Source organism: Pelodiscus sinensis, chromosome 8, assembly GCF_052426305.1.
Source record: "Pelodiscus sinensis isolate ZL-2025 chromosome 8, ASM5242630v1, whole genome shotgun sequence".
Classification (NCBI taxonomy): Eukaryota; Metazoa; Chordata; order Testudines; family Trionychidae; genus Pelodiscus; species Pelodiscus sinensis.
The window spans coordinates 63,376,332-63,502,020 of NC_143059.1; the positions used below are offsets into that span (position 1 = coordinate 63,376,332).

Sequence of the window (125,689 nt, forward strand, 5' to 3'; positions counted from 1 at the left end):
ACAACAATGGAAAGATTCAGATTAAATAAAGATCCGACATTTCCACCAGGTTCTCTGCAAGCCCATTCCTTTTAAGGGCGTTACCATGGTGTTACTAGTCACTGAATATAAACGGAGCTAGGCAGAGAACACCTGGCTGCCGGGCAGATAGATAAAGTATATTGTAGATATCAAAGCAAGCCATGAAAGGAATCGAAATGCCTAGTGTTGCCACAGCTACAGAAATAGTCAGGATTCCGCAAAGGTCATTTCAATCCGATGGTTATAAAGTGAGTTAATCGGAAAGAGGCTTTATACCAAGGTAATTCTGGTACTAGCCATCCCCTGAAAGGCAAAGAAGGGATCAACCATCTCACACGGGAGAGCACTGCGCCATGGCTCCTGGACAGAGTATTTCCTACATCCCCACTCCAGGGAAGTACTGCATCAGTATGGGAATCCAAAGATCTCCTGGATCCTCCAGCCCCGAAGGGAAAGTGAGTATCTCTAATGGCAAAAAACATGCATATCACTCTGGCCTGTAATGAACAAAAATCAACTTTGAATCCATCTTTATACAACACAAAGACAGGAAAGTGCAGAAGCATGGGCTGTAAGTGACTCAAAGACCCAATCTTCATACAAGAGGGATACATCTACAGGAATCCATATGCAACCCACTCTGCCATTGTTAAAACAGTTCAGCCCGTCGCATACTTCCTACTGCAACCATGCATGGACTGTGTGTTGGCTTCACGACCATGCTGCCCAATTCTCCCCAGCTTCCATTATGCCTTTTTTGGATCACGCTGCACCTAGCTACGACTGTGGTGTAGTCTTCTTCAAAGAGCCAGCCGTGCTTCATCATCTGCTGGGCTGTTGTGGACCTTGTGGTCTTATAGCCTAGCAACCACCAACATAGAGAAGCAGGCTCTCGCTCATCTCCCTCAACCAAAGTAAACAATCTGTGCCACCGTGTGCGGTGACCCGAATGACTCAGCCGGGTGATGTGGAAGAAATATACAGCCCCCGCACCAACTCACCTCGGAATAATTAACAAAGGCCTGTCTGGGCTCTGTGAAGGACAAGATTCCAGTCATTCTTTACTCATCCACTTCACCCGCCTGGCAAACAGCTGAGCAGTTTGCTAACCCAATGGGTTTTCATGTTTACTGGTAAACAGCCTGAGGGAATGTGCATTTGGGGTTCTAGGAATGGGGCACACCACAGACATGGGATTATCCTACCTGATCTGTCTCTGCCTTGCCAGTCCTGTCCCTCAGCCTGTCTCTGACATTCCTTCCTGCATGTCGTGTGGTCAACTTATTCTCAAAAACTAAAACTGGACTCCTGCCGTGACATGTCTGAACCCCTTTCTGTTCCCCATTTCACTCTTAAACAGAGTCACTTGGGACCCTCAGAGTCCAGTGTTCAATTGCCCAGGCACTGTACAGATATGCGTGTGAGACAGGCCCTCGGAAGGGAAATGGTGCCATGAGGAGATATGCCTAGGGTTACCCAGCTGTAACAGCCAAGACTGGTCCCCAAGACCTCCCATCCGGCCGCCAGGGGTCGGCAACTTTTTCAAACCAAAGAGCCCAAGTACCTCAACATTCACAAGTGGTCCACAAAGAGTTTATAAGAATGCCCGTTTGCGTGGCTGAAAATATACAACTTAATATTATTGATAATTGGCATGATGATGAATAACAGCATAAATGAAACGTGAAACGTTGACTGTGGCACTTAAGTCCTTTTGTGTATCTCGTTCTGTTTCTGTTGGGTACCTACAACATTTTAATGCATTCAGAATAACAAACAAACAAACACACAATAATAATAGAGACCATTCCACCAAGGAGCCCGAGCACTCACCTGTTAGGGCTCCCACCAGCCCTCCGGCATGGGGCGAGGGGCAATGGGAAGTGGCTCCCCACAGCAACCTGAGGAGGTGGAAGCAGAGAGGCTGGAGTCATCGGGTCTCTTCCCAGGCCCTACTACATGAGGAGGTGGGTGGGATTACAATCCTTTGTGCATGCCCACACAGGCGCGCACCCTTGAAGGAACTCCCAGCAGCTGCCAAAAGAGCCATAGTTGGGTTTTTTGAGCTGACCCCTGTGCTAGAGCACATTGCTTTATCTTAGGGTACATCTGCACTGCATGCTTATTTTGGAAAAAGCTATTCCGGAAGATATCTTCTGGAAAAGCTTATTTCGAAATAGAGCGTCCACAGTACAGGGAAGCCTCAAAATTAGTCGGAGGCAGGCTCCCCTAATGTGGACGCGCTATCTTGATTTAGAGCCCCACGAGGCACTGGGGAGGAATAACTTCAGAATCGCCCTGGTGAGGCGCTATTTCGACATAGCAGCAGTGGAATGTCCACACACACCCCTCCTCTGAAAGAGCTTTTTCAGAAGAGGCGTCGTTACTCCTCGTCGAATGAGGTTTACCAAAGTCGGAAAAAGCTCTCCGTTATTTCGATTTTCTTTCGAAATAACACAATTGCTGTGTGGACGCTAGTATTGTTTTTCCGGAATAACGACTGTTATTCCAGAAACACAGTGCTGTGTAGACGCATCCTAGGACCCCTTCCTCTTCTTCTTCCCTCAGTAGAGCAGTGTCCCTACATAAAGCTGATAGTCAGCTGTAAAGTTGAGGCTAGAGCAGGTTTTTTCCTTAGTGTCCCTGGCATAGAACCATTGCTTTCTAACGGGGGGGAATACCTGCATCTATCTCAGGAGAAAACATCATCAATGGCCACAACTTACATGAAGCCCTTTAGGCGCTACACAGGCAAACCACTAGTTCGAACTTAATTCGAACTAGCGGAGCGCTTAATTTGAACTAGGTAAACCTCATTCCACGAGGACTAACGCCTAGTTCGAATTAAGTAGTTCGAATTTAGGGCTGTGTAGCCACTTAATTCGATCTAGTGGGAGGCTAGCCCTCCCCAGCTTTCCCTGGTGGCCACTCTGGGCACCACCAGGGAAACTCATCTGCCCCCCTCCCGGCCCCAGAGCCCAGTTTTGTTCAATAAAGAGAGTTTCTATTTTTGAACACACGTGTCCTTTATTTTGTACTTCAGGAAGGGGGCTAGGGATGGGTAAGTGGAAGGAGGTGAGGGAGGAATGGGGTACGTGCCCCCGATGGGGAGGACTGGGGTGGCTCTGCAGGCTCCTCGGGGTGGAAGCTCTCCTGCAGCCCCCCGATTGACCCCCCCCAGATGGCAGCCTGCAGCAAGTGTAGCCAGGCTGATGGCCGAGTGCTGTGATGTGCCAAGTGTGGGCACTCCAAGCCAGGACTGCTTTGCAGGCGGGGACCCCCTGAGGACTGTCTGTCCGGGGTCGGGGTCGGGTCCCTTTAAGCACAGCCCTCGGCTAGCCTGAGACAGCAGCTCCACGCTCTAAGTCCTAATCTGATGCCCTGCCGGCACTGCTTCCGGCCATCCTTAACCCCGGTTCAGGGTCCACTCAATGTGGACATGCTAGTTCGAATTAGCAAAACGCTAATTTGAACTAGTTTTTAGGTCTAGATGCACTAGTTCGAATTAGCTTAGTTCGAATTAACTAATTCGAATTAAGTTAGTTTGAATTAGTGCTGTAGTGTAGACGTACCCTCACTTCTGTGTTTCAGGATAACCTGGTAAATGTAGTCTTTGGCCAGGCAACAGCAGCTGTGGAGCTGGGGTGGGGGTGGGAGGGAGGGAGGAACCTCCCATCTGTATAATAATTTCCTTGGTAGCTTCACCAAAAGCAGAAGTGAGGCTGTCTTGGGAGAGCAGCGGACCATTTCAAAGGGGTAGATTTGATTTGCTAAGATACTGCACAGCAATGAGCACAGCGAAGAGAGGAAAGCTGACACCTCTTATTTCACCTGGCAAAGTATCTGGTGACTTTAAAACCATTTCTAATGGCTGTGAAGATTGTATCCCTGGAGCTACACAGAGACTTTCATGGCAGGTCATCAGTTTGAATCCTACCTGGCTTGCTTGTGACCAATACTGATTTTCATCTGGTGACTGTTACCTAGCTTTCACAAAATGATAGCGTGGATACAGTCTCATGCTTAATAGGCACCTGCTCAGGTCACAGTTCCACTGTCCTACGGGATACCTTGGCTGGCAGTTTCTGCAGAGTCTGAGGGATGAATGTACAGGGAGATGAATCTCCCCTGTCCCTGAACAGCACAGGGTAGCTTGCTTTGCCCTCTCAGATCTGTCCATCCTCTGTTTTTAGAGGGCGTGTGTCTCCCTGGTTCTTAATCCTGCTCCTTTCCAGGCACTACACTCAACTGATGGAACCAGATGGCAAGAAGTATGATGTAGATGACAAAGAAGTAGACAAGAAGTAGATGACAAAGGACCTAAACAGTGTCTCCAAGATAAAACGAGCATGTGTTGCAGTGACCATTGTGGACTTTATACCCGAGCTCAAATTGGAAAGGAACTATACATGATGGGGAAGAGACCTTCAGGAAGATGGAGTGGGGAGTGAGGCCAGGTGTGAGAGCAACGAGAGGAGCCTTCAAAGCCACAGGGAAGGAGAAGGTGGCACGCAAAGGAGAAGCAGGAATGACAGCAACTGTCTCTTTTGCTGCCCCCGTGCAAAACCATGCATATGCTACCTCCAGAGAGATCCATTTGCAGCATCCAAAGTAATGGGATTGGACAGCTGCACGCCAGAGGCAGCAAGGGGCAGTTTAGCAGTGGGCCAGCAGAAGGGGCTACATCTTCCCCAGCTCCCCTCTCCTCACAAGCCAACCGCTAAGTCAAGCAGGTGGGTGGCAAAGGCACGACTTGCTTTTTTATTGCAGACACTTGAAACCCCCATTGCCCTTGTGAGTCTGTCTTACATGCAGTTAATTGACTAGTCGAGTAGTTGATAGAATTTCCCCTTTGGGGCTCGTGTACATTTTCGAGGAGGAATGTGGAACTCTGCGTACAGCCTGGGACCAGTGGGAAGTCCTGCTGACTCTGGGCTGAACACGGGTGCCTGCTTTGAAATGTACAAGAGTCCCCATTGGGGACCCCGGGTTCTGGGGTAATGCCGCGCAGAGCCCGGGATCAGGCACTGCCCCTTGGAAACGCCAAGGCGGTGTCTCTCTCATAGAGGCAGCAAGGGGAGTGGGAATCGACTAGTGGAGAGACTATCCGATAAGCAAATGCTCACTGGATAGTTGACTAGTCTTTAACATCCCTAGTATAGACATTAACTAATTAAACCACAGAGCAATCCAAAGAGCTGAGTAAATATGTTCCTATTCTATCAAGGCAGAAAATGAGGAAAATCACTTGCCCAAGGTCACACACAGGAAATCCATGGCACAGCAAATCATTTAGGAATTCTGGGGCCCCGTGCTCTGGACCACTCCACATCACCAGATGGGCAGACGTTGGACCTCCTGCAGCACTAGAGGAGAGAAATCCATTTTCTGAGTCACCCCATCACTTGCGGTACCACCCACTAATTCCTTGGAAGCCCCCATCCAAGTAACAAAGCAGTACAAGGCATCCCAGCTAGTGAGAGCCAAGCAGTTAATTTGCATATAACCTGTGTAGCTAATTCACGATTTAATTCTCAGGGTTATGCTGAAGGATCTGAACTGGTACTTTAACCATAGCCAGGAAGAAGACTTAAATAACAATCAATCAGTAAATAAAGACAGTACTTTGTTTCCAAGGGCCGTTTCTGCTAAGTTTCCAAGGAGTGGGTGCTGTTTGCATCACGTACTAATGTTTCTGCAATATACTGTATCTGCACTACTGAGAAATCAGTCTGGGAACCCTTTGCTTCCCACAATTCTGGTCACATCAAAAAATGAACACCGCTGCTTTAAATAAGCCTTTAGCATATTTTCTGTTTAAAAAAAAAAAAAACCCACCTTGTGAATGTATCTCATGCTGATGAAAGCAAAGGGAACCAGTAGAACTATCTTGCACATAACCACATGGGCAGATGCGCAAATTATGCTTATGCAGCATTGCCAATGAGCCCTGTTTTTCACCTGTATCGTCCCTGCTGTTCAAAGTCATCTGCCTTCCTTCAACAGGATCTGCTGGCTTGGGATGTTCTAACAAATGTTAATGAACCAACAAATACCAGACACACATAACATTCACCTCGCTTTCCAGGACGTGCATCCAGACCCACAACAGTGAACGAGTAACAGTCACCTCTCTTCACCACACAACACAGCCCCAGGCGATGCTTGTTGTCAAAGCCTTAACAAATACGCATTTGAGGCCTGCATTGCTAGGGACCCCATTCACCGTCCCAGTGTTTGAGTTTTACAATAGTGTAACTCCCTCGATGTCGCCAAAAGAAAAGAACATGGGTAGAAACATCACACCAGATCCTGTACAGCCTCAGTCTATACAACAGGCAAACAGATCCACCCACAACATGTTACTCTAGACCAGGGGTAGGCAAGACACGGGCTGTGGGCCAAATCCAGTCCCTATGCCTTTAAATCCGGACCGCATCCCGCCCTTCCAGGATCCTCAAACATGGAGCAGCCCCAAACCTCTCAGAGTGGTTGACTGATCCCTCCATGTGCCTTTCTGGGCCATGGTCAATGGGAGCTGAGAGATTGTGCCAGGGCGGCACACCCACTTTCCTTGCAGGCACGAGACACTTAGGCACCTCCGTAAAGTGCAGCTGCCCTGGGGCCCAACAATTCAAAGGGACCCAGGGTGCCTGGCTGCTGCTCTGTTGTTGCAGCAATGGAGGCAGTCAGAGTTCTGGGCCCTTTAAATAGCCGCTGGAGCACCACACTGTGCATTCCGAATGGCTTTGAGGGCCATGGGTGGGGACGCACCACACTCTGTGCGGCATAGAGGGCTGGCTGCCCCTGGCCCTGCCCTTTCTGCCTGAAGACCCACCCCTTCTGGGAGCACAGAGTTACCCTCCCCGCACCTTGCTCCGGAGCCTGTACAACTGTTAGCTCTCCTGACACCATCTTTGTGTTCAACAGAACCCTGGATCTGGCCCAGCATGGATCTTGCCTCAGCCTCAAGATTGCTCCACTTTTGCCACCCACAGACTCAAACCTAGCATAGCCAGACACCAAGGCATTTGGTCCAGGCCCACTTTTGCCTTTCACCCCCTCTACACCAGGCACTGAAAGGATTGCGGGGTGCAGAGAAACAGGAGGGCCAGCTGTAAACCACCTCAGCTCAGGGAGAATCGACAAGTGGCCAATGAAACCGGCTTTCGGTCTCCTTTGCAGTACAGAGTGGGCCAGTAAGTGTGTTAGTTTTTAATGAAACACAGTGCAGACCAGAGGGACAGTGTATCCGAGAGGCCAGAAGAACCGACTATGAGCAGGCAGCTGTTGCTGTCCCCAATTTCCCTATCAGGGAAATGAAATGATAGGGAATGGAAATGTTTGTGGTTAGTTGACATTAAGATTTTTCTCCAGCAGGCACCAAAAACAGTCTCCCAAGTCATGTCTTGATTGCTAAGAATGTGTTCATTTTACGCTTGAACTGGAAGCAGGCCTGTAGTAGAGTGAATTCCAAGTGGCTCTAAACGAGCGTTCTTAAAACCCAGACAATCGTCCAGATCCTGTGAATGGGTCCCTGTGACTAGAATGGACAAACTGGACCTTAAACCTCCAAATCGGCACTCCAAAGCTTAGAACGGCCTCTTCTCTTCAGAAAGGGCTGAGCTGGAGCCCCAGGTGCAGGGCCGCATTATGACTTTCGTGGGCCCTAGGCCCTTTTGCCTTTGTGGGCCCCTCCCACCATAATAATATCAACATTAAAAATTATTTTTGATATAACTTTAAATACTTCAACAATTTTTTTTTGTTTTAGGAAAAATTTAATAGATTTTTGTGGGCCCTAAAAGTTTCATTTTTTTCTGATGTGAGAAAAAAATTAAAACATTTTCTTCAACCCTAAAAGTTTTTTTTTTCTTCTGATTTTAAAAGAAATTAAAACATTTTCATGGGCCCCTAAAAGTATCGTGGGCCCTAGGCACTGTGCCTGCTGTGCCTGTGGTGCACGTTGCCCTCGAGCGCAAACCGAGGTCTGAAGAAGTCAAGTCCACCCCCGTCTATAAGTAATTTTTATTCTGGTTGCAAACTGCGCACCTCAGTGAAGGCATGAAATGTGTTGGGGCCAGTCCCACCTCACGCCCCCTGGAGGCAAGATATGGTTCTGCAGGTATTCCAGCCGCCGTTGCCTTGAGCTTCTTGTAAGAAGAATAAAGACCCGTGTGCGATATTATTGGACTACAGGTCCTTCCGTCTCAAGCCTTGTTTCCCTTTAAGCCAGGAGATCCTTGGGGGTCTGCGTTGTGATTAAGGCAAAAAAGTTCTTCTCTTTGATTCATGTGTCCAGGGGCACCGACAGCCTCCGTGGGCCCCTGGAAAGGTGTATGTGGGGGGCGGGGGGAAGCTCCACTCCCCTGGAAAAGTCCACTTTCCTAAAAGGGGTGGAGCCTCAGGCAGAAGGGGCAAGGCCAGGGGCAGCCAGCCCTCAGCACTGCCTGGACCCCACTGCCCTCAAAGCATGGCACAGCCCTCCTGTGGTGATTTAAAAAGGCCCAGGAAACTGCACCTCCTGCCCCCACGTTGGCAGGCCTGCATCTGTCCCAAATCCTCTATCTAGGATCCAAGTCAACTGAGAGCTACCCTGAAGCAGCTTCTCTAAGCAGGCACCTTTAAAATCTCTCCTTTCCCCTACGCAGGCAGGCCTCGCTCAAGCTGTCTGCTCACTCTCTTCTCCGTTAGCTTTTTTATAGGCTTCTCTTTTATCCCTAGGTTTCACACTGATTTAGCCCCACAGCCTACCTGCCCCCGTGGCTGTGATAGTTTTCACCTGGGGAGAGGAGCTAAGTGAGGACCGTGGGGGGAGGAGGAGCTGGACCACAGCCTCCAAATGGAGCCATTCATCCTATGCCAGGGGCAGAAAGGAGGGAACATGGTGAAGAGGTTGTTATTTCCAGTGACAGTTGAGAATCCGTTGAAAACACATGATGGAACAACTCTCACGTGGGCAGGAAAAGTTAAAATAATTAGATTGTCCAGAAATTGACTGAGCCACCTGGAAACATGGGTGTGGTACAATACTTACCACTGATACAATAGAACAAAGAGGATAGATATTTTTAGAGCCCATTATTCCCCTGCCATAGTCCTTATTATCAGGTTTGTGGTCGCTAGAATGGGCTACTTTGCCATTCACAGGTGAAGGATTTGTTAACAGACTTGCAGCAGGTTGTACTCCTGGGAAACTGGCTTGATTGTTTAAAACGAAATGCGGAGAGATTGCAGAGTGCCAGCCTAATTAACACAAGCACACACGACTTATTGTAGCACTCAAATGGAACAAATAATGACTGGAAAGTTGACAAAGCTTTTCAAAAGGATTTTAATTCCACCCACATTGGTTTATCCACAGATGCTAGGAACCTTGGATAGTTGGTTTGGCGCTGGTATACCAAACAGCATAAGCAGAGCCATATTTTTTTTAAATGCACATGATTTGGAATTTAATGCTGGATCTGCAGCTCAGGACAATGACGTCCTCCAAACATATGCCATACACTTATCTTTTGGGAATTGAGGAGATCCACCAAACCATCCAGCTTTGAGATCATAACTACTTTCCATTACCACTGACCTGGTCTGGATTTCAACCAGCGACCAGAAGTAGAAGGTGCTACATACCATCAAGTGACACTACATAGACATAAGAGGACAATAAAGACTTAAAAAATTAACCCTGTGATCCATCCCTTTAATTACGGTTGGAGTCCAGAGGACTGTCCACTAACTGGAAATGAGCAAATTAACACCTGCTTCATTCCATGTGAGGCTGAGGCAAAGTTAGTAGGAATATGGCTTCAAAACAGCAATAGGGTACTGTTATTGGATAAGTTTGATTGGTCGCAAGTCTTCAGTCTGCAGTGTGGGAAAACTCTAATCTATTAACAAAGTTCAGATTTTGTAGCCAGCTCCTCACACTTTAATTCTGCCAGTTACACACAAGTAGGTAATGCTCCCAGTTTGTTCTACAAGTTAAACCTCTTTAGGCCGGCATTCTCTGGTCCAGCAACATCCACGGTCCGGCATTCTCTGGTCCAGCAACATCCACGGTCCGGCATTCTCTGGTCCAGCAACATCCATGGTCCGGCATGATTTTAGTTAGCCAGATGTCCACTTATCATGGGCATGACCAAATTTCCTGCAGTCCCATGAAAGTATGTTTGGAGCCTCCAGTCCTGGCTCTCAGAGCTCTGCGCGGTTGGAAGTCAATGCTGATTTATACCACCTGGAGATCCAAAGAATCTACTGTAGCACCTTTCAACTGAAGATCTCGGCACTTAATAGAGATGAGTGCTAGCCTCACCATTTGAGAAATGTTGAAGCGGGACCATGGAGATATTGCAGGCCTTTCTGGGTGTTACAACGCAAGCCAGTGGTAGAGCCGGAGGTTGATTGTTCTAATCCTTGCACAATTTCTGTGCAATTTCTGTGCTAATTTACCCCAAAATATCTTCTAAGAGCCCAGTAAGCAGTGGAAGTGCTGGTAATGCTGCTAGACCATATTGACCTCCTGTGGTCTGGCAAATTCTCTGGTTCGGCACCGGTCAGGTCCTGAGGGTGCCGAATTAGAGAGGTTCAACCTGTACTAACACTGGCTGAGACTAGAGGCATCTGGCATGAGCAGTGTAGGGTGCAGCCAATACCATAGTGCCCATTAGCTCACCCACAGCGTTTTAAAGCAGAGCGCTCCTCATTTTTAACTCCTTTGCATTACTCACAAAGGCAAATGCTAAGAACCTGGGAGCTGCCCAGTCCAAGGCCCACTATTACAAAAGGAAGTGTTGTGCAAGGATTAGAACAATCAACCCCCGGCTCTACCACTGGCTTGCATTGTAACACATTTCTCAAATGGTGAGGCTAGCACTCATCTCTATTAAGCGCCGAGATCTTCAGTTGAAAGGTGCTACAGTAGATTCTTTGGATCTCCAGGTGGTATAAATCAGCATTGACTTCCAAGGAGCTTTGCCGTTTACCCAGATGAGGATCTAGCCAGGCACATGTAAAGATTTATTACGTTCACTAGCACTGTATCATTTAAGTTTTTCTTGGCTTCTCCTACCCACTGCCACATGTCCAACGAGAGTCCTCTGCCTTACCGAGCCAGGAAGGTGCAGCAAACAAGTTCTCAGAAGAAGATTCATTTGGCAGGATGGATTTAGAAGTAGGTTGGGGTTCTTCTAGGGTCTGCCGGGAGTGCTGAAAAATTGTACAAAATCCACATGGAAAGACTCCATCCCTAGCTCTACCCAGATAAAATAAAATGTGCAGTGAAAAATAACAGACACATAGAACTAGATTGCCAAGCACAGTGCACTGCATGCACAAGCATGCAGCATGCCCAGCGTCACTGTATGTCCAGCTGCAAACAGAACACGAGGAAATCAGAGAGCGGTTTCTCACTCTGCGTGTGAAAAATGTAGCCTGCTAGAAAAGATTGGAAATCAGAGGGATTGCTCGCCATGAGTAATGGGAGCAGCATCAAGCTCTTTAGCCAGATTCTGCTGTTACTGACCCTGCATTGAAATTAATGGATTTGCCCCAGTATAACTGAGAACAGAGTCTGACACGCAGTCTATCATTTAGCGGAGAATTGCTTGGCTACTTGCTTAATTTTCCACATTTTCAATGGCTCTAAAATAGATTCTGAATCTTTAATGTGGGGGAAGGTACTATCATTAACTCAGCTGCTTAGGACAATTCAGTTCAGCTGAAAGTTTCCACAAGCAAAGCAAGAAAATAAAGCAGGAGAGGCTGGGGAGAGCAGATGAAAGGTATTTGGAGATCAGGGATTTACTTTATCCATGGTCTAAATTAAAGCATTTAGGCGAAATGTCAGCTTTCCATTTCGAGCCTGCAGAGCTAAGGCTGAAGCACAGCTGGCAGGTAACAGTCTGGTGGTTACCTGGCATTGACTTTTGTGCTCCATTGAGTGTGTTGACTTGTAGAAATGCTAGGAGTCATTAGGACGTGGGTGTGTGCATAAATAATTAAAAATGGCCGGAGAGAATATCCCGGGTAAGTGACTCTCACGCTAAGTAAATGACAGCGCTCCTGGCTGTGAGATGAGAGTTATCGCTGGCATTACATGGAAGTGAGCTTAATCATCATTTATTTTCAAACACAGGCCACAAAGGTTAATCAAACGAGACAGCTTTTAATTTTCCCTTTATAAATCTCTGTGCTTGTGAGCTGACATTTCATCCATTACAGTGTGTCAGCAGAGAGGATTGATGCGAATGCTTGGCTAGCACAGGCAGAGAGTTGCCGAGTTCGTCTTTAATCAGTTGCAAACTACAGAATGATCAAAGGGACCTTCCACAGGAAAAAAAGTCATTGAAAAAAAAAAAACGGAATGCGGTGCTGTGGGAGGAGTCTCCATAAGCACCCTTGAGACCAACGTTAGCCCTTTATTCCTCTGCTGAACAAGTAGCATGGGATAAGCAGCTTTAGCCTTCCTATACTTCCCTGCCAATCACCTGAGCTGTGTTTTGAAGAGGCCGGTTTTGGGGGCTGTGAGATCTAGCTTCCGCCCTGTAGCTCCATCAGTGGTTGGTGTCCCTCTTCTGAAGGCCATGCTAAGACAGAGATGTAGCTTTTAAACCCCGCTTTTTCCTTACCTCCCTCTGTAATGACATATTTCCTCATGGAAGAAACACCAGTTGACCCCCAATTATTTGTTCTCAAGTCATTGCTACAAAGGGACCTCCCTATGAACTCTGAGCTGGCTCCACCTTCTCTAGCATCCTCTCAGCCATCTCCAAGTGAGCAGGGAAAGGATCCTTAGACTCACCTAGCCTGGGGAGTGAACAAGTCCCCCCCCACACACACACTCAGCTGGGGGAGCAGAATAACGTTGCAAGTCAGGAGATGTCCTCATGTGACTATTCAAAGAAACCAGAGACCTCTGCAGAACGGAGGAGCTGATATTGCAAAGCTAACAGGCAAGATGAAAACCGCTTAGAAGAACAAGGCGGCAAAGGGCACAAAGCAACATTTTATAAATCTCTTTCACACTTTTAAAGGGATTGCACACTGATACAACTGCATGATCCTAAATGGATCATTATGGATCCTAAATGGCTCAAGGTTGCACATTGATACAACTGCATGATACTAAATGGGTTGCATTTTCAGAGTTGGACCTGGTGCAGAAAGTTTCTAGCAGAAATTCTTACAGAGGAAAAGGCCTCTGCAGATTACAGTCTAGTTTGGTCAGGGGGACTGTCTGTTTTGGGTTACTTCAGGACCAGTGTCTGAATAACAAATTGAGCCTGAGGCAAGGGTCTGAAATACACGGGGGGGGGGGGGGGGGGGAGGAGATGTTGCTACTTTCTGGACTGATAAGGCAGCTCAGGAACTGGGCCTTTTCTTTTCGTTTTTGAATAAGCTAGCAGAGTAGGGAGGGAGGGAAGAAAACCAGATTTCAAAGATCCTGGAGTTACAGAACCCCAGATGGAAAAGATTTATTAGATCAGCTAGAGTAGGTGCTTTCCCATTCAAGTTGTTTGCTATTGTACGTTTATGAGTGTTTTCTTTGCTAAATTTGGGCTAAGTGAATTTACTGGCTTCTAATCTATTTAACGCAAAACCTTACATTAAAAATGGTACTGGTCTGACAAAAAGCAAATTGACAGTTAAATAGAAATCATTGTGTCTCAGAATATTTAGGCAAAAAGGAGACATCAGAAAAGCTATTAAGATAGTGCTCCACTGTGCCTCGCTATTGTAATGGAAAGTACATTTAAAGCATTGAATATTTAAAAAAAAAAAAAAAAGGAACAGAAAGAAACAATCAGCCAAACAGTCATCACAAATCTAAAATCCAAGCTGGCAAAATGGCATGCCAAGCTTCAGCTAAGCACATTGAATTTCAGCTGACAGAGTCATCTTATTTACTGCTTGGTTTTTGGACATCAGGTTAAAACAATCTGAAAAGCTGTGAATTAATGCTGCTATGGATTGAGTTTTTCCAAACTTGGTGAGCTCAGATTGCAAAGGAAATGGGTATCTGACTAATTCATGAAAAACTTAATTTGTTCTTAAATACTAAATAATAAGTCACTATTGTATCAATAAAAATGTGATACACTCTTAAATTCTTGCCTTGATGTTCCTGTGTAAGAAAAATCTTGTACAGTAGGGAAAGACAGTTTTATGGTTAAGCCACTGGACTGGGACTCATGAAATGTCGATGGATTTAAGCACATGCTTAAAGTTAAGCATGAGCTGTGCCCAACAAAGATCATAAGTGTGTACTTATCCCTGTGTTTCAGTTCCTCATTTAAAAAAATGTGATCATAGTACAGGTTGAACCTCTGTGATTTGGCATTCTTTGGTCTAACATCCATGATCTGGCAGAGTCCCAGTCACAGAGACTGCCAGTGGCTGGCAGCCCTCAGGGCCAGTGGCCTGGGAGCCCAGCCAACAGGCCAGTCACTGGGGGCAGGAGCCTGGCTGTCTGGGCTGGGGAGTCCTGCTGGCCAGAATGAGACCGGGGTACGGAGCCTGGGGTGCGGATCCCTACTGGCCTAGGGGTGTGGAGCCCTGTTGGTCAGAGTGAGGCTGGTGGCCAGAGAGAAGCCCTACTGGCCAGGGGTGCAGAGCCCTGCTGGTGGCCCAGAGAGGAGCTCCACCAAGGGCACCATTTTGGGAGGGTGGAGGGGGGGAGCAGCTGTGCACTCTGGGACGTGGCTAGGTTTTCATCCCGTGCCCTGGATGCTAGGGGAGTGAGGGGAAAGTGCTGGTGAGTTCCCTTCACTAGTCAAGTCTGAAAAGCATTCACAGAATGCAAGCACTTTTCCCTCACTCCCTTAGCATCTAGGGCATAGGATGGAAAGCTAGCCACGTCCCGGAGCGCACAGCTGCTGCTCCCCTACCCTCCCAAAATGGTGCCCTTGGTGGTCCACGATGTCCGCACTAGACCAGGTGGGTGCCCACCTCTTTCGGTCCTGGGCAAGCTCCCGGGAGCCGCCAGCCTGGTCCCAGGAAGAGGGGGAGGGCTGGGGGGCATCGGGTGGCTGGCTCGAACCATGCCAGGTGCGGGGTCTGCTGGCTGGGTGCTGGCAGGCTTGCACCTGGCATGGGCACCGTAGCCAGCCCATGCCCCTTTAAGGAGTCCGGGGCCGGGAGGGGGGCAATAGAGTTTCCCTGGTGTTGGCCAGAGTGGCCACCAGGGAAAGCTGGGGAGGGCTAGCCTCCCACTAGTTTGAATTAAGGGGCTACACACCCCTTAATTCGAACTAGTAAGTTCGAAGTAGGCTTAGTCCTCGTACAATGAGGTTTACCTAGTTCCAACTAAGCGCTCCGCTAGTTCGAATTAAGTTCGAACTAGCGGAGCGCTAGTGTAGCGCCTATCAAAGTTAATTCGAACTAACGCCCGTTAGTTCGAATGAACTTTGTAGTGTAGACATACCCTAGGTGTCATAGTGGACCACAAGCTAAATACGAGTCAACAGTGTGACACTGTTGCAAAAAACCAAACTTGATTCTGGGCTGTATCAACAGGAGCGTTGTGAGCTAGACACAAGAAGTAATTCTTCTACTCTACTCTGTTTTGATTAGGCCTCAGTTGGAGTATTGTGTTCATTTCTGGGCACCATATTTCAAGAAAAATGTGGAGAAATTGGAGAAGGTCCAGAGAAGATCAACAAAAATGATTAAAGGTTCTAGAAAACATGGGCTATGTGGGAAGACTGAAAATACTGGACTTGTTTAGTTTAGAAAAGAGAAGACTGAGGCTACATTTACACTGCAGCCTTATGCCGGCTGAGAGTACGCTAATGAAGCGCTCATTAGCATTTGTTGCGCTGTCATCTGTGTATTCTCTGCCGATGCTTTTTGAGCAAGAGGTTTTTGCAAGTGTAGACGGGTCCGTTTTGCGCAAAAAAACCCTTTTGTGCAAGATCCTTTTTTGAGGCATAAGGATCTTGCACAAAAGGGTTTCTTTGTGCAAAACGGACCTTTCTACACTGCTTGTTTTTGCACAAAAAGCATCGGCAGAGAACCCCATTCTCCTCCTGGAATGAGGTTTAACAGGTAGTTGGAACAAGGGCTTTAATTCGAACTACCGGGTCCCTGCCGCGTGTAGACACAGGCAATTAGTCCGCACTTGTAAATTTAAAAAAATGGCGACCAGCCAGGAAGATGCAAATCAAGCACGGGATATTTAAATCCCGGGCCTGATTTGCAACTTCAAATGCCTACATTAGCCTCCCTAGTTCAAACTACCCTAAAAGGGTGTTACTAGGAAGGAGGAGAAAAATTGTTCTTCTTGGCCTCTGAGGATAGAACAAGAAGCAATGGGTTTAAACTGCAGCAAGTGACGTTTAGGTTAGACATTAGGAAAAACTTCCTAACTGTCATGGTGGTTAAGCACTGGAATAAATTGCCCAGGGAGGTTGTGGAATCTCCATCACTGGAGATATTCAAGAGCAGGTTGGATAGACATCTATCAGGGATGATCTAGAAGGTGCTTGGTCCTGCCTTGAGGCCAGGGGACCGGACTCAATGACCTCTCAAGGTCCTTTTTAGTTCTAGTGTTCTATGATTCTAAGATGATCTGTTGTTTCTGTCACTACTTAGATTGTAAGCTCTTTGGGACATGCACTTTTTCTTCTGTATTTGTACAGCACCTAAGCACAAAGAGGTTCTGGTTCATGATTAAGGCTTTTAGGCACTATGAGAGTACAAACTGAATAATAATACAATGAATAAGTGATACACATTTGACAGGCAAGACAATAATGCCTGGAGGGTCCCTAGTCAAAACCATGGTCCCTGTGTGCTAAGCAATGTAAGAGACACTGCCTAATCCCAAATGCTTACAAACTCAATAGACAAGTCAGACAGAGGTGAGATGAAAAAGGCAGAGAGATCAAACCAAAGGCAGAGCCAAGATTTAAACCCAGGGGTGAAATGACCTGTCTCCCGTAGACATTACTGGTGGCAGGATTTCAGCCCAAATCTCTTGACACCCAGTCCAGTTCCATGCTCAACCATCCCTCTACAAATCTTTTTACTTCTTGGTGCTTCTTTGATACAATTTCCCCTCTGAAACAAGTGTCTCTCCCTTTGTGGGATACAGGAGGTTTGCTAACAAAAAGGGGTGTGAGAGACAGAATTGCTGGGCCACTGGGCAAGGTGAGGGACGAGGGTAGCTCCATGATCCTGGAAGGGGCGGAGCCTCAGGCAGAAGGAACAGGCGGGGCTGGGGGCAGCCCCCAGCCAGTCCTGAATGCCACCCAGACTGTGCCTTGCCATGCCACCCTCATCCAGCTCTCAGTGCCACATGGAACATGCCACACAGGGCTCTGGTGACTATGTAAAGGGTCTGGGGCTGCTGCTGTGGCAGCAGCAATCAGGAGCCCTGGGCTCTTTTGAATTGCTGGTCCGCGAGGCAATTGTCCCCTTTAATATTTTTTAAAACCACGTTTATTGCAGAATGTGCATTCTTACAGGCAAGTGTTCAGGCATTTCAAAATTTAACAAAAGGAGCAAGGGAGTAGCAGAATTAACGCTGGGAGTCAGTAACAGTGCTTCAGAGGGAAGATTATATGGAGAGGAAATGACTTGGAACAGGAAGGAGAATCGTTACGTGACTGCTCATAGAAACCTTGACCACAGATGTTAACCCACAACACTGAACATATCTGCTTTAAAAAGCTGTGAAAATAAACTTTGATAGAGCAAATATTTGCATAACACCACGGTTTTATCAGCGTAAAGCTGGTGAGTTAAAACAGCAGCAGACCAGATACAGGCCTTCTTCAGAAGTTCGCCTCAAATTGGCCTGCCTTTTGATTTGAACACTATATTGTCGCCGTACTGTTGCAAACTCTTGTTTGTACATTTTACCCTTTTATTTCTCTGTTTTTGTTTTACTAATAAAGATCGCCTGAACAATGAATCCAAAAACTGCTCACACTTCAGAAGGCTTTCTTTAAGCACGAAAGAAACTGCAATGCACATTTTCAGTCACCACCAGGCAAACAAAAAATGGTTAAAAAGCTTTTGTGACAGATATATGATTATATTTAAATAACCCTGTTGTCAAACATGCCTGTTTAGACAGGAGCTGCTAGTTCTCCTGGAGTGGGGGTGGTCTGCAGTCAAGTCACTTTCCACAGGGAAAGCTTTTAAAAAAGACTGTAAGTTTCTTCTTTAAAAAAATCCATCATGGGCATGCAAGTAGGAATTGGCAATTATAATTTATAGCAACAAATGTAGCAGCTAAAAGCTTCAAATTAGGAGTAGGGTACCATTATGCTAAGCATTGGACAAACCTAGAGGCTGACCCTGCAAATATTTACACATGCCAGTAATTTTACTCCGATGAAGAGTGCCATTGAAATCAATGGGATTACTCACAGTAATGTACTTGAGCACATGCACAGGAATCTGCAGGACTGAAGTCACTGAACAGAATTTAGATTGAATATGGTCTCCAACCCATCTGCCTAGGATTATTCACTCACGGAGCATGGTTATAATGGCCAAACACTCAACTTTAGTGCAATATTCTGTAATAGGTAGGGGAGCCGACAGGTTCACTGGGTCACGAGTAAGGTAGTGTGTGGGTTGGAACTGCGCTCCTGTAGGGGGCGCAGTCTCAGGCAGAAGGGGCAGTGCTTGAGTGGTGATTTAATGGGCCTGGGACTCCAAATGCCGTTGCCATAGCAGCCAGAAGCTCTGAGCCCTTTTGAATTACCAGACCCCGGGCCCAAGAGAATCTCGCATGTTTTACTTGACACTAATTTTCTAAAAAGATTCTCCCATTGGAGAAACTGAAAATGCTATTGGAAAATTTCCCATGGAGAATTCTGATTAAGCTACATTTTCCAATGGGAAAAGCTTTCATGAAAAAAATTTCAGCCAGATCTAGCAACATTCTTGAACTGAAGTCCGCTGTGTTGGGAAGCTAACACAGAACCCCATTGTGCAAAGCACCCTCAAATCCCATTGAAATTCCAGGGTCAAACCCAAGTAGGGCTATGTCTACACCCGCGGCTTCTTGTGGAAGAACGTCTTGCGCAAGAAAACGTACACACTGCCACGTGCGCGCTGTGCTTTTGCACAAGAGCGCCCATGGCAGTGTGGACGCTCTCTTACACAAGAAAGCTCCGACGGCCATTTTAGCCATTGGACTTTCTTGCGCAAGAAATCCCTGCCGAGTGTCCACACTGCCCTCTTGCGCAAGAGCTCCTGCACAAGAGGGCTTACACCTGTTAAAAAAGAGCGTAGCTCTTGCGCAAGAAGCCCTCTCTTTCCACGCTGTACTGTAAATTTCCTTGCGCAAGAGCGGGCCGGCAGTGTAGACGCTCTGCAGATTCTTGCACAAGAACGGCCATATGTGCGCAAGAAGCTGCGAGTGTAGACATAGCCTGGATGTTTTCCCTCCCTTGGACCAAGGTAATATATGAAACCGAACTATTGAATTTTCTGGGCTGGAGTGCTGACATCCTCAATCTTAATATGATATTAAGATGTGCCTTGGACTTTAAATTCTCATAGAATCATAGACTCCTAGGGCTGGAAGAGACCTCAGGAAGTCATTGAGTCCAGCCCCCTGCCCAAAGCAGGACCAATCCCAACTAAATCATCCCAGCCAGGGCTTTGTCAAGCCGGGACTTAAAAACCTCTAGGGATAGAGATTCCACCACCTCTATTTACAGTTGCTTCTGTTTTAAGCAATGAGAAAAATGCAGGTGCATTAGCTGGTTCTATGCTCGCTTAAAGGAGGAAAAATCAGGAGGGCTTGGAAGAGTTGAAGGAGGTTTAATGAAACACTACATTCCAGATCCCACGCCTATTGGAATGAATCTTGATAAATTACATCCAATAAAACGAGAGCAAATCAGGCTAGGGCGTCATACATTTAATCCCAAAGAATTTCTGTAAGAGCAAAGCAGGCTAGGGGAAGATTAATACATGGCTGCAGAAGTCCCATTGAGAGCAAAGCATATGTATATATCCAGACATTTATGAGTGCTCCTGGATTCCTCACTGCAGCCAAGTATTCACATTAGCAGCTCGATGGCCTGGCACTGGTATGGATAAGATACCATCTAAAGTGCCAGAACTCTGGATTCTCAGGCCCAGTGGTACGTTCATCTGAACAGGAGATGGAGTTTCGAGGGCCAATCTGAGTCTATGAAAGGAACCTTCAAAAGAACTAAGAACTCACACAAGCCTTCTGTGGCAAGGGCAAGGGGAGGAACTTTGATGTCTTCTCTCACATATGCACAGGCACTGCAGGGATGTGTGTTAAACATAGTCCGCTCACCTAGAAAGCCCTTCGTTGCATATATAATTCTCCCCAGGGGGAGAGGATGCAAGAAAGAAACACACAAACACACACACCACTTTAGTCTAGTTGCTTAATGCATGCCAGGGAGGTGTTCAGATACTGTGACGATGAGGGGAGAATAAGAACGTAAGGACAGAACAGAATCACCTCCATAGTGTCTGAGCAAAGGGAAAACGGGACACCCCATAGGTCCAGCCTGAGGTCCCCTTTTCACTCCCCCATGCATGGGCATTAGCCTGAAACTCTGTTATCTGTCCTCTTGAGGCCAGCCTGGCCGGACCTGCACAACTCCTCCCTTCCTGCATGGGGCCGGCGTGGCCACGTGCTCCCTCTCATGCCATAATAGGGTCCCACCCCACTTTTTGGTGAAACTCTGCATTTGTCCCATGCTAAACACTTGGTTTTGCCAAATAGCAGTCAGGCTGGGACAGGGCTTAAAAAAAGGACTGTCCCAGCCAAAACGGGACACGTAGTCAGCCTGAGTCTGAAGCGGGTATATAACCCTTTTGTGTCACCCTCCCTGCATGAGCCCAACTATTCACATGAAAGGTTCTACAGAGAGTGGTTAAGACTTTTGGCCATAGCCAATGCTCACGCAACACAGCTCAGCTTTGTTGGTGGCAAAGTCCCCTAAAATCTTTTGCTACTGGGAGTTGCTTAGTCCTGGATGCAACAAAGAAGCTGGATGCTTGTTCTGACTTACACTGGCTGACAGTAGTCCCAATGGGCTGTTATAAAAGCCAAATCTTGCATAGGGACATCCTGGCCATACCACTTGCTCACAGCCCATCCAAACAGGTAGGGAGGTGGCATGGGAGCTTGTATGCTGCTGACCCTAGTCCGTTCCTAGCCTAGAGGATCCTGCTATGCTGCGGGGATTCTCCTCCAAGCAACTAACTTGACGATGTGCTGTGAATTGGCTGGCAGCATGAAACAAAGTGGCTGTACCACAGAAGAGAATCAGGCCCAGTGTGCCTGCATGTGCTGTGCTATTTAAAAGTGGATTAATAGCAAAGCTCCCTCCTATCCTCAGGAACAAATTTCACAAACCAAACTCTGCCACATTCCTGGATAATTGCGACGTTTTTTCCCCAGCATGTGATCAAACATCTGTATGAACGGCAAGATAAAACATCTAGCCTCTTTTCAGGCTGAATCTGGGGCATATTTATGCAACTAAACTTCCCAGATCCTTGCAGAATGACTGGACTATCTAATTTAATCCCAGTACTTTAGGAGGCATCTTTTGGTTTGTTTTGTGTCTCGCTAGAACGTCAGGTGAAAAAACAACGGGAGCTTTGCACATGCACCGTTGGGAGAGAACATACTGCTGGGATGATGGAAATGAGATTTCATAGGATGAATAGATTATCCCTGCTTTTAACCCCCCTCCCCACCTCTTTTAAGAAAATATGTTTTGTTAAAATGACAGACTTCTAGGGACGCAAACAAGCTACATTAAGAGGTATCCAACAGTAAACATGCATACACATGTGCAATCTAGTTTCCACTTTTCTAGAATATGGTAAAATCAGAATACCTGTGCCAATGACTGAGTTTTATTTAGAAGCATATGTGGCAACGATTCCACAGAAAGGATAAAACAATACGTCTAGGGCTGTGTTCAGACTCAGGGGTTTTTTCGAAAAAACTTCACCTGCGTCTAGACTGCAGCTGCGTTCTTTCGAAATTAAATCGAAAGAACACGGCTTTTCTTTCGACGGTGGTAAACCTAATTCCACGAGGAAGAACGCCTTCTTTCGAAAGTGCTCTTTCGAAAGAAGGCGTTCTTGAAAGCAAACAGGCTTTTTAGAAAGAGAGCATCCAGACTCACTGGGTACTTTCTTTTGAAAAAGCGGCTTGCTTTTTCGAAATTCCGCGTGCAGTCTAGACGCTCTCTTTCGAAAGAGCCTCTTTCGAAAGTATCTTTCGAAAGAGCCTCTTTTGAAAGAGGCTTGCAGTCTAGACATAGCCTAAGAGCTATATGCTCTCCAATCCCACCTATCAACATAGCTGAAGGCGCCAAACGTAAGAAAACTGCCACGCTCACTCCCTGTCCCACCTCTTTCTCACGTGCTAATCCACCAAGGCACCTCTTTCTCCCTCCCCCTTATTCTAGCAGCCATGAACAGATCTACAGACACATAGGATCACCTGCATTCAAATAAAGGTGGTATGACAAAGCCCCTAATTATTTTTGCTACTTTTTCTTAAAGTACAGACTCAAAGTTTTGTTTTAGACTGATTATTATGAGAAAACCTAACAATATCAGATCCTGAGTCCTCATTTTCTCAGAGAATTCTTAAGGTTTAGTGCCCCTCTTCCAGCCACCTCAGGGAAGTCAGGACTTGATATTCTGAATGTATTTTTTTTTAGTTTGACTGTTTACTCATAAAAGCACTGTAAAGGGACCATACCTTTCAGCACCACAGTTCTCTTTAAACATGAATACATTTGCTATTGTGAATATAAGTCAGATTCTTGAGCTTGTTGAGACTGAATTTTGTTATTTAAAATTGAAAATGCTGAAGATTCGGGAGCACAAACAACTAAATCACACCAGCTTCAGCTTCTTCTGAAACCAGCAACAAAGACTGAATGGAAAAGATAAAATTCGTAGGGATATGAATTTAATTTTTAACCCCTAAATGATCATTCTGAATTAGGGACTTTTTAAAATATAAAATTATCAAATTTACCCACGTGCCAGTTTCAGTACGGATTGAAGTATGTCAATTGCAAATAGATGAAAATGTCTCAATCTACTAAATTCTCTTGAAAGATGAGACATGTAGATTTTGAGGTCAGATCTTCAGGTGGTAAAAATCAGCATTGCTCCATTGACTTCAATGCAGTTGATTTAGACCCTCTGACAATCTGGTCCCATAATGTTTAAAATGATATAGTCCCAATCTCCATCTGAGTTCTTGCCTCTTTAGAGGAGATTGCTAAAACTTTAGTGCTGAGAATTAACCCCCACACTCACAAATTGAATCCTCACTGTGAATCCCTTCTCTCTCCCCCCCACCCTCAAATTAGTTTTCTTTAGCTTTCAGTGGAAAGGATTACTGCTGAGAAAAAAATGACACATTATTACTTTTCTTGCATATAACAACATTGCAAACACATTGTCAAGCTGCCAGGTCAGGATCGTATCTTAGTTCATTAAAAGCTTGCTTCAATATAACTTCGCTTATTTTCTGTATGTCTGAAGAATTTTCTACATTGGCCGAGCTAAATGTTCATTAGTTAAAACAGGAGAAGTGAATTGTGTTAACAATGTAAATTTGTATTTTTTTTTAAAAAGAAGAAGTTCAGAGCTTTCTTGGGAATGTTACAGCCCTAAAATGAACTTTCTAGATTCTGAGCAGCTTGCAAAATTGGGTCTAGACATGACTTTTTTCCACAGATAGCACCACTTTGAAAGTATGAGCTAAATTGTTGCTTTTCCAAAAGAAATACTGCTGGCTATTTTTTGCTTGCTTGCGGTAGTTATCCAGAAAGGTTAGAGCTTTTATTCCCCCCCCCCCCCTCAAATCATTAGTACATATAGCGAGCCTCAACCCAGCAAACTACTTACACACACATTGGCAGAAAAGAGAGAAAACTGTACTTTTCAAGTACTCAGTATTTACACGAGATCTCATATTTTGGGTTCAGATCTTCACAAAGGAAATAATTTGCTTTGCCAAACCCACACAATATTCTTGCCAGCAAGTTAAGGGAATGTGGATTGGATAAATGGACGGTAAGATGGATAGAAAGATGGCTAGAAGGCCGGGCCCAGCAGGTAGTGATCAATGGCTCGATGTCAGGATGGCGGTCGGTTTCTAGTGGAGTGCCCCAAGGTTCAGTTCTAGGACCGGTTTTGTTCAATATCTTTATTAATGATCTGGATGAGGGGATGGATTGCACCCTCAGCAAGTTTGCGGATGACACTAAGCTGGGGGGAGAGGTAGATACGCTTAAGGGCAGAGATAGGGTCCAGAGTGACTTAGACAAATTGGAGGATTGGGCCACAAGAAATCTGATGAGGTTCAACAAGGACAAGTATAGAGTCCTGCACTTGGGACGGAAGAATCCCAAGCATAGTTACAAGCTGGGGACCAACCAGCTAAGTAGTAGTTCTGCAGAAAAGGACCTGGGGGTTACAGTGGATGAGAAGCTAGATATGAGTCAACTGTGTGCCCTTGTAGCTAAGAAGGCTAATGGCATATTAGGTAGCATTAAGAGGAGCATTGCCAGCAGATCCAGAGATGTCATTATTCCCCTTTATTCGGCTTTGGTGAGGCCACATCTGGAGTATTGTGTCCAGTTCTGGGCCCCCCCACTACGAAAAGGATGTGGACGCATTGGAGAGGGTCCAGCGGAGGGCAACCAAAATGATTAGGGGGCTGGAGCGCATGACTTATGAGGAGAGGCTGAGGGAGTTGGGTCTGTTTAGTCTGCAGAAGCGAAGAGTGAGGGGGGATTTGATAGCAGCCTTCAACTTCCTGAAGGGAGGTTCCAAAGAGGATGGAGAGAGGCTGTTCTCAGTATTAACAGATGGCAGAACAAGGAGCAATGGTCTCAAGTTATGGTGGGAGAGGTCCAGGTTGGATATTAGGAAAAACTATTTCACTAGGAGGGTGGTGAAGCACTGGAATGGGTTACCTAGGGAAGTAGTGGAGTCTCCATCCCTAGAGGTGTTTAAGTCCCGGCTTGACAAAGCCCTGGCTGGGTTGATTTAGATGGGATTGGTCCTGCCTAGAGCAGGGGGCTGGACTTGATGACCTTCTGATGTCTCTTCCAGTTCTATGATAAGGGGATGGTTTGAGAACATGATCTTGGTAACTAATTGACCATTCATTATCAGTGGGAAATAGGTCAATGGAGTTACTATAGAGAACTTTCTGGGTGTCTGGCTGGTGAGTCTTGCCCACATGCTCAGGGTTTAGCTGATCGCCATATTTGGGGTCAGGAAGGAATTTTCCTCCTGGGTAGATTGGCAGAGACCCTGGAGGTTTTTCGCCTTCCTCTGTAGCATGGGGCACAGATCACAGCTGGAGGATTCTCTGCATCTTGGGGCCTTCAAAGTATTTGAAGGCTTCAATATCTGAGACATAGGTGAGAGGATTATTCTAAGAGGGGTGGGTGAGATTCTGTGGTCTGCACTGTGCAGGGGGTCAGACTAGATGATCATAATGGTCCCTTCTGACCTTAAAGTCTATGAGTCACACGGGGATATAAATGTTAGACCTAACTTATTGCCCTCATTTTGCATGTGATAGAGACATTAAAAAATGTGGAGCCTTAGTCCACATTGGTTTTCAAAACTGCTGGTGTTGCAACAGAAGTTTTTACGTGTTGAAGACAAAAAATAACCTTGTAGTTCTAATGCAGCACTTTACCTGGTGCGCATGTGTGAGGTGCAGTTAAAGACTGGTGAAACGCTGATTTCACTATTTTAGTCTTTACATTCATACCTTATTGTTCCTTAATTTTATGGGATTTGTTCTGTTCTAGTAAATTAGGCAGCCCTCATATAGGCTCCCTTGTTTGGCAACTGGAGGGTGAATGAACTCAGGTGGCCTGGTTAATCCTGCATTTGGAAACCTGTAAGCCATTAGAATAGCGGTTCTCAACTCGTTTCAGTCCACGGACCACCAGGCCAATCAAAAAATTTTCGTGGACCACCTCCTTTTTGAGACATGATAAAAAAGAGCAGACAACAAACATTTTGGTTTGAAATTAATTTCTTACTAACAGATTTTTGAATTCTCACTGACAAGCTTTTCAATATTTGGAGTGGTTCTTGATAATGCACAACGAATATCGCTTCCCACTGCAAACCGATTCCTCTGTTTGGACTTAATGTGCAACAAACATTAAAATCCAATCTCGCACATATAAGTTGATGTAAATGGAAAAAGAAATCTGACTGCGTGTGCTGACAGATTTGGGTAACTCCTGGTCATGCTGGCCCAAAATTTCTCTATGGCAGACTGCTGGTACATGTCTTGAGCCGCAAAATCATTTTTCAGATCCAAGAATTCCTCCTGCAGGCGATGCTATGGATGACGCGTCGTGTGCTTGTGAACATGGCGTAAAACAGCCTAAAGGTGGCACCTGCTCATGCCATGTGACTTTGGACATGTGGACCACCGAAAAAGTCACCATGGACCACCAGTTGAGAACCATAGCATTAGAAGTGTGGAAAGAATTGAGGGCATGGTTACCATTTGCCAAGCACCTTTGCATATAAAATTAAGATATTGCTAAATATATAAAGGTGTTTCATGGCAGACATGAGATCCTCAGCCCCACTCTGGCCCCTGTAAATGGTTCTAATTCTAACTCAGGGAGGATTTCTCTGTTATAGGCACCAAGGAAGAAAGACTTATACACAGCCTGCTCAGGAAACCCATTGATTATCACAACCCTTCCAAATTGGTTCTCTAAAATGCTGAATGTAAGGGGAGGAGGTATGTTGCAATGTCTTGTCCAGTATGTGGACCCAGTCACCTCATTTCTCTTACCTCCTACATTGAAGGAAGAGGTCTGTGACATCGGCTTGCAGCTAGGACCTGCCTGAGGATATAGAGGGGGTATTGACCTCCTATTTCCCTCATAGCTGTAGGCCCCAGATAAAATCCACATGGATGGATGCTTTTAATAAAGCTGCAGCTTCTGCATGTAATCATACTATGGCAAACAGTATGTGCCTCCTTGTTTTCATACACATGAGAAAAGTATCAAGCAAGCTCAGCTTTAGAAAGAAAATATATTATAGGCAGTCCCCGGGTTACATGGATCCGACTTACATCGGATCCCTACTTACAAACGGGGTGAGGCAACCCCGCACTAGCTGCTTCCCCCTAGCAGACCAGGGAGATGCGAAGCTAGCGCCCCCCTCCAGCAGAACAGGGAGACGCGGAGCGGCTTTTCTCAGCAGACACCTCAGCTTGAGAATAAAGGACTGAGGGAAGTGAGGTGTGGGAGAATAAAACTGAGCTCTGGAGTAATGTTTGGCTCGAGTTTCCCCTACAATATGTACCAGTTCTGACTTACAAATTCAACTTAAGAACAAACCTACAGTCCCTATTTTGTACGTAACCCGGGGACTGCCTGTAATCCTTTATTTTTCCATGAAAATACTTTACCAAGCTTTAGAAGAGGCACCAGATCTTAGTGATAAAACCAGAGAAAATTCATACTTACCTATAATCATTGTTTGTCTATCCATCAGAGTTGATCTCTGAAGCCACCACATCTATTATAGAATTTTTTCCCCTTCCAGAATATTACAGCACATTTGCTTTGTATTTTAAAAAGTGTTGTTAAACAATCATAAAAAGATGTTAAAAAAAAATCACACACACAATACTACATGTAAAGAGCGTACACATCTGATTGTAGATGGAGATCCCTTAATTCAATTCTCTGGAGGTTCTGTATCGATTAATATGTAATAGCTATCTTGTAATATGTACATTTAAAAGGGGATGTGGCTGCATTATATTTGGAATAGCAGATGTGACAACAATAATAATCTGTTCTAACAACAGTGGCCCAAAAGGAATTCTGAACTTTTTAAACAAAACCAAACCAAAGACTTGAGACATTTATCAAAATATTTAGGTGTGAACATTTGATCTTCAACATTGCTAAAATGATACTTTTTTGAATTTGTATGGCCAGATCCTCTATGAATCTATATTTTATGCCAATTCAGGATATAACCCTTAATATCTGTATCTGCCATAATTTATATTTTACATATATGCAACCAGATCAATTTTTAAAAGTTTCCAAAGTATATAGAGCACATGCAAAATCAAGGGGTGAAATCCTGGTCCCACAGAAGTCAGTAGGATTTTTTCCACTGACTTCCAATAATTCTGGATTTAATCTTGAGGTTTAGAGTCATGCCTATTCCCATGTTAAAAACATAGAAGGGCAGATCTCAATCTATAAGCTTCAAGGGACCCGTGCAGATATAAGAGCAGCAGAGGATTTGGCTGAGAATGATGTTACTATACTTTCAGGTTTTTCAGAACAAACCAATGACTCTGTTTTATTTTTGTGTTTGAAATAGAAAAAATTGGCTTCCGAGTCTACTTGCTGTTTGCAAATGAGATTTGCAGGGTTAAGGAAAAGACAGTGAGAATTGACTGTCCTTATACTTAGTATAACACAATTTCTGCTCATATTAATATATAATACTTACATAAAAATCTTGGGTAATAGCCAGGAAAGATGAGTTTTACTTCCTTCTAGTTCAAAAATTTACTGAGACCTATCAAAAAAACCAAGTATGCAATTCAGCAGTTAGAAACAACTCATCAGATTATTTTTGTTGTCTAGAGTATATCATTCAGCCAAATGGGGCTGTTCTGGGAACTTTAAGATCATTGGTATTTATCCATTCGTATTGGGCAGGATTATAAAAATCTGGCTTGATCAGTTCCCTAGATTATAAAACCCTGTAAAGAGTTAACCAATCTGTTATATTAAACTGTCATTCTTTGAGCTTATTGCTTTAGAAAAATTATCTCTGTGTAGCTCTTACTTTATGTAACTAGTAATGCCTCCAAGCTTTAAATATAGTATTAGGGGTAATTTTCTCTGCCTTAATGTGCATGTATAAATCAATGAAATGGTCATACATGAGTTTTAAAGCATTCACTTTTTCAGCTATTACTAATTTAGAACTACTCTTTTTCATATATAAATTTATTGGCGAGAGACATTACTGAACACTGGCACACAAATCTGAGAGCCAGGCTCAGGGCATAATGGACCTTTGAATAATCTCCTCGTGGTCAGCTTTGTTACCCTACTTTTGGGAGCTACCTGTGTTTAGCAATAGAGGGTAGAAGGTGGTTGGAGTTTTTTATTTTTTATTCAGAGCCACTTGCTACTTCTGTAGAGGAGAGAGGTGCAGATTGCAATGCTGGGCGGAATGTCAGGCTTAAGTGTAGGGGAAGGGAGTTGTAAACAGTGTAAGTATAAAATGGCAGGCCAGAGTCTTTTAAAATTAAAGTTATGACTATTGTCTCACCTCATTTCACTCTGCAAATTACCTGTGCAAATAAATGGTACCCATTCCATTGTTTTGCTTGTCACAAAGCTGGAAATTGGCCTTAACTACATAATTGAGAGGGTTTCATGCTGAAGGTGCAATCTTGTCTCAAGCAAGCACTTCACAGCTATTATTTTTAAGGAAAACCTTTATCCCTCTCCCCTAAATGCTACATATTGTGCTTACTGATCCCTACATATACAGTTCCTTTTGTGTCTGCTTCAGTTCCGTTTGTAACTCATAAACACTTGCACTCACTTTAATTACTGTAATGCAGATTTTTGTATGTCCATGATATTTATAGGATGTTAGAAATTCTGCTTAGAGCAGCCAGAAGATGAGGAAGAATGGTCTAATGGTTAGGGCACCTGAGAGAGACATGGATTTGGTTCCTGTGTGACTTCAGACAAGTCCTTTGGTCTACCCTGTGCTTTTGTTGCCCATTTATTAAGGGCAACGAGAGGGCACAGCCAATACTTCTGGGGAAATTCTGCGCCAATGCAGAATTTTGTAGAAATTAATGCCCACAGAAATGTGCTGCTGGCTGCCCTTGGGGCCTGTGGCGGGGTACCACCCGCCTCTGTCCCCTTTCCCCTGGGGAACAAAGTGCTAACCCCCAGCCTGGGGGCCTAGTCCAGCACTCGCAGCAGGCCCAGCGGCCTAGTCCAGCACTCGCAGCAGGCCCAGCGGCCTAGTCCAGCACTGCGGGGTGGGGTAGGGGGGTCCGGGCCCTCCCTCTCCACCGGACCCCAACCCAGAGCCCTAATGGTGGTGGGTGGTTCCCACCACCGGCTCAGCGGGGGGTCCTCCCCCACAACATGCTAAGCCCACTGGGGGAGGGAGGGATTTCCCGGCCTCTTGCCCTGGGTTGCTTCCTACCCCCAATCTGGCGGCCGACGGAGGTCCCACCTGGCGATGCTGGGTTGCCGGCAGCGGCCTCGTCCGACGGTCTTGTCCCTGGGGCAGCTGCACAGGGGCGTCTTCTGCGGCGGGGCGGGCGGTCACCGGGCGTCAGTGTTGGGGGCGTGCTCGCCCCGGGGCTGGTGGTAGCAGCAGCGGCGCCTCCTCCGGTTCTGGATCTGGCGGCAGATCTGGCGGCGGGCCTGCAGCTCGGGTCGGAGCTCCTGCCTCCCCAGCGGTCTGCCTCAACTGAGCAGCCCAGCAGTCTTTTATAGCGAGGCTGCACTTCGAGCATGCCCAGTAGGGCTGTGGGGGAGGGGCGTGTTCTGCCCAATAAATGGGCTCCCCTTCCTCCTGCTCAGTGCGGGGCAGGTTCGCCCCGTCACAGGGCCCTTAGACCTATCAGGGCTAAGCTAGCACATAGAAGACCTTGGCAGGGAGAGGAGAGAGAGCTAGAGGGCACCTGACAGCTTCAGTCTCCAACATTCCCAAAAGGAAGGAGTCGGCAGTAGTCTGCAGGAAACCACCCAAGCTTGGGACCAAGCATCAGGCTGTTTCACCCTCTGGATCCCTTGGCTCTGAAGGGTAGGTATCTGGGCAAGGGAGGCACCTGTGGTTGGGCGAGGAGGGGTTGTGCATGTCTGACCCTCGAGTTGGTCTCTGTGTGGGAAGGGGTGGAGAAACAGAACTGGGTTGTCATAGGTGTTTCTTTACCCTTCTGTTGCTGGAGGAATGTGTGTGTGTGTGTGTGTGTTTGTTACAGGCATACTTGCTGACAGGTATTTTGAAATAAATTACCAAAAACACTGAAATATTGTGTGCAGAATTTTTTTTTGGTGCAGAAATTTTGGGGAGGGTGCAAAATTCTCCCCCGTGTAAGCCAAGGCTGTGGCTCAGACTTCTTTTTTTAACCCTCACGGAACAATGGTCATCCATCATTTAACTGGCACCCACTTTGCCCCACAGATCAAAGACAACAGACTTAATTCTGATCTCAGTTATAAACATGTTCAATTCAGAGTCAATGGAGCAATTATTGATTTTACATGCATATTTTACTTCTCTCCCCTGGAGCTACATTGGGTTTATACGGTGTTAACACTTCTGTCGCTTGGTTTGCAAAATACACCTTTTCTGATTTTGTAACTTGTTGCTATTTTGGTTTCATCATTATCAAAAGTTGACACTTGTGTCTCAGAAACCCTTGCTGCGAGTTGGGGAATGTTTGCACAGCTATAACTATTCATTGTTCTGTGAACCTCTTCTTTGCTGGCCTGCTTTTCTCAAGCATGCCAGAGAACATTTTGTTCTACCAAAGGCCCCAGCACTAAGCAAAAGAATTGCAAATATTTCCAAATGCTACCTAGTTCCTTTACAGTATCTATGATGGTGGGCTAAAAAAAACCACTTGTAAAAATACACTCTTAAGTCCGCTTCATTGAAATATTCTGCACTTAGCATTTTGCAAAAGAATGCATCCTTCCAGCCATGCTAAATTTTTCTGTTTAACCTGTTTAAGCTACAACATTTCTAGTGAAAATTGACAATGGCCAATAAAACAAAGATTTAAAACTGAGTTGGAGATATTTAACATTTAAATACTGCGAGAACTATTTTTTTCAGTTTTTATTTAAACTATCATTGTGGTTTTAAACCACATATTTCAAGATTATTCTGTTGGACTGTGATTTACAACTTAAAATATCATTCAATTACACATAAAATATACTTTATAACAGCACTTTTAAAATATTTTTGAACCATGTATAAATTCATGTGGCACATTAGAAAGCTAACGTCTATTTTGTTGAGGGTTTTTCTCTAACCAGAAATAAACCTTATGATTAGAACTTTGGGCCTGAGTCAAATACCATTGAAATCAACAGACATCCTTCCCAATTCATGTAAAGAAATCTACTTCTGCCGTTAAAAAGAATAGCAATAAAACAAAGAATATTTACTTGCCTGAAGCAAACCAAATTTTGAAGCAAACCGAATTTCTGCTCCACTCTGCTATGATTAGGTCTCAGTTGGAGTAGTGTATACAGTTCTGGGCACACATTTCAAGAAAGATGTGGAGAAACTGGACTATTGGTAGCTGAAAAGGCAATAGAGCGAACTATGTTGAGAATTTCCCTTCTCTGAAATGATCAGAGAACACAGCGGCGTGAAAGATATTATCGTGGAAAGCAGACATAGCAAAATGCGATGGGCAGGCCACACAGCATGGCTCACGGACAATAGGTGGACTGCAATTATTGCTGAGTGGTACCCGCGAGAACAGAAAAGACCACCTGGTTGGTCTCCAAGAAGATGGGAAGATTACATTGTTAAAGGTTTTGGACAAACATGGAGAAGAAAGGCAAAAGTGTGAGAAGAATGGTGGACATGTTGTGATCGGCACAGTCTTAATGGTAGCTGAAGACTGATTGACCCAGGTGGTGATCAGGAAAAACTTCCTGCCTGTCAGTGTGGTTAAACACTGGAATAAATTGCCTAGGGGGGTTGTGGAATCTCCAACACTGGAGATATTTAAGAGCAGGTTAGACAGACACTTGTCAGGAATGACCTAGACAAGAGCTATACAACTTTGGAAGCCCCAGGGGCCACAATGATATTCACAGCACATGCCGAGGGCCGCAACTCAAGTGTGGTCACATATACATGCAAATATATATGCAAATAGCTTCTTTCACACTGATGGGCATGAAAACAAAGATTAAGACAAGACTACACAACACACAGTCCCCATTTAAGTCAGTTCTGCTGATATTAATAAAATGCAATATTTACCCCATTTCTACCCATATGACAGCACTTTTAATGAGCAATGACAGTCCAGGAATGTAACTCCTAAAGCGCATCTCAACAGAAGACCATTATATTGACTCACCATTGTGGAGTGTATTCCCAGTGGAGGCCATGTTCAAAGGATCCCACCTGCGGGCAATGTGCTGAGCCCCATATAAACCCAAACTGTACTGTGGGCCCATGGGCTACGTGTTGAGTAGCCCTGATCCAGATAGTGCTTGTTCCTGCTGTGAGGGCAGGCGACTGGACTCAATGACCTCTTGAGCTCCCTTCCAGTTCTAGTGTTCTATGAAATGTTATATTATGGTATTGTTGTTGGAAAAGACGACTAGCACTAATTGCAAACAAAGGCCGAGATCCTCCAAACACACAAGAATTATTTATCTGGTAAGTTGCCCTACTGAACACAAGGTTCTGATTCAAAGCCCACTGAAATCAACTGAAAGATTCCTAATGACTTCAAAGACTTTTGGGTCAGGTCCCAGGCATATAAAAGTTACTCAGGAGCACAAGTATTTGCAGAATTAGGAATCTTATATTATTCACACAGTATTTGTAAAAATATGAAAGGAAAAAACTGTTCATCTGACAGAAAGAGTTGACATTTAATTGTTGCAAGTTAGAGTAACAAATATTACTTACATTTTATATTCTAAAATACACATAGAAACACTAATTAGAAAAACTCCAGCATGCCAATTTTGCATAGGCACATTTTTTGTTTGATATCTTTATGTAACATTTCGATATGACCTTAAACAATTCATTTTTCAAAAGCTTTTCCACATTATTGTGCTCTCCAAATAAGGCATAAATATCTAGTTTTAAGAAAAACAGACTTGATTTGCACAAAAAATAAAACAGTCCTGCACCAATTTCATATGTTTTCAAAATATATTAAGTGTGTTTTCAATTCTTTCATTGTAAAATAAGAAAAATAATTCTTTTATGACTTGCACAAACAAAAATTCAGTTTTTAACATTTTATTAAAAACAGAGGGCATACAAAAACAAATTTGCAGTTGTTCATCCCCAAACCATTTTGAGATTTTGCTATGGTGTGCTGTGCAAAATAATTTATTAAACAGTATCAAATTATAATACTGGTTCTTCAAAGACTGACTTAAAATTGTTGCCTACTGCTTACATGTATTCACAATAGCCAACAGAGTTTAAGGATGTTATTGCTCACACAATCGCAAAAAGAAATAAATGGGCCCAAGATTTCATTACAGTTTTTCATGATTCAGCACAAGACATTTCTGTTTCATCTTACAAATCATATTATGCTTTAGAACTCAATCTTCATATGCTATTGGAAGACTAAGAAAAAAAATCTATTAAATTTGTCTCCTGTAAAAATGTTAGAAAGTAAACTAGAATGTGAATCTGTTGGGTTTTTTGGTTTAGTTAAAATGAGTATGTCAACTCTACTTGAGCTAGGCTCCCTTGGTTTGTGTTAGCTATCCGTAAAGGCTGATTGAATGAGATTCCTTTCATCATACAGGCACTGCTGTCTTTGCTACAGTAGTAGAGGCACGCTTTGACAGACAGCATGGCTTCAGATGACAGGCAGTTACTGGGTAACTGCAAGGCAATGAAAGGTTGATGGGAAATGTCCTCAATTTCTCCAGACGGATTCTGTCCCTGAAGCAGCCACTCATTACCTGAAAAAAAGAGAGCATGCTGTCACTGCCTTTTATACACAAAGACAAATCTCACAACGCATCAATATGGGCATGACTGTAGTTTTACGATAACATAACATATACTTTCTTACATGCAACCATAAGTGGATTTTCCCATTCTGGCTGAAAATTGAAAAATGTTTCACAAATAATTCTTTAGAAGTAATTTGTAACTTATGAAGTTTTTATTGTATAAAGCTTGCATTTAAACATATGGGTGGTACCTTGCACTGACTTTTTTTTAGATATATCAAAGCATCTGCAATATGCTTTGTAAGCTGATATTCAGATTTTTTCATTGAGCTAACAGAAGCTGTGTGCAAATATCAGAGTCCTAATACTCAAGATTAGATGACTGAATGCCCCAAAAGTTCATGAAACTGAAGATTCTTATGAAACATTTTCACAAAAAAAGTGTTGGCTTGAGAAATGGTTTACTGGAGGTTAAAATGTTTGGGCTGGCTGTTATGATGAGATCTGAAATTTCAGGGTGTTTAAATATTTAAAGAGCATATAAGCTAAAAAGACATTTAACAGTGGAGACATGCAAAACTGGAAATGTAGCTAACTTGTTGACCCAACACATATCTTGCCATAAGTGAGATGGATAAAGTACTATTTTTGGCATTTTTCAAAATAACTACAATGTTAAAAAAACCTGTTGGATTTATGAATTTTAAAATGATGGGTATCTCTAAACTGCTTACACTCTATTAACCCTCAAACCATATGGGATATAAATACATTTTGTAAAATCTACTAAAAATACAATGGTCCTCTCAGTTCAAAAAATTGAACATAAGAACAGCCACACTGGGTCAGGCCAAAAGTCCATCTAGCCCACTAACCAGTCTTCCATTGCCAGATGCTCCAGAGGGAATGAACAGAAACAGGGAATCATCAAGCGAGCCCTCTCCTGTCATCCATTTCCAGCCCCTGACAAACACAGGCTAGGGATACCATTCCTACCAGTCCTGGTTGATAGCCATTGATGGACCTAACCTCCATTAATTTATCTAGTTCTTTCTTGAACTTTGTTAAAGTCAACACTGTCCAATTCAGTGGTGCAGATGAGTGGTCATGATTTAAAAAGTCAACAACTATATTTAGATTTTATATCTGCAATCTACAACAGGAACAAATGTTGTAATCTGGACCTCTGAAAATCTGACCTCAGAAATGGAAAATGAAGATTAAAAAACTATTTTTTGAAAAAAATTTCCTTTTTCTGTTTAGTGATGCTTCAGAAGAACAGACCGGTAAGGCTTTCAATATACTCTCTGGCACGAAGAGTGAAGAGTTCACCTAATTATATGTGGACAACAGCTTTTTCTGAAGACATCACTTATTTTCTAGGTACCTGGATATAACCAATAGGTAAATTATGCTATTTTTTAAAACAACTACGAGGAAAATGTTCCTGGATAAGTGATCATGAACTCACTTTTCAAGAATGGCAGGCAATATGGCATTCATATAAATAAAGAGCAATGCTTTTATGGTGGCAGTTTAATTTAGGCCCATAGTACCATAATAGCACTATTTTAGGCATACTAATGTAACCCAGTGTGGTTCACTGTCCCATGTAGTGGCACTTAGACCACTTATAGTAAGAGATAGGAACAAGGGAGCTCTACAGCCTAAGCTGAGAGCCAGCTGTCTTTACAGTTCAAGCTGTCGAGGCTCCTACACTAAGCTCCAGAAGTCTCAGGTTCAAGTTCACCCGGTGGCGGTTACACTAACAAAGAGTGATTTTACAAGGGGATGGAAAAGATTTAGAAATTCTTGTACAACTTGCTAAACCCAATTTTTTTTTTTTTTTTACTGTTAAAGTACCTGTGTAAATTCAGCATTTACATTTACATGGGGACTGTTGACCCCCACCACACTGCTGTCTCTATCAGAGGAAGCAGTGCTGGGGGATGGGCCCACTGGTAGGAGCCAGAGCATGCAGGGAACCAGCTTTTAAAGGCAGCAGCGTGGGGGCTAGGGAAGAGATGCAGCTGCGTGCAAGCTGGTACACACAGGGAGTCAGCTTAGGAGCCAACTGCCAGTGCCCACCCGCTTCCAGGGAGCCATCTGCTCTCCCTCTACTACCTCTGATATAGAGGCAGCAGGGAGGGGGAGCGTGTAACCATGAAGGTTAACTGATGAGCCCAGGCTCATATCACATCCTACATAAAACGTGTTAATACATTCTTATAAATATCATAACTGAGCACCTAGGAGACAAAGAGCTTAGGTTTACAGCACTGTTATGAAACACTTAGATTCACAGCACTGTTCTTCTTTTTCTCCTTCTTCCCATTTTACAGATAGGCAACCAAGGCACAGAGAGATTACACAGGAAGTCAGTAGAAGAGCCAAGAACAGGACCCAATTCATCTTGTTTCCAGTGCACTAATTGTGCATCTTACTGTATACATGTGTGTATATAGTAGGGTAAATCAGGTTTAAATTTTGTCAGGTGCAAATTTAACTTAAAATAATTTCTCACTCAGGATAAGAATGTCCTTACACCGGATAAAATGTGACTTCCTTCAACAGTATGCATCAAGTTTCTTGCTAAAAATTCTAGCTGTCAGCCTCCTGTAAGACAGATGATAAGGGTGGAGCAGCCCATCCCCAAATGACGATAGGAGAGCAACCATCCAAAGAGCATAATGGGACTGGGCTCTTATTGTTGATCATTAGCAAAATCTGATATTTTAATTGTCTGTCCAACACATTATTCACTCTAGATGAGTGGAGGAATGAGTGAGGAGAACTTTCCAAACTTGCCTACAGTTTTAGAAATGTTTAAATATTGTATGTCACCTTCCGCTGTGAGAAACCAGGAACTGGGTGCTTCTTCAGTCAGCTTTGTATTTGCAGGAAGGCTTAACCTTAACAAAAACTGAAGAGTCTGACCAGGGGTTACAGTCAATGAAGGAAGTTGGATGTTTGGTGCTGATTTAGGCAGCCTGGGAACGTTGGCCATCTTATTGTTTTGGACAAATGGACTATCTACAACATCAAATATTTCAGTGTTCAGGATAGGCAGCTGTCAAAGAAATCAAAAGAAATATTAACAAGTATTTATATTTGAAAACCTGCTTTATGGCATAAGACTGCAGAGCATTGCGTAATTACGAATTCAAATCACCACAATATACGAATGAAAAATTTGTACCAAAATGAAGATTTATATATTTCAACACATTTATTGTAAGACATGTACCCCGTTTAGCCAGCATACAGGAATGCTGCATTGCTAGGAGAGGGAAGAGGAAATGCTATGAAAAAAAGCTATTAAAAATTATTATAAAAGAATTTCCTTTAAGCAATATGAATGTCCCCATTTATTTTTTGTGTTTTTTAACTTCTCTGTTAGAATAATTTCATTCCAGTTATCAGTTTAATAATAGCCCAATAGTGCTTTCTATTAACAACTGTATCCTGAGATAACAAAATTCTAGCTCTTGACTGTGGAAATTATGCAGTCCGGGACATGATTATCTCATACAAACAGAAGCATCCGATAGTTGGTATTTAAATATTAAACTTATATTAAAATTTAGATGATACTAAATGTATTTAAATACACTTCCTGTCCTGAGGAAGACAGTTTAGACTGTGCATCAGTGTATCTCCATGGCAATAGCTACTTAGGTATATATGATGCCATCTTCACACAGAGCAATTAATTCACATCTGTTTTGCCTTACTGTAATAAGGAAATAAGGTGGAATCCACTTCTGAAATGGGTCTATTTGGGGAGAAATCAGGAATAGACAAAGTTCTGCATTTGCTCATGAAAGATTAAAAGCCATTTAAAAAATAGCTTTCGGTGATGAACACTGAAGCAGAACTAGATTTGAAAAAGTCCAATTTAATAAACCAAACACATATTTAGGAGTAATATGTATTGTTTTTAAAAGACCACAGTGAGCTATTTTGCTTTCCCATTCATGAACACATGAAATAAAAACAGTGTGCTAGCATTCTCAAGGTTGAACCTGCACTTTGTTGGGCTGGTTTTGCATTCCTACTATGCCACATGCCTTTATTAGAAGTCAGAGAAAAAACTGCAGAACTACAGTCACTGGCAACTGTTCATGTAACAATGCCATGCAGAGATAACTGAACTCATCAGCCCTTTCTTGGGGGACTTGGTCCGCAAGCAGTTGAGCAATCTTAACTCCTATTAATTCCAATATGAGTTGTGATTGTTCAGGACCCTGATTAGGTGTTCATCATCTTGCAGGACTGGGCCAACAGAGGCTATTTCTCAGAGGGCTGAATTTTCTGTATTCTAGCTTTTTCATTCAAGTTAGTAATTTCTTTCTCTATGCACAAGGGTCCTTCCCAGACTCCTAGCAGAGATGGACCACTTATTTTACGCCTAACAGGAGATCCTTAAAATAGACAGCATTTCTGTTTGTTGAAATATTATGGATAACCATTTACTGATCTGAATAAATCTATCAGCTATGGTATTTTATACCACCCAAAATCACTATGAGCTGAGGAAAACCTCCAGTAAGAATTCACCTTAACAAAATCTCATGTCAAAAGCCTAAAATAAGTTTTACTTGCCATGGAAACAGTTTTTGTTTCTAAATCCAGTACTTTAATTTGATGATTGTTTGTGTCAGCAATATAGAGGAGACGGCCATTCTGTTCTATACATAATCCTCCGGGTTCATTGAAAGTCGACTGCATGAGGCTGGAACCAACAACATTACTTGCTTCTCCTGTGCCTGCCAGTGTAGCACAATTCTTCATTTTAGGATCTACAAACTTAATCTAAGGAAAACAAAATGAATGTTGAAAAGTCATCAGATAGATAATACAACAGATTTGTGTGGCTAGTGTTTTCAGAAGACACCAACATTTTGTAGTACTCTACTTGAGTGCCCAACTTACACACAGTAAGACTTTGAGGTAAGATGCTCAATACTTGAAAACTTAGGCCCTTATAGGTATGTCAAGTGAGTACTTGGGGCATGCAAATTCGCTAGTCTATTTTGATATTATTGGCCAATTTCCCTTTTCCTGAAAATAAAGCTATAAATAAATATGCAGGAAATATAAACAGTAAATAAGTTAATCACAATTTTTCTAGAGCAGGCAACCTAACTAACATTAAAAGTAATCAAACTCCTATCTTCATACTTCTATACTACTTTTAATTTAATGAGGATTTAACTACAGTATCAATTTGTAAGTATCTGGGCAGACAAAGAAACTCTAGGAATAAGTATAGTCATAACCAATAATTATTAAATGGATTTGTAAACAATTATTTTGAACCTACGCATCTCCACTATACAAATTCATGATGATAAACTTATCATATACAGGCAGTCCCCGGGTTACATGGATCCGACTTACATCAGATCCCTACTTACAAACGGGGTGAGGCAACCCCGCACTAGCTGCTTCCCCCCAGCAGACCAGGGAGATGCGAAGCTAGCGCCCCCCCCCAGCAGACCAGGGAGACACGGAGCGGCTTTTCTCAGCAGACACCTCAGCTTGAGAATAAAGGACTGAGGGAAGTGAGGTGTGGGAGAATAAAACTGAGCTCCGGAGAAATGTTTGGCTAGAGTTTCCCCTACAGTATGTACCAGTTCCAACTTACATACAAATTCAACTTAAGAACAAACCTACAGTCCCTATCTTGTACGTAACCTGGGGACTGCCTGTACATATATAATACTCAAAATGTTTTAATAATTAGTTTACATGAAGATGGGGATAATTCATATATATTTATTTATTATTAAAGTAAAAAGCTGCAAATACATATGAAAATTGGATTGCTTTGCATTTATTCCCTTCTCCTACCCTGTTTTCAAATACCACTTGCTTCTTACACCCTAATCCTGCAAGTTTTCTATGCATGCTTAAGCTTTACAGCCTGCAAGTAGCTATATTGATTTCAATAGGATTACTGAGAGGTTAAAAACATGCTAAGACTTTACAGGACAGGGGAGTCTTGGATTGTTAGGTCTTTGGGGGCTAGAACTATATATCTTTCTCTCCAATTTTATATTACCTTACATAATTGGGCCACTGTGTGGTAATATAATATGAATATAGGTGGAACCTCTGTCATCTGGGACACTGTGGTCTGGCAACATCCATGGTCTGAAAGGAACATGAATGTTGCTGGACTAGAGAGCCCCAGAACAAAGGTTGCTGGCAGCTGGGAGCCAAACCAGCTGGTAGGGCCAACACAGTAGCAGAACCTATGGGGCATCAGAGCCCGCTGGGCGGGGGGAGGGACTGAGCCCACAGCTGGTGGGGCTACAAGTATCTGCAGGGCTGTCACTGGAGCTTCCGGGCCGGCAGGGTTGCCAAAGCTTGCAGGGCTGCAGAGCCCGCAGGACTGTCACAGTCAGGGGACCAAGGGCAGTGGCGCCAGGTAGTTGGGGAGAGGAGCCCAGCGGAGAAGCTAGTGCCCCACTCCAACCTTCCCTGGTCCAGAAAACTCACTTGTCTGGGACCAATCAGGTCCTGAGGGAGCTGGACCAGGAAGGTCCAACCTGAACTAAATAATAGTAACCAACTGACAAAACTGGAGGATAATAAAAACAGCTCATCCCTCCCATTGTATTAGTTTTCCTGCAGGAAGAAATGAAGAGCAAGTGACATGGTTTGGTTTGAATGGCGAAGCATTTGAATGTTTGTGCCACAAATGTAGGGTTTGATTTTTTTCATATTATCGGAGCAGTCAAAGGCTCTAATTAGGAGCTATGTTAGCAGCCTTACAGACTCACAATCTGTTTGTTTCATTTTCATATATTTTATTTTAATTTAAGAAACAAGATTAAGAAAAAAAAGGACCCTTGTTATTCCTGATAAGCAAGTTAAAGAACTCCAGTGCATTTAAACTGTCAAGTACAGTTTAAAAAACAAAACGACAAATAAACCTTAATTGCAACACTGTTTGTCCACCCAGTTTAAATAAATGGCTTAGCTGAAATGCATCTTAAGCTAAATTTAAATATAGTTCTTGAACTCTGTTCCTAGTCTAACATAACTGGGTTCTTAGTTAAGATGAGAAAGAAAAAAGCTACCGAAGAGAAGAGATTGGATAAAAAACAAGTACTAATACTACATCTGCAATTCATAACATTCAGTATTTAATTTTTATTTGTTTTTATTTTCTTTTATATTTACAACACTGACTTAATCATATTATGTTATTTTAATAGACCCCATAAATATTTTAAAACATTATAGAATAATCTATTTAACAGCAAAATAAGCAGTAAATACAATTCCAGTCTCACAAATAATTAAACATATGCCGCTTCAAATTATTGTCGTTCCATTATCACAGTTGAAAATGAAAAAATTACTTTTGAAAATTTCTGAGCTGAATAACAGAACTCACTGGTTAAAAGGCATCTTATCTAACTAATTCTGTGTAAAATTAGGATGAGTGAGAAAGATTGACTGAGCTTATTTAATCACAGGGTTGTCAAGTTCCTTCAAACTTTCAGCTTTTCAATTGGAGCCTGAGGAACTAATTGTTTCCCCCTAAAGCTTGATTTTAGCTATTTATTACTGCAAGATTTATGGCATAATTCAAAGCAATGTGTCATGAGTAAACTAAATGTATGCTCTAAATGTAGAAAACAACCAACCAGTTAGTTCTGGAGTAAAGTACAGGGCTATAATTCTACTTCATGGGTCAACAATGTAATAAACTCTAAAGGAGATGTTTGAGTGGGTTATGTAATCACCAGCATCCAAGGATGGAATTACTGCCCCATAATTCAAAATCTGGTGGGTATTTTATATTGTGTTTAATACATGACGACATCTAGTATCCCAACTGCTTCTTTCTTTTGTTAACTTTCCATGCTTCCCTGCTTGACTTCCCTTCTTTTGGTCTTCATTCAGGGCTCTCTTTTGCATCATTTCCAGTATTTTTAAGACACCTATCAATGTGGTATCTACATCTGTATGTTGCTGAATGGCATGTTCCCCTTACATGTACAAAAAGAAGCCTGCCAAATTGTTTTGTTCATGGCTCTTTAATTATTTGTAACAAGAAAAAGTACATTCAATTCTGTTTTAAAGTACTAAAGATGAATGAATCCTAAATATTTACTTTAATTTTTTTTTAAAGAAAAGGTCTTTTACTTAAAAGTCTACCATTGCTAAATAGGGAATTATTGATTAACATTAGATACTTAACTTTTCATCTTAAGAGAAAAAAAACCCTCATGTAATTTCAGGAATCATTTACTACTATCCAAGGGTACCATCTATACTGCATGCTTATTTCAAACTAAGCTATTCTGGAAGAAATATTCTGAAATAGCTTATTTCGAAATATCACGTCTATACTACAGGGAAGCCTCAAAATTAGTCTGAGATTGGCTTCCCTAATGTGAACGTGCAGAAAAGTTGGGGTGGGAGGAGAATATTAGGCCTAACCAACACAGTGTTGTATAAACCTGGCCAAGGTAAATAATCGGGTTTAGTGGAGTAAACAAATCTAATCAGTGTGGAATTACAACACCCACAAAAATAGAGATATACAACATCTATACATCGTAATCTTTATCTCACTTCATGACTGGTCCACCAATGAGAGTAATTACCAGCCTTTCTATCTCTCAGGGATAGTGGATGCTACAGGGCTATCCTCTTTCCCTCAAGCTGAAAAGGCCTCTAATGATGGCTGTGACCAGGCTTTCTAAATTGCTCTTCTTTTGCATCTTTTTTGTGTTAATAAAACTAGCCTGGAAGGAAAGGCCTTGGACTGAAGTGTAGTTTGGAGCTTTATTTTACCTCTCCTGGTCACTGTATCTGCCCTTCAGCACATGTAAGTCTAGACACCCAGTAAACCAGATAAAAGTCCAAGATCAAAATGAAGAGGAAAAAAGCAGTATGTCATTTGCTTCCTTAAGTCTGAAAAACACCATTTTTTGTTACTGAACCACAGAGATACGCTTTTCTGATGCTACCCAACTGATGCTAGTGGTGAAATGAGTTATATTAATACAGCTTTGCATAATATATTATACTGACTTACCTTATGATTATAGGAATCTGCTACATAAAGCAGTTTCCTTTTCTTGTCCCAAGTAACTCCAAGGGGGTGCTGCAGCTTTGCATTTATTCCTGCTTCATCAACATCACCAAAGGCAAACAAATTCTAAAACAGTGCATTAATTAAATTTGTGCAATTAGTTGGTTATGCAATGTTGACACAAGGCACTAATCAGTGCAAACCACTGTAATTAAATGGAAATTAACTGGCTAATTTTAAAAAAAATGCACTCATGGGAAACAGAGCACTTAGGGGATTGGATATGGATGTGGAGCCTTTGTATTCTAGACACTCAATGTGAATCCAGCCCATTTCAATAGCAATCAAAATCCACTGAATAAAAGTATGTGGCAGTGGCTTTTGTAAATGAGTTGGTCAGTCCAGTTCTTATTGACCAACAATCTGCATTACGGAACGCGTGTTGGCACACTAAACAGTGAAATTAAGAAATGAAAGAGCCTGAAGCCAGAACTACCCTTTTGCCCCTAAAGTAGTTCCTCCAATAAAGCTTTAAAAATACTGGTAGGGTAGTGCAGGGAAGTTTGAAGCTGTGTTAGTCTATTACCAATGGATCTCTCTCTCCTCCTACAAGATGTTTCACTGCTCCATCTTTCAGTGAGATTGTTCGCACGGTGCTGCTCTCACTGTCTGCTACAAAAATACAGTTCCAGGGTTCTTCAGAAGCCAGAGAAAGACCTGAAGGCTGGGCAAAGCCTGCCTTATGGGGGTACGCATTGTTTCGGTTCTCTTCATTCCCACTTCCAGCAAATCGAATGCAGGTTCCTTTCTTTAAATCACTAAGAAAAACAACAAGAGCTTAGGTTCAAAGACAAGTCTGAAATAATTCAGAAAAAAGTCTTATAGCTTCTGTTTGATAAATAAGTTACCAAAATAATGGTGCTGCAAATCACAGCCAATTAACTGCTCTTATTTTAAATTGTTTATCAACTTGGCTTATAATTACTATTTAAACAATTTAGCATAATTCAAAGTCTATCTGTCTTTAACGTGTTGTCCAAGAAGATAAAAGTCTCCTTGAAGTTTTTAGACTCTTGTTCATCAATAGCTAAGTAGCTGATCGCAATAGTCAATATATATCATTATGCTGTATTGCTGTACCTTCCTTTTGGGAGTTTTCCACATTCCAACATGAGTGCCCAGACTTGATGGGTACCTGCCATGGCTATCCATAGAACATCATCTTCATGGGTCCCTGAAACTTTACCAAACGTGAATATAAATAGAGTAGAATGGACCTTTCTAGTAGAATTGCCCTTTTTTGGGCAATATTTGCCAAAAGAAAGCACTTCTGTCATGAAAAAAAATGAATTACTTTCAGTTATTTAGCCATTATTCTTCTGTAGGGGAGGAAAAGTTGTACTTTTTAATCTTGGCTGAAGATACCACTTTTAGGAAATGCAGTCAGCAGTCATTCTGATAGAGAAAGATACATTTTTACTCAGTTATTGATGATGAACAACAAACCAGGTCTTGGCAAACATATCAAAGAGCCAAACTAGTGAGAAAACTGGAAGTGCTCATTGAACAGTGCTTTTTGCAGGATTTAGGAGATAAATAGTGCAGAGTATAGCCTCTCATTCATTATTAAACTCATTTAGTTTAGAGTTACAATTTAAAGCCCCTTGCAAATATGCATAACCTTAAGTTTACTACCATAAGCAGTATCAGTGAAATCAATCTGATTACTCATGGTAGTCAAGAACCAGGGCCGATGGAATGTGATGCTTTTGGAAGTGCAGATCAATAGCAGAGAATGAAAATCACTATTTTTTCCCTAAAGAGCAGGTTCGACATACATACCCACTCCACTGTCCACATTCCCCTCCACTCCCATACTGCCTGCTTACATTCTTCTGTCCTCACTTATACAATTAGATAAACCTGCTGTTGAGATAAGTGGTTCTTGGTTTCTGAATTTTTTAAATTTGCTTTTACAAAAGGTATATTGTGTATATCATTTTGTCTAATATTTATACACCATAAAGCTACTGACTGACATTTATAAAGTTAGACACAAAATGTTGTTTAGCCATTATTTATTTTCCTGTAAAATATGACAAAGATTTAAATACAAGATTAGACGGATGTACCTCATTTTACAACATATTACATTTCCACCATTAAGTCAACACAATGAAGGGCATATAAATGTGAGCAAATAAAGGCCTGGAGGAATCGATAAAGAAAAGTACTGTCTAAACTCATTATATTCCTATATAGAAAGAACAATATTAAAAGGACAGAAAGTTTGATCAATATAAAGAATATGGCGTTAAGGCACACAATCTACCATCTTCCTAATAAAGCACTAATCAAGAATGGGATCAGTCTAAAAGTATTATACACAACTCTCATATAAGAATTTTTGTTTTTCAAACCAGTCAGATATTAAAAACATTGCAAATCACACTGATTAACAGACCTACAAAAGAGGTAAAAAATGTTCAAATACCAAAATTCTTACATTCATGTCAAAGCTCGTAATAATTAATATGAATTCACAAATATCCAGCAATTTTGGGTTCCTTAGCTCTGCTCCTGCACACCGGGTATATGTTAATAGGGCAACCAGATGTTTAGACACTCTAACCTAAGAATTTAAGTAATTTATTACCTACATTTCAAATTGCATTGCAGAAAAATCACATGTTCTGAATGCTGAGAGTTAGAACAGATCAACCTTCCAAAACCAAACCAACCCAAAAAATCTACACAATATTTTAAGACTGCATGTGACACGTGAAACACCGAAGTTGTCCTTCTAACTTCCAACCCACTTTTTTATTAAAGGGGAAACTCCAACATGACTTAGGTTACACATGCGACATCGGAGGGGGAAGGGAGGGGGGAAATCAGTATTCTTCAAACTTCAAAATAAGTGTTTTGACACTGGTGAGCCAGTCCCAAAACAACAAGTAATGTACTCCTAATGCCATTACTTTTCTCCATGCTTTTCCTCTACTGGGATCTGAGTTTGCAACACTCTGAGTTTCCAACACTGTTCAAAGATAACTCCACTGAATCTCTCCTGCTCCTCCACATACTCAGCACTTACACAGACAAAAGTTCCAGGAATAAAATTTAACGTTCCCAACATCTTTAAGCTGCTAGTGAGTGGGAAGATCAGCAAAAGAGTTCAAAAATCCAATTATAAACATGCTATAACTCACCAGGGAGTACACCAAAGCACAGAGCATTCTTAAACAGAAGTCTGCCACTGCTATCATCTTTGATCATAGCTTGTTTTTGCAAGTCTGATTTCTTGCTTCAAGTGGAAGAGGAATAGACTGTAATAATTGTAACCTATGAGTCATTTCTACCATTGTTCTTCCAAGCTAGGTTAACCAGCTGAGAAAGAACCCCAAGAGGGATTGATTTCTAATAACTAAAACCGAATGTGGCAGATCGACCTCACAGTTTCTTTTCACTTAGCTCTGCCAGTTAATTAATGGGACATCTTAACAACACTGTAATCTTCTTTGGAACAAATCCTGTATACAGGGTGGCAGGGAGCTGTGCCACCACAGGAGCAACACCTGGGACAAATTGGGCTTCTAGGTAAGACTACAATTTGCTGCGAGCTACATCCCTAACTAGGGATGTAAAATCCCGGTTAGTCAATTAATCAGTCCAACATTAGGTTGACGTAACATTTAAACTGGCTAACCGACTAAGCGGGATCTGGGCTGGGGACCTCTCCAGCCCAGCTAGAATAGCCCCCAGCTCATGGGGCTCCCATCCCTAGTTCCATGTTGGGGCTGGCTCCCGGCTCTGTGTTGGGGCAGTGGCTGCTGGAGCAGCCCTGCCTTCAGAGCACCTGAGCCATCTGTGAACAGAGACTGCTCTGGATGCAGGAATACCCCTGCTTGCAAGGTACCCAGGATCACCGCGGATAGAAGCTGCTCTAGACAGTAGAGTAGACCCTGCTTGCTGCGGTCTCCCTGTGGGCTGGAATAGCCCCCTGCTTGCAGCAGGCAGGGAGCTATTCCAGCCGCCATCGAGTACCCATAACCGGTAAGCATTACCTGTTTAGGCTGATGCTCATTGGTTAACCTTTCACATCCCTGCCTCCGGCACTAGCTTTGCTATATTGGCTGGTGAATTGGTCATGAAAAAAACCCCCTCCATCCCTTCCTATCCTCCTCCAAGAAATGTGCATGGAGGATTATCAGATACAGAAGAGCTGCTTTCTGTACCACTGCATACCTAGACTAGCAGTCCAGAGAGCCTAGATAAAGCTGTAAGGGGTTCTTACTTCCTCAACCCCAGGCTTAATTCCACAAACAATCTGTAACTATCATTTAAAAAAATTCAAAATGACGTAAAATGCACTGTATGCTTGCAACTGTCTTCAGTTAGAAAACAGAGTGCATCCTAATGGACACCAGGAACGTAAGAATTAAACAGTTAACCGATAAGCTCATGCTTATCAGTTCCTGTTACCTTTTAATCTCTGCTAGGGAACGTGGGTGGACAGCTAAGAGCCCATGGGGATGGTGGCAGCTGGGATCCTGCAGCACATTACATGATTATTTACAGTTTATTTGTGGAAAAACTCCTTAGAGGAAGGTTAAGGGATGTATCCATTTCTTTAAATATGTATATAAGTAATAACATCAGTGATACCATATCGTGGTTATTGTTAAAAGGAAGTCAGTTCATTTGTTCTGCGGTGCCCTGATGACAGACCTATTACAAAAGTTTATTCTTCTTACATTGATAGAAACTCTTCTAGTTTAAAAAGGACATAATTCAGAAAAAATAGCAAAAGCAGGAGAGCAAAAAGACAACACTGAGAAAAGCAGGGTGGAAATCAAATGATGAACCAGCCTTTACTCTTACTGAAGCTAATGTGGTAAAAATGTTACTCTATATTTTAGAAATGTGTGTGTCTGTCCATCCATCCATTTGTTCAAGAACTTCTTTAAATGGTAAGAGCTAGGACCACCAAATTTGGTCTGCAGATTCCTCTTATAACTTAAAGCAAGGTAAGGGGTTTGGTTATGCCAAGACACTAGAACATGCCAAGAATTTGACTGTTTCTTATAAAATGGAAAAGGAGGGATCTGGCAGGAGGGACAGTTACACTGGAAAAGACCACAGGGGACAGCAAGGGGCCAAATATGGGGACTGGGCCATCTATAACCCACTGGGCTCGCAGGAGGCAGGGATGGCGAAAGGGACAGCTATCTACTACATATTTAAGAGAGTTTGTCTACGTGTCGTCTATCCCCTAGTCGGGGGACACGCACCTCTTCCCCTGGCTGTAACAACTGCAGCTCCAGCGCCCATGAAAATGTGCTTCTCATATGGCCTCAAGCTTCTATGGTGAGAGGGGGTTGGGACTGTCCTCTGTTTCTGGGGCAGCCTGCATACTGAACCCTTCATCCTCGGCCAGAACAATGATTTAAATGAAGAAAAACAAAAAAACTTAGAGTTAAAGACCTGAATAACGCTGGGTAAATCTTCTAGTACCATATATTCCTTGTTTTCCTTATATGGAAAGGATTTATTTATGTTCAAAGGCTTTATTACAATTACCCAATAAAAGAACAAAGTAATACTTTCACGTTTACACAATTGAACAGTACATTCCAATCTACTTTGGAAGTTTTTTTTTAATCTAATGTCATTTTCTCCTTATTTGGGTATGTATAGTTTTATCTTTAGTGCTGCTTGTAGTATCAAAGCAGAACTTTTTCCAGTGAATGGCATATACCTGTGTTAAAGATCACTAACAAATTATAGTTTTTCATGCATTATTTCATATTTCAGCAGTTGTTTTGCAAAACGAAGTACACTTTTCCCAGACAGTTCTCCACTTTCTTCTGGAGTTTCCAGGATTCTCTATTTTCCTTTCCTTTATACACCCTTACTCTTAAGGGTATATGACCCTGATCTTAGAAACACTCATACACATATTTTACTATAAGTATGTAGTATTGTTGAATAATCACTGAGTAAAGTTAAGCACACTGGATCAGGACCTGTGTCATAAGCACAATTTTTTTCAGAGAGGAGAATGGTAAAGGATTTATTATTCATCAACAACAACATCGGTCCCATTCCCAGGACTACAACAAATTTTCAGCCTCCACGGTCCTGGGACTGCATGTCTACTTCCAGTCTGGAGATAAAGAGGCTGGGAATCAAAGCCATGTCTCTTGGATGGCAGCACTAACATTTCCTAACTGGACAGAAGAATGAAAATATTTTCCCATCTACTAATTTTATCTTTTTTTGAAAAAGTAGGGTAGACATCTGTCAGTATACATGTCCATTGCCAACATACCAGAGGCAAGAAAGAATAACTTTCATGTAGCAGATTGCACTCCCGTTTAAGTATATGTGGATAGGCACAATGGGTGAAATCCTGGTCCCATTGAAGTCACTGGAGTTTGGCTTTGACTTCAAAAGGGCCAGGATTTCACCCAACACCTATAAAATTAGTGGATTATTTACTGAAGAAAAAAATAGTCTTTACATAATTTCCGCAGTCAGATTCTGATGTTACCATTAGTAGTAGATGGGGATTGTCCTTTTTGATTTTTTTCTTGTCAGTATCTTTTGGGGAGCTAAAATTCCTGGGTTTTTTTTGCATGATAAAACAGCAAAATCATGTACGTACTGTTTTATCATGCAAAACCTCTCTGTGCATGAATCAGCACAGTTCTTAGACAGTTTTTGTTAGTTAATTGCCGTTCCAGATAGAGCACAAAGCCTTGCTGCTCCCCATTATGTGTAAAATATAATTCATTTTCTTAAATGTCATGGCAAAGTATGTTTACACATCTCCACAGGTGTGCATGGCCCTCTGGAGGAAAAATATATTACGACAATTCCTTGACCTATGAACTTTCAATCGAATTAGAAATAAAATATCAAGAAACATCAAACAACGCTGCAAGAGAGACCAGAGAGTATGAAGATTATTGTAGCAAGAACAAATAATGTAATATTAATTTTCACTAGGTCTTTATCAGCACAATCAAAGTGTATTCAAAAACAAAAGGGAAACCTAACTCTGCCTCCTAAAACATGGAAAGGCTGAAGAACAGACTCCTTAGGGGTATGTCTACACTACCCTCCTAGTTCGAACTAGGAGGGTAATGTAGGCATACCGCACTTGCAAATGAAGCCCGGGATTTGAATTTCCCGGGCTTCATTTGCATAAACTGGGCGCCGCCATTTTTAAATCCCTGCTCGTTCGAACCCCATGCCGCGCGGCTACAAGCGGCACGGACTAGGCTTCCTAGTCCGAACTACCGTTACTCCTGGAATGGAATGAGGAGTAACGGTAGTTCGGACTAGGAAACCTACTCCGAACTACCTAGTCCGTGCCGCGTGTAGCTACACGGCACAGGGTTCGAACGAGCAGGGATTTAAAAGTGGCGGCGCCCAGTTTATGCAAATGAAGCCCGGGAAATTCAAATCCCGGGCTTCATTTGCAAGTGCGGTATGCCTACATTACCCTCCTAGTTCGAACTAGGAGGGTAGTGTAGACATACCCTAGTTGAGCCCATTATTAACATCAACATGCAGTTCTACTTTAACATTTAAATGCTCTGAGTACTACACAAAAATCAAAGATAGAGAGGTAAGCATGCCTACACATCTTGTTTGAATCTATTTTAAAAATATAAATATATTAAAATTGAGCAGAAATAATGGGGATTTTCCCCCTTAAACTAGATATTTAGCAGTCCAAAGAACATTTACCATCAAATAATAATAGAAGATGACATAAAAATCTTTTTAGGAGTCATGAAACATGTTTATTTTTGGGAATTATGCATCTGGCATTCAAAATAAAGAAAAAAAATCCAGAAATCAAATAGTGCTTAGGAATCTAAATTTGCCACAAAATGTATTAATGTCCTCTGTTCAAATTTTTTAATTACATAGTCTGAAGGCAAAAGATGTCTGTTTCATACAGTTTACAAGGATATCGCAAACTGTGAAATCTTTCCAAAACAGTGAAGTTTCCTGGCTACTCTACTTGTTCATGGCATGACCTTTTCTTGTGACTTCTCAAAAGGATTTTTCTTTTTAAGTGCTTTTGATACGGGAAATAAAATCTCATCCTATACTTCTACTCATCTGTCCAGCCCTGTCCAACTATTAAGCATTTTTTATTTTATTCTCTAGAGTATTTTAAAGAAAAACTTCAGGGTCTTCATTTACAAATACATATCTAGGAATTTTGGGATCTCATTCATAAATATATCTATTGCCCCTACAACTAGACTCCAATTATATTTCTATTACAAGATATTCTGCAAATTAGAATACACGTTGTGTAATGAGGTCACGAGAAATGTGCGTTCTGAGAGCCTAAGATAGTCAAACTGTGTGTGATAATAGAGAGCCAAGGTTCAGAGCTATTTCTGTGCTTTGATAGTCTAAGAAATCAAGACGCATCTGTTAACTGAATACCATTTATCAACTTGAGTGAGTCATCAGAAATAATTCAGAAAAATTATAGCATCTCCCCACATAATGTAATTTTTGTAAAGAGTCCCTTAATGGAAACATGGAAAAATCTTACATTATTTGCCTTTTAAAGGCTACAGAATTTGTTCTTGTTTATGAAATACAGGCAGTCCCCGGGTTACGTACAAGATAGGGACTGTAGGTTTGTTCTTAAGTTGAATCTGTATGTAAGTCGGAACTGGCGTCCAGACTCAGCACCCCAGCTGCTCTACCCCAGGCGTCCCCAAGTCAGCCGCTGCTGAAACTGACCAGTGGCTGACTACAGGAAGCCTGAGGCAGAGTTGCTCTGCCCCGGGCTTCCTGGAATCAGCTGCTGATCAGTTTCAACAGCAGCTGAATCTGGACGCCTGGGACAGAGCAGCTGGGGTGCTGCCGGGTAGGTCCTCCGCGGACCAGGGAGACACTGGGTAGGACCCCCAGCAGACCAGGGAGACGCGGAGCAAAGACATGGAGGACCCGGGCGGCGGGACCGCCCAGACGCACCGCGGTCCCGCCGCCCGGGTCCTCCGCGGCTTTGCTCCACGTCTCCCTGGTCTGCTGGGGGGGCCCCCCCAGCAGACCAGGGAGATGCGGAGCAGCTTTTCTCGCCCCGGAGGACGCGGGCGCTGGACCGCGGTGCGTCTGGGCGGTCCCGGTGCCCGCGTCCTCCGGGGCGAGAAAAGCCCCGTTCGTAAGTACGGATCCGACATAAGTCGGATCCGCGTAACCCGGGGACTGCCTGTACTGAAGTTTCATTTAAATTTGATCCACATAAAACTTATAGTGGTTTGAAGAAAGTATGAACTTGTAATTAGTTTACTGAAAGCGTTGTCAATACTTGGTGTTTCTATAAATAGATGCAAATCATGTAGTTCAAGGCTGAATTTTGGAATCTAAAGCTCACAGCTATGTCACTAAACATGGGTCACAGTTCTGTTCCTTCCAGTAAGAATGCAGCTATCAAGAACATTTCACACTTAGATCAACTGGGCATTCACTTGCTTTCAACAGCCACTGAATAAAAATAGAAGAGGACTTAAAAAGTTCACAGTAATTAATAATACATTTTAAAGGCACACCTCTCCTTATGAAAACATGGGGTGAAATTCTAATCAATTTAAGTCAATGGGAGTTTTGTCATTGACTATAGTGAGGCCAGGATTTAACCCATGGGGTTCTCTTAAAAATTAGTAATTAGACAAAAGCTACATTTCAATGGGCTCAACAAGTAAATCACAGATAAAACAGGATTATATCAACCTTTAATCATTTGCCTTGTCTTCATAAAATTCCCTGCCTTAAAAAATATATTTGTTTCAGTTTTCTTATGGTGGTTCAGCAGTCACATAATCACTTTGCCTCAGTTTATGCTCACTGTAAAATGGGGATACAAAATAACTAACCTCACAATTATGATGTGAGCCTGATTAAAAAAAAGACACTGAGATCCTTGATGAAATGTGCTCCAAGTACCAAGTGGTTTGCTTTCCCATCACCATTTGTGTGCTTTAAATGTGTGATTGTATACAATGTATCTTCCCTTCAGGTCCTGGATAAATCCATGAAGTACAGATCTTTATACAAAGGCCATATTGATGATCCTAGAATAATATCAATTAGTGTACTCATTTCCTTCCATTTTGCTTATCTGATTGTTTAAATGGCTTATCCTCTAAATGAAAATTCTGCCATGCTTTCTAGGATGGCCAGACCACCTATATTACACAGCATTTCACACCTGAATTCAGAAATCTGCCTCTTGATATATTGTAAAAACAGCAGAAAACACACAGAATTTAAACAAGTAGCAGAACACATTTTATGAAACATAAGATTCAAAATCCACAGCAACAGCTTATGATTAATAATTTTGATACAAGACACCTTTCCTGAATTATCAAGGCACGAAAACTTAGGAAGTGCCTGATCCAAAGAGGATTTTGATCAGATCCTGCATTACCTGGAATTCAATACCAACACACACACTTCATACCTCTGAAGATGAACATTTTGAAATAGAACAGACCACTAAGTGATCTAATGTTATAAGAGCACCAGTAATATGCCAATATAAACAGTATGTCATTTAAATGAATATAAAAGATTTGAAGTAGTTTTTGTTCTCCAGTGAAACACACAGGAATTTAAAAAACATGGAAGTCTTTTAATGTTCAAATGCGTACAATAAATTAGTTTATAGAGAAAGATTAATCTCTTAAAATAACAGACTGATATCGAAAAGGTGGTTTACTTTTAGAGGTGACCTTTTTCTATGAGACTTTGAAAAAGGTCAGCACAAGTTGTTTTATATTTTAAGTATCTAGTACAATATATACAGAGTTTAAGCATTTAAGCCTCTTCGCCTGCCTTCCATACCCTTAATATCATGGCTTTTGGCATATAAAAAGAGACCCACAACTGTCTCTTGTTCAAAGCCCCATGTAGTCAGTATATCTATGATCTGGAAAAAAATCTCCTTGTGCATCTGGGGCATAGTTAAGTTATGCACATCATACTTTAGACGACAGAGCATTCAGGAAAATGAAAAATGTGTGCTTTGTGTTCTGCGTTCCATACATTATGCCAGTTAGCAACACAAGTCAAATCATCAACCTTGATTTGCTCATGTGTAACTCCCAACTTACTTGGAGACACTTGCTGCACATGCAATTTAGAGACAGTATAAATCTGCTGGCATTTGGACATGCACAAAGTAACTTCTGAAAATATGGTCTTTTATTTCATCTATCCAAGTCCACAACGCAGACATCAATTCCCAATGCACAGTGAACATTAGTATTGCTTATCTTAACACAGCACACTAAAAACACAGCAGGATGGCTGAATTGCTGCCTGGAACTGAAACCTCGATGTTTCGTTGGCCAGAATAGTGAAGACTTCCTACAAAATTGTATTTTACGTAGCATTAATTGAATAATGAATACATATTCTAACATACCAAATCACATACTACCATTAAGGTGAAGTAGTTTACATTGACTTGTGCTTCCATAAAATCTTAAATGTGACATACTTCATCTTATTTCACATTTAAAAATATTATGATTAAAATTGTAATATTTTCTGAATACTATACAAGATAAATCTGAACATCCTTTATATAGCTTCAGTAATACAAATAGCACTGATCAAGGGAGACTGGAAATGGAATGTAGATCATCATCTTTGAGTCTTGGTACAAATTTGGCCTATGCTGGTAATAAATATATATTATTATGATCTGAAAGGCTGTTCAATAGCCTCCATCAAGCAAAATGACTTTGTGGTCACTGATCAGTTTCTAGAGCAGTGATATTTAGACCTCAGTGGTTCAGGAACCGAATTAATGATCAACATTATCCAAAAGAGCCACAGTAGTAGCTGGCTGTCGTACTATATATTCATATTTAAACAGTATGACAGGGGAAATACACACACACACACTTTATTATATATATTATTTTCACAGCAAGTAAGTTAATAACTTAGTGCAAGTTGATAAATTAATTGGCTAATAAGATAACAAGAGCATCCTTACTGGTTAAGGACTTAGACTGGTTAATAATTGTATCAAACAGATTTTTAATATTTTGTATGGTGAGGACCCACAGGAGACACATTAAAGAGTCACTTGTGACTCTCAAGCCTCACCTTGAGAATCGCTGTTCTAGACAATACATAGCTAAAAATGTCACAGTTGGTTCTCATCAGTTTCAAAAGAGATGCCAAAGGACCAGATGGGCCTAAAGAGCTACTCTCTCACCAAACTAGCAGAACATCAGGAAAACAGGCCTTGCTGATGTCCCTGCTGTGTCTATTCCGTGGACAGCTAAAAGACTTTAGTCCTTAGGGCTGTTCAGTTGGCACTAGAGAAGTACTAAACATTTTTTTAAAAAGATAAACAAATAAAACGAGTGATTTAAGTTTAGTCAACACACATGCAAATAGACACCTGATTGCTAAGACCCAAATCAGTCTGAAAAAATCTACACAAGTTCTGAAGTAAAAGCATTTACAAAAACTGGCATATAAAAAAATCTGGCAACTGTTTCAAGAATCAACATGTCATGAAGGTAAACACCATGCAGATCTGATTCTCTACTGCCTATAAATGATTGCATATAATGAAATGTGTGAAATGTGAATGTAAAATGCTACCAAATCAGAGGGTGAAAGGCAGTGGAAAATCAAATACTATATTTTAATGTGTCAGATGCCTAGGCTGTTACCCACAACTTCTATTCTTGTCTCTCACAAAGAACCCATCAGTTAATGCCTCATTTAACAATCAAGGCTATCTTTAAAGAACAAAAAATAAACAGATTTTGTTCACACCTGACAGAAATAGAGGCTAGTACCATGAAATAAATTATAAGCACCATATATACTTGCCTAGTTGGACACTTCAAACTGCCCCAGTAAGCAGCTTAAGTTACAGAAAGGGGTGGCACACAGCATGTTTTGAGACTGTGTATATCTTCTTATCCCAGTTCAGAGTATTGTATGGTCCCAAGGGTCCCAGAAAAGGCCATCCCCATATAATCAGGGTAATTGGCTACTCATTATATCATCTTCCAAACTAAAGCAGAATGGCAAAACCAGTCAGGATAACTGTAAGAAGATTCAACCTCTAGCTACACCACACTAGGGATATCAAATTCTGTTTAACCAGTTAACCAATTAAATGGAGCAGCAGAACTGCTCAGGTGGGCTGGAGCGCTCCTATCCGTGGCAGGAAGGGGACTGGTCCAGCTCCCACCAGTTAACCACAACTGGTTAAACATTCACATCTCTACACCACACTGTATAAGGCAAGGTATTCCTTTCACATTAATGTGTGGGCATTTTATAGGCATTCCACTATCACATAGAGAAAAAACTCTGGACAGAAACCACACAGACCAGAAAGATTATGTAGAACAAATACAAGAGAGACTAAAAATGTTAATAATACATATGGGTGAAGTTACCTGTGATGCTTCCCAATAACCAAGCCCATTGGTGGTATCGTTCTCTATTATACAGATTTAAATTCACTCTCCGATTGTCTTTCTCTGATAGCTGACCCAAGATTAGGCCTTAGAAAATTTACTGTCCTGAAAGCATTTATAATGGGTCCACCAAAGTACTTCTAATTAGAGATATCAGACTCAACTCATTCTTATTTGCCTATACCACGGGTGGACATACTTTTTGGCCAGGAGCCGCGAAAGAAGAGGCGGGGCCAGGATGCTTTTTGGGCTACCCCACGCCCAGACCATGATTGCCCCTTTGCCACTAGGCACCCACGCCCCTGGCAGGGCGGGAAGGGGCCTTACACTCTCCCCCATCCTCATGCCAATCAGGGCCTGGGGGCGGGGGAGTGCAGGAAGCCTCCTCCTGCCCTGCGAGGAGCACATGGCACTTTGAAGTGCCGTGCTCATCACAGGTACTGGGCAGGGTGAAAGAAGATTCAAGCAGCTCCCCTGCACCCAGGTCCTGATTGGCCTGAGGGTGGGGGAGTGCACGAAGCCTCCTCCTACCCTACCCCCACTCTGCGAGGAGCACGCGGCACTTCAAAGTGCCGTGTGCTCCTCGCGGGGCGGAAGGAGGCTTTGCATACTCCCCCACCCCAAGGCCAACCAGGGCTTCAGGGCGGGGGGAGTGCATGACATCTCCTTCCGCCCTATGAGGAGCGTGTAGCACTTTGAAGTGCCGTGTGCTCCTCGCAGGGCGGGAGGAAGCTTTGTGGGCTCACCCGCCCCCAGGCCTCAATTGGCCAGGAGGTGGGGGAGTGGCAGGACCTCCGTGGGCTGGATTAACCCACTTGGTGGGCCGGATCCAGCCCACGGAGGCCCTTTTGCCCACCCTGGCCTATACCTTCAAATTCTGACCTTATTAGAGGATTATTTAGAAGATCTGTGTTAGAAGTCATCTTTTTATACCAACTGAATGGCTGGGACTCCTAACTTTATATTGGTATAAAGTATTGGTTTCTAGTTGTTATGGATCTTGAAATAGTAGCTGCTAAATCACATTGGAAGAGATATTGAGTGAAAAGGTAAAATAGTAAATCACAGTACAGTTATGTGATGTCAAGCTCAAATGTGTATCAGCTATACCGAGAAAGAAAAGAATATTATATATCTTTGGGAAACTGAGTTGTTTTCTGTCTTATCAGTTGTATAGAGCTTTAATTTTTAATCCAGGTGGTTCATGAAAGATCACACTGAGTCACATAATCATAGACTATTAGAACTAGAAGGAATCTCAAAAGATCAGTCCAGGCTCCTGCACTCGTGGACGGGACCCAGCACTGTCCAGACCATCCCTGAAAGGTGTTTGTCTAAACTGCTCTTAAAAATCTCCTATGACAGAGAATCCACAACTTCCCTAGACAATTTATTCCAGTATTTAACCATTCTGACAGAAGTTTTTCCTAATAGCCAACCTAAACTTCCCTTTCTGCAATTTAAACCCATTACTTCTTGTCCTATCAACAGGAGCTAAGGAAAATAATTTTTCTCCCTCTTCTTTGTAACAATCTTTCTGATACCTGAAAGCCATCATTATGTCACCTTTCAGTCTTCTCTTTTCCAGACTAAACAAACCCAATTCTTTCAGTCGGGTTGACTGAAAGAGTTGATAACAGTCTTTCCATCTAATAATGCTTTTAGCCATGGATCTGGGAATGATTAAATGGCATAGCAAATCTGAAATTGGTGTCACTTTCATTTACTAAATCTTAATGTTTACAAGTGGTTAGAGATCTCTGTATAAACTACAGTAGAGAGGCAATGCATTAGCCTTCTAAAGTATACATACACTTTAAAAGTTCCTATTAAATTATAGTTGCTGCCTGAATGATCCTTGTGCAATTCATTGGCTTAGAGCCAGTGATCGTGACTCTCTCTAGCGTCTGAGCTGAAGGATTATTCAGCCTACTACAATTCACAAAGTTCTCCTCAGGTCTTATGTTTTTATGCTAAAACTCCTCAATTTGCTCTCTGCAGAAAAGGATGATATCTGTATGTATGAAGCCATAGTTCATTAGGCCTGATTATGAAAACAAATTTTACATACAAGAATTAAACAATTAGTAAAAAAAAAAATATATCTGGCAACCACTCATACTGATTTAAACGGGTAAAATTTCAAACTCGATACAATACCTGAATTTCCAAAGATCACATCCCATGGTGAACTGATGGGCTGCTCCTCTCCTTTTGCTCCACCCTCCTTGTCCGTGCCTTGTGTTCCAATGCCTGCTACAGTATTCACCCTCTCTAATTCAAGGTCAATCTATGAAGAAAAAAGGTAATATATACAATGATTTGACAGGTGGTGATACTGGCTTTTTCCTTAGCTAACTGACCTAGATGTCTAAGTGTATCTACACAGCAGCAGGAGATGAAATTTTCCACTTGGGCAAGCACACCTGTGCTAACTCTCATAGCGTTAGTGCACTAAAAACAGAAATAACACTGTGGTTTTGTAATATGCAAAATGGGCTAACCATTCTATATATATATATATATGGTTTCATATAGAACCATTCTTATGGGTGATTAGCCCACTCCACTTCACTGCTCATGCCATGGATGTTTCACTTCTACTAATTTAACATGATAGTTTGATCAGGGCTAGAGCAGTTATGTCTACAGAAACTGGGAATTATACCTTTAGCTTCAGTATAGCCTTGCCATAAAATAGAGTCTGAAATGTAACAAGTTGCCTACAGACAGAAACTGACTGCCTATTTGAGTGTCAGGCATTTTACAAGACAATTAACAGTTGTGCTAAAATGGTAGTCTTATTGAAAAGCCTCAATTTATTATCCATCTGTACTCAAATGACCTGCCTGTCATGATTAAGCCAAGGCATCTAAAGAAATATAATCATCTTCTTTAGAAAAGAGAGTGGGTAAACAAAGGACAACTTATGTTTTAGTTTTAAATAAAATTCTAATATTGTGTTTTTAAAAAACACACAACAAAACATAGCATGTATCATAGAGTTCGTCTAGACTACATTCCTCTGTCGAAAGAGGAATGTAAATGAGCCCGAAAGTGCAAATGAAGCATGGATTTAAATATCCTGCACTTCATTTGCATGTTCGCATCTGATCGCTGTTTCAAAAAAGGGTTTTTCGAAAGTGAAACCACACTCTAGACGAGGTTCTTTAAAAAAAACCCTCATTTTTCGAAAGAACCCGTACTCCTGAAAAAATGAGTCTAGATTGTGGTTTCACTTTTGAAAAACCCTTTTTCGAAACAGCAATCGAATGCAAGTATACAAGTGAAGCGCGGGATATTTAAATCCATGCTTCATTTGCACTTTCGATCAGGCTCATTTACATTCCTCTTTTGATAGAGGAATGTAGTCTAGACGAACCCATAATGTGCAAAGTAAATGATTTTCTACAATCTACTATATATTTTGGTGAGTTTATCTGTATGTCTGTTTGTCCCCCCAGCTGGGAGACATGCATCCCTCTCCCAGCTGTGCCTGCAGCAGCTGAAGTAGTCATGGACAGGCGCTTCTCACCTAGTCCCAAGCTGCTGTGGCAGGAAAATGGGATGTGCCTGAATGGGATTGCTTCTCAGAAAACCCATACAGAAGAGACAGAATCACAAAGCAGGTGAAAAGGGCTGGCTAGGGTCTCCCTCCTCCCTACGTTCACTGTCCAGGACTGCCCTAGCCCTGAGTCTCCCAATCTCAAGTGCCCTGTAAGGAGGCTGTCATGAATGGGAGCTGCAAAGGGGAGCCTAACTTGCCTGGAGAGTGAGGAAAGGGTTAAGCTAACCGTAAGCTATTCTGCACCTGAGGGAGAGGGCTGGGCATTGAGCCAATGAAATGCAGCTTAAGAATTTCAAACTGGGGGAAGCGGTCTCCTTTGCATGTGTGTGAGAGAAAAATCTTCTCCAGACACAGAGGGAAGAAATGAACTCCCCCCAAAAAGATCCCCTGGATTCCTCAGAATGCGTGAGTAGGAAAACGTTTAGGTAATCCATCAGGTTTATTGTTTTTCTTGTTTGGGGTTTGGAAATTGTGTGTGAGCTAGTTAACTGTCATCTGTTTTTCTCTCTTGGAATCAAGAATTAATCCCAGGGAGAATCCCTGAATTTTGTTTCAATACATGACTTTTTAACATCATTCACTATGCTTGCAACAATAGTCTTGTTTTAATAATAAAAGTGTTTTATTTTTTTTTTGTTCTGTTAACCAGTATTGCTTGATCTTGTGTGTCCTTAAACTTAAGTACCTGACTGCAGACATGTTACTGGAGAGAGGGCACAGGTTCATTGGTCTCTGTGACAGAGTGCTTGTTTGTTTTTCCAACTCCTTAATGAAAGGAGGTTGGGGAGTTTTGCCCTCAGGGAAGAGATTCCAAGTGATTTCTTCCTGGAAAAAGATTTGGACACTTGGTGGAAGCAATACTGAATGTATTTCAGGGGAAACTGAAATCAAGAAAACTTATTTTTTGTCTCTAGGAATTGCAGAGAGACAAGATGTGACAGTCAAGTATCAGAGGGGTAGCCGTGTTAGTCTGAATCTGCAAAAGCGATGAGGAGTCCTGTGGCACCTTATAGACTAACTGAAGTGTAGGAGCATAAGCTTTCGTGGGCAAAGACCCACTTCGTCAGATGCATGTAGTGGAAATTTCTAGAGGCAGGTATAAATATGCAGGCCAGGATCAGGCTGGACATGACGAGGTGGATCCAATCAAGGAGGATGAGGCCCACTTCTAGCAGCTGATCTGGAGGTGTGAATTCCAAGAGAGCAGAAGCTGCTTTTGTAGTTAGCAAGCCATTCACAGTCTTTGTTTAATCCAGAGTTGATTGTGTCAAACTTGAAGATGAACTGTAGCTCAGCAGTTTCTCTTTGAAGTCTGGTCCTGAAGTTTTTTTGCTGCAGGATGGCTACCTTTAGATCTGCAATTGTGTGTCCAGGAAGATTGAAGTGTTCCCCTACAGGTTTTTGTATGTTGCCATTCCTAATATCAGATTTGTGTCCATTGATTCTTTTACGTAGGGACTGTCCAGTTTGGCCGAGGTATATAGCAGTGGGGCATTGTTGGCACATGATGGCATATATTATGTTGGTAGATGTGCAGGAGAATGAACCAGTGACAGTATGGCTGATCTGGTTAGGTCCTGTGATGGTGTTGCTGGTGTATATATGTGGGCAGAGTTGGCACCAAGGTTTGTTGCAAGGATTGGTTCCTGAGTTCGAAATATTATGGTGCGCTGTGTAGTTGCTGGTGAGAATATGCTTCAGGTTGGCGGGTTGTCTGTGGGCAAGGACCGGCCTACCTCCCAAGGCCTGTGAAAGCGAGGGATCATTGTCCAGTGACAGTGTTTTTCTTTTCTAGCTGGCACCCATTACCTACACTCGGAATGCCAGGTTGGAGAATTCAGCTGTGACAGAGGCAAGATGGATGAATCCCTCTTCCCTATCCTCCTGCCCCGATTCGTACAGGAACATCACTGGTTGTTCCCCTTCGTCAAGGAGTGAGGGGAAAGTGTAGTTTGCTGTAGGGATGTTAGATAGTGTGTAATTCAATACTTGTGTAACCGCATGAAATGTTAGTGGTTACACAACTATTCGATAGTCCTTCTGTATCAGAGGCAACAGTATGAGGTCACAGGCAGGAACTGGTCTGCAATGGGAGCCAGTTTAAAAACTGGCTTCCCACAAAGATTGGCTCCTGCCTACCGCCCCTCACTGCTGCCTCTGATGAGGCAGCAGCATGGGGTGGCAGCAGCCCCAGTCTGCAGGGGGTCTGAGCTCCAGAGCAGCCTCTGTCTGTGGGGAGCTCAGACACTCCACGGACAGAGTTGCTGCTGCGGAGCAGCCTCTGTCCATGGGAAACCTGGGCCACATGAGGGGACGGGGGGGAAGGCGGCACCGTAGAGCTGATGCTGGGGGAACCGGCTTTTAAGCTGGCTCCTCCCAGCACTGTCACCTGCCTGCCCCCACCTCTGTAGGAGGCAGCAAGGGGGTGGGGCAGGTAGGTCCACAGAGCTGGCATGTGTGGGGAGACTGCTTGAAAGCCGGTTCCCCGTGTGTATCAGCTCCTACCTGCCTCTCTCACCCTTCGCGCTGCTACCTCTCTATCAGAGGCAGTGGCACGGAGGTGGAAGAGGGCAGGTAGATCCAGTGCTTGGGCACCAGCTCCCATTCTCACCCCCCCCATTGACTGATACAGAGACAGCAAGAGGGGTGGAGTACGTGTAGTTGACAAGATTAACTGATAAAGCCCATGCTCATCGGTTAATCGTGTAGTCGTCTACATGTTGACATCTGTAGTTTTCTGCATTCCTTACTCTGGCTAGAGAGCACAGGGGGAAAACAAACGTAGAATTGCCCCAGCGGGGGTACATGCATCCCTCCCCCATGGAGAGGCAATGATTTAAATGAAGCATGTATATTTTCATTTTATTTTCCAAAAAAGAAAAATTAATTCAGTTAAGGACCTGAACAATGCTGGGTAAATCTTCTAATAATAATATAAACGATTAGTTCTGGCTTGTTCCTCTATTGTATAGCTCTACAAACACTATCGACCCATTCTACCACAGCACCACACCACAGGTATGCAAAAATCTGATGTTAGGTTTGTAATTTGAAATGAAGGGAAAACAATTTCTATAGTCATAACGAACACTGGATATTTCTCATAGCGAATTAATACGCAAATCATGGGATTGTCAGGACCAATCATGTGTGCAGCCTTTTATTGGAAAAAATGTCATGGCACAAATTATTTCAATTACTACTACATTTTCAATTTAAAAAGTATTAAATTGCTGTAATTAATTGTTTTAAAGCATTTAATTACAGCAAAAGTGGACATAGTTTCCTTAAAAAAAATTGGCCAAAATATTTGTTTAGTTACTGAAAAAATACTGGGCCATATTCTGTTCTCAGTTACACAGCATAATTTGTGAATAATTTCTTCGATGCCAATTAGCATCTGTGCAACTGGGAATAGAATTTGGATTGTTATCCCTTACCTTGCTTTTAAATGTAAATGTTACCTTTCTAATCAGATGGTTTTCTGTATCAGCTACATAAATAATGTTATTCTTTATAGCCACTCCTTGCGGTGAATTGAATGCTGCTTCTGAAAAACTTCCATCCTTTCTCCCACTGTTTGGTCCTAAACACATACAAACCAAATGAGTAAGATTTCACACCAGAAAAAAAGAAAACAGTAAAGAATCACATGTACAATTATTTTACAGATTTAAACATTTTCCAGAAGGTGCTTTTGCAGCTCAACACACAGTTCAGTTTTTTTTAGATCTCTTCTGTATAGTTTCATTTTAGAATCATTTTGCTGTGCAACAGCAATGACACAGTTTGATATGCTGCTTTATTCTTTTTCCTCAAATTCTAAGCATACATGGGTTCTCCACTCAAGCAATAATCACAATATCTTTTATTGGAATTCCAAATCTCTTCTCTTCTCTTGTACTCAGAAGACAGTTTCAGAAAAGTCATCCCTCAGGATTTTAGTCCTGGTTACATCAAACTAAAGCAAACTAGCTACAAACTAGTTCTTTACTTTTATTTTCTTCACTCATTTAGTGTTCTTGAGAAGATGAAAATCGAACTAAACAGTTTTTGATCTATTTGTTAGCAACAAAGAGGTATGGCACTGTATATAAAGGGTAGCATGCTTAGCCTTCTAGACAGCATGATAAGCACAGGGAAGAGCATCATGATCTACATAGAGAACGGCAAACTTAAGTATCGTATGTTACAATGAAAGACAAAGTACATTGTAATATGAATTTATTGCAGCTGTCATGGTAAGACATTTCTATGTACAATGTAATAATAGTGCATCACGATTTATGATGCAAATTCAGTTATTTTAACCTCACTGGATACCAACACTTATTACTGAATTATAATCTTTACTTTATTGTTTTCTGCCCACACCTCTTTTACTGAGTCACTAAAATACATTTTTTATTAACTTCTACCTATAAATTGTAAGGTGACAGTTTTGGGTTTACAGACAGCAAAGATGAGGATTTCACAATGTAAAAATTAACTTGTTTTGCAGACTCAAGCTCAAAAAGTACTTGTATGCAAGACCTTCAGGGAACTGCACAGGATGACAGGAAGTGGTCTTATTGATTAAATAGATAGTATTCTTCTCTTTGATTCACTATTCAATGGATAATCCAACATCATATTAAGGAACACCTTGCTGTTGGAGATGCCATCTTACAGATCAAAAACATTCTTACAATTGATCATATGAGTTCACTTAGCAGCTTTCACAACAGCAGAGGTATTGATGTTGGTGTCTTGGTCAGATTTTTTAACTTGGATAATTATGCTCTGCCTTCTTAATCTACTTTCATTCATGTAAGGGTCTTGTTTTTAAAACTTTAGTATTACTGGCATTGTTTAATAGCTTCAACATCCTACCATGAAATATGTGTTATTCAATGGCACATTAATTGAAAAAATCAATATAAGACCAAAGTCCTCTGATGTCAACAGAAACTTTTAATTGATGTTAATGGTTTTGCATCAGATCCATAGCAAAATCTGTCAACAGTAGTTGTCAGTAGGATTGCTTATAGCTGGGCTGCTATAAGCATGGCTCTGTTAGGCTGTGAGGGAGCCAGTATCAGCTCAGCTGGGCTGGGAAGGGGTTGGGAATTGGCATGGGGAGGTGGCAGAAGGAGGCCTGAAATGACCTCCCCGGATTCAGAAAAATCCCTCAACTGTGACCAGTCAGGTCCTGAGAGTGCCAGACCAGGGAGGACCAACCTGTAATGAATAATCAGTTTCACAACTGTTTGTAGACAATTTCTAGTCTTTTAGGTTCCTGTGCAACAGCACAAGGCTGCAATGAATTTGTTGCAGACACTACATAAGAATGTTAAAGAGCAATGCTCCTAGGGAATCCCTACTTAGCAGGTGGGCCAACGATTCCGTTAAAAAGAAATGTATTAGCAGCATATTAAGTGGGCTGAGAGAGGTGTTAGTATCTCACCTCTTTTCCCTGGCATACCCACTCCCTTTCTGTGGATTCCATCTTTTTGGCATCCAGGAAGGAGTGACACATTAACTGCTATCTGGAGGTTCAGCACCATGTACACAAAGTGATCTATAACTAGTAACTGTCTGTGCAGATTCAATACTCTATCTGTATTGAATATTGACATTAATATAAAAAAGTCAAAGTTACTCTAACAATTAGAATCATGAAGTATGTTAAACAAGTATATTCAAAGAGTCTGATACAGATTTGTTCTAAAAGTTATTTTATTACTCAAAAACTATTTGACAAAGAGTTGCAAGAAAAGTGCTTAAATCAAATATTGAAAAATCTGCAATTAATTCCAAATGTTTACAATATGCTGAGCACTGAACACAAAGAATGCACAGATTTCTCTGAAGACACAAATATGACCCTAAGAAACTTACGTAACTATTACCTCCAATGGTGTGTAGAATATGCCCATTTTTCCTGACAACCAAAATCCTGTGATGTCCAGTATCAGCAATCACGAGCCTATCCCCTGAATTGTCTACAGTCACTTTGCCAGGAAACAGCAAGGCAGAAGAAGGCAGAGAGTCTCTGTACAACTTTGTTCCAATTTTGTTATCTGTGATTTGTCCTTTCTCTTTGTAGAACTTTAGCGCAACAGAAGTAAATAAAAATAATTTATCTTTGTGCCCCTCTCCAACAAGAGAAAACAGCATATTTCCACGAGGCCCAAGAATGACCAGAGTTGGCCAACAAGACACATCTAGTTCATGCCAAAGCGTTGCATCAGCATCATTTACCACAGGGTGGGTAATGTTATATCGAAGAACAGCACTTTTAATGTTACTAAGAACCTTTTCATTTGGGAACTTCGCTGAATGAACACCAACAATCAGAAGGCCATCTGAAAGCAAAAAAACCCAAACATAGTATTTATAACAAAATATGCTTGCATCCAAATAAGTCTGAATAAGAAATTAAATAACAAGTACAGTCCTACCTTACAAAAATGCAGTAATGGAAAACTACATTCTAAAATTGTTAATCAAACTTACCACAGAAAACTGGAACTAATAAACAATTCTTTCAAGGTTACCAAAAACATAGTACAAAATGTATGTACTATTGAGATACTAGGGATGTAAGCGACTAGTCAACTATCCAATAAGTATATGCTTATCGGATAGTCAACTAGTTGCTCGACTAGTCACTCCCCCCCTCCGTTACTGCCTCTATCAGAGAGAGGCAGCAAGGGGATGGAGGGGAAGCAGAAGCCAGTGCTGGGGGGAGCCGGCTTAAAAGGGGGGGGGAGGAGAAGCACAGGGGTGCAGTGGGGAACTGGCGATGCTTCCGCTTTTGAAATGTATCAAAAGCGGGGCTCTTGCTATGTTTCAAAGGCGGATATGCCCTTATCAACTAATCAAATAGTCAAAGAAAATTCCACAGACTAATCAATTAGTTGATTCATCTAAATTTAGCATCCCTATGACATACTACAATAGTCCATGTTTTTAATGTTTGTTGAAACATATGAGTTTAACAAATAGGGAGGATTAATACATAGTCATAGAAATCAGTTAAACACCCAAACTGCCTCCGATTTTTCCATAAGAAAAAGATAACAGTCTTGATACCCTAAGAGAAAAGGTTCTATAGTTATTTTTATAATTCAGCTATTGTACACCAGCAGCCACTCTAATACCTCCGTAAATAAGATGGAAACAATCAGTCACCTCTCTCAAGTTTGACTACTTTTTCTATGCTTTCATAAAATTCAAAAGCAAGTTTTTCATTTCTAGTTAATTTTCTTTTTGTGACAAAGGCTAAGTTTACTTAGTTCTATTATACTTGGCACTTAAAGATGATGTTCCCCTCCTGTCAGAAAGAAATAAAAAGAACCTTAACTTTTTAGTAATCTTCCAAGGAACAAAGAAACTTTTAATTTACCATATTTTGTCAAGGAACTGTTACAGAAAGATCAATATTAGTGTCAAAGGTTCAGTTTATGTCCTTATTATGTACCATTTCCGAATACCTTTAAATTGCAGGACACAACTATATATACAGGCAGTCCCCGAGTTACGTGGATCCGACTTATGTCGGATCCACAGTTATGAACGGGGCTTTTCTCGCCCTGGAAGACTGGAGCGGCGGGACGCCCAGATGCGCTACAGTCCCGCCGCCCCCGTCCTCCGTGGTGAGAAAAGCTGCTCCACGTCTCCCTAGTCTGCTGGGGGGGGAGCCCCCCCCCAGCAAACCAGGGAGATGCGGAGCAAAGCCGCGGAGCATGCCCGCAGCGGGACAGCCCAGGCGCGCCTGGGCTGTCCCGTTGCGGGCGTGCTCCAAGGCTTTGCTCCCCGTCTCCCTGCAGACCAGGGAGACCGGGAGCAAAGCCGCGAAGCACGCCCGCAGCGGGACAGCCTGGGCGCACCTGACCTGTCCCATTGCGGGAATGCTCCAAGGCTTTGCTCCCCGTCTCCCTGCAGACCAGGGAGACGCAGAGCAAAGCCGTGGAGCATGCCCACAGCGGGACAGCCCAGGTGCGCCTGGGCTGTCCCTCTGCGGGCGTGCTCCGTGGCTTTGCTCCCCGTCTCCCTGAAGACCAGGGAGACCGGGAGCAAAGCCTGGGCTGTCCCGCTGCGGGCGTGCTCCGCGGCTTTGCTCCCCGTCTCCCTGGTCAGCAGCCCAGGGAGATGGAGCAAAGCCATGAAGGACGCGGGTTGGTCCCGCAGTGCCGCTCCTCGGCGCTACTGTACCAACTCGGCAGCACCCCAGCTGCTCTGCCCCAGGCGTCCTGATTCAGCCGCTGCTGAAACTGACCAGGGGCTGACTAGAGGAAGCCCGAGGCAGAGTTGCTCTGCCCCGGGCTTCCTGGAATCAGCCGCTGATTAGTTTCATCAGCAGCTGACTTGGGGACGCCTGGGTTTCTTAAGTTGAATCCGTATGTAAGTCAGAACTGGCGTCCAGATTCAGCCGCTGTTGAAACTGATCAGTTTCAGCAGCGGCTGACGCCAGTTCCGACTTACATACAGATTCAACTTAAGAACAAACCTACAGTCCCTATCTTGTACGTATCCCGGGGACTGCCTGTATTATATAAACCACACATGCACTGCCCCATGCTGTTTGTAGTTAGAACAGAAATGAAAGCAAGCACAGCACTCTGGTCATCTGAAGAAGCAGGCTCTGCCCACGAAAGCTCATGATACCATCTACATGTTTTATTAGTCTATAAAGTGCTACCAGACAATTTGTTGTTGTTTTACAGCACTATTTGTAATCCTGAAAGTATAGGACGGTGGTATATCTAATTCAAGATTTGATATTGTGTTTTGATGAGATTATGTTATGTTAAAGGAATTTAACTGTGTATGTGACAATGATATTTCCTAACCCTTCTTAGTAAAGTTCTACAGTGCTATAAGTCATAACTATATGTTTATGTTCTACATAAATAATTTATGAACTCTGTTCTTCCTAAGCTTACAGATCTGAATGGAACTGATAAGATTGTATGAGCCACAATCCCAGACTACTTTCTGGAATCTGTCCCTTTCCCAGATTACACTGCTCACAGCTATGATCCCGCCTCACATTCCTTTTCTTGAATGGAGTGAAAATACATTAACTAGGCAATTGTACAAAGTTACTACAGGCAGTCCCCGGGTTACGTACAAGATAGGAACTATAGGTTTGTTCTTAAGTTGAATTTTTATGTAAGTTGGAACTGGCTCCAGATTCAGCCGCTGCTGCTGAAACTGACCAGAGGCGGACTACAGGAAGCTGGAGGCAGAATTGCTCTGCCCCCAGCTTCCTGGAATCAGCCACTGATCAGTTTCAACAGTGGCTGAATCTCGAGCCTGGGACAGAACAGCTGGACCCTGCAGGACCAACCCAGCAGCACCCCAGCTGCTCTACCCCAGGGTCCACAACAAAAGCCTGGTCTGCTGGGGGCGGGGGCACTAGCTGCGCCCCCCCCCCCCCAGCAGACCAGGGACACGGGGTGCAAAGCCGCAGCGGCGGCGGGGTGCCGCGCCTCTGAGGCTTTGCTCTGGCCTGATCTGCTGGAGACGGTCCCTGATCTGCTGGAGACGGTCCCCAGCAGACCAGGGACACCCGGAGCAAAGCCGGGAAGGCGGAGGGGTCCCGCACCTCCCCGGCTTTGCTGTGGCAAAGCCTCAGAGGCGCGGGACCCCTCCGCCTCCCCGGCTTTGCTCTAGGTGTCCTGGTCTGCTGGAGACGGTCCCCAGCAGACCAGAAGCACCCGGAGCAGCTTTTCTCTCCCCGGAGGTCGAGGTGGCGGGACCGCTCGCTCTGGGCGGTCCCGCTGCCTGTGAGCTCCGGGGCGAGAAAGCCCCGTTCGTAAGTGCGGATCCGACATAAGTCGGATCTGCGTAACACAGGGACTGCCTGTACTAGATAAGTCAGAATTTTTAATACAATGGAAAACCTTAGCAAAGTATTATATAGCCAGTATTTCTCCAAGATCACTCATGCTTCTGGATAGTATAGGTGTCCTGCAACTGCAAACAACACCTGGACTCTCTCAACCTCAGTATCCAAATATAGTAGACAAAATAATGCAGCTACACCTTACAAGCAACATTTCTCCAGGAAACACTTTCCCTGCTGTGAACTGTCCTCTCAAAAACCAGCAACACAGTCACCACATGGGAGCAACATTTGTCACATTGTGACATCACATTCAGGGTATGGAATCGGGGGGGAATGAGGGCACTGCTCCCCCAACTGCATCTTTCCACTCCTCTCCCGACTCTGGCCCCTCAGGACAACTCCAGGGCACACAACACTGTCTACTTGCCTTGCCTGAAAGAGCCTGCATGGAGAACATGTGTGGGGGAGTATGGGGAGAGGAATTTTTTGGGAAGGGGACAGTTTGGTCTGGGAGAGCAGCAGAGGAACATCTGGAAGGTTTCCTCTTCTCTTCCTCAGCATCTGGCTTGAAGACGGCAGTGATGCGTGTGTGCGCATGATGCTATTTTGTACAGGGGAGTATTTGGACCCCCTGGCCTCCCTGCTATGCACTGAGCTGTCCTCTCCATTTTGGTTGCCAGTGGAGGAGTGTAGGTGTGTTGTTTTGCAGTGGAGGGTTGGGAAACACCCTGCCCTGGAGCACTGAACTATTTCTGTTGTCTGTTCTAGGAGACACCCTTCGCTCAAATGTGGGCTGCACATAGTACCCTCCAGCTCTCGCCCAAGTACAGCACGAAGTGTCAGATGCAAAATAATTTACCATTTTTTATATTATTTTCTTCATTAAGGGCGTATCTAGACTACCCTAGGCTTTTGAAAAAAAGATATGCAACATATCTTCGTTTGAGCTCACTTTCAAAAGCGGCACTTTTGAAAATGAAAGTAATTAAGATGCAGTTTTGTCGGCGAACCCTCCCATTTGTCGACAAGCTGTGCAAACCTCATTTTTAAAAGAAAAGCGGCTAGTCAACAAACGGGAGGGTTCGTTGACAAAACCACATCTTAATTACTTTCGCTTTTGAAAGTGAGCTCGAAAGAAGTTATGCAAATTCCCGCGGAATTTGTATATCCTCTTTAGCGTAGTCTAGATATGCCCCAATGTTAACTTTTCTTTTTACCCTGCATACAGAAAAAGTTTATGACAGTAGAGATTCTAAGCACATCACCACTTCCAGTTTGTACAACTCCTTTAGGAGACAGTAGAACTCTGGAAATTGAGTGTCTCTCTGCAGTCTTCAGGCTCTCATTATCCATACTCTCATCCAATATAAATAGGAGCAAGGAGAGGGGGAAAAGTGGCAAATGACGTTCTTTCAAGAGCAGAGCTACCAACTTCAATTATGAAGCAGCTTTCTCCTCAGTGGGGAATATTTTGTGAAGTACATGTTTCTGGGTGGGAGCAGACCCTTCACATGTGCCGCTATACTGAAGTCTGCTGCCCAACAGACTCTTATGCTAGCTCTTGCTTGAACTTACATATTAAAAATAACAGTGTAGATGTCATGAGGGGCAGTGACTTGGGCTAGTTTCCTGAGTCCAACCCACCCAACTGCCAGGGGTTAAGACAGGGGTGGTTAGCCTAAGCTACTATCCTGCCACAGCATCCACAATGTTATTTTTAGTGTGCTAGCTAGTGCAGAGCTAGCATGTGTCTGTCCTCCTAAGTTGGGAGATGCACTTCCAGCTGCAGTGTTGACATACACCCATGGGAAGACCCAGTGGATGAGTGCTTAACTGCCTGGATATGATTTCAGAATCAGAGCCCTACTCCTCCTATTTGCCATTGCAGGATAGTTGCCTTCAACAGAAGATGAAGGGATCACTTGTTAAGTGCCCTGTTCTGTTCATTGCCTCTGAAACATCTGGCATTAGACACTGTCAGAAGACAAGTTTGATCCAAATGGGCTTTCAATATGTTTTTAGCACTCTGTCCAGTCTTATTTTTAATGTCTCATATAATATTTTTCCCACACTACTCATTGGACACTATTCTACAGAACAACAAATCTTACCATTAGGAGTGTTTTTCTGCATAGTTTTCCTTTTTGTGATTTCAATTACTCCACTATATACCCTTTGTGCCACATTAAACATTTCAAATATTTATAGATAACTGGGTCTGAACAATTCTTCCAGCCCATTTTAATGTAGTGTAATGCCTAGAAAATCTTTACAATTAGCCTGCATATTATTTCTATTTGTATTTCATTTACAGTATGAAAAATACAAAAACAGGAAAACGATACAGATAAACTAGGCAATAAATCAAAGTACTGCTCTTCACAGTCAAAGTAATTTCTTCAAAGTTGAGCTCTTGTATAACTGTCAATCTTTTTTTAAAAACAATGTTTGGATAATCACAATTTTATATAATAATTTTAAGATGTTTACGGAACACCTATGGAAAACCATGAAGCAAATGAGACTTTCAGTTAATATCTCAAAGCTGAATTTCTGCATATAGCAATGTAGGTCCATGGCACTGAAATAAGTATGACAAGGAAAAAAAAAAACAAGCTTAGTTTCCTTGTGAAAAATATAAGAACATAAGAACGACCATACCAGACCAAAGGTCCATTTAGCCCAGTATCCTGTCTGCCAACAATGGCCAATACTACATGCCCCAGAGGGAGGGGACACAACAAGTAATCCTTACATGATCCCTACCCTGTCACCAATTTCCAAACAGAGGCTAGGGTCACATTCCTACCCATCCTGACTAATAGCCATTGATAGACATAACCTTCATGAATCTATCTAGCTCTTTTTTTAACCCTGTTAAAGTCCTGCCCTTCACCACATCCTCTGGCAAGAACTTCCAGAGGTTGACTGTGCGCAGAGTGAAGAAAAACTTCCTTTTGTTTGTTTTAAACCTGCTGCCTATTAATTTCATTTGGTGACCCCTAGTTCTTATATTGTGGGAATAAGTAAATAACTTTTCCTTATTCACTTTTTCCACACAAGTCATGATTTTATAGACCTCTATCATATCCCCCCTTAGTGCCCTCTTTTCCAATCTGAAAAGTCCAAGTCTTTTTAATCTCTCCTCACAAAGGACCTGTTCCAAATCCCTAATCATTTTTGTTGCCCTTCTCTGACCCTTTTCTAATACCAGTATATTTTGTTGAGATGAGGCGACCACATCTGTACACAGTATTCAAGATGTGGGTGTACCATGGTTTTATATAGAGTTTTATATAGAGGAAATAAGATATTTTCCATCTTACTCTCTATCCCTTTTTTAATGATTCTTAAGATTCTATTTGCTTTTTGACTGCTGCTGAACACTGAATGGATGTTTTCAGAGAACTATCCACAATGACTCCAAGATCTCTCTTGAGCAGTTGTAGCTAAATTAGTCCCCATCATATCATATATATAGTAGCCCAATGTCTGAGACTCTGTAATGCTGAAACGCTGGCTGTTCCCTCTGGGCGGCACTGTTGCCTCCCGCCGTGGCACTCGGCTGACTTCTGCGTTGCTCAGCCTGGCTGTCGCGCGGGAGCAAGCAGCGCAAGCAGCCACTTGCTCCCGCCCGGCTGAGCGGCGCAGAAGTCAGCCGAGTGCCACGGCGGGAGGCAACAGTGCCGCCCAGAGGAAACAGCCAGGGGGCGGGGCCTGGACGAGCGTACGTCTCTGACATCAGGAAAGAGTGCCAGATTCAGAAGGAGGAAAGTGGAGCAGACACAGAAGACATGGAGGAGATAGAGAGGAGAACGGAGGAGACGGAGGACAGCAAGACAGAGAGTAAGAGAGACACAGCAGGAGGAGGAGAAGAGAAACACAGAGTGAGAGGCAGGAGGGGGAGAAGAATAAGGAAGACAGAGAGAGAGGCAGGAGGCAGACAAGAGCTGAGAGAGAGAGAGAGGGCGAGGCAGTAGGAGGAGAAGAGAGAGAGAGAGAGAGGCCGTTTGCGGCGCTTGCTCCCACATGACAGCCCAGCTGAGCGACACAGAAGTCAGCCAAACACCACAGTAGGAGGTGAAGGGGGGCGTGGTGGTGACGTACACACCCGGGGACAGGGCCTGGACGAGCATGCATTCCCGACGGAGACAGAGGAGAGCGGACAGTGAGAGGCAGGAGGGGGTGAAGAGAAAGAGAGAGACCAAAAGAGAGGCAGAAGGCAGAGGAGAGCTGGGGGGGGGGGGGGGCAGCAGGAGGAGGAGAAAGAGAGATAGAGCAAGAGACCAGAGGCTCAGGAGAGAAGACCGACGTGGAGAGAGACCCGAAAATCCTGTTTTATGACGGGTTAATTGGCTAGTTGTATGTATAGTTGGGATTATTTTTTCCAATGTGCATTACTTTACATTTATCAACATTAAATTTTATTTGCCATTTTGTTGCCCAATCAACTTAGTTTGGTGTGATCTTTTTGAAGCTCTTCACAGTCTACTTTGGTCTGAACTATCTTGAGCAGTACAGTATCATCTGCAAATTTTGCCACCTTTCTCTAGATCATTTATAAATAAATTGAATAGGATTGGTCCCAGGATAGACGCATGGGAGACCCTTCCAGTTACCTCTGAATTTCTGTATATAGCAGTGTAGGTCCAAGACACTGAAATAAGTATGCCGGGGTGGGGGGGGGGGGGAGGAAGAAGCTTAGTTTCCTTGTGAAAAAACAAGCTTAGTTTATACTTCATAACGACAGATTAAAAATAATCAATCGTTACGCGTCACAGCCATCTTTTAGCACTTCATATGGAAAAGCTCAGATGAATGTTTCCTTTCCCTTGTTATATACTGTTGACAGAATATCATCATAAATTAAACAGTAAATCTACAACATGCCTTGTTTTAATCTGAACCCCAAAACCAAGATTTTTTAAAAACAGTGGCAACCACTGGATGTCAATTTGATTTCTGGAATATGTCAGAGCCCTCATGTTGTAGAATAAAAGAGCTTTAATTGTTTTGTAATTTAGAGAGTGGTTAAAAATTATTTTAGGCAATAAATTCTCATACATCTTCTAATGCTGAAGAAACCCTTACTGATAGCCCAGTTCCTCCTCCTTTGCCCACTCCTCCCTGAGGCCCGGGCCAGGGAGGGGGAAAGGGGAAATGAGGGTGAGGGCAGACACTTACATCCTCTATTCTCCAAAGACCAGTCAGGGCAACCTTCCTCCCAGGCATTCACATCCCCTCCCCCAGAAACCAACTACAAGGCCCCCCCAGCGATGTAAAGTCCAGTTTAATTGGTCAACCAAATAAACATATTATTTAACCGGTTAACAGATTAAAGGGGAGGTGAGTGCGGGGGGGGGGGGGGGGGAGGGGGGCACGGACGACTCCAGCCCAGCTACAGGAGATCCCCTGCCAACCATTGGGCTGGGAGCTACTCCAGCCTCACACTGTTTAACCCATTCACATCCCTAGGCCCCACCAGCACAGACACTCACAAACCTCCTGTCCACAGAATCCAGCTACAGCCTCCACCCTCCCTCCCTGCAATCCCCACACACTCATCAACTACACCCCCAGAGACCAGGTGCAGGCCCCCCTGGCCCAGACACCCATCCGCTATGGCCCATAGCCCAGCTGCAGGCTCCTTCTCCCCGACATTCACAGACTCTACTTTCCTAAGCCCCAGGGATCCAGAAGGAGAAATAGCCTGATGCTGGGTCCTGGGCTTGCTTGGAGTTTCCTGCATACTGCCACTTCCCTCGAGAGTATGCTGAGAACTGCAACTGCTGGGAACCCTCCTGTTCTCACCCCCTCTATCCAGTCTTGTCTTCTATTTATGAACTGAGTTCTGCTTGGTCCCTAGTGGCAGCTAACATGGACATTTCTACTGTCCATTTCTGTGAGGAAAATAGGAAATTCTACCTGCACAACATTAATTTCTGCAAAATTCTGAATTGTCCATGATGCAGGATTCTCCAGAAGCCCCCGTTTTCTCCCCAGCATTCCAAATATTGGAAATGATTATTAATATACATCCAGATCACTCAATTTACTAATTCAAGATTTAAAGGACCAATTAAAAAAATTCCTAACTGTCAGGGTGGTCATATATTGGAATAAATTGCCAAGGGAGGTGGTGGAATCTCCCTCTCTGGAGATATTTAAGAACAGGTTAGATAGACATCTGTCAGGGATGGTGTAGACGGAGCTTGATCCTGCCTTGAGGGCGGGGGGCTGGACTCGATGACCTCTCGAGGTCCCTTCCAGTCCTATTATTCTATGACTCTATGAATTTAGGAGGCAAAGCATTAAAGCTGTGCCGTGGTGCTCCACTCTTTGCATAACATATATTTTGTATTGTCTGTATTGTACCTTTAGAATAGGGGTGGGAAATTATTTTTGATGGGGCAGCCACTCCAAAAATCTGGTAAGTGGTCAAGGTTCTCATCTTCCATGATATTAATGGAGGAGCTGTGGAGTCTGGGATGGAAGTTGGGTGCAGAAAGGAGCTTGGGGTAAAGGACTGGGGTGCAAGAGGTAGTGTGGGGTCTGGGAAGGCATTTGGATGAAGGAGAGGATTCTGACCTGGAGGAGGGATCCAGGAGGGAGTGCAAGGTCTGGGAGGGGATTGTGACCTGGAGCAGGAGTTCAAGAGGGGGTGCAGGGATTTGTGTTGTGATCAGGAGTAGGAGATTAGGGTTCAATGTCTGGGAGGGGGTTGTGACCTGGAGGAGGGGTATGAGTGACAGTGCAGAGTCTTGGAATGGGTATAGGTACATATTGGGTTATGTGGGGTAGGAGTACAGCAGGAGGTGGAGGGAGGGTCAGAGTGTTGTGGGGACAGGAGGGGCTGGAATGCCAGAGGCAGGCTCTGGCCAGGAGGTGCTTACCTGGGCAGCTCTCAGCCAGCAGCCCAGGAGGTTTCTCAGACAGGTTCCTTGCCTTCTATGCCCCCTTAAGCCACTCAGAGCACCCATCTACAAGGGCCATGTGCTGCTCTGAAAGCTGTGAGCCTGTGGGCAGAGAGGAAGGGTATTTCACATGCTATCTGTCCTGGAAACAGGCAGCTCCCATTGGCCGATTTCCAGCCAATGGTTGCTGCGAGATTGTGCTAGAGGAGGGGGCAGCACAGGAAGCCTCTCCCCGTCTTTCCCCCGGACTCATAGCGCCCACAGAACATCATGGCCCATACAGTCGGCTGCTCTGAGCGCTGTAAAGGGGCAGGGCAGGCGGGGAGCCTGGCTGTGGCTCCCACTGGGCTGTGGGCTGGATCCAGCATCTTGGCGTGCCAGATGCAGGCCGCAGGCCATATTTTGCCCACCCCTGCTTTAGAATATAAAATCTTTGAAGTGTGATTCTGTTAACTATTGAGCATATCCCACCCACGCTATACCCATAGTGTCGCATATGATTATGGTGCCATATGAATAATGAAGAATATAACTGCTCTCTCTTTGGCTGTATTATGCAATATAAAAGGTACCCGCTTTCCGTCTTGCTATAAAAAAGTGACACAGCATACAGAAATAGAAAACCATATTGTGTCTCCCATTCAAGGAAAAGTAATTTTAGGTTACAATTCATTTTTTACTGTTACTGTTCACTGGATTGTCTCTGTAAAGATGGCTGCCAAGTTAAAGTTATGATTTTTGCTATACAATTGCTATTTTCATATAAATTTTAAAGTATATAATTTGTGGCAAGAAAGTTAGTGTTTTCAATTGTTTTTAATCTGCATTAGATTAAATATATCCTACAATTTGTGAGCCCAGAGGACATTTAGGGTTTCTTTTTTTTCAAAAAAGCAAACAATCTAAATTGTGCAAACTACTGTATCGACTGATGAACATGTTGCCATTTTAACATACCCCAGATTAAAACCTGGGTTTCAAGGATTATTCAAGAGCACAAATTTGGGCCTCTGCCAAACGGTTTCTGAATATTAAAAAAGTATTTCCTCTTATAGAAATTCAACAGGCAATTTTTGGTCTACTGATAACATGAACTGAATATGCCCTGGGGCTTAAAATAACATACTGAATGCCACTTTGAAAACAGAAATAGTGCTGCTAGAGATACAGGCAAGACTATTTCAGGTAAAGATCAGGGTGGCATATAATTCATCAAAAGTGAGCTTTATTTTGAGACAAACCTATTGAAGATCCAGATAATTAAAATGTGTGTATGTGCATATAGCTAGGTTTGATGTTTCTGATCATCTTAAAACAACACCTTCTTATGATCAGGCATCTCATGTCACAGCAGCATATTGCTGAAGTTCCATCAATCTAATCTCATAGGCTGCGTCTACGCTGGCATGATTTTCCGCAAATGCTTTAAACGGAAAAGTTTTTCCGTTAAAAGCATTTGCGGAAAAGAGCGCCTAGATTGGCATGGATGCTTCTTCGCAAAAGCACTTTTTGAGGAAAAGCATCCGTGCCAAGCTAGATGCGGTTTTGCGCAAGAAAGCCCCGATCACCATTTTTGCCATCGGGCCTTTTTTGCGCAAAACAGTCCTCCCCTGTCTACACTGGCCCTGCGCAAGAGGGCTTATCCCTTAGTGGGAGCACCATAGTATTTGCGCAAGAACACTGACAATATTACATTAGATCGTCAGTGTTCTTGAGCAAATTCAAGTGGCCAGTGTAGACAGCTAGCAAGTTTTTCCGCCAAGGTGGCTGCTTTTGTGGAAAAACTTGCCAGTCTGGATGTAGCCATGTTATTTGTTGTATGTCAGCAGAGTACTTGCACAATGTGATCATAAAACAAATGTTAGTACTTTCTGACATTCTATGAAGTTAATGTATAGTATAATAAATAAGAAAAAGATACTCCCATGCATGTTTTATATAGTCTTTAATTCATGCTTCCACTATGCAATAAAATAGAAGGGAAAAGGCATCATGCCTTCAAATATCTAAATCATACATTAAGTCACAGAAACATCAAGTGTACACTCATAGGCCGTGTCCAGACTCAGGGGTTTTTTCGGGAAAAGTAGCCTTTTCCCGAAAAAACTTCCCCTGCGTCCAGACTCAAGCCGCGTTCTTTCGAAATTATTTCGAAAGAACGCGGCTTTTCTTTCGATGGCGGTAAACCTCAATTTACGAGGAAGAACGCCTTCTTTTGAAAGTTCCTCTTTCGAAAGAAGGCGTTCTTCAATGTAAAGAGGCCGTCTTCGAAAGAGAGCATCCAGACTCGCTGGGTGCTCTCTTTCGAAAAAGCGGATTTCTCTTTCGAAAGATCCGCCTACAGTCTAGACGCGATCTTTTGAAAGAGGCTCTTTCGAAAGATGCTTTCGAAAGAAGCCTGCAGTCTAGACATAGCCACACAGAACAAGGAATGGGACATAAGTAAATTGAACTCCTGTTTCTTTTCACTCTTCACACCAACCTGCAGAAGATCTACTAATCTCACTGTTCTTATAGTCATTTTCCCATTCCTTTCCTGGAAAAAGCTCTGTTTCCCTAATATTCCCAGTAATCATCACTGCTTCCCCTTCACATACCAAGCTTCTTCCTATCTGCCCTATCTCCTGCAAACCTTTTCAGCAGGGAGACTTCTAGACATTAAGCTATCTTCTTCCTGGGAGCTGCCTCCCCATTGCTGATTTTTGGCACAAGCACTAGTGCAACACTAGCCTAGAGCAGCAAGAAAAAGGGTAAAGCATTCCGGAAAAATCAGAATTGGAGGGGTATAGCAGGAGACAAGTCTGGCACTCCCTAAAGGCTGGTGGCATAGGCACTGACTTCATGGGTAGCCTGGGACTAGCACACACACAGGGGCTGTGTCTACACTGCACCCCTTTTCCGGAAAAGGGATGCAGATTAGACACTTTGGAATAGGCAAATCCGCGGGGGATTTAAACATCCCCCGCGGCATTTGCATTAACATGGCTGCCGCTTTTTTCCGGCTTGGGGATAAGCCGGAGAAAAGCGCCAGTCTAGACGTGATTCTCCGGAAAATAAACCAAAGGAATAAGAGATCCTCTGGAAAAGGGTTTATTTTCCGGAGAATCACGTCTAGACTGGCGCTTTTCTCTGGCTTATCCCCACGCCGGAAAAAAGCAGCAGCCATGTTAATGCAAATGCCGCGGGGGATATTTAAATCCCCCGCGGATTTGCCTATTCCAAAGTGTCTAATCTGCATCCCTTTTCCGGAAAAGGGGTGCAGTGTAGACACAGCCAGGGGGAAAAATGGTACATGCTGAAAATCTATTAGTAGTCCCTCCACTCAATGTCTCCTCCTCCACTAGCACCTCCCACCTGCCATCAGTCCCCAATCAGTGGCCCTAAGTAGGGATGTAAAATTCCATTTAATTGGTTAGCCAATTAAACTCCAGCCCCCACCAGTTAACAATTAACCAGCTAACTGATTAACCTTTCCCATCCCTAGCCTTAAGTTTCCTGTAAGCTGTGCAGGGCAGTGTGGAAGAGACAGGAGCAGATCTTGAATATAGTAGAAATGATGGATGCTTGGCGTCACAAGAATGAATCATATTTAGAACCATTTAGTGGCCATTCAGGCAGGGGCCCGCTGCCTCCCTCCCCAAGCATGGAGGATGGAGGAGGGCGAAAGGCGCCTCCTTCTCCGCCTCATCCTGCCGTGCCTCAGCCACCATGGCTGCCAGCACTGAGATGCTGTGAACAGCCAGCTTGAGCTCTGGCAGCCTCTGTGGCCTGGCAGCCAGTGAATCGGGGAACGGCAGCAGTTGGGAACCGCTGGTCTACACTACGGAGATCGATACTGCTGTAGTCAATCTCCAAGGTTCTAATTAGCAGGTCTAGTGAAGACCTGCTAATTCGAACTGAGAGGGTGCCCCTGTCAGCACTGGTAGCCCTGCTCCTCACAAGAAGTAAGGAAAGTCAATGGGGGCATGTGCTCCCATCAACTTTCCACTGTGTGGACAGTGCCTAAACCTGATTTAAGATACTTTGACTCCAGCTACGTAATTAATGTAGCTGGAGTCACGCATCTTAAGTCAACTTTCCCCTTTAGACCAGGCCTTATAGAAAAGCTTGTATGTTTTAGGCATGTGAAAAGAAGAGAGGAAGAATATAGGCAATGGTGTTCAACATAGGAGTGGAGGGAAACAAAAAAGATGGAAGACACAAAGCTAGAGGGATGGATTTTATTCAAAACTATTTGATTAGCTGCAGAGTTTCGAAGGAACTGCCTCAAGATTGAGTTCCACTGTATTGCAGTCTAAGAGCCAAAGACGTATGTAGATAGAAATAAAGTTAGAAGTAGTAAAAGAAAAGATATACTATTCACTGAAATACCAGTGCTATCTTACACTGCACTTTTCACATAAGCCTTTCCTGCAACTCTGGAACAGCCCATTTCCCATGTGTCAATTACTTCCGCTGTACCACCTAGAATTTGCTTGTCTCAAATTGCTGTTATAGTATTTCCTCACTGGCAACTTCTCCATTTCTTTTATCTCAACCATTGTACCAAATATTGTATTTCCCTGAAATAAGCTATAAACTCTTCAGGGCAGGGAACTTTCTTTGTAAGTCTTCTTTAAGGTGTTGTGTGTGTTTATTACAGTATATCAATAACAATACTTTGTGAAAAACTAGCTATGTTTTATTACTTTAACTGAAGTGAAAAATGCAATAAGTTAAATATCAAGAAGATAATTAATAAGAGAGCCCCATGGGAGGTCAAACAAATATTAAACATGGTAAATTATGATAGGCCATAACAAAGAGTTGAAGACCAAAGTTAGTTTCAATCCCTCTCATCTCATCAGAAAAAAATATCTTTTCCAATATGCTATAAAGTGTCCATCACTGATTAGTAGCATTTAGGACCCTACTAAGAATGCAATTCTCCTCTTCTGACTCATCCTGATGTCAGGAGATCAGAATTCTTCATAAAGATGGATGGCAATTATTACTTAAGAAGCTCAAAACTGTATCTCTTTCACCAACAGAAGTGAGTCTAATTAAAGATATTACCTGTCTACCTAGTCAGAAAGGCAGGCAGATTTAATCTGCAACCAGAATTTAAAGAGGAGCTGAAATGCATTACTGGAGCAAAGAGAAGTAAGAGTGAAGTGAGGAGGTCCTGCAGGAAAAAACCTATGAACAGCCAAACTTTGGGGAAAACTTTAGATCAGCTTTTTATTTTGTTGTTATTGCAGTTATTAATAAAACAAAACCCCAAGAAAATTGTAAGTTTACATACATCAGGTGTGTGTACTCTGATCACAGCTGGTACAGAACCTCGCCTACTTAAAATCTGGGTTTTTTTAAACCTTTCAAGGCCTGAAAGCAAATTCAGTGGCTCATACAGGTCTAGAAATTCAGGGTCCGTTCTTGCACCCTTACTCACACTGAGTAGCACCTTATTCTGCAAACAGTCCTATTCATGAGAGTCACAGACTTGGACTTTAAAGTACTAATACTGCTTTTCTAAATACACAGATGTAACAACTACCAAATCTAACCTCTATTAGAAGTGTTGTGGGAGTACATACAGTCCTCCTGTTTTGAGGCAAACATAGATTAAAAGGTACTTTTAGACACCACTGAAGGCTTGCCAAATGTTTAGTAACCAGAAACAAAATGACTCAGCTACTCCATTTGTGATATTGCCAAGAAATTCTATTCTAAGCATACTAAATCACTGATACCTTTATCAGAGTACTTGTGCTCTAACACATGGAGATCAGGCAGCAGGTGTATGCAGTTGATGCAGCAGTAAGTGAAGAAATCCAAAACCACCACTTTTCCACAAAGGTCTTTGTACAGAGAAATGGGGCCTTCGGTGTTCAGCCACTCTAGATCTGGAATTTGGAAAACAGTGGTATTTCATTAATTAAGAAATGAAAGAACAAATTCACAACTAATTCAAATAATCGTGTTCAAGATTCTTGGTACACTTCTCTAAAATGTTGAACATAGTTTGCATACACATTTTCAATAATAAAAGAAAGACTATTCCAACAGTAAGTGACTTGCTCAAGGGCAGATGGGAAGTCAATAAAATAGCCAGGAACAGAATTCCTCGCTCACATTCATATGCTTTAAACCAGCGTTTCCCAAAGTGTGGTTCACGACCCAATACCGGTCTTCAGAAAAATTTGCGTTCATGATTCTTGGGAGAGAGCCCTCCGCTCGCGGCGTCTCTGTCGGGCACGCTTCCGGGTGGTGGGGCTAGATCCGGCGGGCGCTAGGAACCAGGGAGGAGGCCGGGCACACTGACGCAGAAAGGGAGCCAGCGCCGGCCGATAAAGCGGCTGGGATTGGGGACGGGGTGTGTGTGTGTGGCCGCTCTGATGCTATCTCCAGGGACCACGGAGGTAGTGCAGGCTTCCTGTGGGGTCAGAGGGCAGTTCTGCAGCTGTGCGCCAGGTCCCAGAAGTGCGCAGGCTGCTCTCTCCCCTGCCTCAATAGCTGGCGCGGTACCTAAAATGCTGGTCCATTGAGCGCTGCGGAGGGGGTGGGGATTTGGGATCGTGCCAGCTCCGGCTGCTCGGGTGGCATGTGCTGACATGGGAAGCGGAGGAACAAGGCGCGTGCTGCCCGAGCGGTTGGGGCTGGCGCGGTCCGGGACTCCCCTTCCCCCTGTGCAGGAAGGCATCAGGCATGCGATGGACCAGTGTTTCAGGTACCTCACCTATTTGGAGTACAGGGGAGCAGCCTGCGCACTTACTGGGCCTTGGCATGCAGCTGCAGGATCCCCAGGTATGGGTCCCTGTCCCCTCCCCTCCACCCAGATCCCCACAAGTACTCTACCCCAGCATCCACCAGCACCCTGTCCTCTGCCCCAGCACCCACAAGCACCCTGCCCCAGAACCCTGTCCCAGCACCCACAAGCACAGTTGGGGCCACATCAGTGAGGTTTGAAGGGTATGGAGGTGTTGTGTTTTTGTATCTCACTTGTGTGGCCCCGACTGAATTTTCTGTGGGCCAGTGGCCCCAACTCAAAACAGGTTACCCACCCTTCTCATAAATAAAGACGATGCTGAAATCTTTTGTGTTTGACAATATTTTATTTAAAAATGAAGCCTGGCCAACAAGCCCCCAATGGGGCCAAGTTGTCATCTGGCCACAGCATCATAACACTCCTGTATTCCCCGTCCCGACTCCAAATCTGAGCCTATCATACACTAGAACCCCCTGTCCTGAGCTTCTCATCTTGAAACTCTTGCAACCCCACATCCTCAATCTTCTGCCACAACACTCTTGCACCATTCACACACTGCAAATCTGTGATCTGAGCCCATCATACTCCCAACCTCTCTGCTCTGAGCCCCTCACACCCGCAACCCAAACTCCTGCACCTTCACATCCACAAGCCTGTGGCTTGCTCAGCACCCCAACCCTCCATCTGAGCCCAGCACTCCCCAGCCTAGAGCCCCCTCCCCGAGCCAGCATCCCCTTCTTCACATCCTCCTGCATCCAAATTCCCTTGCACTTCTCACTCTTTCCTACACTTAAATCCCCCATTCACACCCCAGAGCCCACACCTCCTGTCTCAACCCAGTTTATATGCGTTTATATTTTTGGGCCGCAAAAAAAGGCACTGAAAAAAAAAAAGGGTTCCAACTATATAAAGTTTGGGAAACCCTGGGCCCGACAGCCTAGCCAGCTTTCTATCCATCTTACAGTCCATTTATCCAATCCATACTTTCTTAACTTGCTGGCAAGAATACTGTGGGAGACAGTATCAAAAGCTTTGCTAAAGTTGGCACTGGGGGCTATGGAAACAATTTATTTGCATATTCATCATTTGCTTAATGAATATGCAAATAAATGTTACCAGTCCTCCAAAAGCTTGTGAATGGGTTTACTGGTCCCCAGTATCAAAAAGATTGGGAACCACTGCTTTAAACTGTAAAAAACACTTTTAAAAATACTAACACTAAATATATGGGTGGGATTTTCAAATAAGCTTAAGTGATTTAGGAGAATAAATTCTATTATATTTTTGAATGAGACTTGTGTTCCTAAGCCACTTAACCATTTCTGAAAATTCCATTTTATGACTGTATCAACCAACTAGACTAGTGGTCCCCAACACGGTGCCTGTGGGTGCCATGGCACCCGCCAGGGCATTTATGTACACCCACCTAGTGACCCGGGCCAGCCTGAGCCATTCTTGCGCCCTGAGTGTGGCCCCTGCCCTGGGCGTGCAGTGCATGAACAGCCCTGCCCCGGGTGCCTGGCAGCCCCAAAAGGTTGGGGACCACTGGACTAGACTCTCACCAGCCCATAGACCCTAGAACTATCCTCTATTGAAGTCAATAGCTGTGTCTTTTACTTCACTTGGGGTATGGCTCCATTATGGGAGGAATGAATGCTGCAGAGATCGATCCACCAAGGGTTGATTTAGCGGTTCTGGTGACCCATTAAATCGAGCACCAATCACTTTCCCATCGAATCTGGTACTCCACCAAAATAAGATGAGTAAAGAAAGTTGATAAGAGAGTTTCTTTTATCAACTCAGTGAGGTGGACCTTAGATACATATGTATACAGTAGTGCTGGTAATTAATGGCATTTATTCCCATATGATGATAATACTCCATTAACACAACCAGACCATGAATATTTTTTTTAAAAAGATTGATACTTTATAGTATTTCTCCCTCTCTCACTAGGGGGCAAGTATTTTTTACAAAATGGATAAAATATGTAGGAAATATAAAACATTGACTATTTATTTGTGCTGCTTTTCAGATCCTGACTAAGCCATGAGGGAGCAAGATTTACCTATGGGTGACTAGCTCAAGGTGAGCTTGCACATAAGTGACAGAGCTGAGACTGAAATCCAAGAAACCTAAATCTAGGTAATAGCTCATATGGCTTTAGTCACAAATCAAATGTACTCCCATGACGGATGATTTCATTTTAACCTATCTAATGCTGCTTTTGAATGTGATAATTTAGGCCTCAATCCTGCAAGCTACTCTATAAAAGTGAATCCTTATAATCCCAGCAAGTTCCAGGGTCAGTGTGACTCTGTAGGTAAACTCTCTCGCAGTATTTAAGCTTGTATCATAAAGGGCAGCATGGAAAAAGGTATCATGGCATACCGGTGAGAAACTGACTCTTCAGCATGTGAGGTTGCTATCTCTGACTAGGGATGTGGATTCTTAATAGGTGATGTTTACCAGTTCTGGTTAACAGGTGAGGGCTGGAGCACCTCTGCCTGGCGCGGTGGAGCCCACTGCATGCAGGGGACACTCCAACCTGGTTGGAGCAGCCCCCATCCACAGCGGGGGGGGGGGGGGGGGGAGGGAGGATGACCCCTCCAGCCTGGCTGCAGGCTGTCCTGCCCATCTCTCCTTTAATCAGTTAAACATTACATTTAACCAGTTAATCAATTAAATGGAATTTTACATCCCTCTCTCTGATTTTAGTATGTGGGGGTGTAAACAACATAATAAAGATCAGAGAAGACAAGTAGGGAGAGGAAGATTTGTGAGCGGTCTTCACACTGAGAAAAAGAACTTGATACAATGTAATAGAGCAGTGGCTCCCAAACTTTTCGGCATCACGTCCCCTTTTTGATTTTTGAGAAACCCTCAACCCCCCCCCCCAAAATAGCAGCAAAACTTGTTGAGAAAAAAAAAGGATGACTGGGAATGAAAAACAAAAATAGCAGCAAAACTTGGGGGGGGGGGGAGAGGGGGAAATGATGGGCCTCGCGCCCCTGCGCCTCCCCCCTGGAATTTCTTCATACTCCCCAGTTTGGGAACCCATGAAATAGAGGAAGTTCAGGAAGGATTCAATGTGGTGGTCACAGTGATTACCAAGGACAAAGTGTGAGAGTCAGTTATTCTGAATAACCAGATAGGTCTTTTATTAAATAATGAAACTGCTAATAAACTTCTTTACTCTTATTTTCTTTTAAAGAAGCTAAAGAAAGTTTCCAGTCTAAGATCTGTGAAAGGCTGAGGATCATCTGTCAAACTCTCTCAACATGTTCAACTGGAGGAAAAATGTGGAAACTTAGGGGCAGAGAGGGAGAATCCCTCAAATTGGAACTTAAATTATACAGGATAAAATTCTCCTCTCAAAGCTGAAAAAAAGATGGCCTGTCATTTGCTCTCCCTACATGGGAGCTCCCATTGACCATAGTACTATCTTAAACATCTGCCATGGAGACCAAAGTAAAGATTTTTGTTTTAGTTTAGTATTAGATGGATAGGCACGTAGGGGTTTTCATTCAAATACTGAAAACAGAACATCAGGGCACGAATGGAATATCATCCTTCAGGGTTTGGGAAAAATCCTGAAGCCATACTTAAATCTATTTTAGAGTATTTGTGTGCAAGAGAACAAGCCTGGAAGTCTGTATAATGCTAAATACCTGTGGTGAAGTTATTTCCCTGTTATATAATTAGTACATTCTAGCTTTGCATACGAGGAGCAATAGCATTTTTCAATTGCTTAGGAGCCCAAATACTCATAGTGTAGACATGCAGAATAAATAAGAAGCTGATTCACACTACTGAGAAAGTGCTGGGAGAGCGGGGGAGAAGTAAGGATAGTGTGTGAACCAGCCAACTCATGGTGCTCCAAAAGTGCTGGTGGGGAGGGAGAGAAGTAGGTATGTGTGGGGCTCTAGTGCTTCAGTGTCTGAGAGGTGTGGGGAAAGAGGGGGTGCATCGGCCACAGGTTGCCCATCACTGGGGTAGGTCCATTAATGGTATCAGGCAAGATGGCTAAGCCTCTGACTGCCAGATGCTGGGACTGAATGGCAGGGTATAGATCACTTGATAATTCTCCTGTTGTCCTCCTGAAGCATCTGGCATTGACCACTGTCAGAAGATAGGATACTGGGATAGAGGGACCATTGGTCTGACTCAGTAATGCCATTCTTATGGTTTTTTAACAACAACAAAAATCAAAGACACTCCAACAGTTTCCTAGTTGAACTTCTCTAGTCCAGCATCCTTGGGACCTGAATGGTGCTAAACCATGGGAGATCAATATCGTCTAGCAACATTACCAACACTTCCACAGCTTACAGGAGACACAGAAGATATTTAGCTCTAATTTACCCTCAATAACAGTATGGAAGACTGAGAGCGAGGACAGGTGGCTGTAAACAAACTTGATGGGACCACGGGAATCTTGGCCACACCCTACAATAAGTGGACATCCAGCTAACTAAAAATCACGTGGGACCACAGATGTTGCTGGACCAGAGAGCGCTGGATTAGAGGTTCAACCTGTATTATATGGCTAAATTGTGAAAGTATATTTAGGGATGAGCATAGGCAGTTTTGCAAAAGATTGCAAAAAATTACTAGCCCACATATAAGAAATACTTGTTTTTTCTTACCATAATGATGAAAACTCTACTGCTGCAATTCATGAATTAGCAATCAATGTCATTTAAAAAAGCGACAGTAGTATGAATTCATTGTTTCATTTACAAGAGTGCTATACAATCATATTTAAACTGTATAACAGGAAATATTTAATTTCTATACATTATTCTCTCAGCAAAATGACTGCAAAGAGTTAACAACATAGTAGAAACTTCCTATTTGTTAATAATTAAATCACACAGTGTTTTAATATCATGTACTGTAAAGAGTCAATGGAGTAGGGATATAAAATCATGTTTAATTGGTTAACTGCTCTAGCCTGGCCCTGTCCACAGCAAGTTTGGACTTGCCACAGACAGTGGCTGCTCTGGACATCCAGAGCCCCTACTGGTAAACCAGAACCAGTAAGCACCAGCAACAAAGACATGAATATCATTAAAAACATTTTAATTCAATTTTTTATAGTAACCTACTATTTCTTGACCACTATTAATTACAGAGGACACTGCGTTAAACATATACCGAGGTCAGACAAATAATGCGCCAGATAACAGTACTGCACAAAATAAAAGTATTGGCAAACCCAAGCATTTTTGAAAATAATGAGGCAGACTCCTCAGCCCCTTCCAAAATCATGAGATTATCTAACAATTTTAATGGTATTCTGTTTGTTTACCCTCTAACTGGAGCTTTCATAATTCATATTTCTTGCAACCATGAGGGCATTTTTTTCATAGTTTTAAAATGAAAATAGATTCTCAATTAATAATATCCAGGAGCTAGACTTAAAGAAAAATATCAATTATTTTAATACTGACAATAAGATTGTGAGAATTGGCATGATGCATTTTTTAATCACATGGCAGTGCTTCTGTGTTCACTTTATTTTTTTATTCTTAGATTTGTCTTCATTCTACAGATTGGAAAATGTTAAGCAAAACTGCTCACAATGAAAAAAAAGACAGAAACAACTATGAGAGATGGGATGAATACTCAGAGCTTCCTGTCATCTATTTCTATCTAGGGATGTTACAAGTCCGTTAAAAAGGTAACCATGTAACCACCGAAAATCTTAGTGGTTACATGTTTACACATGCAGCGAGCTGTGCGATATAAAGTTTAAATAAGCTCTATACTGCAGAGCCCACAGTGAAGTAGGGAAAAGAACATAAGAATGGCCATACTGGGTCAGACCAATGGTCCATCCAGCCCAGTATACTGTATGCCAAAAGAGGTCAATATCAGATGCTTCAGAGGAAGGGAACACAACAGGTAATCCTCATGTGATCCCTGCCCTGTCACCCACCTTCAGAGAAACAGAGGCTAGGGACACCATTTGTACCCATCCTGGCTAATAACCATTGATAGAGCTAACTTCCAATCTATCTAGCTCTTTTCTGAACCCTGTTGAAGTCCTAGCCTTCACCACATCCTCTGGAAGGAGCTGACTACATAATTAACAAAGGCTTATCAGTTAATCCTGCTGACCACAGGCACTTCCCCTCCTTGTTGCCTCCGTGTCAGCACCAAGCACCAGATCCCACAGAGCTGCCTCTACTCTCCCCTACGTGCTGCTGTTTATCTGAGGCTCCAGAATGGGAGGAGGAGGGGAGAGAGAGAGAGAGAGAGAGAGAGAGAGAGTGTGTGGAGGGAGAAGTAGGCAGTGTGTGTGTGTGGGGGGGGGAGAGTAGGCAGGAGCCAATACCTGTGGGGAGCCGAATCTCTGCAGAACTGCCTACTCCCTAGGGTTGCCAGGTGTCTGGTATTCTACCAGACAGTCCAATTTTTGGGCTCTTTGCCTGGTTAAAAAAAAAAAAAAATCCAGAAAACACCAGACATGTGCAATGTTCGGCATTTCCTAGATTTCTGGCTGGGTGCCGGACGGAAGCCTGGCAGGGGCTGTGGGAGTGGCTGGGAGGTGGGGCGCAATCGGCACTGGAAGCCCTGGCTGCATCTGACGCCTTGGGGAGGAGGAGAAGCCCTGTTCCTGCTCCTGAGCGCATGGTGGAGCTGCAGCTGAACTCACTCGCACTTCTCCGGACTGTGCGCAGGACTGACAGTGCCCCAGGATCTACATGTGCCCTGGTCAGTCCCACTCCCCCCCCCACACACACTTTCCCGGACCCTTCCCAACCAGCTCCGTTGCCCCCCAGACCCTCCTCCAGCCCACCCCTGCTTCCTGCTGGTCAGTTCTTCTCCTCCCTATTTCCCCTGGACAGCTGTGCTGCTCCCAACCACTCTCCCATCTCCCCAGGCCAGTCGCACTGCCCCACCCCGCCCCATCTCCCCCTCCCAGCTGTGCTGACCCACCCCGTCCCCCTTCCAGCCGGTCCCTCCTTCTCCCCCCCATCAAGTGTGTCCGGTATTTTTTCTAAACCTACCTGGTAACCCTACTGCTCCCCCTCGATGACTCCCACATAGGCGGGGGAGCAGGCAGAGCCAGTGCTTGGGGGAAGCTGGCTTTTAAGCACTCCCTTTCATGTTTCCTCTCTCCTCCTCCCCCGCTGACTCTATCAGAAGCAGCAGCACAAGGTGGCAAGGGTCTCCCAGGACGTGGAGCTGGGAGTGCACTGGCTACTGGCCTCACACCCAGGGACTATCGAATAGTCATGTAACTGCTAAAATTTGATGCGGTCACATGATTATTCAATTACACGATATCTAACATCCCAGCTGCCAGTCTCTAGGGAAGGAAGCTTGCCTGCTGCAGAGAAGCTGCCTTTCCGGGGAGTGGGAAGAGTTTAACCGATAACAGTAACCAAGAAGCATCCGCTGAGGGTGTGTCTACACTTGCACCCTATTTCGAAACAGGGATGCAAATACAGACATTCGAAATTGCTACTCAAGTGTTAAACCTCATTGTACGAGGAATAAGGGTTATTTCGAGAGAAGGGTTTTCTCTTGAAATAACCGCGTCTACGCAGCGTCTGTTCATTCGAAATGGCGCCAACTCGAAAGAGCGCCATAACGCGATTACGCAAACGAAGCGTGGGGGTATTTAAAACCCGGCTTCATTTGCCATTTCGAATGTCTTCATTTGCATCCCTGTTTCGAAACAGGGTGCAGGCGAGGCCACACCCCAACACCCCTTTCACATCCCACCCCCCCCCCCTTCTAGTGAATACAGAAAGGAGTTGAAGGAGGGATTAGAACTCAGGGCTTCTGATCTCCAAGCCCTGGACACCCGCAGAATCGAGGCAGGGGCTTGTCTCACACCTGCCCAGCTCCCTGGGGCCGTGGTGGGAAATACCAGAAACTAAGGGGGGGGGGGGGAGCTACAGGTCGATGCCGCGCTATAGTCACTGTCACCTCCCTCCCGCCTCGCAGTCCGACGGCAGCGGCTTCCCCGTGGCACCAGGCCCCGCCCTCTCCCGTCGCCCACCTCCTCCGAAGTCGGGGACTCTGAGGTCCCGCTCCCGGCTGTCCACCTTCTCCAGGTACTGGGAGACCAGGCTGTGCTTCTCCTGCGGGGCCAGGGCGTCCAGCAGGTCATACTCCAGCTGGCTCTGGGCAGGCAGGAGCCCCGGCAGGCCACCCCCCGCCGCCATGTTGCCTCCCTGCCGGGCCAGCTCTTGCCAAACGGACACTGTTTACCAACCTGCCGTTTCCCCTCAGCACATCCGACACCCGCACTTTCCATTTCTTCCCACGACAGGAAGAACGAACGGGGGGTGGCTCTCCCTTTTTTTAAAAAAAAAATCATGAATTTAAACTAATAACAAGATCGTGTGTTTTAAAGCAAAACACTTGTTTAACGTCTCAAACGACAAAGCACCCTTCATGTTCCCAGGAGCATATTCGTCCAACGGCAAAAAATAAAATCCGAGCGCGAGGAGTCGTTTCAACTCAGCAGATTCGACGCAGCACTTTTGATCAGGCAGTTATTGGGGGGGGAGGGAGGGATAGGATGGAAACGACGTGAACAAGGCCAGCATGAAAACGACCTGGGATGTGATTATTGTCGAGTCCCTTCCTCCCTTTGGGACAGGGGTATGGAATGTGCGGCAGCGGATAGGGCGACGCGGCGGGAGCCAGTGGCGGGAGGGAGCGAAAGGTCTGCGCGCCTGCTGTTGCCGGGGCAGAGGAGGGGTCTTGGCCGGGTGGGAGGGGGGCGGTGGTGCCCCTCCCCGGCACAGCCAGCGGTGCCTGAGGGCTCCTTCCGCTGCGGGGCGGGGAGGCTGCGTCCAGGGACACCGGCATCCCCGTAGCAGGCGCAGAGTAAGATTGATTGGGGCGGGGGCGGCGCTGCTGGGGGGGGGGGGGGGGGCAGCTCTGACTGAAGCGAGCACGGACCTCAGGCCATTGGCTTACAAGACCCTGTTACAGCCCGCAGGGCAGCTCTCCAGCGTCCCCGGGAGATGACTGGGCCGATCCCGGACGGCTGGCAACCCCTACGCCCGGGCTGGGCAATCATTTTTAAAAAGGGGCCACCCCAGCAGGGCGGGGCCAGGAGACTTCTTGTGCTCCCCCCGCCCCGGATTGGCCTGGGGTGGCAGAGCGTGAATTCTAGTCCCCTCCCTCGCCCCCACATACCAGCTGGCAGTTCCCTCTAGCTGTGTAGTGGGAGGAGACCTCCCGTGCGCTCCCTGCAATGATACACCCATCTCCCCTCAGAAGGGCTACGTCTAGACTGGCATGATTTTCCGCAAAGGCTTTTAACGGAAAAGTTTTCCGTTAAAAGCATTTGCGGAAAAGAGCATCTAGATTGGCACGGACGCTTTTCCGCAAAAGCACTTTTTGCGGAAAAGCGTCCGTGGCCAATCTAGATGCACTTTTGCGCAAAAAAGCCCCGATCGCCATTTTCGCGATCGGGGCTTTTTTGCGCAAAACAAATCTGAGCTGTCTACACTGGCCCTTTTGCGCAAAAGCTTTGCGCAAAAGGACTTTTGCCTGAACGGGAGCAGCATAGTATTTCCGCAAGAAGCACTGATTTCAGACAGTAGGAAGTCAGTGTTCTGGCAGAAATTCAAGCGGCCAGTGTAGACCGCTGGCAAGTTTTTCCACAAAAGCAAGTGCTTTTGCGGAAAAACTTGCCAGTCTAGACGCAGCCAAGAAGAAATGTCCTGTGTTTTCAAACTTGCTCTCTGGTCCCTCTAGTTTTCCCAGACCTTCCCCCGGGTGGGAGGGAAGATGTCTCCTTCTATCGGCTCTTAGGTACCCCACTTAGGTGCTGGCAGGCTGATTCTGGAGGTGCCTTTGAGGCAGCAGACTGCAGGTGTGACATGTGAGTGGACCAAAGCCAGGGCCTGATCCCAGTTCTGTTAAAGTCAATGGAAGATTTGTCATTGTCTCCAGCAGAGTTGGATCTGCTGCATAAAGCCATTTAGTCTTTCACCTCATACTGCCTTCTGTAAGCATCCCTATGCCAATTAAAATCTCATTTGTTTTCAGTCTCCCACTATTCAGGCCCTCGAAGCATTCTCTGTCAGATGCGGATTTGCAACCGTAACCCAGCTTTCTAGATACTGTGGTAATCTTCAGTGCTTCAGTGCAAGAACAGTAATTGCAGCATATAAATTTATCCACAAATAAGTACACTTTTGATCCACTTGGTTTGATTTCATAATAGCATTAAAATATACAAGTTCCTGCTGAGCACTTTTAAAACTAGATCTCATGGCCTTTCAAACTCATCTATGATGGCCATCCAATTTGTGATCCAATGTAACACTTCAAATGGAGTTCAAGTGCTTTTCAGCTTCAGATCTAGGGAAAGAAAAAGCATTAAAAATAAACAATCTTTAAACTTAGAAACACTGAAATACTATTGCTTAAGGCCAAGGAAAATATTTGATGTGGTTTTTTTGCCATGTCTGAAAATGACCAGTTGGAAGAAGATATTTGGGAGTACAAATCTATTCGGAAACCAAAATCAGTATCTCAAAATAATTTGGTGAACATCTATACATCCGTGCAGAAAGCAAATGATGGGAATTGCAAATCAAAACGAAGTGGAGGTCGGAATAAAAAAAAAACATCTGAAAACCAGGACAAGTCTAAGAAAAGTGAACAAGGACCAAGACAGAAAGATATTCAACCACTTATAATACCTGACCAGAGCTTGAATCTATCTAAAGATGACTATACTGTGCAGACCCCGGAATGTGCAACTACACCAGTAAAGCAAAGCAGGATATGTAACAAAAAACAAACCCCACCAAATGCAAGACCAGTTTATGATGGATGGTGCCCGAGCTGCCAGATGCCTTTCTCTTTATTGTTAGCCCAGACACCTCGGTGGCATGTTACTGACTGTTTGGATACTCCAGGTTCTACTGAAAAAGGTAAGACTCTAGCGAGAAGAAATAGCCCATCAAACAGATTTTAAAGGTTATTCAAAGCAAGTTGTTTGAAACGTTGGTCAGATTTAATAGTACAGAATCTCACATCCGTTTGGAATCTGAGAATTTATAGTATGGTTGGAATTACTATTACAATGTTATTAATTATTTAGCAGCATTATTTTCATGTCATATTGGGGCCTTGGATCTCTTTTTCAAAAACATTGATAAAGAATGAAGGTCCAGTCTCGCACGTGCTGACTCCCTCCTGGAGGTATTGCATTCAAATAGGATTGAAATAGGAGTTGAAGGACTTGAGGGTACTTGAATACTGTGTACAGATGTGGTCTCCTCACCTCAAAAAAGATATTTTGGCCTTGGAAAGGGTTCAGAAAAGGGCAACTAAAATGATTAGGGGTTTGGAACGAGTTAAAACGACTGGGACTTTTCATTTTCTAAAAGAGGAGACTGAGGGGGGATATGTTAGAGGTATATAAAATCATGAGTGGTGTGGAGAGGGCGGATAAAGAAAAGTTATTCATTAGTTCCCATAATATAAGGACTAGAGGACACCAAATGAAATGAATGGGTAGCAGGTTTAAAACTAATAAGCGAAAGTTCTTCTTCACACAGCGTGTAGTCAGCCTGTGGAACTCCTTGCCAAAGGAGGCTGTGAAGGCTAGGACTATAACAGAGTTTAAAGAGAAGCTAGATAAATTCATGGAGGTTAGGTCCATAAAAGGCTATTAGCCAGGGGGTAGGAATGGTGTCCCTGGCCTCTGTTTGTCAGAGGCTGGAGACGGATGGCATGAGATAAATCGCTTGATCATTGTCTTCGGTCCTCCCCCTCTGGGGCACCTGGCGCTGGCCACTGTCGGCAGACAGTTTACTGGGCTAGATGGACCTTTGGTCTGACACAGTACGGCCATTCTTATGTTCTTATGGGATCTAAACCACTGACACTTAGGACTCAATCCATAATGAAAACGTTGCTTTCCTCTGACATAGAAGTAAGCAGTGTTCCCTCTAACCGTCTTCATGGGCTGGAAGGGAACATTGGCCCACAGTGTGTGGCAGATTTTCCAGGATACTTGCAACTTTTGAGAGCTGATATCAAGATATGACTGCTTGCTCTACCAAAGACTGGAGCAGATATACTTCAAGTCTCAGTCCTTAGCAACCCTATATTGACTGTGTCTCCTGTGAGAGTATATGAACTCAAGAGATTGCAGACTTATTTTATTCTGGAAGAGGAGTTAGAGCAAGAGAACTGGGACCCTTTAACATATAGTATATGTGATAATACCATAGCACTTTAAGCGGTCTGTTTAGACCTTGTGAATCTTCTGGAAACCGAACCTGTGATCTTAATCTTTTTTTGTTTGAAAACCAAAAAGTACATTGCCCGTATACTTAAACTAAAGGCTGCCCCTTTTCTTATATTTTTTGGCTTTCACTGGAGGGATGTTTGAAGTCACAATTGTATTATGAAAATGGAGCTCTTAGCCCTTAGTTTTTCTATAGTTTTAACTGTAGGCAGATCTATTTCCCACCTTCTAACTTTAAAGTAACAGATGTAGAATCTTGCTGTTTGGTACTGATTTATCTACTGATCCTAAAATTCCCAAATGGATTAGTAAGACATATGTCACAAAATGCTGAGAACATTAAAAAACAAAAAAGAGAGACTGCCAGATTATTTCATAAAGTCCTGAACATGAAAACACTTACGCCTGTGAGTAGTTCCAATAGCATTTTAAAAAGTTTATTGTATCCCAACTGACAACTGTGAGGTGGAATGTCAGGTTAATGAGACTCTGAATAGCTCTATTTATAAGGGAAAGCTTTTAATAGCTATGCTATAATATAATATAAATCACTGTATTAATTTTTATGCTATAATGCCTTTTTGACAAGATACCAGCAGTGTATTATTCTGTTTGATTCTTTCCATAGAGTGCCCTGATGGTCTACTGTGCAATTCCACCATTCCATCTCACTACAAGCGCTATACCCATTTCATACTTGCTACAAGCAGAGCAGGGGATTATCTTGTTGATTCTTCAACATACAACCCAGAGAGAACATTCATGTCTTCTGATGTCACTAACTCAAGTTGTTTCTCCGGCTTTGTGGATGGCACCTCACAGCATGAGAAACTGACCAGGAATGTAAGAAATGTCTCAAATGAGGATCCTATCTTAGTGATTCAGAATTCCACACAACCAAAATCTCCAAATCTAACCAATTTAAATACTACTTCTTCCACAAATGTTCTAAAGCCCCAAAAGACTCTTCTGCTCTCACAGTCTGCAGATGATAGTGGCCAGCTCAAGTCTTGGGATTTTCCATTTTCTCAAGGAAGTGAAGCTAGTGGAGATCTGGACTGTCAGAATGCCTCAAATCAGAAAAAGCTGCTACTTCCAGAAACTGTCTGCAGTGACTGTGAAATTTCCTACTCCCCACTTAATACTGATGAGGAAAATGAAGAGGAAACAGAGGAGGAGGAAGAGAAGGAGGAGAAAGTAAAAAAATCACAGAAGAGATTATTTCACACCCAGAACTCTGACAATGAGAGCACCAAAAAGGAAGACTCTAGCTCTTTGTGGTTTACTAATTTGGGTTGTTCTCCACTCCACGAGGAACCCAAATATAGCTGCCTTAAAATAGGCAGTTTCATAATACAAAATGAACCTTGTGTAGAACTGAAAGGACTGAGTAATTTGGATGGTTTTGTTAACCCTGTTTCTCAGGATCACATGAACAGCATGCCATCTAATTCAGGAAGTACTGATAATCAGTTAAAACACCCACAAGTGGCACTAACTGCAGAATCCTCTATTTCCCTTAATTATGATATAACTAAGAAGGAATTTGATTGGCCAAAGTTAAGCGCCTCTGTTTCTAATACAGGTAATTGGGAGCTAAAAGATATTGATGCTTGCCATTTGGATTCTGCAGACTTGGCTGTGGATGATCCATCATTGTCCTTGAAAGTCAAAGAAGAAGGTGGTAGATCTTTTCTGTCAAGGCAAAGTGAAGTTTCAAAGAAACCTAGTTACTTCATCATTAATAAAATGACTACTAATGCAAGTGGAAATGCAGTATACCAGAAGAGATCACAGCCAGTAACAGAGAAAAAAGAAAGTCTTCCTAGTACAGCTGCTGTACCTCTTGCCAGTACAGTCTCTAAAACACAGTCATTGGGTTTTTTTGCAAATATGAAACCCAAATCTGTTTCAGCCAAAGAACTGAAACAAATGGACATTGGTGTTTTCTTTGGATTAAAACCCAAAGCAAAAGAAGATAACACAGTGGAGAAACATTTTGGGGAGGGAACACAGGCCTCAAGTCCTGTAATTCCCAATGGAAAAAGGCCCAGACTACGAAAGCGGAAAGCTGAAGGCTCCGTGGGAGACATAGATGCAGTCCCAGAAAGTTCAAAGAAAGATGGAGTCTGTGCAGATACAACATCTGGTGGGCAGCGAAGTTGGAGGAAAAGATTTAAGGCATTGTCTTCTACAGAAGAAGGAACAAAAAACAAAAAGTGCCCCTTTTATAAGAAGATACCAGGTGAGGAGTAATTGTGACTTTTAATTTTAATGGTTGAGTTTAATGGTTGGATATAGCTTTTTTCCAGTTTTAATATGAGGCCTCTTTTATTTGGTTTTAAAGTAAAACCCTTTTAGGCCCCAATCCTTTAATGATTTTCACAATAGGTGGACCCCATTGAAGTTAGTAGAAACCAGGAACATAAACATTTAGAAAATGACCCCAGTTCATTCTGAGTGAGCAGCAATGAAAGAATGAAATCCTTTTGTAAAAATATTATCTAACTTCTAAAGATAGCAACAGAAAAATAACAAACATTGAGACTTAAATTATATTTTACAGGGCATGTAGCTTAAGGGGAAGATTTTCAAAAGCATCTAAGGGATTTAGGAGCACAAGTCCCATTGAAAGTGAGACTTGTGCTCCTAAATCCTATAGGTGTCTTTTCAAATCTCTCAGTTGATGTTTTCCTTGCCTAATTCATAACTTGTAACTTTTACATAACTTATTTTGAAGCAGAAAAGTTGGCTAATGATTAATAGAACAAAATATTTGTCACTCTTGCAATTATTTTACCACAACTTTACTAAGTACATTATTTGAGCTTTATTTTGTTTTAGATATAATATTACGCTAGAATGACATTCTCCAATGTAAATTAGTAGAGTTTTTTAAAATAATTAAAGCTAAAAAAAAGCTAAGAATTTATTATAATCTCCTCAAGTAACTATACAAAGTATAAGGAAGACTGATCAATAGCTTGAAAAGTTTAAATATTACAGATTTCTCACAAAATGTTGAGAACATTAGAAGATTTTAAAAAAAGAGAGACTGCCGGATTATTTCATAAAGTCCTGCACATGAAAACACTTACACCTGTGAGCAGTTCAATAGCAAATTAAAAGTTTATTGTATTCCAGCTGACAACTATGAGATGGTCCAACAAAGGATCATTATAGTTGTGCTTTTTTGTTTCTGGAATCAAAACATTCCTTTTCTGTTGAAAACAATTTTAATTTTTCTACTTAAAAGAAGATCTGACCAGTAACTGGCTGTTGCTATTCCATGCATATTAATTGACTTGTTCCTGTTGTATTTATGTTGTAGGAACTGGATTTACAGTTGATGCATTTCAGTATGGAGAAATCGAAGGTTGCACAGCGTATTTCCTCACTCATTTCCATTCTGATCATTATAGTGGCTTAACAAAAAAATTTACATTTCCAATCTACTGTAATAAGGTAAGATTTCCTAGGGTTTTGATAATTACCAAATCAGTATGCAACTGTGAATGAAAACCAAAGAATACAGTATTCATATTCTACAGCTATAGGATCAAAATCTCAGCTGTGGCTGATGCTGAAGAACATTTGGCATAGCTGAGCTGGATAAAGAGTAGGGATGGATCAAACAGATGTAAAGACCTTGTTATTGCCTCTTTTGAGCCAGCTGCAGGGAAGTACATGAGGGGACAAGAGGCACTCCCCTTACCCAGGGGAGTTTTTGGAACTTAGATATAGCTGATGTTATAAGAGGCTGGAGTACAGCCCAGTGTTAGTCATAATCCTTCATAATCTGCACATTGTGCTATGTGGTTTTGAGATCCTTCTAAATATTTACAATTAATCTAATAAAATTAATTAATATTTAGCAATTTCACAACCCTTATTTCTTTAAAGAATTTTACCCAGCATCCCTATGATATAAACAAGCATATAGAGATTGGGATGTGGAAGCATGAAGGTTACTTTTTCCTGCAAGCATGCATAAAATTAGAGTAGAGCCAGGAATAGAATTTAGGAGTTTCTGGCTTCAAGTCTCAGGCTTTATACACCGGAGATGCTGCCTCTGTTTGTGATGGTTCTTGCCATAACTTTAGCCATACTGTGTGGTATTTATGCTTGGGCTTTTATTTGCTGGCACAATTTTTAAAGCGACTTAAAAAAATAACTTGAGCACAGAAAAAGTGAACTTTGTTCCCATTACATGATTTCCCCTGTAATAAGGCTTGGTCTTTTTGATTGTGTCTCAGGCTTTGTTTCTACTAGAAATGTAATCAATCTCCATTAGGTTGACTGACAGGCACTGCAGTGATTACTGCTGTGGTGCATGTCCATACTGCCCTCCTTGCATCAGTGGTGTGTGTCCTCACCAGGAGTGCTTCCATCAACATAAAAAGGGCAGTCTGGGGGAACTGAAAGCCTAATCTCTCAGCTCTGCTAGCAGCTCCCTACAGGGAGCCCAGCTGCCCCACGGGCTCCTGGGCTCCTAGTGGGCTTCCCCCCTTCTAGTTCCCTGTTGCCCAATGGGAGGGAGGAAACCACCTAGGGTTTTTCCCCTTCCTGTTCTCTGCCAGGAGCTGGCAGAAGCTGCCTGTGGCATTTTGCCCCTATGAAGCAGAGTCCAGCTGCCCTAGCTTTTCAGCCCACTGCTGCCGGGAGCTGGATCTGAAGCTGCTAGGGCATGTCATTCTGGTTCCCAGCTGGGTCCACTTTCCCTTGGCTACTAGGAATGGAGTTCAGCTGCCCAGCTCTTCATTATAGCTAGGTCCAGCTGGGATCTAGCTGACTGACTTTCATGTCAATTTAATTGCTCTTGCTCTGAAATTGACAAGATACCCCTATAAGGGATGCAGTGTCTATGCAGACATTGTCACCTAATTACTCCAACATAAGCCTTATACTTTTTGTGGAGGTGGAGTTACCATGTCAGTGTAGTAGGGCACTTACGTAGGCAGGAGGAAGGCTGTAATGTAGACACTGACATAATTAGGTCCACATAATCTGCCTATGCCATCTGAACTATATAGTATAGACCAGTCCTCAGTACTAAACTCTCTTTTGTAGGTAACTGGCAACTTGGTGAAGAGTAAACTTCAAGTGCAAGAACAATATATCCACATATTGCCAATGGATACAGAATGTATAGTGAATGGAATCAAAGTGGTCTTGCTCGATGCCAATCAGTATGTATCTTTGCAGCTAAAGTCTATCATTATCTTTGACATTCACTATTTGCTAAGTTATTGTTTAGAAATGGTTTATTGACTTCAGTGGATCTGGAAGACTAATAATGTTTTTAAAGCACTTAAGTGTTTTAGAAGCATAATGTGATTTTCAAAAGTGAGTTAGGACCATGGAAGGGTAAATCTCATTGAACTCTTCCAAGTGCCAATGTTACCTTTGAGAATGGGAATTAGACTTTGAAAATGTCACCCTAAATCTATTTTGTGCATTTGTAATGAGCATATCACCAAGATATCTACATGTTAATGATAGAGTGCTTTAATTTTCACATTTCGTTACTGACATGAATCCTGATTGACACTTAGAACATTTCTCTGAAGTATGTAAGAAAATAGAGGCACAGAAACATTTAGTACTATGATTTCCAAAATGGTCCAAATTCTGAGTTGCTAGTTTTTGGTGCCGAAGGTGAGGCATTCTTGGCCTTATTTTCAGAGGTTTTGAGAACTTTACATTTTGCTGATGACAATGGGAGCTTCAGATAGTGAAAAATAGCCCAGGGTGTTTCCAGCTAGACATAAAAATCATTTGACAGTTTGAAAAGTTGCTGCTAAAAAGACCTGATCTTGCCCCAGTTGAAATCTTTGGCAAAGCTTTTATTGAATTCAGTGGTGCAGGGCCAGACCTGAACTGCTCAAGGTCTTGTAAACAGTCTGTGGTAATGTCAGGATTAGAATTCAGTAGCTCCTGGCTTTCAGTTATGAGCTCTGATCATTCTGTCTCTTGGCACCTTATTTATATACTAGCCAATTAGCCCATCATAAGACGGGATTTTCAGGTCTCTCTTCCACATCAGATTTCTCTCCTGAGCCTCTGGTCTCTCACTCCGTCTCTCTCTCTCCTCTTCCTACTGCCTCCCCCTCTCTCTCTCTCAGCTCTCTTCTGCCTTCTGCCTCTCTCTCGGTCTCCCTTTCTCTTCTCCCCCTCCTGCCTCTCACTCTGTGTTTCTCTTCTCCTCCTCCTGCTGTGTCTCTCTCATTCTCTGTCTTGCTGTCTTCCGCCTCCTTCATTCTCCTCTCAGTCTCCTCCGCGTCCACTTTGCTTTCCTCCTTTTGAATCCGGCACCCTTTCCTGATGTCAGAGACACACTCTCGTCCAGGCTCCGCCCCCTGTCTGTTCCCTCTGGGCGGCACTGTTACCTCCCGCCATGGCACTCGACTGACTTCTGCGCCGCTCAGCCGGGCCGCCGTGCGGGAGCAAGTAGCGCAAGCGGCCGTTTGCGTTCCGCACTCCCCATGCAGCACAAGGGTGCTGCATGGGGAGTGTGGGGCCCAAACAGCCGCTTGCGCTGCTTGCTCCCGTATGGTGGCCCGGCTGAGTGGCGTAGAAGTCAGCCGAGCACCATGGCGGGAGGCAACAGAATTGCCCAGAGGGAACAGCCAGCGTTTCAGCATTATAGAGTCACAGACATTGGGCTACTATATATATGATTAGAATAAAAGTCCTCTCCTCTTTTTTTTTTTTTTTTTTTAAAGTATATACATTTAAATGAAGAATTCTGTAACAGCTTATCTTAGGGCTTTTTTTAGTTTGAGAGAGAACTTTCTGTATATGACTCATGTCCAAAATACTCCATTTTGGCTGTTCAGCTGAGTATCTGCCCTGCAAAACAGACAAACTTTGGTGAGGAGTTGCTCTGGTGGACTCACTGCAATTATAGCAAACAGGGAATGATGCTTACCCAACAATCAAACCTGGATGCAGGATAGTATTTAAAATCTATAAAGAGAACTTAAAAAGCAAATATTGCACCAAATCCCACATCACTGAAGATGGCTCCTACAATTATGCAGTATCTGTTTTCCTAAATCATAACAGTTCCACTTCTTTCCCCAGTCTGCTATATCCCCTTTATTGAAAATTCAGATTATACCAGAGAGAGTGATAAACATAATGAAAGATGGGCCTGGAGCATCATTTGTGCCACATGTGCTGGTAGCCTGATCAACGCAAAATGCAGCGCATGCTTTATTGGTTATTTAGGTGTAGTTGTTTTCCCACTACCCATCTAACCTAAAAATTATAGTTTGTGAGAAGATTTACTGACATTGCTCAGATCCTTAAGTCAAATACATTTTATTTTTCTTCATTTATATCATTGTTCTGAGGTGGGGCTGTTGTTACACTTCAAAGGCAAAAGTGCTGTGGGGAGCCTGGGGCCTGAGGGGGACTCAAGCAGTCCCCCACTGGTCCTATGCTCCCATGGCATTTCAAAGTGGAGGCACCGCATGGAGCCTGGGGATGCACGCGGCATTTCGAAGCTGCAGACTCTGGGCTCCACGTGGCGCTGCCAGTTTGAAACGCCGTGTGCAGCCTCCAGCTGGCCCCAGGCTGCACGTGGTGCTGCCGCTTTGAAGCACCCACTCCTATTTCCCTCCTCCTTGCTGCCTCTTCAGAAAGAGGCAGCAAGAAGGAGGAAGCAACTAGTCGACTAGTGTGTTGACTCCCTGATAAGTATTTGCTTATTGGATAGTTGATGAGTCATTCACATCCCTAATCCCCATCTCTTGCCCCTTAATGGCCCCCTGTAGTCATTCTACAGTATAACTGTTCCTGCTACCCAACTCCTCCCTTTCATTTTATGAGAAATAATTGAATTTCAGACACTTCCCATTGTCCTGGCACAACCAAACCCTGACCTTGCTTTAAGTTATGGTAAGAGAAAGCTGCATACCAAATTTGGTGGTCCTAGCTCAGTGGTCCCCAACCTTTTGGGGCTGCCGGGTGCCCGGGGGTAGGGCCGCACATGTGCCACGCGCCCAGGGTGCAAGAATGGGCTGGCCCTGGTCACTAGGCGGGCGCACATAAATGCTCCGGCGGGTGCCATGGCACCCACGGGCACCGAGTTGGGGACCAGTGTCCTAGCTCTTACCATTTAGGAGGAGTTCCTGAACAGACTCAGACAGACAGACATGCTTTTTTCTAAAATATATAGAATGAAGACTAATAGGACTTTAACATGAAGGGGGATTAGCTTCACTGGAATTGGAAGACAAATTTAACTGACACTCAACTAGCCATTCACCACTTTAAAAGCCAGTGTAGATATTAATCTCCCAACTCTGTAAGTAAGTAATAGCATTCATGTTTTTCAGATGGAGAAACTGAGGCACAGTTTGAGAGGCTGATGTTCGTGAGACAAGTAGCTGCATAGCTAGCATTAGAAATCAGGAGTTTCTCGCTCCTTAATCTGCCAATGTGTTGGGCTGAATATCTGTAATTTACTGTACTTTATCCCCACTGCTGTTTGAAAGCAATATAGTTTGTGTGGTAATGGATGCCACTTAGGAAGTAAGAATATGTTGTGGGTTTTTTCCCTAGTTGTCCCGGTGCCACGATGATCCTTTTTTGCCTTCCCAACGGAACTGTGATTTTACATACAGGGGACTTCAGGGCAGATCCCTTTATGGAGCGATATCCTCTTCTGATGAACCGAAGGATTCACACTCTGTATTTGGATACTACGTAAGCTAGCATATCCTTCTTTCACTGTCCCAGTAAAAAGTGCGTATCCAATAATAGTACTTTAAAAAAATTAATAATATGAGTGGCATTATTTTTTTACATACCATTAATCAGAGATAAGTGAGTATTGAAAAACAAAGTATTTGTTAAAAGGTCACTTACATATTTTCTGTTGACTTTATAAGGGTGTAATATTTGTGTGTGGCATAAAGGCTTTTGCAGTATTCTTTTGAAATGGTCAAATTAATCATAAGCGATATTCACATTTTTGCTGTAAAAGCAAAGGTTCATGAAATAGAAACTGGCTTTGTGTGTGTCAGCCCTTTAATGAAAGAAACAAAAATTCAAACAGTGAAAGGTTGCTAGATGTTGTGATCAATTGTCCAATTTTTCATTAGACCTTTCTTTGATTCAAAGAAATCCTATGAAATAAGTATACTGGTGAGATTATTAATATGAAATAAGGATGTAAAATCCCATGTAATTGGTTAATCAGTTAGACATATTGTTTAACTGGTTAACTGATTAAAGGGGAGGGCAGGCAGGGGGGGTTGCCCCAGCCCTGATGGAGGGGTCCCCCACTCTTGTCAGGAGGCTGGAGCAGCCACTGCCTGCGGTGGGCCAGGCATCCTGCACACACAAGCTGCTCTTGCATCCCATCCAAAGTAGCCTTTGTCTGCAGTGGGCCCTCTGTTGGGTTGGAGCAGCTCCCTGCCCACAGCAAGCCGGGAGATCCTCCAGCCCCCAACGGTTAACCTTAACTGGTAAGCCTCACCTACTAGGGGTGAGACTCACCAGAAAGCTGGTTAAACATTCACATCCCTAATATAAAACTTTCTCAATATGTGATGACTAATGCCCGGTTACAATTCTTTTATTTTCTGTCCCATACTCTGTTACTGTGAATGAGTTAGTTATGTGCATGCCAAAAAATAGAAGACCTATGGATGTAATTAGTAAGTGACACAAACATCCAGCTTTATAAAAAAAAATAGTACTCAAAAGAGGAAAATACTTCAGTAGTCATCATAGTGACAGATTAGTGATGAGAACGGGTAACATTTCCTCAACCCTAATCTGAGAACAGGTGATGCTTACCAGGTAATGGTTAACTGGTACCCAGGAGCGGCCAGCCACAGGCGGATGGCTGCTCTAGCCCCATCAGGGTCCTGCACAGGCTGAGAACTGGCAGCCCTGTGTGGGACCAGCATAGCCCTCCCCATTCACTCTCCCTGGGCTGAAGCGGTTCCTCTCTGCTGCAGGCAGGTGCTATTCTGGCCAGTCTGGAGCAGCCCCTGCCTGGGGCGAGCGGGGGTTCTGTTTTACACAATATCTGGCAGCCCCTGCCATTCTGCGGCGGGGGGGGGGGGTGCCTTTTTAATTGGTTAACTCAGTGGTCCCCAACCTTTCGAGGTTGTCGGGTGCCAGGGGGCGTGGCCATTCGCCCGCTGGGCGCCAGGGGGCAGGGACACTTGCGCCCCCCCCCCATAGCCGCATGCCCGGGGGCGGCCTCCCTCCCCATAGCTGCATGCCCGGGGCCGGCGCTCCCCCCGCCAAGCGCCGCGCGCCCGGGGCCGGCGCTCCCCCCGCCATGCGCCCGGTGCCAGGCCAGCCCCGAGCACCTGGCGGGCGCATGGAAATGCCCCCGCGGGCGCCATGGCGCCCGCGGGCACCGTGTTGGGGACCACGGGGTTAACTGGTTAAATACTACATATAACTCCTTAATCAGCTAAATGAGATTTTACATGAGTGAATATTGTCAGATGAGTGAATATTGGCAGTTATTAAATGTGTATATCAAAAAGGATGTGCCCAATATAACTTCAGTCTTTTTTCAATAAATACATTTCAAATTTAATCTTAAAAAATTACTATATGCTACCATGATTTTTAATAAATAAATAATAGGTTGAATTGATATTGATTAATTACTTGTCTTTCTCTTCATTATGTCATTGTTGTATGCAGTTTCTAGCAAAGCTTGCTTATAAAATAGGGTGCCTCCTGGCTTACGTTCATACTGCTCTTTTACATATGCAAATCCAATTTTCTTTTATTAGATACTGCAGTCCTGAATACACTTTTCCATCTCAACAAGAGGTTATCCAGTTTGCTATCAACACTGCCTTTGAGACAGTAACTTTAAACCCACGTACCTTGGTCGTCTGTGGCACCTATACCATTGGAAAAGAAAAGGTCTTTCTAGGTGTGTAAAGTGTGCATTAAGTTAGCTTAGGCTCAACATTTAGATTTTGTGTATAGCAAAATAATGTAAGTTTTAAAAACTGATATTATTAAAATGTAAGTTTTAAAAATTTCAACTAAGAATAAATTTATGATTGTAACAATCACCTGCAGTGTTTACAAAATTAACAAAACCATGTTGTGCCACCGTATAGGAGGCATAAAGTGGCTACACACAGAAATCATTTATTGAACCATATCAAGTGAAGTTCTAATTGTTTAATTAATAAAACACAGCTTAACTGGTGAAATTATTAACATTGAAAATAATTTTATAATCTCGAGTGCTCTCAGTAAATCAGTGAAGGAAATGTAATTTTTTTTAAAACTTCCATCTAACACTTACTTCCAAGGGTGATATTGTGTAAAATAGAAGCAAATCATGCAAATTAACTATTTGTTAAACATTCCCAGCAATTTAAATGCATCTTTCTGCTATTTTCTGTCTTAAAGGAAACCTCATGTGTCCTATGTTTAAATTTATATAATGTTTAGAAGCACAGTGATTATCTAGAGCAGCCAGCCATGCAACAATTGTACTTTTAAAAAAGATTTTCAAAGTCACTGTACTAGAATTTCATGAAATCCAGGGCATCATTAACATGGGTTGTTTGTCCCTTCTTCAGAACTGTACTGGGTTGTAGCATCTTAGAAAGATATATCGTTTTGCTTCTTTGAACATCAATATATTATTGAGGAGATATGATTCGTAACCTGTTCATGTACTTTTACTGCCCCTCTTTCTATAAATAATTCTGAAGCTACAGTATAGCAATCAGTGTTTGCCAACAATTATAACAGTTTTCCTCTATATATTTTAGAATATGAAATAGCCTTATAGGAAAGCATAGATGTTTTTAATGGTTGCTGAAGTGATCAGGAACATCTCAGAAACAAAGATACAATTTGCAAATACTGAAGATTTTTATCTTCATTATATCTAATGTTTTCCATTCTACCCTACAGCAATTGCTCAAGTTCTGGGCTCTAAAGTGAGCATGTCTCCAGATAAATACAAAACGCTGCAGTGCTTGGAGTCAGCAGCTGTTAATTCCCTCATCACTGTGGACTGGAACAATACTTTGCTTCACCTTCTTCCCATGATGCAAATTAATTTTAAGGTAAGTGTAGAAAGTATCATCTGCACCTGTTGGCTAATCTTAGCTTGGATGATATAACAGCAACAGGGTGTCTTTGGTGCTTTTTGCCACCTGTCAGATCATATTTATTTAGTGATGTTTTGACATATAGCAACACATTGAAAATGAGATGCAATTAAACATTAATAACAGGCTCCAAACATAATGCACAGAAAGTGTAATTTCTCTCTAATGCAGTGTTCATGGAACAAGATTAGATGAGACTTGTTCAAAGGCTTGCTGTTTGTGGCCTTGTTTGAAGTAGGTTTTATTTAATGATTGCAGGACCTCTCCTATTAACAATTAATATACTGTGACACTTAGAGCCTGTCTTCTCTCTATCCATTAATTTGTATATTTTAAAAAAGGACTGAAGGGGTTTTCTTTCTCAAACACCCTCTCTTTTGAACCAGTTAATAGAAAGGACATTGTCAACTTGAAATCTAGTCAAAATGTTAATCTTGTCTTTAAAAAAAGCCATTTCAGCTTTGACACATGTCCCTGAGGCCCTGCCAGTTTTTATGGCTTTACATTCACATTTTCCTCATTTTTCTTTAAATCTGTTTTTCTTTCCACTGTTGCTGTGTGGAAGACCTACACAAATCACAGAGGGAAATAGATGACCGTAAGACCTATGCTATCTGGAACTTAAGCACCCGCAAAACCGTAGAAAGCAGCAAATTTCTGACGCTAGGAAAAGCAAAACAAAAGAAACTGGTCCTTTAAGTGCCAGGCCGCTCCTCAGACAAATGTGCAGCACATACCTGGGGGAGGGGCGAACGGCAGCTGGAAGCAAGCAGCAAGCATCCTGGTTCCCCCTGCGGCTCCTGGCACCCCCAGCAGGCCAGCCCCCCCAAGGCTCCCGCCACCCCTCCCCCCGGCAGGCTATCTCCGCCTCCCACACCCCGGCTCCCCCTCTTTACCAGGCCGCATTCTCTCCTCCTCCTTCCCGCCCTCCCCCTACGGCAGCTCATGGCCCCACCTAGCAGGCCACATCCTGGTCCCTGCACGGCTCCCATGCCCTCCCCCCCAGATAACCAGAATTTTTAGGTTACCGGCATGCGCTAATCCCTGGGTGTGCTGGATAACACAGGTTTTACTGTATATAAGAAACAGTGGAAACTGACGCAAAACGTAGTTAAATAAACATCATGATCAAACTGAAGCAGAAATAAATTCCCGCCTTTCAGTTATAAAAGAATCAGTTATTACTTGTAACGATAGTACGTTAAAGGATTTGGCTAGAAGTGTGTTTTGGTTTTTTTTAAGTTGACTTTTATGTACAAGTTTTATACAAGGGAACTAAGTGTCATCTCTTTTCCAAAGAGATACTCAGGTTTGATGAGGGGTGGTTTATGAGTGTGTATCAGAGAGAGAATTTAATTCCACTAAAAGGGCCAGACTCCTAGACCAGAGCAGCAGTGCACAACCCATGGGTCGTCTTAGGGTTGCAGCGCCAGGCCGGCCGCCATTATGTTTTCCCGGCTTGGTGCCTGATGTACATTCGGCAGGAGCAAGGGGAATGGCAGGGGAGCAGACCAGCGCTTTAAATTAAAGGGGCCGCAACAAAATGTTCCCAGCGCCTCCCCTTCCCCCACCCCACCCCTTTTTTTTCCTCAACCAAAATTTTCCCTAGCCCTGGGGGTTGTGAATGAAAAAAGGTCGAGCACCACTGGTCTAGAGAATATTTTCCATCCACAGGTACAGTTGTTTAATCTCCTCTGCACTGCCCACTATATATATTTAGAGTCAAGTTAATTTTCCTTGCTCATTAGTACAGATTGTACCTCCAAAAGCCGGCATTCTCTGGTCTGCCAATATCCATCGTCCGGCAGGACCATGGATGCTCCTGAACTAGAGCGCTGGGAGCCTAAAGGCAGGAAGGTCAGCTAGGGCTGGGAATAGGGTCAGCAGATCAGCTGGGGGCAGTGCGAGACTGAGCCCTGCAGCAGTTTCTAGCAGCCCGTGGTCCAGGCTGGAGTCCCTTGGCAACACAGGGCCGGAGTCCCCTGGGCGCTTCCAGGAGTGCAGGGCTGGGGCACTGTGGCAGGCACCGTGTCATCCCCTGGGAGTGTGGGACTGGAGTCAAGCCCCATGGCAGCACAGGACCAGAACCCCTCAGCACTCTGCTGGAGCACGGAGCCAGAGCCCTGCAGCAAACTCAGAGCGCTGCAGCAGCCTGCTGGAGCCCTGCAGCAACCCTGGGGCCAAGGCCGGAGCCTCACAGTAGCCCCTTGAGTGGCAGGGCTGGGGCCGGAGCCCTGCAGCTGCCCCCAGATGCACGCGGCTGGAGCTCCATGGCAGGAGCTGGAGCCTCTGCTGCCCAGGAAGCTGGCAGCACAGCACGTAGGCAAGCAGCCCAGCCAAGTTGGGGTGCAAGAGGGCAAGGCAGGATGCTTGGGAGCCGGTGCCAGGGCACCTTCCCTGGTCCAGCAAATTCTCTTGTTCGGGACCGGTCAGGTCTCAGCAATGCCGGACCAGGGGGGTCCAACCTGTCCTTAGCCTCTCTGCTAGACTGCCAAGAATGGTGACAATCTGAGAGGAGGGATTATGATTTGATCTCAGAGGCTTCATTTCAGAAGTAGTCAAAGATGATGAAAGGGATAAAAGTGGTGTGTTTTTTTTTAATTTAGTTTTTAAAAGAAGCTTAATTCACATCCCCTTTTTATTTATAACCTAGGATATTGACTCCCATAAAAGCAGATTAAGGGAGAGCAGATTGATTCTACTAGAGCATATTCATGATGGCGAATGGGAAACTCTGCATTCTGGAAGTAGATTTGAAAGTGCAGATCAATAGCAGGCTGTCAGCACAGCAGGAAGGAGCTTTCTGTTTATTATATGCTATTTGAGATACATTGCACCCTTCAGTTGTAGAAGAAGTAGGTAAATTCTACATTACACCTTAATATTAGTGTACAGGAGCTAAGTTATGTTGACTGAATCTCAGGGAATTTCCATATCATAAAGGTATACAGTGTATAGGCAAATATGTCTGGCCTTTAAATACAGCAATACTGAAAGACATAAAAACAGAACAATTGGACCATGTTTAAAGGTAACATAAAACAGAGAGGAAGAATGGTTCGGTGATGAGGATGCTAACCTGGGACTTTGGACTCTGGAGTCCTGGATTTGGTTCCTTTGTCTGCCATAGACTACAGGTGAGACCTTGGTCAAATCACAGTATTTCTGTGCCTCATTCTCTATCTGTAAAATTATTGTTCTACCTTATAGCCGTGTTGTAAGAATAAATACATTAAGACTGTGTGATTTTCAGACTCAAGTGATAGGTGTCATATAAGTGACTTGAATAAGTAGTCTTCTAGATTAATAGAAACATGTATAGTGCTCAACTGGAGGTCTTGGCCCGTTGAGGGGGTTGTGTGCAGGTTTCAGAAGATCCAGCAAAATAAACTAGAAAGCAAGGCTGATGTTAGAGTTGCTAGGGCTGAGGGCAGAAAGCCCCAGCTAAAGCTGACGCCCAAACAACTTATCTTTGTGAGGTTCCCTGTGGTGTGGGGCGCTAGACCATTGCTCTGCTTTTTACCCCCTAATACCATGTTGTGGCATTGGTGGGCCACAGAGGTTTTTATACTATGTTGGGGTGGAGCTTCAGAAAGCAAAAGGTTGATACCCTTGCCATAAGTTATACTATGGGGTGGCGAGGAAAGGCCAGGACTGTACAGGAAAGACAACCAACCAGAAGTGTAAGAAAAAGTGTGTGAAGGGAAGATCTTTTTCTTTCGCCATTCTTTTTAGATGCTCTTCTTGCTAAAGTCCCACCCTTCTATCTCTTTAGCTTATCAGTTACAGACAGGTCATTTTACCATTTCTGTCACCTCCATATGGCCTCCAGTTGCCATTATGAGAGGTACTTTGCCCCCAAACAAAAAAGTCATCTAGACTGTCCAATGTGATAAGCTTCCATTGAAGCTGGAATCTGAGTCTCCAGCTGCCAGGGATGCCATTAAGAGGTATGGCGATCGTAGACTCAGTTGAACAGGTGTTAAATGCTTAAGAATGAGCCTATACAACATTAACCTGGTGTCTGTGTAGTACATGTGTGAAACTCAAAAGAACAATATTGTAAACAATAAATCAGCTGGTATCTTGTGTGTGTTGTTTAGATTAAGGAATAATAAATAATGTAATGTCGTTTTATTTATGGTATGCCTTTGTTTACCCAAAGCAAAATGCAGGACAATGTAGCACTTTAAAGACTAACAAGATGGTTTATTAGATGATGAGCTTTCGTGGGCCAGACTCACTTCCTCAGATCAAATAGTGGAAGAAAATAGTCACAGCCATATATACCAAAGGATACAATTAAAAAAAATGAACACATATGAAAAGGACAAATCACATTTCAGAACAGGAGGGGGATGCGGGGGGGGGGGGAGGAAGAAAGGTAAGTGTCTGTGAATTGATGATATTAGAGGTGGGGAGAGTGGGATGTTTGTGAGTTAATGGTATTAGAGGTGATAATTGGGGAAGCTATCTTGATAATGGGTAAGATAGTTCAAGTGTTTGTTCATTCCTCTTTGGAGAGTGTCGAATTTTAACATCAATGACAGTTCAGAGGATTCCCTTTCAAGTGCAGATGTAAAAGGTCTTTGTAGCAGAATGCAGGTGGTTAAGTCATTGAGAGAGTGTCCTTTCTGGTTAAAATGGCAAGAAACTGTTTTTTCTTTGTGATCTTGTCTGATATCTGTTTTGTGGGCATTAATCCTTTGGCGAAGTGTCTGAGATGTTTGTCCAATGTACATAGCAGACGGACACTTTCGGCACATGATAGCATAGATTATATTTCTGGATGCGCAGGAATATGTGTTCTTGATCTTATAACTCACTTGGTTAGGTCCAATAATGGTATCAGCAGAATGAATATGTGGACAAAGCTGGAAACGGGGTTTGTTGCAAGGGAAGGTACCAGGGTTGGTATTAGTGTGGTATGTCCTGTGGTTGTTGGTAAGAATCATCTTGAGGTTAGCTGGTTGTCTATAGGAGACTATGGGTCTGTCTCCCAGAGCCTCTTGGAGTATGGTATCCTGTTCCAGTATAGGCTGTAGTTTATTGATAAAGCTCATCATCTAACAAACCATCTTGTTAGTCTTTAAAGTGCTACATTGTCCTGCATTTTGCTTCAGCTACCCCAGACTAACACGGCTACATTTCTATCACTATTCTACATGCAAGGCACTTTGTTTACCCAAGTCATTCTTCCCTTTATTTTTATTTATATTTGCCTTCCATGCTGGGCTGAGCAGCCTTTGTCCTGAATTGCCGACTCATTATGTGGGAAATCTGGCTACTTGTGTGTCCTCATTTGCTGAGCACTGCCCAGTCATTTTAATGGATTTTATCCATGAAATACTCCTGTGAGTTAAAGAAATACGATTCCAGTTTTACACTGGCTCCCCTCAGCACTGGCTCCTGCTCCTCTCCCTTGCTGCCTCTAATAGAGACAGCCTGCCCTTGGCTCCTACTGTGTTTTAAATCACAGAGCCTCAGTGGGGTTTGGTCCCCAACCTGGTGTGAGCAGGGATGGAGCCAGGTTGCGACCTGCCTAAATGTAGTAGGAGCTGGGCAGGCAGGCAGCCCGGCTCAGTCCCTGCTCATCCCAGGTCAGGAACCAAACCCCACTGCGGCTCCACAATTTAAAACACAGTAGGAGCCCGGAGCAGGCTGTTCAGCTCCTACTGCCTTTTAAATTGCAGAGCTGCAGTGGGATTTAGTCCTGGTGCAAACTGGGGCTGAGCCCGGCTGCCTGCCCAGCCAGCAGCAGCCTCTGTCTGCAGGTAGTCCCAACTCCCCTCTGAGACTCTTCTTTCCCCCCATCGCGGACAGGGCTTGCAGCCAGAGCAGCCTTCCCTTCCCCACCCCCCACTGGCTTCCTCTGATATAGAGGCAGCCACGGTGGGCCTAATAGGACTAATCAACTACTCTCTTACATTCCTAGATAAAACTATGCATTCATGAGGAATGTTTCCACAGCTGGGGGTTCCTTAGATAAATCCAGATGGTTTTGGCTTTCATTTCCATCCAGTTGACTCAGTTTTTGCTTCTGCTCATACAGCAAATATTTTAAAATTTGCCTGGAACAAAGTTATCCATGAGTTGGTGGCTGGAGAGGGTTAACAAAAATGAGCTCAGTGTTACGAAAGTCTTGCATTCACTGACTTCCTTCTTCACTTGCAGTTCTGTAGTGATCAGTGGCACATTCACTTCCTTCCAAAATGCCAGCCTTCCACTAAAATTCCACAGACTTACTAGAAACATACTTTGTTTTAAATATAATTGTATGGACAACTAATATTTCAGGGTTTTTTAAATAAATTTACTGATATTTTGTAGCGGCTCTTTGTAAATCTTACTCATGCTCTCTTCATTCCTCACAGTCCCTGTTGTAATCTCAAATTATTCCCTAGCATTTTTGTATTCTCTCCTGTATCTTCCCTTTTATGTACTCTCCCACATTCCCAAACTAAAGAGGTCAGAAGCATGTATGTCATAGGTCTGGTTTTTCTTACTCTTTTAACTAAGAACATCTGCTTAATTCCAGATTTCAGTTTATTTGGCCTCTGCTCCTTCTTATATTGGTCTCCAAGAGCAAAATCAAAGCAGGTTCTCTTTGATATTTTGGAACAAGTTACTTGATTATTTAGCAATATGTAGTTTAGCTCTCCATGTAGGGTTTAGAGGTGTTATATTGATTCAGCAAAGGACCTCACTAAGGGTATGTCTACACTACCCTCCTAGTTCGAACTAGGAGGGTAATGTAGGCATACCGCACTTGCAAATGAAGCCCGGGATTTGAATTTCCCGGGCTTCATTTGCATAAGCGGGGAGCCGCCATTTTTAAAACCCCGCTGGTTCGAACCCCGTGCAGCGCTGGTTCGAACTCCTCGTAAAATGAGGAGTAACGGTAGTTCGAACTAGGAAGCCTAGTTCGAACTACCTAGTTCGTGCCCCTTGTAGCCGCGCTGCACGGGGTTCGAACCAGCGGGGTTTTAAAAATGGCGGCTCCCCGCTTATGCAAATGAAGCCCGGGAAATTCAAATCCCGGGCTTCATTTGCAAGTGCGGTATGCCTACATTACCCTCCTAGTTCGAACTAGGAGGGTAGTGTAGACATACCCTAATCTAGTCGGTTGGCAAATTATAAAAAAACACTGAAATCTCTCTCCCTTTTCCTAAACAGTGACCAGATTTTAAAGATTTGTTTTTAATATCAACATCTGCATCTTCGAACTAAAGCTGACAAACACCAATACTCTTTAAGATTCATTACTAGTTAATTTATCATTATGATCTAATAATAATAGGCCAGATAGCAGGCTGGGCACTAGATATTTCAATAACAGGGCTGAGGATCAAAGTAGGCTTCTGCGGCTCTAGTGCACCCAAAGCATATCCTTGCCATGTTCCCATCCTTCTCTGGGCTCCATGCTTGTCAGCTAATCTCTGTGCTGCACAGAAGACGTGTATCTCTCTCCATGCGTGGGTCCATACTTTGTACAACAGATCTGCATTAATGACCATTACATCTTTGAAGGTGGGGGCTCTAATTGCCCCATTAGAGTGTATGTATAACTTTTTCTCTTCAAAGCTTTACATATATTGACTAACAGTTCTCATGAAATCCTCCAAGCTGAGTCAGGAGGGGCAAGTCACATTGCATCAAAGAATGTACCAAAAGAAACAAACCCACACCTATCTCCATATGATAGAGATCTATAAAATCATAACAGGTATGGAAAAAGTTAATAGGGAAAAGTTATTTACTTGTTCCATAACATAAGAACTAGGGGGTCATCAGACAAAATTAGTAAGTTGCAGGTTTAAAACAAACAAAAGGAAGTTTTTCTTCATGCGGCACACAGTTAACCTGTGGAACTCATTTGCAGAGGAGGTTGTGAAGATCAGGACTTTAACAGGGTTCAAGAAAGCACTAGATATATTCACGGAGGTTAGGTTCATCAATACTTATTTGCCAAAATGGGTAGGAATGGTGTTGTTAGCTTTTGTTTTTTTTAGGGGCTGGAAATGGATGATAGGAGGGGGCGTGCTTGATGATTACCTGTTTTTGTTCATTCCCTCTGGAGCATCTGGCATTGGCCATGGTCAGAAAACAGGATACTGGGTTAGATGGGCCTTTGGTCTGACCCAGAATGGTGGTTGTTTTGTTATCATGAGAAACAAGCACACCTTTTTTGCACTGTAAATAGCATTCCTGATTGTTATCCAGGTCAAACAGCAGGATTCAAATCAATATTCTCTTTCTGCTGTTGTTACAGTTATGACTGCTTTTAGCCTGGTACTGGGTGACGGTGTCAAATATTATCTAGTAATTTTGCAGCATTTTCTTGAGACCAGTAAAGGAATCAAAGGTACATATTAAAAGAAAACCATCTTGCAGACATTATTATATCAAGTGGAGACAAGATGAAGGGCTACTGGATCGCATTCTGGATGTCCTTTTTCCAAATCCTTTACTGTTTAATGCTTTGTTTTGAAAACTTAGGAAGAATAAAGTAGATTAATTGCTCTAGTAATGCAAATGGATTTGCTATGTGAAAAGGAAGGGCAAAAAAGTGGTAATTCAAAGAGACTGATTACTTCAGTGGCATGCTTAGTTTAACTAAAAAAAAAATGCTGGGATCATTTAAATACTGATGAATAGCTGCTCTTGAATAAGCAAGCTGTATAAAAGTGCTATGAGAGCTGATTGTAAATTAACCATTTAATCTTGTTAGAGAATTCACATATGGTATGGGATCCATTTGCTCAGACTGCTGCTGACTTCATCAAAATAGTAGGTAATAGGCTGTCTTGATGACATAAGGATGTTGATAGAGGAATAGTGATAGAGGAATGAATTCTATTTTCTGTTTTAAAAGGATGGAAGTTTTGGAGCAATACTGAATATGTTTCTTCTTTAACTCTTTATGAAGAAGCTCTGAAGTTACCCATGTTCCTGTAGGAAGGAAGCCTTCTTTTCCCTAAAAATATTAACATTAAAAGAATTCCCCATGCCTCACACAAACATCTGTTTGTAATAGTGAAATCATGGGACTTTTGTCATTTAAACTCATAGTGCGAAAGCTTTGCAGGGCAAGCAACTGTCTCTTTGCATGTGTTCTATCCACAACATAGCACAATGGGGTGCTGGTGTAATATACAAGCTTTAGGGTGGGATTTTCAGAAGAGCCTAAGGATATGCCTACATGGCAGTCGACAACCCACAGCTGGCCTGTGCCAGCTGGAGCCCAGGCTTTAGGACTGGGTGAGGAGAAAAGACCCCAGAGTTAGGACTGCAGCCCAAGTCCAGACATAAAACAGCCCCATAGCCTAAGCCCTATGAGCCCAGGTTAGCTAGCACAGACCAGCCAGCCATCGGTGTCTTATTGAAATGTAGACATGACCTTTGTGATTTAGAAGCACAGCTGACTTTCAGTTGGACTGAAAATTCTACCCATAAACATTAACATTGTGTACCTGATTAGTAAACTCATAACAAAATCCAAGAACAGGCTAATTTCATAATTGTTCTACTGAATTTTAGTTCATCTCATAATTGTCCGCCTGGAACTTCATGTACTGTCCTTGGTTTTTATTAAGACAGGAGGAGCAAGTATAATGTATGTGTATTATCTTATGAAGAGTTGCAGTAAGAAATGTCAGGCTCTTTAAAAATTAATCATGTTGGGCAGAGAGAGTCTTTTTAGGCTTATTATTGCCATCTTAATGAAACCTAACCTTTTCCGCTGTGCTAGGTAAATGGAGTCTTTGAAGAATGGTCATAGCTCCCATTACTGAATAAACTGTACACACATTTATTTACGGTTCTTTTATTTTCCAAAGTGCTTGTCTTAGGAGTTCTGAATATTACTCTCGAATTTACACTGGAACCATGCCGCTATTGTAGGCAGCATTTAACTTCCCTTTCCCTAAATTCTGTGGCGACTGTGGGTTCAGTTGGTGCTAAATCACAATTAATTTCTCTTCTTTATTAAGTAGTCATTATTTATCTTGTGTTCTTCTTCCTACTCCTGGCCTGTTTTTAACTGTTCTGAAATAGCAAATTGTGTGAGGTTTTCAAATGGATAAAGTGTTTTTGATACATCTAAAGGACACATGTGAAACTGATTTCCTATTTCTGACTTCTCTTTATCCTAATGTAGACCTGAAGATTCCTTACACTTCTTCCTCTTTCTCTGTTACCCTTATTCTTTTGCTATCCTATGAACAAAATTGAAGGCTGCCTCAGGCACCTCCTGAGATGTTCAGGTCAGGTCTTTGGAGTCTGTTAAGATGGAAGAAGTGAAACTATTTCCTCAGGTCATGTTCAGTTAGGTTGTTGGTAGCACAGTCTAGTGGTCAGAGCAAGACAGTCCCTATACATATCGCAGGAAGTGTCTTGCTGTGTTGTTTTATGTGTTCACTTACTTTCTCTGAGCATCTGTAACACAAAGCTAACAATGTTTGTTTGTATTGTAGAACATTTTGAGATCCTTGGCTGAAAAGTTCTGTTTAAGTGTAAAGTTTTGATCGTAACTGTTGTTTAGGTAGCTGGTATGTAAAACAAAAAAAGTGGGTGGGAGGAAGAGCCCATTTAAATGTTGTTCAGAAATAAAGCTTTATCTCCAATATCCCTTTCACCAAAACCCTTTTAGACATTGGATCAATGTGATGGTAGTGGTGTTCAATAGTCTTCATTAATGTCTTCTATTAACAGGGCTTGCAAAACCACTTAAACAAGTTCTCGGAGAAGTTTGACCAAGTTCTGGCTTTCAGGCCCACTGGATGGACTTACTCCAATTCATGTCATGCAGTTATCAAACCTCAGACCAGGGGAAAGATCACCATATATGGTACAAGTACTATAAATGGCTCAGTATACTTAATTCTGTGTGGATTGCTTGTATATCTTTTATTCTAACACCTGTTACTGTTCATCATATCATACACTTATTAATATCAGCTTTGCTAAGAAGCTGAGCAGATAGATGTCTCCATCTTAAATCTAAGAACTGGCCAATCTAAAACACTGTAAATACATATTTTAAATACTCTTTCCTCTAAAGCCTCCCTCTCCACCCCAAAAAAAGAAAGTTTGGTCTGATGGCTTTAAGACAAACACAGACAATATGTGTAAAATGCTGTTGCCATTGAACTCAATAGGAGTTTTTCCAGGGATTTCACCAGAGCCAGGATTTCACTGCATGTATGGTTTCATGTGAAAGACCCTGCTACTGCTGCAGAGCTTCCATAGATACCAGCTTGTTTCCTCTGTTCTTATTGGCGCAAACAATTTTATGGATGGAGTTTGGTCTCCTAGACAATCTTATCACTTGTCGGTCAACCAAGTAGCTTAAGTCATCAGATTTGCACAAATGATTGACACTGTAGAGAAATACTAGTTAATCCTTCCAGTCTGGATTTTCACTTGATCCTTGGAGTAAAATGTAAATCTTCATTTTAAATAAAATATATTCTTTTAAAATATTTCTTTGCTTCTTGAACAAAATATTTTCAGGAAAACCTACTGTTAAGCACACTGCTTGAAGTACCTTTGCATTGTTTTGCCACAGGGATTCCTTACAGTGAACATAGCAGTTACCTAGAAATGAAACGATTTGTCCAATGGCTGAAGCCACAGAAAATCATCCCCACTGTAAATGTTGGTGATTGGAGAGCTAGAAGCATGATGGAGAAGCATTTTAGAGACTGGAAGATGGAACCTACTGAGCAGAAGGAAGAATTTACTTCCCAAAGGACATGTGCATGGGGAGGAATTGAAGTATCCAAGAATTCCATTTAGCCTTCTTTTTTTTCTATGATGCCTGATTTGAGAAGAAAGATGCTGCCATTCTCCCGCGAGAAACCAAGGTCACATTCTTCCACAAGTTGACATAGCTTTCCTATGTTACCATTAGCCTATTTCCTCCTAGCTTATACTTGCAAAACAAAAAAACCTGCCAATGTATCTTTTAGGTTGTTTTGGAAAATTATTTCAGTGTATTTGCTTTGCACAAAACTATCCAGTAAAACACTTTAGCACTTTAATAAGTTTAAGCATCTGAATAGTCTCATTGACTTCACTGGGACTGCACAGATGCTTAAAGTTAGGTACATGCTCAACTGCTGCATTCCAGCCTAAGTTTCACTCCTCTTTTGCCATCTTTTGCTTGCATGACATGGCTTTGCAGAACTCAAGGAAAGAAACTGAACCAAGATTGTTACTGGCATGTCAGTACTATACAGTCCTTCTTCTACCAATCTAATGCCCAGATGTATGACACTGGGCTTTAAAATGGGAAACAGATCACCCCACTTTACTAAATGTACAAGAAGAAATTTGAATTTAAGTGAGACTAATTCATTTACAAGATATAGAGTTTTCTGTCATGTAAGAATTTCTGATGAGAAATGATTGTAATGAGTGGCACCAGTTTGTTGCACAATGTAAATTCTGGTCCCAAAGAGCAGGTTGTTGCATTAAGAAGCAGATATAAGGGTAGTGACCCTAACGATTTCACACATCTGCGAACTGTACAACATAACAGAGCAATTTAAACTGTGACAGTATTGTGCAATTAAGCATTTAACAGAATAATGAATGCTTATAAAGATATTTCTACCCGTGTGTATTTTTAACATTCTATGTATGTACATTTTTATAAATCTGTTTTAAATAAAGAATCTAAGTTAAGCCTGTTAGTTTTTTTTCTTTAGATAAAGGTCTTCACAGTTAGGAGGAAGTGAATGTGAGTACATGTTGCAAGGCCAGCCTAATGAGCCTTCTACATTCAGAATGCCCATCGAAGCTTATGCAACATACAGATCAGCCCAGGGCATGCAAAATTAGTGCCATTACCTGGGTCATGCAAATATTCATGTATGTTTTTAAGTGTGCATTTAGTCCCACTGAAGTCAGTGAAATTTTTCAGGTGTTTCAAGTTAAATAGTGTATTCACAACATCTTTCATTTCAGGCTGACTCTTTTTAGTATACTGCATGCTATCAGAATGTACTTCCTTTCTGGGTCTCCAGTGGCTTAAGTTGCCCAGAATAAAAAGATTTTTAAAATCTCTTTGAAACTAACCACAAAATTATATATCTTGACATAGGCATTAGCTGGCATGACCCATTTGTAGCTTTCCAGCCAATTAATTCTGTTCTGATTTGGAACAGATGCTGATATTTTCTTCAATCTATAAAGCATTCTGTATTGGATTCCTCTCCTGTCTGTATGTCTGTTTTCATTAGCATACTGTCCTGTAGGTATTTACATTAACCCTCTCTCTGCACTCATTCCTCTGTACTTCTGGTTTATAGTTGCACTTCTGAAATCCCTTTTTCATGTGTGGACCTCAGTTCTTCAACATTTCATCTACCTTTGTATTTTATAGCATTCCATTTTCCTCTTTTACTTGGCCTCATTCTGGTGGAAAAAATGACTGTTGAGATGCCAAGCTCAGGCAGAAATTTGTCTTTTTATTTACCTTATTGTAAAGAAAGATTAATAACAGGAAGTGGCTGCTTAGATTACCAGGCAGGACATATAAACAGCGGTGGAAAACCATTTAACCATTGTGGAAAGATTTGTAATAAGACCTCATCTTTATCATTCTTTTTTCTAGAGTGTTCACATGGAAAGATTCCTGATCACAACCTGATGATATTCATAAATGTATTGTGGCAGGACATTGCCCTGTACTCTCCCTTTAAGGGACTGAGACCTGGAGTCAGGAGGAAGCCCAACTGAAGCAGCTAACAAGGGCCCAGCTAGAGGCCATACAGAGTAGCTCCTGGGAGGAGGACAGAGACCTGCCAGCAGTGAGAGAGGCTTCGGCCTAGCAAACCCAGGCTACCCAGCCTGAAGCCCAGAGCTGCAAGGAGGCAGTTGTGGAGGGCGGGGCTCGCATGAAGGCAGCTGTAAAAGGCCGGGCTGCAAGGAGGCAGCTGCGGTAGGCTGGGGGAGTTTGAGCCAGGGAAGCCCCAAGCCAGAAGTCTGCAAGGCAGGGTTGCAGGAGGCAACCGGGCAGGCAGAGTGGGAGAAGAACTGGGGGTCCTAGGGAGTAGGGAGGACCCTGGAGGAGGAGCGGAGGAAGAACAATGACTCCCCGCCTCCCCCTGGAAGGGGGCATGGACCTAGATTGGAGTGGTCACTGCCAGAGGGCAGAGTCCTGAAGAGAGCACCTCACCCGAAGGGGGCACGTCGGTGTCGGAGCAGCCGGTTACTTCCCCAAAAGCCACCCTGAGGGAAGGAGCCATGCGGAAAGTGAGTTGAACCCGCTACAGTGTGGTGAAACTTATTTTTTGTTCCTGAGGATCTTCTCTTCAATGGAACAAATATCAGAAATGTAACCTCTTATCCTTGATTTCAATAAGAGTTAGGTGTCTGAATGTCCTTAAGGATCTGGGGTGAAGACTTTGCCCACGGAATGAGTCCTAGAATGAGATGGCTGGCAAACCCGTGGATTGGAATAAAGTAAGGGGAAGGATTTCACTCTGGTTAGTTGTTGGGAAGTTCTGCCAGCCAAGTACCAAGTTTGCCTTCAAAGAGATTGCAGAGGCATAACTAATTGGAATGTAGGACATATCTACACTGCAATTAAACACCCGTGACTAGCCCAAATCAGTTGACTCGGATTGCAGGGCTGAAATACTGCGGTGTAAACATTCAGGTCCAGAGAGCTCCAGAGCCTGGGGTTGACCATTTTTACTGCAGTTTTACAGTCATGTAACCCAATCCCTGCAATCCCATGTCAGCTGATCCTCTTGGGAACAATTCCATGTTGCACGGGAAGGAATAGAATTGTGTTCACTCTCTTAACTGCAGAGAGCTCTGGAACTCTGACTCCAAATGCACAAACACACCAGACATGTTGGCTAAAGCTGGATGAGAAACAGCTTTTCCATTCTGTGAATATATTTGAGGATCTAAAAGATTTTCCCATCTTAAATTGAGATGAAAAATTAAAATCTTGAAAATATTGGCAAACCGAAAAAACTGTATGTTTTGTGCATTTCAGACCAATTGAAAATTTTGTGTTGGTAAAATCTAGTTAGCTTAGGCTTTCAAGCAAAAAAGCTGTTTCACACAGGAAAACTGATATTTTCATTTAGAAATAGTCAAAACCATAGTTTCAAATTGCTAAAATGTTTTGATCTTGATATTTTTGTCAAGTCCGAAAATTGTTTCTCTGTGTTTTTGTTTGGAAGGATGAATCAGTATTTTTTTTTTTGACAATTTGTCCACTAATTTCCAGCCACTGTTGAATAAGAAGATGCCTTTTTATATTATTTCCCCTTTTCAAAGTAAAAATCCACGTTAAATACTAGGGGACAGGTTTTGATCTCAGTCTCTTGGTGTCGTGGTATACAACAGGTCAAATTAGATGATCCTTTTGGCCTTAAACTCTATGAATCTGAATGAGTCAGGATCTGTCCTATTTGCTTTACATCAAATAGGTGACAGATGTTGGGGAAAAAAAGTCCAATGGTTCTGTTGTTGGATGTTTTTCCAATTTTCCCAGAGGTGGTAAGAGTCAGAGTAAACAGATAGAGGATCAAGCACTGGATTGGTACATGTCTAGACTGCTTTTCAGAGCCAACCGCCTAAAAATAGCTATATACCTCCTATCAGAAATCAGTGCTCTGATTACATATCACTCTCTGAACAGATAATTAAACTAAAATCAACATTATTTGGAAAAGAAAGAGATAAGAATAATCTCATTTTTCTGAGTCAGACAAAAGCTTTCTGTGTTGCTGCAAGTTGTGGAAGAGAGGATTTTCACATATGCCCTGGCAGAATAACCATCTAACAGGATTCTGGGAAGGGATAACTTAAAGGCAACTCCATATATAAAAAAGTGACATGAAACATGCCCTTAGGCAGATGAATGAGAACTGGTGCTAAGTACTTGTGAAAATCTGGTAATAAAATAACAGCAAGCAATAATTTAATTCTTTTAGGCAAGCACTTCTCAGACAGGAGCAGAAACTTCATTACAATGGGGCAAAGCATCTCATTTACCTGTAATCTTATCTGTCCTTCCCATCTATCACTGTGTTTTTAGTGAGTCTCAGTAGGTTACATTAGTGGTTAATGCTGTATATTTTTGAAAGATACTGTATATATCGATAGAGGTTTCAAACACTTCAACCTTTCAAATTGTTTCTGTGGCTAATTGTCAGCCAAAAAGGTCTTTTTAGGTCTGAAGTATATTGTCTTGGGTTATGCAAGAGACTTAATATGCCAAGCTAATATGCAATAAATGCATTGGCATATTAATCTGTGACTGAGTTATTTTATCAGTACAGGTTGTACCTCCAAAAACCAACCCTCTCTGGACCAACAACTGGACCATGGATGTTTCTGGATGTCCCACAGAGCTAGGGTGTGAGCTGGTGGCAGCCCGTAGCAGCCTCTGGCACAGCAGTGGGGTTGGATCCATGGCAGCAAGTGGCAGTGGGGCTGGGGTTGGACCTATGGCAGCACAGGGACAGAGCCCACAGTAGGTCAGCAGGCAGTCCAGCCAGGCCCATGGCAGCAGGTCCAGCAACCCAGCAGGCAGCCCAGCTAGGGCCCGAGATAGTGGGAGCCAGAGACAGGGGGGATAGCTAGACAATGGCGCTGGCAATGCTGATGATTGGCAGACTGGGGAGGCCAGTGGCAGGGGATCTCCCCTGCTCTGGCAAATTCCGTGGTTTGGGACCGGTCCGACCCCAAGGATGTTGGACCAGGGAGGGCCAACCTGTAGTATTCTGATTAAAAAGCAGGTGAGTGATAAATCGGGAAGTAAAGAATTCATCACCTAACCTTTCTCATCCTAGCTTTGCATACCCAGGTAGGTAGAAACAGCTAGCTTTAATTTTATCAAATAATGGAGTATTATATTATGGGGCTTGGGTTGTACAT

General features: G+C 43.1%; 2 protein-coding genes across 6 annotated transcripts; one reads left to right on the top strand and one right to left on the bottom strand.

Moving 5' to 3' along the window:
• Positions 1-33,700: 33,700 nt before the first annotated feature.
• NHLRC2 (NHL repeat containing 2) lies at positions 33,701-92,632 on the bottom strand. Of its 2 annotated transcripts, XM_006134970.5 has the most exons (11): positions 92,430-92,632; positions 83,394-83,546; positions 66,801-67,256; positions 64,374-64,495; positions 59,502-59,631; positions 44,977-45,076; positions 44,423-44,654; positions 43,840-43,962; positions 39,381-39,590; positions 37,620-37,845; positions 33,701-34,781 (listed from the first exon to the last, which is right to left on the bottom strand). In XM_006134970.5, the coding sequence occupies exons 1-11, from the start codon at positions 92,593-92,595 to the stop codon at positions 34,525-34,527; spliced, it is 2,175 nt and encodes a 724-aa protein (XP_006135032.3). In that variant the 5' UTR covers positions 92,596-92,632; the 3' UTR covers positions 33,701-34,524. The 2 variants fall into 2 exon arrangements, with proteins under 2 accessions (XP_006135032.3, XP_089636332.1); XM_089780206.1 differs by lacking the exon at positions 43,840-43,962.
• A 249-nt stretch (positions 92,633-92,881) lies between these two features.
• DCLRE1A (DNA cross-link repair 1A) lies at positions 92,882-121,472 on the top strand. Of its 4 annotated transcripts, none has more exons than XM_075935446.2 (10): positions 92,882-93,037; positions 94,439-95,331; positions 97,285-98,901; positions 99,988-100,121; positions 101,727-101,845; positions 105,228-105,371; positions 107,432-107,577; positions 108,582-108,736; positions 119,495-119,630; positions 120,351-121,472. In XM_075935446.2, exons 2-10 carry the CDS (start codon positions 94,857-94,859, stop codon positions 120,578-120,580), a joined length of 3,156 nt encoding a protein of 1,051 aa, XP_075791561.2. In that variant the 5' UTR covers positions 92,882-93,037; positions 94,439-94,856; the 3' UTR covers positions 120,581-121,472. The 4 variants fall into 4 exon arrangements, with proteins under 4 accessions (XP_075791561.2, XP_075791562.2, XP_075791559.2 ...); XM_075935447.2 differs by having other exon boundaries at positions 92,989-93,101; XM_075935444.2 differs by lacking the exon at positions 92,882-93,037 and adding an exon at positions 93,108-93,265.
• The last annotated feature ends 4,217 nt before the right edge of the window (positions 121,473-125,689 follow it).

Excerpts from the sequence above, each read along its gene's own strand:
- NHLRC2 (XM_006134970.5), bottom strand. The coding sequence starts at position 92,595 with ATGGCGGCGGGGGGTGGCCTGCCGGGGCTCCTGCCTGCCCAGAGCCAG. Across the intron at positions 83,547-92,429 it reads AGTCCCCGACTTCGGAGGAG|ATCTAGAGTGGCTGAACACC; the intron begins GTGGGCGACGGG and ends TCCAAATTCCAG. Across the intron at positions 59,632-64,373 it reads AAAACCATCTGATTAGAAAG|ATTGACCTTGAATTAGAGAG; the intron begins GTAACATTTACA and ends TTTTCTTCATAG.
- DCLRE1A (XM_075935446.2), top strand. The coding sequence starts at position 94,857 with ATGTCTGAAAATGACCAGTTGGAAGAAGATATTTGGGAGTACAAATCT. Across the intron at positions 100,122-101,726 it reads TTCCAATCTACTGTAATAAG|GTAACTGGCAACTTGGTGAA; the intron begins GTAAGATTTCCT and ends TCTCTTTTGTAG. Across the intron at positions 108,737-119,494 it reads TGATGCAAATTAATTTTAAG|GGCTTGCAAAACCACTTAAA; the intron begins GTAAGTGTAGAA and ends TTCTATTAACAG.